The sequence below is a fragment of the Anolis carolinensis genome, chromosome 4, assembly GCF_035594765.1.
Source record: "Anolis carolinensis isolate JA03-04 chromosome 4, rAnoCar3.1.pri, whole genome shotgun sequence".
NCBI classification, from domain to species: domain Eukaryota; kingdom Metazoa; phylum Chordata; class Lepidosauria; order Squamata; family Dactyloidae; genus Anolis; species Anolis carolinensis.
The window spans coordinates 143543354-143687532 of NC_085844.1; positions in this window are offsets into that span (position 1 = coordinate 143543354).

Genomic DNA, 144179 nt, shown 5'->3' on the forward strand with positions numbered 1-144179 from the left:
AGTCACATGGGTTCTTAGAAACCTATAGTTTAGAAGAGAACAAAATTGATGCTGAATTTCTCAGCTGTTTCATGCAGAGTCCCGTTCTTTTGGAGCAAAGTCAAAAGAAGACAGGAAAAAGAGGAAGCTTCCAAAGAGAATTTCCAAAGAAAAAAATTACCAACTTTTGTTGAATGATATCTGGCTTCAAGTGTGCATTTGACAAGCTTCCTTCTCCAGCATGCAGCAGTTACTACTAGGTCAGCTGGCTGATTTCAGCTATGCCTATAGTATCTACTACCTTAATCTGTGATTTACTTCCACTTCAATAAGCAAGTTTCTCTATACTCACCAAGAAAGGCTATGATGGAGATGGCCTGAAAGAAATTCCTCCCCTGTAGACTCTGTAAGATTTGTATGGAAAATATGGTCTTTCTTTTTTATTTTTTTAAATTTTGCAATTATAGTAAACGTGGTGGAACAATTATATAAGAAAGAAAGTAGGAATAAAGATGGATAGGAGGATAAAAGGTGTCGGGGGAGGGGCTAGGGGAGGAGGGGAATTAGGTGCGGGGGGGGGGGGGGGTAATGGTAAAAAAAAAATTCTTCAGTACTTCCAGAATTAGCTTATTCCAATCTGTCGGTTGTCCGTATAGTCTATTCTGTGTCATCAGTTGTGTCAATGAGTCCATGTTCCTGATGTCTACGATTCTTAATATCCATTTCTCTGTAGAGGGAATTTCTCCGGTTTTCCATATTTGTGCTAGGCATATCCTAGCAGCCGTCATAATGTAGACAAACAGTTTGCTGGTGTTTATGCAAGGGCAGTTCAACCATTAAGTGAAGTAAGTGGTTTCTGAAGGCACCATCCTTTAGGAGGCACCGTTGAGGCACCTCCGCAGCCTGGCCTGCCTCTGCGGCCATGGCCTGGCCTTCGCCCTGGAGGCCAGGTCTCCAGCCTGCCTGGCCATGTTCCAGAAGCTTTCTCTCCTGACAGTAAACCCACACCTATGGCAGACATCCTCAGAGGTTGTGAGTCTGTTGGAAGCTAGGTAAGTGGGGTTTGTATATCTGTGGAAAGTCCAGGGTGGGAGAAAGAGTTCTTGTCTGTCTGAAGCTAGTTTGGTGCTAAATTCGCAAATATAGTAATTCCTACATAATATTACCATGTATTGAACTGCTTTTTCTGTTGATTTATTGTAAAACATGATGTTTTGGTGCTTAATTTGTAAAATCATAATGTAATTTGATGTTTAATAGGCTTCTCCTTAATCCCTCCTTATTATCCAACTTTTCCGCTATAGTTATATTCCTGTCTCTGTTGGCACGCATCTATCTAGGAATGAAAGCTACATATTCTTTAGTAGCCATGCACATGTGTCAGGGTTTCCCCGCTGCCTAGGTTCCCCAAAGAAAGTTCCCTGTTTGTTTAGGAATTACTTCCAAATACCTTACAAACACCCTAGGCAGGGTCAGCTCTCGTTAGTACTTGGATGGCAGACTACCCCACTTTAACTGCCAGGCTTCAATCCTATGGAATCATGGCAACTGCAGTTCGATGCTGCACCAGCACCTTTTTTGGGCAGAGAAGGCTACAGACCTTGCAAGACTGCAACTCCCATGAATCCATACCATTCAGCCATGCAGTTATAAGTGGGGCCAAACTGTATTACTTCTACACTGTAGCTGCAGCCTTGCTCACGCAAAGAACCCTCCGGTTAGCCTTGCACCTTGCTGCACTTTGCCAGTACACTGAATTAAATCAAGAGTTCCAATTTGCCAAAACCACTTCCTTTCCAACCAGGAAAATAGGTTCTCTCTCTGCTGGTATGTTTGCAGAACTACTTCCCACGAGTCATGACTCTGCATTTCAAGTGCCTTCTACTGAGCTTCAGCTTCTCATCCATTCGATACTCCGCTGCCCGCCCTGCAGAGCCTGCCTCCCCCGAAGAAGCAGAAGACTTGCCCAGAGCCCTTCTCTGGCCCTTTGCCAGGAGACACAGCTGAATTCCCCTCCATTTCAGCAAGACTCCCGAGAACACACCCTCAGACACAATCACAGGCCACCTACCCACACCTGTGAGATGTGCTACTGAAACACTGTTGCATCTGCGACTGTGGTTAAAAGCAGCCAGCCCTAGCCTTGCAGAGCAACTAGAAACAAACATCCAAGGCACCTTTGGACAACCTGACTCTGGGTTATATTCTTACTAACTCTTCTCTGATTGAGGGTTGCTGTGTGTTTCCCAGCCTGCGGGACCAGAATCCAGAAGTATTCTCTCCTGATGTTTCACCCATATCTATGCAGGCATCCTCAGAGGTTGTGAGGTATACTGGAAAAAACTAAGCAAGGAAGGTTTCTATTAAATATCTGTGGAAGTACCAGAGTGGGAGAAAGAATTCTTGTCTGTTGGAGGCAGGTGTGAATGTTGTTAATCACCTTGATTAGCATTAATGGCCTTGCAAACTTCATGTCCTGGCTTCTTCCTGCCTGGGGGAATGCTTTGTTTGGAGGCGTACGCTGCCCCTGATTGACTCATGTCTGGAATTCCTCTGTTTTCAGAGTGTTGTTCCTTATTTACTGTTCTGATTTTTGAGGGTTTTTAAAAAATATATTAGTAGCCAGATGGTGTTCATTTTCATGGTTTCCTCCTTTCTGTTGAAATTGTCCACATGCTTGTGGATTTCAGTGGCTCCTCTGTGTAGTCTGACGTGGTAGTTAAGAGTGGTCCAGCATTTCTGTCTTCTCAAATAATATACTGTGTCTAGGTTGGTTCATGAGGTGCTCTGCTATGGCTGACTTCTCTGCTGAATCAGTCTGCAGTGCCTTTTGTGTGCTGTCGCAGGAAAGGGAAGGTGGCATTTCTGGCCCTCCAGGTGTTTTGGACTTTAACTCCCATAATTCCCAACAGTCGGTAGGTTGTTAGGAATTGTGGGAATTAAAGTCCAAAACACCTGGAGGGCCAGAGTTTGCCCAGGCCTCTACACTGTATATATAAAGCAGCCCAACACAGCTTTAACTGCCATGGCTCAATGCTTTGTGTTCCTGGGAGTTGTAGTTTTACAAGGTCCTTTAGCCTTCCCTAGACCGGTGTCTCATCGAACTATGAATCCCATGATTCCATAGCCTAGAACATGAAACCTACCCACACCTTTACTTTATTACAGAGTCAAGGATGGAGAGAACTTGGGGCCCTCCAGATGTTTCCTGAAATGTGCATCCCATCATCCATCATCACTGTCTATTTTGGATGATGGGAGTTGCAGTCCAATATACACCCCAATATACACTTTACCTTACATTGTTGTGAATCATGCCATCATCGCCTTTACAAAATGATCCCTAGTCTGTGGATGCATCTTTACTGTAGGATTAATAGTTTGATACCACTTCAATGACTCAATGCTATGGAATCATGGAGCTGTAGCTTTTCAAGATCTCGTCTTCTCTACCAAAGAATGCTGACATCTCAGAAAACTACAACTCCCAGGATTCAATTGAGCATTGGGCAATTGCAGTTAAAGTGGTATCAGACCGGGATCACTGGTTTGCTGTAAGTTTTCCAGGATGTATGGCCCATGGCCTGCCTCCGCAGCCTGGCCTGGCCTGGCCTTTGCCCTCGAGGCCAGGTCTCCGGGCTGCCTGATCATGTTCCAGAAGCTTTCTCTCCTGATCTCAGAGGTTGTGAGGTCTTTTGGAAGCTAGGTAAGTGGGGTTTATAAGGTAAAGGTAAAGGTTTCCCCTGACATTAAGTCCAGTCGTGACCGACTCTGGGGGTTGGTGCTCATCTCCATTTCTAAGTTGAAGAGCTGGCGTTGTCCATAGACATCTCCAAGGTCATGTGCCCAGCATGACTGCATGGAGCGCAGTTACCTTCCCACCGGAGTGGTACCTATTGAACTACTCACATTTGCATGTTTTTGAACTGCTAGGTTGGCAGGACAAGTGGGGTTTATATATCTGTGGAAAGTCCAGGGTGGGAGAAAGAGCTCTTGTCTGTTTGAGGCTAGTATGAATGTTTCAATTGGCCAGCTTGATTAGCATTTAACGGCCTTGCAGGTTCAAAGCCTGCCTGCTTCCTGCCTGGGGACATCCTTGGTTGGGAGGTGTTAACTGGCCCTGATTGTTTACTGTCTGGATTTCCCCTGTTTTCAGAGTGTTGGCTGAGAGCTAGGTGGGTTTCCTGTCAGAGGAAGTATCAGGAAGGAGGACGGCAAAATCACTGCTTTTTTCCCTCCTTGACTTCGAACACCTATCGACCCTGGAGGGGGGAGGGGGGAAGGAGGGAAGACAGCCTAACGGCGGCAGCAGAGCTCGTCCCCAAAGGGGAATGCCAGAGATATTAAAACGCTCAAGTTCTTCCTACTATAAAATAGGACACATTTCAAACAGTCCAGACAGATGGCCATCTAACCGCTGTACTATCATAAAATCCGAGGGTTCTCTAATATCACTCAGGAACAACCACTTCAACTTTCATCTACCATAACACAGGACACAATCCAAACACTCAACACAGATAGCCATCCAACCGCTATAATATCATAAAATCATAGGGTTCACAGAGACCGCTCAGCAACAACCACTTCAACTTCCTTCTACCATAAAACAGGACACAATCCAAACACTCCTCACAGATGGCCATCCAACCTCTGTAATATCATAACATCCTAAGGTTTGGAGACACCCCTCAGAAACATCCAGTTCAACTTCCTTCAACCATACAAGAGGACACAATCCAAACACTCCTGACAGATGTCCATCCAGCCTCTCCATAATAATAATAATAATAATAATAATAATAATAATAATAATGATGATGGAGCACTGGAAAACTGAACTGTTTGTTGGAAATGAAAGCTATGGACTTGTCAACATCAGAAGAGGAATTTTCCAGGGAGATTCATTGTCCCCTCTGCTTTTCATTATTGCCATGATCCCTCTGTCAACAATCTTACAAAAAACAAATCTCGGCTATCAAACATCTAAGAAATCTCACAAAATTTCACATCTGAGGTACATGGATGACCTGAAGCTGTATGGGAAAACGGAAACTGAAATCCAATCTCTGACCAACACTGTCTGAATTTTTAGTACTGATATCAGCATGGAGTTTGGTTTGGACAAATGTTCAACAGTGGCATTGAAGAAGGGAAAAATCATTGAAAGTGAGGGCATAAATGTGCCTAATGGACAAACAATAAAGTGTCACCAGACAGAGGCCTATAAATATTACAGCTGGACAACATCAAGCATGAACATGTGAAGACTGTGGTCAGTAAGGAATACACACAAAGGGTCAGAAAAATTCTCAAAAGCAAGCTCAATGGAGGCAACACCATCAAGGCCATAAACACCTGGGCTATACCTGTCATAAGATTACTGCTGGCATTATAAATTGGACACAGGCAGAACTGGACAACTTGGACAGAAAAACAAGAAAACTCATGACCATTCATCATTCACTGCACCCTCGCAGTGATGTTGACCGGCTATATCTGCCTAGAAGATCAAGGGGCAGAGGACTCTTACAAGTAAAACAAGCAGTCAAAGAAGAAGAACATGCCCTGGCAGAATATGTAAAGCAAAGTGAAGAACCTGCTTTGATTGAAGTCAAAAATCAGAAACTCCTCAAAGCACAGCAGACAAAAAAAACAGTACAAGAAAACTGCACTACAAACTAGAGCTGACAGCTGGCACAACAAAACAATGCATGGAAAGTTCCTTGACAGAATTGAAGGAAAAGCTGATAAGAAGAAGACCTGGCTCTGGCTCACGAATGGGACCCTGAAGAAGGAGACAGAAGGCCTGATCCTTGCAGCCCAGGAGCAAGCCATCAGGACAAATGCAATTAAGGCCAAGATGGAAAAATCAGCTGATGACCCAAAATGCAGACTATGCAAGGAAATCGACGAAACCATTGATCATCTCCTCAGCTGCTGTAAGAAAATCGCACAGATAGACTACAAACAGAGGCACAACTATGTGGCCCAAATGATTCATTGGAACTTATGCCTCAAGTACCACCTCCCAGCAGCAAAGAACTGGTGGGATCACAAACCTGCAAAAGTATTGGAAAATGAGCATGCAAAGATACTGTGGGACTTCCGAATCCAGACTGACAAAGTTCGGGAACACAACACACCAGACATCACAGTTGTGTAAAAGAAAAGGGTTGCATTATTGATGTCGCCATACCAGGTGACAGTTGCATTGACGAAAAACAACAGGAAAAACTCAGCCGCTATCAGGACCTCAAGATTGAACTTCAAAGCCTCTGGCATAAACCAGTGCAGGTGGTCCTGGTGATGATGGGCACACTGGGTGCTGTGCCAAAAAATCTCAGCCGCCATTTGGAAACAATAGACATTGACAAAATTACGATCTGTCAACTGCAAAAGGCCACCCTACTGGGATCTGCACACATCATCCGAAAATACATCACACAGTCCTAGACACTTGGGAAGTGTTCGACTTGTGATTTTGTAAAACAAAATCCAGCATATCTATCTTGTTTGCTGTGTCATACAATAAAATAATAATAATAATAATAATAATAATAATAATAATAATATAGATAGCATATCTATCTTGTTTGCTGTGTCATAATAAAATATAATAATAATAATAATAATAATAATAATAATAATAATAATAATAATAATAATAATAATAATTCTTGTTGTTACGTGGCTTCTGGCTGTAAGGTGATCCCATTATACATTTTCTTGATGTACAGGAGACTATTTTCTCAATGGAAAGAAGCAACTGGAGCATTTCTATCTACTGAGAAAAAAGAAGGACAACTTGCCAACTGTCCAATTGAAATAGGGAGAGCAAGCAAATCCAATTTCCGGTTCAGATACAAAGGGTCCTGGGAAACATTTAAAATGGACATGTCACTTCTGAATGGTGAAAATCTATGTTTTTATCCTTTTACTGATCATTTTTAAAATTGATCAGTATCACTAATGATCTGTTTAATATACTTGTCTGAGTTCTAACATGTTGCACAATTATCATTATTAGTATTTGGTCCAACTTGTATAAATCTTTGCTGCTCTGTTTCTTTTCTATTGTCTGTTTCAGAAAACTGCAGATTTTATATCACCCTCTAGTCTGAGCACATCAAACCATGAAGGTTCAAATTACTTTAGGTTAAAACCTATTTCCAGAAGGACTTGCATACTAAAGGCACCAAGGCATGCATTGCACAGCTCTTTAAAGACAGTGTAATGAATAAGTCATCAAAGGAACTTTTAACAAGAGTGGAAGTAACATATATCCCCCAGGAAGCTACTTTATGAGTCCCATTAATACCACAAACCAGATTTTTACTTATTGGATGTAATCTGAGTTGTATTGAGTTCAAAAGCGATCATGTTGCTGAGGTCTTGTGGTCGGTACACTCATTTAATTCTGCTAAAACTCTGGCTCATCCTATTCCCTGTTATATAAACAGTGCGGCTTAACCACAATGATGCAAAGTCTCTCATTCAGTGAGGGATGAGCTTGAACAAAGGAGATCAGGACTGAAGAAATGTTGATAGGAATCACCTCTACATATATATCCAGAGAACAACAATTTTAATCAGTTCTGTAGATCAGGGGAGCACAACATGTGGCTTCCAGATGCAAGTCCCATCTGTCCAAACCAGAATATCCAATGGTCAAAATATCTGAAGGTCAACAAGTAGTGTACTTTTCAGGTAGGGCTGAGTTCATATTTCTACACAGTAATTTTAATTTTAAACTCACTGGGTGTTATTTCAGGATTATAAATTGTTGAAATTGGCTGTTAGTCATATTGTATGTTATTTTAAAATACTTTCATGGCACATGGCAAATATTTACAAACAACAAACATCTTTTGATGTTAAATATCAAATATATGTACTAAGTTCAGATGGTCAATATAACACATCTGTCTGGAGCTAATGAAGAAAGTATGTTCTAGTTTGAATATTCCTGCTTAGTTTCTTCTCAATCATCATAAAATATAGGAAAGTTCCCCTTGGCATGTTTCAGAGTTGGGTTGTTAAGAGATTAATCCTCAGGACATATGAATGGGTTTATACATGTTCTAAGTATATAATAATAATAATTAATAATTATAATTATTATTATTATTATTATTATTATTATTATTATTATTATTATTATTATTATTATTTATACCCCGCCACCATCTCCCCACGGGGACTCAGGGCGGCTCACATGGGGCAAGGCCCAACTAGCACAATTTACAAGCTTATTATAAATCTTTTTACTTGGAAAAATACTGTGTCAAATACATTGGACTCAAAAGTCCACATTCATACTGAACTCTCTAACTATCTCATCACACGGGCCTCCAAAATTGCCATGTGTCCTGGCAAATCTGGTTGTCATTGCTGGGGGAATGCGAAACCTGTCCCCCATGCCCCGCATCACCTGGCTCCACAGGAAGTTGATCCCATGGGAGGAAGCACTGACTGCATGGCTTTTCCCCATTGTTTCCTGCACAATATGGGAAGCTTCCCATGTTGCTGCCATGGTGGCATAGGTCAGTTCCACTCTAAATAACCCATGGAGCCCCGGCAGAAGTTCCTCCGCATCGTCAGATGTGAGCTGGTGGGCTCCATGGATCATCTAGGGCTCAACCAGTGTATGTTACTGGAAAAAGTTCCATCTGATGAGGTCATTAAGAGGAATGTTATGGAACATACAGCAATCAATATATACACTCAATAATTGCATTGGATAACAGCAAATATTGTGGTATCACAAACGGCAAAAGTACATACAGAAAAACAAACTTGCAAGGCTATGAAGACTGATATTTAAAAGCAAGCTGAAAATGTCAGGGTTGGTAAGGGAAGGAAAAGATGAGAAAGAGGTTAAAATGAGTATTTCCCCTAATCCACACACACATACCAGGGTGAGGGAGCTGTTTGGGGTAGCTGCATTGTGTAGAGAACATATCTCCTTGAAATATTGATTTAAGAAATGGAAAGATTACCTTTCCTTAGCCTCTTTGGGCTTGCAAGGAGCCTGAGTGCTCTTCTGACTGGGAAAGCACAAGGAAAGGAGGACAAGCTAACCAAAGTCCACTTAAGCCAGACCATGACTTTGAGAAAGAATAGTAAAATGAAGAGATTCTCTTTTCTTAATCCTGGATTCTGGACATCTGAAAAAGTGATTTCAGGAAGCTCATGCAGCTGTTTTCAGCAAGGGGCCTTCAGAAGGAGGCAGGCAGATCTAGATTCCATCAGATCTACCCCAGAATTGATTGTTCTCAATTTGGAATTCTTTTTAAAAGCATGAGATGTTCTCCCTTGGTTCATAATTTTATTCTATTATGACAGTGTTATATGCAAGTGCCTTATCATATTGCCCCTTATCAAGTCAAGAAAATGGACTTAAGAGTGTTGGTTTTTTTTAAACTGTAGACCCTGTTAGTTATTACACCAATCTTCTGTTAAATTACATCATGTATTTTGAATAAAGCAGGTTCATCTCAAAATCATCCTGATTATTATTTATTTGGAGCCCCGGTGGGGAAGTATGTTAAAGTACTGAGCTGCTGAACTTGCAGACCGAAAGGTCGCAGGTTCAGATCCCGGGAGCGGAGTGAGCACTCGCTGTTAGCTCCAGCTTCTGCCAACCTAGCAGTTTGAAAACATGCCAATGTGAGTAGATCAATAGGTACCGCTCTGGCGGGAAGGTAATGGCACTCCATGCAGTCATGCTGGCCACATGACTTTGGAGGTGTCTACAGATAATGCTGGCTCTTTGGCTTAGAAATGGAGATGAGCACCAACCCCCAGAGTCAGACATGACTGGACTTAACGTCAGGGCAAACCTTTACCTTTTTAAATTTATTTAACAGCTGACCCAAGTATTTAAATAGTCATGAGTTTAGGTTGGCAAACTCCAGCAAATGGATTAGCTCAGTCACAAGAGAGCTGAATTTCCTTCCTAGAGAATGTGACAACTGTTAAAACATGACAAAACAGTTCTTTGTCTGCTTAACTGTTAGCTCTCTAGACATCAGTAGGACTTACTCCCATGTAATGCATCCCATAATGGAAGTTACCTGGTGTGTTCATATGAGTGTGTGCAAGTGATAACATGATTCATTGGGTGTGGAGCAAGAAAAAAGGTGATTTCAAGCACTGATTTACAGCCTTTGGTAGAGACAGAAAACTAGACACTGACACTGCAAGTACAAAATCTGCCCCAGTATCTGCTTTTATTGGGTGTGATGACCTCTTAGTGCTTGTATTGCTTGCCTGTCAGCTAGACAGGCTTCTTAAGTGCTGCTCTCGGCATCTATCATCCCCTGCTATATAATTCACTGCCACTATGGAAAACTGCCCTTGGTCTGAATCCCACTAGCACTATGTTCATCCATCACAGACTAGTCAATAAAACCGTTTCAGTGCTCTGCCTGGGCTGACATCTCATCTTTCAGCCAGGAGGTAGTTTCCTAAATGGTAATGGCTGGTAGCTGGTCAACATGGTGCCTTGCAGCTAAGAGAAGCCATCAGTGTTCTTATGGCATTGCTTGGCTTTCAGTCTGCTCCTTGGGAACATGGATGAGATCTCTCCTTGCATATCTTTGTATTTAGGCAATCTGAAAAGGAGAAGGAAGGGGCCCAATTCTTATCATGCAAGTAAATTTAGTGAAACATTTCATTTCTTACCTGACCATTTCTTAGCATGCACTGTGAATTTTATAGTCTCTTGGAGTAAATAAATGCAATGTATTTCATTATGCCAGATGGTGCCATAATTTCTCTGCGCCAGCATATCTCCAGCAACTCTGGGTCACAATATGTGAATCCTCAACCTCTGAGGATGCCTGCCATAGATGTGGGCAAAACGTCAGGAGAGAATACTTCTAGAACATGGCCATACAGCCCGGAAAACATACAACAACCCAATATGTGTATAAATGCACTATAGAAGTAAAAAAAAAAAAAGAGGTACTAGCTGAGTTCATGTAAAACAATAGGCTGGAATAATATGCCCCTAACCTTTCAGACTTGGAGCACACTCAGAGTAACTGAATATGCAATTTGACCATCTAGGGAAGGAGCCTGCAAGTACACAGTGAGATTTACATAGCACAGACAATGGTGAGAGCTTCTAGAAACTGTGCTTCAATAGAATCTGAACGGCCACAATTGCCCAACCCTTCCAAAGCAGCCTCTCTTCCTGCTTGGAGCGTATTGAGGAGAAGTCCAGGTAGGAATTTGAGGGCATGGAGACTGTAAGGCTAGTAGTGTTCATATGACATAAACCTGCAGAGCAACACTAGATGAGATGCTACATCAAGACTGGTTCCTTGACAATACATATGTGCAGCCCTCCAAGAAAATTTGCAAATAAACCCAGACCTTACATTTTATGTAAGCCCTTCAAATATCAGATATATTTCTTTGGGCATGTGTGTATTTCTGTGTAGAGGAATTTTTAATTACCTGTAAATAATAATAGGTGAAACCAGTAATTGAGAAATCAAGATCTGTGGATTTCATGTGACCCCATAGCACCATTTCTGTATTCCCCTGAGTCTCCGGGGTCACTTTTGGGTCACTTCTTGATGTAACAAAGGATGCCCCAGGACCTAAAATGGCTGAGGGGGACCAAATGTGCCCTATCCCCCTAGAGGGCATTTGGGGACAAATAGTGGTATTTTTTGTGGGTTTGCGTGTAGCAGACCTACAAAAAACTTCAACGTAGCCCCCTAGCCATCCACACTTGATCACCTCCAGTATAATGATCTGTGTATATATATGTGTCAATCTGCTTTAGTCTCTTAGGAACCAGTGCAACGCTAAAGTAACTTCTGCTTAGATTGCTGATACATCAAGACTGGGTGAAGAATGTGATAATTTCTCAGGCTTTTATGAGATTTCTTTTAAATTGAGGCTACTAAAATTTGACCTTACAATTTAAGACATTTGCATTGCAAGCTTACAAACTATACTTTTAGCTTAATTTGCTGACTCAATTTAGGAAAGCTAAACCAAATGAGCTGGACGGCTGGCTGTCAGCCTGCTCTCTCATTCCTCATGCAAGCAAATACTCCATTTAGTATAAATGATGAATGGGCAATTCACAAGGAGGCCCGCATTCCCTATCAAACACAAAAAAAATCAAGGTCATGCAGCTCTTGAAGTCTAGCTGGAGAAATTGTGTGGTGATCTTCACATAATACTGGGCATAAATAAGGGAGACAGATTTGATGGTTAGGGTTCTTTGTCCTTCACATCAGCAGATATAAATGGAGCTATTTTTCAGCATTCCACTTCACATGTCAAGTCTACATGGGAATGAAAACCTAGAACCATCCTGAATTGACTCCTGGCTATGCTCACAGTGTTCCAATACTGGTTTAATCCAGTGAGTATCGTGGATTAAACCACTTTTGGCCCACATCAGGCAAAGTTGGGGAATACTCCAGAGGTTATTTGAAAATCTGGAGTAACCTGTGGTTTTGCGGTAGGATGGACAACTGGATCGGGTCCTATTCAGATTGATCTTCTGCCCACATGGAACACTGTCACCATCACTTTTTCCCTTTGCTCTACAGGACAGGGAAAAGGGGATGGAATGTGCCCATGTCACTAATGGCACTATTCCCAGGCATTCACAGAACAATCTGTATGTATCTGGCCATAGTAGGTACCCCATTCTGACATCAGCATAATCATCCATGTGACCAGGAAGGAGGAGGATTGCACAGAGTTCTGTGGCCATATGGAAGTGACATCAGTGATATAGAAGGTGAGGTGACAGTCCACAGGCTTGATGTTGGTCTTGGCTTGGCTAAACTATGTAGACACCCACTCCAGTGCTATAGCAGCTTCAACACAGTGTGTGTGGCTGCCTCTGGTGCCAATCTGGAGCCTTCTAACCAGTGTAAACGTGCTCTCAGATTTTGAGGATACTGCCATTGCTAAACACATATATTCTTCTCATATCTTTCAACATACATAAAACTTTTAAAAATCAGAAAATATGGAGACAGTGCACAAGGCAGCACTAGAGGCAGTATCAGTGAGAATGATATATATCAGCACCCCATACAGAGCTATAAAAATATGTTCATGGACTTTAACTTCCAGAATTCTCTAGTCAGCATAGTCAAACACTTGTCTATATAGAAATGAATGGCTACTACATGACCCCTCCCCCCTTCATGAGCCAAACCCTTCAGGGTGGACTCGGACCTACTATAATCCCAGAAGATCATCAGATCCCTGAAAATCATATAATGACGGGCGTTTTGCTGCTATAAAATATTTACTAGTGCTCCATTACATCTCAATAGGTCATTAAACTGACTTTCTCTTTTAAGCTCACTGCATAAACCATTAACCCAGGAAATACAAGGGGAAGAAAATCAATTAAAAAGGACAAGGTATCTGACAAATGATACAAGAACAAAGCAGAGCACAGAGAGATTTTTGTAACAATTAGCAGTGGAGAAGAGACTAGCTGAAGAAATTATTCCTCCTCTTTTTTTTCTCCCAGAGTTGTACCTTAAGTAGCAGCTACATTATTTGTCTTCTTACATTATTTTTGGTATTTCAATGGAACGTATGAAAACAGTTGCTTCGATGACCATACTAATTTTTTTTTGCTCAACATTCATTTTAACTGTATTCAGACATTCATAAATAGTAATTGAAGATGGGACTGAGTAATGTATATGTTCCCCTTCCATCTTCCCAATTCCAAGACATTCTTAGACATGTATATTTGGACCTGAAGTCAATCCTTCAGGTGGATCCACACTGATCCCCTTTTCTTGCAATTGATCAACCATGGCATATGCTGAATCAGGCCCATGAGAGTTTATATCAGTACCACCCCAGCTACTGTGGAAACAGGATGAAGTCCTGACTGCTCAGTAGCTCAGAATCCAGTTCAGTACCATTGAGCATCTCTTCTCCCCCCCCCTTCCTCCCCCCCCCCCCAATTCCTTGTCACAGTGGTCTCCAGGCACAATATGGATCCTGCCAGGCAGTCACCTCCTGGAGTGGTGTCAGCTGGGGTGCCAAAATTATGAGGAAGGAGGGATGGGAAGAGGAAGAATTGCCCTTGTCCTCTCCCTTCTCCAATTGCCTCACCATTCTGGGCTCTAGGTAATACAAGTCGAGGCAGTGTTAAATAGTTTTGTCCTGTATATTACTCCAGATCAGCTATGTGCATATGTGCCATGGAGCTGATTTAGGAATTCTTCATGCTAAGTCATCAGTGTAGATGTGCCTCTAGTTAACAGCCAACCACCCCATCCCACTCCACTCCAGCCAGCCATAGCAGCTAAGATATATTATAGACAAATTCAAGGGAATAGCTGTTGAAGCTTTTTTTTTAAAGGATTTTTTTAAAAAATTCACAAAAACAGTAGATGTGCTAATTTTTCTGAAACTGAGAAAATAATGCTCTTGTAGTTTTTAAAAAATGTTGTTTGTAAAAACTTTTTAAATTCCCAAAAAATCAGTGTATGAGCGAAATGTTCTGAAACTTGAGGGAGGGTTACAATAGTAAATGTGTTCTACAATTGTAGCAGGTTTCATCCAGATAGCTCTAAAAGTGTTGGCGAAAAGAGCCCCGGAAGCTTCCCCACTTGAACAATTATATAACAAAAAGTAACAATAATTTAATAGCATCGTCATAGTTACAATATGTTAGAAACAATTTGCCACTGCCCCCAATTTAGAAATGATTGTTGAAACTTTTTTTCATTGATAGCACATCTCTAGCAACTATTATCAGTGCCTATGCTAACAAGGATGCCTTGATGAATTTGTGAACATCCTGTGGCTCCTCCATGATGACAGTAGCCTCCCAAAGCGATCCATTTAAAGTGTTATTGCCCAACCTTATTTTCCATCTTGATAGCTTTGATTCTACACCTTGCTAATGGAAAGCTTCCCACTGTTGTGGAATAACATATTGAACAGATGGCAAGCTCTTTAACCTTTCAGCAGGCTGAAAGCCAAAAGTAAGGTAACAATTTATGTGACAGAACTCAAATATGCTAATGATAATGTAGTTGTGCTCATTCAGAGGAAGACCTACAAACCACTATACACCTTCATAAAACTATATGAAAAGCTTTTCATCTCACATAACATTGAGAAAACCAACATGCTTTACCAACAGGCACAAACCAATCCTTCTCCAATGCCAGAAATAAAACTTAATGGCACAACCCTAGAAAATGTTGATCATTTCCGCTACCTAGGCAATCACTTCTCCACAAAAACTGGCATTAACATTGAGCATAGCAGTTTTTCGAATAAAGCAGAAAGTGTTTGAGCCTTTGAATTTCCATAGGGATACCAAGATGCTAGCTAATAAAGCTATTGTCCTTCCAACTCTTCTGTACATCTGCAAAACATGGATCATCTACAAACGTCACCCTTGACTTCTGGAAAGATTCCATCAGTGTTGCCTTTGAAAAACCCTGTAAATCTCTTGGGGATTTTGAAGAGGCACAAATGAAGGGTGAAAGGGAGAAATGTGCCAAGATGAAGTTGCATCACGCAAACCCTTTTCATGATAACTTTCCTGGAAACCTCTGTCTTCATTGTAACAGACCATGTGGACCCAGAATAGGCTTCTGCAGTCACTTACACACCCACCACCAAGACTCTACCCTTGGAAGACAATCATACTCCGTTACAAGTGATTGTCTATAGTTTATACAATATGATCCAAAGTTCTTTGGCATCATTTTTCCATTTCTTTGCATGCATTTTTTCATAGCTTTATTTTTATTCATGATGATTAGTGCATGATATTATTTTCCCTCTCGCAACTCTCTGAAACTATCTATTAACATTATTTTATCAGATCAAAGAAGGATTTTTGAAGGGTTGCACATTCCCCATCCCTGATTCAAACACATTGTGCATATTGGTCAAGATAGCAACCCACTCAGGACACCAAAATGTTTTTAAGAATGGAACAATATGTGTTCTTCAGTTTTGACCCTATTAAAAGCAGCACACCAGTTGATTGGGGAGGGGGTTGAATGAAAAAGAACTATGGCCAGGGGAGCATTTATAATAATGCAAACATTATTATAAACATTTCTGCTTCACATTGGAAGAAGCCCCAAATTGCTCCCAATGGAACCTAGTGCTATCATATACATACCAACATTTATTAGGTGAAAATGCAGTTCACTTGTGGTCAAGCAACATAATAGCGCAAAACAGATTTCAGGACCATTAATGCAATAAGCAATTCAAGCTCTAGCCACTTAGAAATATGATCAGTGATCCTCTATGTTGCATGTGTGCCATGTAATTTAAGGAGTATAACAAAGCAACCCAGTTTTCTTTAAAGGACACCAATGAGTTCTAAACCCAGATGAGGGCAGAGGGAGAAAATTGAATATGTTTATCCCTTATGTGTGATAAAGACTTTAAATTTGTCTTTAAAATTAGACAAGATTGGGAGGGGTTTTTTTTGCCCTTTGGGTGATTTCAGGAAGGGTTAATATGTTTTGCGAGAAAAAAAAACCAGTGAAAACAAGGCACCTACCTTTTCTTATCTCGAGTAAATGGAATTAACTATTTACTTTATCAGTTTTAATTTGCTATGGCTTACAATGGAGAAAAGTAAATTATGTTGACATATATTTGCATATGAGGAAATGAAACTTTCTGAACAATGGAATACTGGTGTAGCATGCTGAATGCCACCTTCTAATATTAAGCTCATAGAAGGGGGGCATCCAGTAAGATTAAGAATATTGTAGCAGGAAAGGTTTGTGGTTATTGAACAAAATCATACATTTGGGTAATATGGACCTACATTAGTGTATTTTTACTGTTCTTTAGATAAGGTATACATAAGCTTTGTAAATTAAAAATATCAAACCATTTACCCCCAAGTCCTATGGTTCTACAGGCTGTAAAGAACATTGTAAGCATGTAGATAAAATCTTGTATAGTAACATTTTCTGGAAACATGTAAACTGCCTGTTAAGGCTAAAGATAGAATCTTCCTTTAAATTGGGTCGGGTGGGGCCAAACACTAATGTTTAATTGACCCTGTACTATAATACTAGATTTCTATATTATTTTCTGTTGAGACCTGTGAATTTTTCTCACTGCTAGACTAAGAAAGGATAATAGATTTAAAACTCGTGGGTAATAGTAAACCCTATTTAAATTAAAGACTTCCAGTGAAAGTTACTATAAAGTCAGCTGAAGGACCTAATTTTTTTTAGAGATGTAAGGCCTCTCTAGAAATTTTCCAGATCCTCTAAGGCACCTCTATGCATCTTCCAATGCAAACATTCCATAGAATCACCCGGAAGACCTACAAAATTTATAGAGGGAATATGTTTTGTTAAATTGGGGAAAGTGAGACTTTAGACACTGGGGGGGGGGGGGGGGTCATACTGTGTTTTTGAACTACATTACAATATTCAAAGAAGAACATAGTCCAAAGGATGGATTGTCTGGTCTTCATATTAGTAGAGGAAATGCAAATTGGCTCACTTTGCTTGAAAATGTAGTTTGAGTTAAATTGAGTTAAAAGCCATCATATTAACATAAATTCTATTTCTCCTTTATTTAATATAATAGAAGCATCCAAGGGGACCCTCTTATATTCTTTTTTGTAGTTAAACCGAAAAGAATTTCTTCCACTTTCAATAGCTTCTGCCACTGTGGAAAAGTAACATAATTCAGAAACATTTTGTTCAACAGACAAAAATGTCATCCCAGATTCACAACAAAAGATCAGTGACTTGGAGCAGTACTTGCTATTGTACTCAGTCAAGAAACGCGACTTCAAAAATTTCTGACCAGCTCGCTCATTATCGAGCACCATATCATCCAATACTGCACAGATGAAAAGGACACATGTGGCCAAGAAATATCTCTGGGTGGCCAAGATGGCAAGAACTGTTCATGAGGAAGAACACAGAAGTTATGAGAGCCTGCAGCAATTTCCTTTTGCCATAGTCTACAGCAGTGGTTCTTAAAATGTGCTGCACGGAGCCCTTGGGGTGGTGGTTACACAAAGCATTCTGAGGGGCTTCACGCTTCCATTTTCTTCCTCCTCATGGTCCTGCTCCAAGGGCATGAACCTTTCCCCCCATACCCCCTATCTACCCAGACCTTTTTCCCTTCGCCCCTCACCACCCAGACCCTTTCCCCTGCACCCCCCTACACTGCCCAGACCATTTCCCCTGCACTGCCTTGCCACCCTGACTCTTTCTCCTGAGCCTCCAAACTGCCCTTTAGCTTCAAAGAGGTCTCCATGACTGAAAAAGTTTGAGAACACCTGGTCTACAGAGAAAGGCAATGTTCTACCCTCTCCTTCTCCTATGGCCAAGCTATTGAAGTACAAACTACTTTGCATGTTTCACTCAGTTTTCCTGAACTGATGTGAGATAAAAACATTTTAAAAGTACGTGGAAAAAGTAGATATCAGAAGATTGGTACTGAACCTGCCAAACTGGGACGTTTGGAGAGTATGCAGTACAGTGAGAGATTATGATTATGATGATCTTAAAGGCTTATGTGTGAAAGTGTGCACCGAAAACCCAAATCAGTTCTATCTTTTAATGATGACAAGTTAACCTTTTATTGATATGATTCATGTCACACATCTGTTCTTGGAAACAAGTCACATTGGCTTTAGTGTTCTTTAATTGAAATAAGCATATCATTGCAGCATTAAAAAAAAACTGAAACTCTTTCTAAAGCATACACTTTTGCCGTATAATCTTTAAAACAGCCATGGGAAGTCTTTTAAGAATGGCTGAGCATCCCCTCTCCCTTACGGAAATTTCGCACTCTCCATCTACCCCCAGTGAAGTCTGAAATGGTGCCTATAAAAACCTTCCATATATAAGAACAGTTCAAAAGCGATAGAGACTACAGGTTGCCTTGGGAAAACTTTGGAGATTTTGATGGAAAGGTCGGACAGGCCTTTGTTCTGGATGCTTGAAAAGTATAAAGTATTTTGCCTTAGGGCAGAGGATTTTCACTAGATAATTTGTTAGGCACACATGCACACACAAACACACACCCTCTCTCACATACACACCAGTGAATTCTGTCAGTCTACAGAAAAAAGAAACAAATATTTCTTTGAATTGCTTTGAAAAACCATTTTGTAATATTGTTATGTGAAACCATCTTTTAAAGCCTGTTTCAGAATCCCTTGATAGGATAATACAAGATATATAATAGAGCATTATGCCAGCATTGACACAACATAGGCATATAACTGGCTTAAAAATACTTGATGTTTTCTGACCATGGCATGCAAGCCCAATGTAATATTTGGACATTAGGTAAGATATGAACTTAAGACACCATATTATGAGGAAAATAATAACTGAAGCAAGAAGTATTTAACCAGACTAAGACCAACATTAATACATAATAATTATTATGTATTTTTCGGATGATGCAGGCCACCCTGCTGAGATCTGCACGCATCATCCGAAAATACATCACAGTCCTAGACACTTGGGAAGTGTTCGACTTGTGATTTTGTGATATGAAAACTAGCATATCTATCTTGTTTGCTGTGTCATAAAATAATAATAATCATCATAATAATAATCATAATAACTTTATTTTTGTACCCCTCCTCCATCTCCCCAAAGGGACTCAGGGGTGCTTACATATAGCACAAGGTGCCTAAAACAATGCATAAAATAAACACACAGTACAATACAAAATAGGGGTCCCTGGTGGCACAGTGTGTTTTGTTTTTTTTTTAAGTTTTTTATTGAAGGGTAAGTGCAATACATGGACACAATTTTAAAAACAAATGACAGTGAGGGATAACTAAGAAGGGAAATAAGGGGAAAGGGGGGGGTGAATGGGAACGAACACCTAGGGATCAACACGAAAGGGATAAGGGTACAATGATGACTTCCATTCTATCCCCTTTTCGGAAAACAATTTCATTAGTGTATAATTGTTACTATGTCCCGGTTCAATTTACTGTTTTAAGTTTTCGTTGATGTACATATCAAATTTTTCCCAATTTGTACTTTTAATCAATTTTCCTCTACTTGTTTTCAAATAAAAAGTTAATTTGTCCATGTCCTTGATTTCTTCTACCTTTTCCAACCAATTTTCCAGTTGCGGAATCTCTTCTGTTCTCCATCTTTTTGCGATTGTTATTCTTGCTGCAGTACATATATACATAAATAGTTTATCCTCATTAGTATCTAATTTCAGCGATGTATCTAATAGCCCCAATAGGTAATACTCAGGTTTCATTGGGAATTTCACATTCAAAATTTTTTGCGACTCTACGTGGATCATTTTCCAAAATTTTTGTAACCTTTCACATGTCCACCATACATGAAAGAAAGTCCCTTCCTGCTTTTTACACTTCCAACACTTATTCTGATAATTTTTATACATTGAATTCAATTTTTTAGGGGTCATGTACCATCTGTGAAATATCTTTAACCAATTTTCTTTTAAATCCCATGCATAAGTATATTTTAACTTCTTATTCCAAATTTGTTCCCATTCCTCCATTCTTATTGGGCGGCCAACATTTTTTGCCCATCTAATCATGCAATTTTTCACTGATTCCGTTTCAGTAGACCAACCTAGCAACATATTGTAAATCCTAGAGACTTCCTTCCTGTTTGCTGATAAAATTTTATCCCATGTACTCTCCTCTCCACTGAAACCTACTATTTTATCTTTTATAAATTGCTCTTTAATTTGCATATATTGGAACCAGGAAATACTTTTAAACCTGTCTTTCAATTCTTCCTGAGATTTCAGTTCATATTTCCCGTCTTTTTTCTTCAAAAGGTCTTTATATCTGGGCCAATCCGTCCATCCTAGTATATTTCTCTGATTCGCTTCCAGCGACGAAGTCCATAATGGAGTTTTTTTGTACAAAAAATTCTTATATTTCTCCCAGATTTTAATTAAGGAAGCCCTAATGAAGTGATTGCCAAAGTTTTTCTCTACCGCCCGTTTCCATACCACAGGTATGCATGCCACCCTCTACGCAAGTCGAACCCTTCAAGGGTTAAGATGTTTTCGTCCGCCAGGGTAATCCATTCCTTGACCCATTTTAGGGCGCATGCCTCATAATAGAGATGTAGATTTGGTAGACCAAATCCCCCTTTGCTTTTAAAATCTGTCATTACCTTAAAATTTACTCTTGGCTTTTTGTTCTTCCAAATAAATTTTGATATCTCCTTATTCCAGATTTTAAATTGTTTTTGATTTCGAAGAATTGGTAAGTTTTGAAATAAGTGTAGCATTTTTGGGAGAATGTTCATCTTAATCGTCGCTATACGGCCTAACAAGGATATATTTAATGATTGCCATTGTCTTAAATCTTTTTGTATTTCCTTCCACTTTTCCTGGTAATTATTCTTCAGTAGTTGAGTGTTTTTCACTGTTAGCCAAATACCTAGGTATTTTAGTTTTGGTGTTATCTTTAAGCCAGATGCTTCTTGTAGAGTAGCCTGGTTTTTCTTAGTAATGTTCTTTGTTAACATTTTTGTTTTCTGTTTATTTAATTTGAATCCAGCTAGGTTACCAAAACGTTCTATTGTCGCCATCCATTTGCTTATTCGTTGTCTGGGTTCTTTAATAATGCATATTACGTCATCCGCAAACGCCCGAATTTTATACTCCTGGTTTCTTATCTTAGTGCCTTTCAATTCTTTATCTTTGCAAATACTGTTAATTAATAATTCCAAAGCAAAAATGAATATAAGTGGTGAAAGTGGACAACCTTGTCTCGTTCCTTTTTCGATCTTAAATTCCCGTGATTGTTGATTATTTATCGTTACTTTGGCCGTTTGTCTGCTATATATCGCTTCTATAGCATTCAAAAAGTGGAAACCTATATCTAACTCTTTAAATAATAATTTAAAGAAAGACCAATTTAAGTTATCGAATGCCTTTTCCGCGTCGATAGCTAGCAAAGCAATTTCTTTTTCATGATGGAGTTCATAGTATTCAATAATGTCCACGATACATCTTACGTTTTCACTCATGCTTCTACCTGGTAAGAAACCTTTTTGATCAGGGCTTATCCACTCTTTTAAAAACTCCTTGAATCTATTAGCTAGAATTGTCGTAAAAATTTTATAGTCTGCGTTCAAGAGAGAGATTGGTCTGTAGTTTCTTATGTTCGCCAAATCACTATTTTCCTTCGGGATGGCAACAATTTCTGCCTGCAACCATGATTCGGGCATTTCCGAATTCCTCAAAACTGCATTCATGGTTTTTTGTAAATATGGTAATGTTTCTTCTTGGAAGACTTTATAGAAGTCAGCTTGGAACCCGTCTGGACCCGGAGCTTTGTTTGGTTTCATTGTCATTATTGCTTTTCTAATCTCCTCTGTTGTTATTTCTTTATTTAGATGCTCTCTTTGTTGGTCCGAAATTTTTTGAAACTTGAATTCTCCTAAATATTGAGATATTTCATTTAAGTTATCCTCTTCCTTTCTATATAAATTCGTATAGTATTGTTTGAATATCTCTAATATTTCCTCGTCTGTTGTGTATGTTTGACCATTCTCTGTTATGTTTGTTATCTGTTGTCTTTGTCTTTTCTTTCTTATCCTTCTCGCCAACCATTGGCCCGGTTTATTTGCATTTTCGAAATTATATTGCTTAATAAATTTCAGCTGTCTGGCGGTTTCTTCTAATTCCCATTGGGTTTTCTTTTTTTTCAAAAGCGATAGTTCTTTTGTTATTTCTTTATTTGATGGGTTTGCCTTAAGATTAGATTCTAGGGATTCTATTTCTTTCTTAATTTTATTTAATTCTTTATTTTTCCTCTTATTTTTCTCTGCCTTTTGTTGAATAAAATAACCTCTTGTGACTGCCTTAAACGCATCCCATAGAGTCTGGACTTTAATTTCCGGTGTATTATTTATTGTAAAAAATTCTTTTATCAGCCGTTTATTGATTTTTATGTCTTCCTCTAGTTTCAGTAAGTTTTCGTCTAGTCTCCATCTGTAAATTGATGTTTTCCTATTAATCGTAATAGTTATGGGACAGTGGTCTGATTTGTCTCTGGGATGTATTTTGATTTCTTTTATTTTAGTGCAAAATGAATTGGATACCCAAACCATATCAATTCTCGCCCAGGACTTGTGCCTAGCAGAGAAAAAGGTGTAGTCCTGTACTTCTGGGTTGTGGATGCGCCAAGCATCTTGTAGATCGAATTCTTCTTTTAATTTTACAAAATTTTGTGGAATTAATCTGGATTTTACATAGTTTCTGTTTTTAGTCGAATTGCTTGTATCAAGTCTGGCATCTAATACTCCATTGAAGTCTCCCACACAGTGTTAAAGCACTGAGCTGCTGAACTTGCGGACCAAAAGGTCCCAGGTTCAAATTCCGGGAGTGGAATGAGCGCCCGCTGTTGGCCCCAGCTCCTGCTAACCTAGCAGTTCGAAAACATGCAAATGTGAGTAGATCAATAGATACCGCTCAGGCGGGAAGGTAACGGCACTCCATGCAGTCATGCCAGCCACATGACCTTGCAGGTGTCTATGGACAACGCCGGCTCTTCGGCTTAGAAATGGAGATGAGCACCAACCCCCAGAGTCGGTCACGACTGGACTTAACGTCAGGGGGAAAACCTAACCATTAGCATATAAAACAACAATGTGAACTTTTGAACATTAGCTAGCTAGCATTGAATTCATTCATTATTATGCCTCAAAAGGCTAAGAAGGTAAAGGTATACTTGGCAGAAACAACAATATAAATAGTAAGGCTGGGAAAATATGTGGAACATATCTGAGACCTCTGAGAATAGATGGTATAACAAGACAACTGCATTATGTGAAATGTTTTGAAATTAGTAAATATCCCTTCAAAAAAGAAATGGCTGAGGGTGGATAGAGTGCAACTTAGGTCCTATCTATAATAAACTAATAATAAAACTCTATTTCTAACCTGCTCTATCTCCCCAGTGGGGACTCAGGGCAGTTAACAACATGTAGTGGCAAACATTCAATGCCGTAAAACGTAAACAACAGACAAATTACCATAAAACAAATAACATCGACATTGAGCAATAATAAAACATTGCAACAAATTAGACGTCATACAACTAAAATTTACATTTTAACTAAAAACTATTTAAAAACCAGACTTAAAAATTGACATTAATAAAAGTTTTATAAAACATTAAAATGTAAAAGCCGCACAGGCACTACACCCCAATTTGCAGCCAGCTCCAATGCAACCTCCAACATACTTCCAGCCAGAAACTGTGTGTTAAAAAAAAACTCACAGGAAATCTCAGATCATGACACAAAGTGTGCTGCAGTTGATCATTGTATAAAACAATGCAGTGCTGAAAAGTGGAAGATGCATTCACAATGCTTGTCAAAGTTACTGTCCAATAATATAGTGTAGATGACGTATTAGCCTGAGGCATCCAAATGATACTCCAAGGCTAACATGGAGTAACTCAGAGTAAACAGTTTAATGCAGTTTACACTCGGGTTAAAAAAAAATACCTGCAAAGATCTGGATCTTCCCTGAAGATCCATATCTTTGCAGGGATTAGGTCTCTGGAGACAGATACCTAGGATCATCACCTGAGATCTGGGGTGGCATCCCCAGAGGCCAAGGAGGTGGCTAGCAGTGCCACTCTTCTCTCTCTGTCCCTTTATTTCACCCCAAAAAGAAATAAACAGCCTCCATACCATTGCAGGAGGCTTCACTGTTGTTCCATCATGCTCAGTAATTATGTGATGTAGCTTTGTAGAGGGGAGAGAGGCTTCTGTCGTCAAAGCTCCATTGCCTCACTATAGAGTGTGATGGAACAGGGAAACTTCCAGCAACAATAGGAGGCTGTGTCTTTCTTTTGAAGGCAAACAGGGTCTCAGAGGTAAGGGCCATGCCCACCCGTGGTGAGGCTGCATCAGCATGACTGGGATGTATGGCCAGCCCCACTCTGCACCAATGAGGCAGAGTTTCGTCATCACATTTGACCTCAAAATGCAGCTCAAACTGGCATTTTAATGCTGGATCATTTCTCATTTTGGGAAGTCAGGAGTCATAGGAAGAAACAGCTCAGAGGTTAAAAAAGCAAACCCTTGACTTTCCCCAGCAAGGAAAGGCCAGTGTTCCTATGAGAATGTTAAATTGATCTCTATTGCCCGATTCCCCTGAAGACCAACACTGTTTTCAATCAGTGCATTTTACAGAGCATTGGAGCTTTGTGGGCTCTGTAGGAGCCTCCAACCAGTTCCCTGGGTGCTTGTGTTGGCACTCCAAGGCAAATCAGGTTTCTTAGATCCACATCCTGAATTGGATTAAATGGCTATGTGGACACGCCCTTAGAATCATATAGCTTGATGCATGGCAATGTAGACATCTACTGGAACCTCCTAGTGATACACACAGATCTTGGAGGATGGTATTGTCATAGATCCTAGTATCAAGAGCATATAGCCCGATAATCCTCAGCTACCCCCCCCCCTCAGTCACTACACATCTGTATTTGTGGAACTGCATGAAAACTGTGAATCTCTGGAAAGTAGAATGTGGAACTGGTGGTATAGTTTTCTTGCAGAACTTCTATGCCAGATCTCAGTCAATTTTTGGTTATATACTACTTTGAACGTGCAAACCCTTCGTATTTTGAAAGCTGACTGCACTGTTGATTGTCAGTCTAGATTTCCATATTTAGTTAGCATGACAAGTAGTAGTAGTGCTGGAACCCCTCTTTGGAAGTCTTAATGTATCTCAGTTATAAATATATACAATAACTGTGGCTCTTGGGTAGGAAGAGAAAACATAGCCTGACACTGTGGTCAAGCACTATGGAATCCCGGTAATCAGTGTTGTTAAAAATATAAACATTACATATTTAAATAATAATGATTTAACATACAGCACCCTACTATTACTCTGTCTTTTAATTAAATAAAGTTTAATTTTAACTTGTTCAATATAGCATTTCTATAAGATGGAAGGATGAAGTAAAACATCAGTAATGTTCAGAGTTTCATCGTGAACTTTCACTGCATCAGACCCAAGGAATAGGTTTAATCATTTTGTCTTTTAAAAAAAGTTCTAAATTAACACTTGTTGATTTGGAACTTTTAAAAAAAGACAAAATGATTAAATGTGACTAATCACATATTCCACAAAATGCATCTCATGCAAGTACATCTTTAATTAACTATAATAGTACTGGTCACTGAGCCTTTGGTTATACTATGTATACAGTAGAGTCTCACTTATCCAAGCTAAACGGGCCGGCAGAAGCTTGGATAAGCGAATATCTTGGATAATAAGGAGAGATTAAGGAAAAGCCTATTAAACATCAAATTAGGTTATAATTTTACAAATTAAGCACCAAAACATCATGTTATACAACAAATTTGACAGAAAAAGTAGTCCAATATGCAGTAATGTTATGTTGTAACTGCTGTATTTACGAATTTAGCACCAAAATATCACGATATATTGAACACATTGACTACAAAAATGGCTTGGATTATCCAGAGGCTTGGATAAGCGAGGCTTGGATTAGTGAGACTCTACTGTACCTTCATTTTTCAATCCACATTGGAATGCACATCATCATCTCACAGCAAAGAATAGCACTGAGGAATACACAGTGGTCCTGATATTGTTAGAGTATGATTGATTTCATCCTCACCCTTGACTATACTTGCTGAGCCCAACAGAAGAGTTAGTTCCCAAACAACTTAGACTACACATTCTCAAGTCCTGGGTTAGAAAGAATATAGTTACCCTGTAAATACACAAATTCTGGTAGAGAAACCTATGTGCATAGGTTTCCCTTATACATCTAGATGACATTTTCTAGGTGCAGCAAATGTTTGGCTTTCCATTCCCCCTTATATAATGACACCCCCTACCGCACACACACATATCCAACCTACTGATAAGCTTTTGAACCCACTTCACTGAAAAAGGAATCTTTATGTAACCCTAGTGAGTTAGAATGAGGGATTGAGGGTTCTTGCCACTTTTCAAGTACAGGCAGTCCCTGAGTTATAAACATCCAACTTACGGTGAGACAACAGGAAGTGAGAGAAATCTACCTTCAGAAGGGAAATTGACTTCCGTAAGAGTTATCAGGGGTGAAATGTGTCTCCACTGAAATTTTATCACCAATCCTTGTTTCCACAATAAGCCAAATTTTTCAAAATCCAAATATTGCAGGGACAGAAAGTGAGGTGAAATCTTCTGAACAGGGGCACAGCAAAACAAACACCACAAGGATGTTAACCCTTCCCTATCTACCCAAAGTTAATATATATGTATTTTTGGTTGGAGTTACACTATAAAAAGTACCTGTTCCGACTTACATGTAAATTCAGCTTAAGAACAAATCTACAGAATTTATCTTGTTCATAACCTGAGAACTACTTGTATTCCTTCTATAATTTGGATTCTGTCTGGAGTTCTCTTGTTTCCCTCTCATCACCTGAGTGCACACCTGATGTTGATGTATAAACTAGATAGTCAGGGCTCACATCAAAAGTCCACTTAAGCATTTTTAACTCTTGAGATCTTGGGATATTTTTAATGGGAAATGAGCAGGCTTTTTCATAATCTTTTGGGCTCTATTCTGGAAGGTAGAGCAAGGCTTTTTGTAAAAACTCAAGTCTCATACTTAGTTGCTGGCACTTCCACCTGTTCTTCCCCATCATTTTCTGAGAGTAGAACATGACATGGATTCTTTATTTGTATGCATTCATAGCTATGAAATTATATACTTTCCTGTTAGGAAGAAATACAAATGCCTGGATGCTTGCTTTAATCTCATTACATTACATTACATATATGTTATCATGCATTCATTTATTATATTACATTATAAGACCATTAAAATGTTGCACTTTCATAAGGATATACACTGTATCTCTCTTCAATTCTAACAATTCATTAAAGGTATCACATATAGGAATATTACCATTTTAATACATCCTCAGTCATACATCCTTCACCACCAGCATCATCATGTTTCATCATTCCCATAGTGTCTGCCAAGATACTACATAGATATTTCATAAAGAATGTCAAATGTATAGCATTCTGTCCTTTGCATCATATCCATAACTATCTATTCATCAAAGAACATCATCTAATCTGTTGAGGCATTTCACAGGCATTAGTGAACACACAGACATTCATGACGTTAATATCCTTGAGCACTGCTATATCTTAGCAGCATACATTACATTCATAAATATCACAATAGACATCCCTTAAACTCACGATGAGAAATATATCTATTTTAGCATAAATCTAAATGTTTTTCTTTCCCGTATTATCTTTATCCTACCAGTACAATACATCTTTAGTGATATATCTGGCCAGAATATTCCATACACACATCTTCTCAAACATACAGCTTTCTGTCTTATAAACCATATCAAATATACCCTACAGGATATCCTACGCAATACTCTGTACTTCATATACTTATTTTAAGGCCGCAAAGTTGGATGCTGGATATGCCTGGTATGTAACACCACATGGCCATTTCATGGTGAGCAGGCAGGCTTGAGGAAACGACTCGCTATTTCTCACATAGCCAAATGTAAAATGATGACAGTGCTGAGAACTACTGGGGTCTTCTAGGGATCTCAGTGCTGTTGTAAATCATGTTGGCTCTGACTATAAAAACATGCATCTTCATATTTAGCTCACCATAGTGTCCATCTGTACATAGATGTTTACACAGGTCCTCCATCTGGAATTCCAAAATCTGAAAAATTCTCTAATCTAAAATTGGCCACATGGTTTGCTTATTGATAACTTTGCTTTCTGGTGGTTCAGTTTATACAACAGTTCTTTTATGTGCAAAATTATTAATAATATTGTATAAAATTACCTTCTGATTAGGTGTATAAGATATATACCAAACATAAATGAACTTTGTGGTTAGACCTAGATCCCATCTCCAAGGTATCTCATTATGTATGTATGTACAAATACAAGTATTCCAAAACAATTTTTAAAAATGCAAAACACTTCTGATCCCAAACATTTTAGATAAGAGATATTCAGCCTATTTTCTGCTGAGGGAATGTTGGGTTAAGGGCAATGTATTGCCCAGCAAGAAAAATATCTACAATAAGATTAGCCACAATCACATTTAATAAGGTTTTCTCTCCATTTTAAAACAATTCTGAAAAAATTGGCAGTCTAAACACTTGCTGCTTCAGAATTCTTCTGTTTTTACTTCAAACTGAGAAGTTTCCATTCAAATAAAACATTCTGCCAAGATCTAATCTGTTGATATCTATGAATTCACCACCCCAAAAGAAAAATGTGGAAGCATACAAAAAAAAACTCCTGAAAGAAACTGGGTGAGTCTTGAAACTGCTGACATGCTGGTTCCAGAATAGTAGACTACTTGCCATTAAGAAGCACAGTGAGTTTAATAATAGTCTAAGGCTAGAAAGTATGTCTGGTTGGCTGATAATTTCAGAATGTCTGGATGAGCATATTCCTTGGTTTGTTACCAGATTTTCTTACCATATGGACCACCTAAGTAACAACACAAACCAAAAAGAAATAGAAACACCTTGAAAGGTATGCCCATTTTTCACAGAAATTATGTTTGTTAAGTTTTATGACATTTGGCATGAAACATCTATGGCTAAAATACCCTATGCAAATGGAGACTAAAGAGATGAGTAAATGGAAAAATCTGTGCTCCTGTTCCTGTGAATGCAATTGTGGGGACTGTGACATAGTTCTTAAGTGCACTATGTGTGCACCAACCCAACAAACCTTGTTATTTCCTACAATACAGTTTACAGAAAACTTACACACACAGATAGATACCTTCATAAAAACTCCAACCATCACCCAAGTCAAAAAAGAACCACAATCAAAGCCCTGACAGACCGTGCACAAAGAATCTGCGAACCTCACCTCCTCCAAGGTGAACTAAACCATCTAAGCTGGGCTCTACAGGCCAATGGATACTCCACCATGGACATCAGAAGAGCTGTAAAGCCAAGAACAAACCATGAGAGTCAAGACAAAGATCCACCCAGAGGAAAGATGTTCTTACCATAAATCAAGGGAACCACTGACTGCATAGGCAAACTGATGAAGAAACACAACCTACAAACTATCTACAGACCCACAAAGAAAATCCAACAAATGCTACGGTCAGAGAAAGACAAGAGGGATCCACTCACCTCTGCAGGAGTCTACCGTATACCATGCAGCTGTGGACACGTCTACATAGGGACCACCAAACACAGCGTCCAAACACGAGTCAAAGAACATGAGAGGCACTGCAGACTAACTCAACCAGAGAAATCAGTCATAGCAGGGCACTTGATGAACCAACCTGGACACAGTATATTATTTGAGAACACAGAAATGCTGGACCACTCCAACAACTATCAGGTCAGACTACACAGAGAAGCCACTGAAATCCACAAGCATGTGGACAACTTCAACAGAAAGGAGGAAACCATGAAAATGAACAAAATCTGGCTACCAGTATTAAAAAACTCAAAAATCAGAACAGTAAATAAGAAGCAACACTCTGAAAACAGAGGAATACCAGACGTGAATCAACCAGGGGCAGCTAACGACTCTGAACAAAGGATGCCCCCAGGCAGGAAGAAACCAGGAGATGAAGCTATTCAATGCTAATTAAGGTGATTAACTACAACATTCACACTGGCCTCCAACTGACAAGAGTTCTTCTCTCACCCTGGACTTTCCACAGATATATATATATATATAAACCTTTCTTGCTTGGTTTCTCCATACCTCACAACCTCTGAGGATGCCTGCCATAGATGTGGGCAAAACGTCAGAAGAGAATATTTCTGGAACATGGTCATACAGCCCGGAAAACATACAACAACCCATTTGCTACAATGTCTACAAAAGAGATTCTCTCTCCCTCTCTCTCCCCCCCCTCTCTATCTATCTATCTATCTATCTATCTATCTATCTATCTATCTCTCTCTATATATATATATATCTACAGTAGAGTCTCACTTATCCAACGTTCTGGATTATCCAACGCATTTTTGTAGTCAATGTTTTCAATATATCATGATATTTTGGTGTTAAATTCGTAAATACAGTAATTACTACATAGCATTAATGTGTAATGAACTACTTTTTTTGTCAAATTTGTTGTATAACATGATGTTTTGGTGCTTAATTTGTAAAATCATAACCTATTTTAATGTTTAATAGGCTTTTTCTTAATCTCTCCTTATTATCCAACATATTCACTTATCCAACATTCTGACGGCCCGTTTATGTTGGATAAGTGAGACTCTACTGTATATGGGATTCTAGTCAATGTTATACTGTCAGAATTAAATAACTAGTTATAGTAGAGAATTATGCTCTATACTTGTAAATATGTCAACCGCATGTAGTAAGGGCAGGCTTTGTAGTAAAAAATGTGGATTTTGATGTAGCCTGTGGATAAGCTCAGCTTCATTTCACTGAGAAGGGAAAGTGCCAGATGCCCCAGGAGAACCTAAAAGAGCATCAAGCCCTTCTACTCTCTCTGTACTCCTTTGAGTGGAAATGCTAAAGAGCTGCTGCTGTTGCCACCAGAAAGCATGAGACAATAATGAATTGAAAAGTGAAAATGACAGATTTTTCAATCTAAAGGCATCTAAGATGTGATTGCTTTCATCCGGAAATCTAGTCCCACTTGCTACATTATTGGGTCAAAACTATGCAGTGAACTGATTCTCAGCCATAGAGAAATGTCTTTGAGCAGATCCAGTTCACATATTAAGGCATGAGTCATCAAGTGTTAAATAAATATGGCAAGGAATGAAAGATATTTTATTTCACAACTAAAAATCAGCCATAAGACTTTCATTAGATGGATCAGGGCTTGGAAAGAATAGTTTTTGGACTATAGCCCTCACAATTGCTCAGCCAGCATGGCCACTAGCCATGTTGGATGGGATGTTCTGTGAAATGTAGTCCAAAAAATAAATTTGTCGTGCTCTGAGATAGACCAACTAGAATGTTACATTTAAATGTTGTCCCTATGGTCTGTCACAGCTGATCCAGAATTAATCTTTTGAATTTTTTGTTCCTGTAATTCTAGCAAGTGCTTAACACAAAATAATGAAGGAATATCCACATATATCCAAACAACAGATGAAAAGAAGGTTCCCGAAATGTGGATACTCTGACAAGGAAAAATCTGTGGAAAGAGAAACTTCATAGGGTTGCTGTAAGTTTTCTGTTCCAGAAGCATTCTCTCCTGACATTTTGCCCACATTTATGGCAGGCATCCTCAGAGGTTGTGAGGTCTTCAACAACACATAAACTCTTCATAGTTTGGACTTATTGTGTGTGGAAGGGGGAAAACACATAGAGATGGCATCCTGTCAGTTATGGGGTATGGTGTAGGTATAGAACTTTGTAAGTATTTTATATGCACATTTGTATTCATGGCACTATTTCCACAGCTGGTTTAACTCTCCATTCCAACTCTGAAGACAACCTTAAAAGTCAGTGAGCTATCCAAAGCTATTGTGATCTGTGTTACTGTGGAGAAAGGCATTGCAGGGTGATATGGGCAGCATCTTTCTTTCACAACATTTTCTTCAAGTTAACACTTGCTGATGAGGAGATCTAGTCACATGATACTGTAGTGACCCACTGGCTTTTAAGATACATTTCAGGATTTAGATGAAAAAATTACGCATAGTTACAACATCATTTGCCTGGTGGCAAAGTGTGTTAAAGCGCTGAGCTGCTGAACTTGTGTACCAAAAGGTGCCAGGTTCAAATCCCTGGAGCGGAATGAGCGTCCGCTGTTAGCCCCAGCTTCTGCCAACCTAGCAGTTCAAAAACATGCAGATGTGAGTAGATCAATAGGTACCGCTTCGGCAGGAAGGTAACGGCGCTCCATGCAGTCATGCTGGCCACATGACCTTGGAGGTGTCTATGGACAACACCGGCTTTTGGCTTTGAAATGGAGATGAGCACCAACCCCCAGAGTCGGTCACGACTGGACTTAACGTCAGGGGGAAACCTTTACCTTTACCTTACAACATCATACCTATAGAGTTTGATACAAGATCTTAGCCATAGCTTGTTGTGTGTTTTCTGATACAGAAAATAACATTTGTGTATGGAAGTATCATGGGGTTTTGCACCTAACAAGACCCAAACTGTGAATAGTGTTGGAAATCAGCAGAGTTTTCAGCATTTTTCAAGCAGCAAGGAGAAAAGTGATAAAGTTACTGTTCCCTATAAAAACAAAAGTAACAGGTTTACATGTCTATCAAAAATGTTGCAGAAAACAACAAATGAATCGCCTAGTACCACATACTGAAATGACTGAGCAAAGCTTACACATAAACTTTGAACTGTGATTTCAACTCTACTTTCCAGATTGCTAAAAAATACTTTGAGGCAGACCTCAGGGGACAGATGTGAACATTCCCTTGATGGGTAGGATATAAACTGGTGGAGATACATGGCCAATTGCTTGAAAGCTTTTATTTTGATAAATGTTATCTAGGAAGGATTGCTAAGCTGTTTGCTGAAATGTAGAAAGTGTTAGTAGCCAAACAAGCTTAGTAGCAAAGTCTGGACCAAACAGGTACATAGAAAGAGGAGAAGAATCGAAAAGGGGAGGATAATAATCTGAAAGGGAAAGAGCATTGGCAGACAACAAAGTTGAGTGTGAAATGCATACATATTTGGGGAAAAGCTTTTAGTGGCCTTTTAAAATAAGTAAGGCAATCTTCAGATTTCAGCTGCACTAGAAGTTAGTCCAAAGCCCCATGCTGATAAAACCAATATTAATATCCAGAAGCAAATAATGTTGTAATCAATTCTAAATACGAACTCATAATTGAAGCTGATTACAGTAAAGCCCCAGAAAATGAGCCCAAAACCAGTTTAGAAGTGTGAAGCTTGGAGGTTCTATCATAGGTATATAGATAACAAATACCCTTGATGGAATATGTACTTTTAGTCCTGGGATTGTTGTTCTTTCACTAAATATGCAGCTTTGGGAAAATCACATATGGGATGGTGATGAATAACACCTGACCAGAAAATAATATTTTCTGCATTTAAAAAGGCTGCTTTCTTGGCAGGATTTTTTTTTCTGTGCGCACCACATGGATTTGGGGCATTCTGGGGATAGGTCCCAATTGTGATAAGTCATAAACTGAGTAGTAGTGAAATGATGCATTCGTGCTTGTAAGAATGAAATGAAGGATTGACTTTTCTACTACTTTGTCACAAAGATGTTGACAACCCATTGCATTTTATGAGACCATATAACTGCTATTTTCAATTTTGTGCATTATAGGAATGTGGTATAGTAGTTTGCACATTGTACTAGGGCCACATCTACATTGACCACTTGGGTCAAAGGATGCACAAAGTTGATCTGGTTTAATGCAGAACAAGGCCACTTCAACATAGTCTTGACGTAGGTTAACCAAAGTGCTTACATGGCCTCCATGACTTGGGAGGCCCTGAGAATGGGATGGCATTCACCATCTCCTCCCTTTCTTGTCATGGCAGTTTCCAGACACAACATGAGTCCTGCCAGTCAGTCATCATCTGGAGTTAAGTCAGCCAGAGCGAAAGCGTAATTGGGGAAAGGAGTGGGAAGGGGAGAAGGTGAATAGCAGAAGGTCAGTGTAGTTCCACCTTAAGACTCCGGGGACTTGGGTTCAAATGTCCACGTAGCCGTGGAAACCAACTGGGTGCCCTTGGGCAAGTCACATTTTCTCACCCTTGGAGGAAGTCAGAGACCCCACCCACAAATAGTGTAGATGTGCCCTCAGCTGAGGAATTTGCAAGACCTGAGCAGGGCTGTTGATAACAGGATGACTTAGAGGACTCCCATTCATAGGTTGAAACTGACTTGATGGCAATTAACAACAATCCTCTGACACTATAAAATATGAAGGGAGTGCTCTTTATGTTTGTCTCCCTTGTGAACACACAGAGATACCCTGACTTTTTGCTATTTTATTCACAATGTTAAGCTAGCTGGAGCCTACTCAGAACCCACATGATAACCAGTTCCTTTGGAAGCACTTTCATGAGAGTTGCTTATTATTCTTGCTATGTATTATATTCCCTGGCTGCCCCTTGCTTACTGCTGCACCATTCCCTGTACACTGGAATACAAAAGTAAAAAAGAAAGCATAGTATCTACTTTGCTGCCAGATCATTTTTTCTATTAAATCTATGCACAAGGTACTATTTTGTTATGGCCAGCATGTTTTCAGCTTTTCAAACAAGAGATATGCAAATAGGGTTTGTAGCCTTCCAGAAAACTGTTTGTAATATTCATTACAATAGATCAAGCCAATTGCAAATCATCTGCCTTGTAAAGAAAATATTACAGAGTTTGCCAGACTGTTCTAACAATGAAACAAGATTTCCATATACAGCAGCTTGACTTGACTTGGCTTCAAAGCAAACTATGCTATGGCTTAACCATTGACCATAGCATTTAATGCCCATGACTGCTAAAAGAAACCCTGGAATTTAAGGGGTTGACTCGGCAGCCTGGATCTTGCACAAGCAACTCTGGAATAAGAATTACCAGGGAAAGGTGAAATAAGGGAATTTCTTACACCACAAAAATAAAAACAAAAAGAGACAGGTTGATATATCTACCAGTGCTGAAAACTTTTATCATTGTTGCAAGAATTTAAAACAAATCCCTGAGCAACAAACAAGATGCCACCCAAATGCCTAGAAAATACTGGTGAAACATGTATATGTGTCTTATCTAGGAACCTTATCACATTAGGTAATATTTAGTTTCGATCAGTATGAATCAAATAATTTTTATGACTGATTACTAACTGTATTCAAATGGGTTGCATACTGTTCCCATCATACTCGATTACCATGATACTTACATTTAGACAATACTGTGCTTTGACTCATCACACCCTGGAAGGCTGGCTCCTCCCAATTCATTCGAAAGACTCCCTACATCACTTCATTACTTTTTTTTTTAAAAAAGCTCTATGATTGCACAGTGATGTAGCCTGAAAGCCCTGAATTATCTGTTGTAGATCAGCCATCATGGCCTGTATTCCATCAAGAGATGGACTTGGAAACAGATGAGGCTGAGGATTTTGCAGACAATTCTGCTTCAGGCGGAGGCCCCATGACCTTGCAACTGCCTGATATGGTGATTTCAGAAGAACCACTAATTGGCAGACATTCCAAAGTCTCTTCATCATTACCTACACCAGATGGTGTTGACCTGGGTAAAGATGAGATGTTTAATCGGAAGGAATTTGTTACTAGAGATAGAAGCAAAAAAGAGGGAGTGAGAAGGTCTTGAAGATTAGCTCACAGTCGTATGGCTAACTTTCCCAAGGGAAGTTTTTGGGGGTCCTGTACTCCTTAATCTTACAGGCTTGGGATTCCTTAAAAGTGCCCCTCACTGTATTCTTGTTGTGGTGTCAACTTTGCCTTTCCTCGGAAGAGGTTCCAGTTTCCAGCTCCTTGCCTTGACTTCTGAATGCATGCCAAGTTTCCAGTTTCAGGAGAGCTGCACCGAGCCACGACTCCCGAGTAGACCTTGCCTTGTTACCATGACTTCCTTGTTCCTGAATACAGATTGACATCGCTTTGTTTACCTTGCTTCTTTGACTTTGCTACAGGACTTTTCAAGCGGATTTGCAGTGCTTTGTTTCTGCTATTGCTTCATGGACAAACTCTGATTTCTAAGGAAGCTATCGAGCTTCACTTGTGGATTACAAATTGGACATTGACAAACTCTTTCTGAATTGCAATAGACTATATATTATGGACTATTTCTTACTCTGACTTTCCACCTTAAATGTGCATAGATATATATATATATATTCTGCTTCAATAAATGGCTTGTGTGTTATATTGGCTCTGGTCTGGTTTTCGGGTGCTTGCGCTGCCTTGGGGTGCAACATTATCACTCTCGTGAGATGTGAAAAGGATTTTGCACATGCGCTGTAATAGATTCACCTGATCACTACCTTTTGGTGCTAAACAAAAAGTCTGCCATTGATGTTGCTTCACTTAGTAATTTTATTTTATGAGACCAAACTTAAGGTGATTCAGAAGCAATAGCTTCTATGAGCACTATTTCTCCTTTTGAGAAGGCATAACCAATATTATTTTGAAGTGTTTGCTGGTTATTTGCCTGTCAGGGATGGTGGTCTTCCATGAGGAAGGACCACCCCAGAGTCAAGGTGATGTTAGCTGAGGAAGGAATTTAGGAGATTTTTGTAGCACTATAGCAAATTAAGAAAAGGAAGTAATGAAATCTGTATCAAAACATTTTTATTACATTGCCAATTTTTCTGTGATATAAAAAGACAAGTGAAGTACAGCTGAACCATTCTTTTACTTCTTTTAATTAAAGTTCTTTTACACGTTAACAGCATGTTACACATACAGATAGAACTTGCACAGATTCCAGTAAATAAACAAACAATAATGATGAGGTAAACTGGCAATTATTGATTTCAGTAATCCCTGATATCTTTCCCCATTCAATGTCTAAAACAGAAATGGCAGCCCCTTCCATCATGAACAGTCCAGGTTTATGAGTTTATGAGTCTCTGCCCCCCAGACATGCCCCCAAATGACAAGTCATATCGTTGCTGATGGGATGCATACTGATTTTCCGATCACATGCAAAAACAGCACTTCCGCAATGGAAGAACCAGTAGCATTTTAAAAAACATGATTAAAATCCTGTCTGCAAATAATCAATTTTGCAATGTTTTGCAGATGGATTCTTACAGAATACTGACAGGATGGGGCAAACGTGTTAGGACCCATTCGAAATGTTCTTACAGTCTCAGAAACAGAGTATTTCCTACTGTGATAAGGTTCCTTGATATTGCATCTGTAATAGCTCAAACTGGGTATGCTTGAATGTTGCACTAAGCAATATAATTTTTAAATCAAATTTAGGAATAAGCTTCCATGCTGATATATACCACCCAACTGATTTCCCCTGGTTTCTTTTCCAAATAGGGGTGACCAACTACAGAGCAGCTGTGCAGGTTTTATGTAGTAGGAATGACAAAACCTGGTTTTGTCTGTCTTCAAACCAGAGAGAATTATTATTTGCTGTTGCTTTATCGCTCTGGTCTGTCTGAGGACAGATAAACTACAGTGTCTAGATAATATATCATACAACACCAGAGATAGCTATTGCAGATGCCACGTTTCTTACCTGAAGCTCTATAGCAGGCCTCATTAATGCATTTTGGTGAGCAGTTGCTAGAAAGGTGGACTATAAGTGACCCTTGTATTTATTATTTTTTAATGATAGCTAGGTATCCCTTAGATTGGGATGGTATTGGGGGATTGAAAGGGTACATCACTAATCCCAGGGTGGTGATTTATCACTTTAATGCAATGGTTCCTAGCCTTTGTTGGGTTATCTAAGCAAACATGCATGCATTTTCAATGTGGGATGGTTTATGTAGTTAGTTATGTTTGTTACTTAGTAAGCTGAGCCAAGCTGCATTCCAGAGTTGAAGCCACCATTTAGGGGTTTTTGCATATGAAATGGGAAATGGGAGTATCCTTTCTGGGGACACACAGGAAGTGATGTACAGATGTCTCTTCCTGTCTCTTCCTCTTTGCTCCTGCCATGCCATGCTGATGTTCCTGTCTGTTAAGAGATATGTAGTTTCCTGAACTGTTTTTTTCTTTTGGAACTAAGATGTTTTTGCCTGTATAACCATCATCATACAAGATTGTGAGTATACATATTTTTGCTATTTTAATTTGATGTCTCTGATGTTTATTTTATGCGCATGACCTTTTAAAGGGAAAGGGAGGCTGGATATTTTGTCTTATTGTTTATTTTCTTTTTTACCTCTGCTCACATAAACCCCTAGTCTTCTGCGTTTTACTGCTCTGCACCAATATTTAACCATATTGGGATCATAATCTTAACAGGTTATGAATGAAAATATATTCCTATTAGCCTTTCATTCAACTTCAAATCCATTCCCAGAAGCCCCACCCAGTTTCAGCTGCCAGGAATTCTGGAAGCTGAAGTCCAAAACACCTGGAGGTCAAAAGGCTGGGAATCACTGCTTTAGTGCATTTTCAACTTGAATACTTCAATGGGAGGTACAGAAGCTTGGGGAATGTCAGGGGCAAAGGCGTGAAATGATATGCGGATTATGGATAGCATATTCTCCACCTTTGCACTAAGAAAAACCACAGATCAATTCGGGGTGTGTGTTTGATTGTGTGTGAAACTGCTTCTAATTTCGTCAGAAGGATTCAAGAAACTGTAAAAAGTGTGGCTTTTTCATTGTTTGGATAGAAAGAATATGAGTTTTTTAAAAGATAGACTAAGTTAGAAAGTGACAATATTTTTCTCATTTCCAAATGAAATCTTCTCCCCTACTTTTTTGTTATCACAATGGTTCTTGTAACAACTACTCCCTCTGTTGGAAATGCATTCAGGGAGTGAAAGAGCTGAATTTGTGAAGGAAGCAGAATGCAGAAAAGTCAAGAGTGGCGATTCCAGACTGATTTGCAGCTATCTGAATTTGGACTTTTCCAGGGATCTTTTGTCTCCCAGTGGTCCCCTTCCCGTATGTTTGGGGTTTGGTATGTGTCATTAAACCTCCACAGCTGTTAAGCGCTGCAGGCAGGAGAAGGACTGGATTGGGCCTCATTAGAAAAGTATTATGACAGCTTTAGAGAGAAGTTTGTGAAGCTGGCACAATTCAATGGCACAAGGGTAATTGCCTCTCATCCTGGCCACCTCCGCTGATTGAAAAAACACATGTTACTTTACTCCGAATGTAGCTCTGTGTGCCAGAAGGGCACTTGAAAGTAAATTTGATGTACTTGGAAAATAATCATGAGTCTTTCATCTCTCTGGTGTACAATCTGGGGAAACAATGGTCTCTGCAGATGAATCTGTTAATATTGTAGTGAAGGCAAAAGAGTTGATTTACAATCCCAGTGATAAAACTCTTCCTCTAGCTCTCATAAAAACGTTCTTACTGTAGAACATAAGGGTATGTGGAAACAACCTTAAAAGTTGTAACTTTATAGTGTTACTACTTGTGACATCTTTTCAGAGCCTTCCTATATGTGTGTGTGTGTCTTACTTGCAAAATGGATGGAGATAGACAATGAATACAGAAGCAGAAGTAAGATGAGTATTGCCTATGCTCCTCGCTGACTATGCACCTTGTTAGCTACATGCACAGGTACATAACCCAAGTCATTTTGAGGGTCAGGTTTAGATTTTTATCTGCATAAAATTGTTGCTATTGTTTTTTTTAACTTATGGAAGCCCTAAGGTGAACCTGTCACAGGGTTTTCCTGGCATGATCTTTTCAGAGGAGGTTTGCCTTTGGTTTTCCCTGAGGCTAAGAGACTGTGACTTGCTTAAGATCACCCGGTGACTTTCATGGCCAAGTGATGATTCAAAGCCTAGTCTCTAAAGTCTGGCCTCAATGCTCAGACCATTAAACCATGCTGGCTTTTTCAGTACCAAATTACCACACCTCATTTAGCCATGGGAAATCATTCCCACCACCCCAAACCTATTTTCATTTACTGTAACTCAGGTTAACAACAATATACTCCCAAAAAGTCAACCATAATAATTTCTTTTAAAACCTTATAGTGTGAAAATATATTTTAAAAGAAATGGGGAGAAAGAGAGAGACAGCAGGAGTAAATAAGATATAAATGAGATATAACGCCGGCTCTTAGGCTTAGAAATGGAGATGAGCACCAACCTCCAGAGTCAGACATGACTGGACTTAACATCAAGGGAAAACCTTTACCTTTTATTAAATGACCAAAAAGCCACTTCAAACCCCACTTTGTAAACTGTATGGCCCTCCCGCAACATGGTTATTTGGAGATTGTTGGAGAATAAGGGGATCGTTGCTAACATATCCAGTTATTTTTACTTTAGCGGGATGTGCTGCAAGGAATTATCTGTCGGGGCATAGCAAAGATGCTCAAAAGATCCTGAAGTGTCTACAATAGCATGCCCAGCATGAAAATAGCTGGATGCATCACTGCTTTTCCTCCTATTGCATTGGGGCGGCTATGCAGCATACAAGGTATCTGGTGGAATTGTAGCATCAGAAGACACAGATTTGCCAATATAGCATATATGTGAGATATTTATTAGGGTTGTCCATATCGTCGTAAAAATTGTCATACCGTTATAATTTCGTCATGTTCCCGTTTTTTGACACGAGTATTGAAACGTTTTCCCTGGGCGCAACAGGCAATGTAATACGATCCATCGTTGGCCCATTCTGTAATTGTGTCTTAAAAATTTCGTTAATTTTTTTCCTTCCAAATTTTTTTAAATATTATATATATATATATATAAATATATATATATATATATTTCTGCAACCTAACATGAACGGGAGCCTAGCGCAACCTAACATGGCTCCCGCTCCCTGCTAATCAGAGTCTTCCACGATGGCTAAAAAAGGTGGGGGCTAGCGTCCTCCCGTTGACGTGTAGAATCGCTATAAAAATCGCCTCCGCACGGAGCCAAGCCATTCTCTGGGTTGGGATAGCGAGGAGAGAGGGTGGGTCGTGCGCGAGCCATGAAGCTGAGAGGGCAAAGTGGCAGGTTGTTGCCGGTTAGATATTGTGTTGGGGGGAAATTGGCTTGGGGCAGAGTTCTTGCTGTGGATGTTGGGAATTTTTATTTTCCAAAGGAGTCTGCGTCCCTCCCTGTAACCGCTAGCTTTGGGGCTATTGGGGTGCTTCTCCTTTTGGAGGTTGACTTTTTTTGCCTTTCCTTTGCAAAGTGTTCTGGAAGAAAGCAATAAAACCCATAGAAAGCTTTCAAAGCCTGCAAGGGGGTGTGTGTGTGCAGCACTGCTTCTTTCCCTGTAACCCCAGAGATTTGGGGTGCTTCTCCTTTTGGAGGTTCACTTTTTGCCTTTCCTTTGCAAAGTGCTCTGGAACAAAGCAATAAAACCCATATAAGGCAAGCCTGCTAAGGAGTGTGTGTGCACTGTGCACTGCTTCTTTCCCTGTAACCCCAGAGATTTGGGGTGCTTCTCCTTTTGCAGGTTCACTTTTTGCCTTTCATTTGCAAAGTGTTCTGGAACAAAGCAATAAAACCCATATAAGGCAAGCCTGCTAAGGAGTGTGTGTGCACTGTGCACTGTGCACTGTGCACTGCTTCTTTCCCTGTAACCCCAGAGATTTGGGGTGCTTTTTCTTTTTGAGGTTCACTTTTTGCCTTTCCTTTGCAAAGTTTTCTGGAACAAAGCAATAAAACCCATATAAGGCTTTCCAAGCCTGCAAAGGAGGGAGCTTGAAAATTATAGTTTTCTAACCACGTCTGCTTCCCTGTAAGCGCTGAGCTTACCTCACGCTTCGTTTATAATCCCAAGTCCCCGGGCTGAGTGTTACTGCATCAATTTCAAAGACACACATAGCTTTCCAAAATTAAAAGGGTCCATTGGAAGTAACAGTTTCGAAAGAACGTGTGCATTCCAGCCAGTGCTACCGTCACACCCAGTTAGACATTCAAGGGAAGGCATTGGCCTCCAGTCTAGGGGGATCACAGAAAGAGGCTCCGTTGATCTCGAGAGCCCGTGTCCAAATTACAAAGGCTCTGTCGGTTGAAATAAACTATTTTATTAAACTAAATAAACTGTGAGCACCCCACAAAGGCTGCCGGGGGCCCCGCCATTGGGAAGGCCGAGGTCTTTCCTCTGGGACCACTTCGCGGTCCATTCCCAACAGTCTTCCTTGGCTGTGTGCAGGCACTGCGGGATGCATATTAGCAGGGGTAAAGACATGAGGCATTTGTCCACCACTGGCTTGCGGTACCACATGAAAAGACATCATCCTTCAATTCCCTTGGGAGGGGGATCCCTTAGCCCCGCTAGAAGCACCCTGAGCTCTCCTTCTTCTCCGTTACGGTCTGCTGGGAGAGGGTCTCAATTAACCCTGGACCACTGGGGCCATTCCACTGGAAGGAAGAGAACAGGGGGAACAGTGAGACCCGAGCAGTGAGCACCCCTTTTCCTTGTTGCACAACACCCCCCCCCCCCGGCCACCGCTTTTTATTAGATAGGGGCAGGGTGTGTGGTGTGGGGCTCAGGTCACAAGGGAGTGGGACATGAGCTCCCATGTCTTAGGAAGCTGAAATATCACCACCTTATTTTTAGATAGGAGCGGGGGGGTTCCAGTTTCTGCAAATGACCACCATTTTCGCTGATTTCCGGCCACAGCAACAAATATACACAAATAGAAAAGAGGGACTTTCACAGTGAAGAACCCAATTGAACAGGAAGTAAGACTTTCAAAACAGGAACAGGTTTCTTAAAACATAAAAAATAGTATATTATAAAAAGTTATAAAAATTCGCCAAAAATCATAGGAGACAGGAAACATTCTGCAATTTGTTGAGCAAGGGGTGTGGAATGTGTTTTCCCACTGTACCAAATTTGATGAGAATAGCTCAAGAAATGAGGGCGGGAGACCCCCAGAAAAGTCCCCCCGGTTTCCTGTTTTTTGGTGATTGCACATGCGCGTCCGCCATTTTAGAAACATTTTAGAAACATTTTAGAAACATTACAAAATTTCGTAAATATCCAAAAATTTTGGGTGAAACATCTAGAAATAATTTCTACAAGGAAGAGCCGGCACCCCCTACTTTAGAAACGAGAATTGAAACAATTTTTCCATCGATCGGACAACCCTAATATTTATGTCTCTTGATGCAGGCTATCAGTCTTTTAGCAATAGTACAGCAAACAGAATCCAACAACATGGGCCACTGGTTAAATCCCATGCCACAGGGATATGATTTAAAAGAACAAGTGAGTCTACAACTTTTTCAATACAAGAAAGGGGGGTCCAATATAAAATTTATATATTGCAAAACCTTCAACAAGAAAAGGTATAAACATGCCCATATCATATGGCATATTACCAGCATTATATCACCAGAATTCAGCTAAAGTAGACAATGTAAAAACAATGAAATTTAACATTTTGTTTCAAACCCACCGACAACCCTCTCTCTACAACAGCCACAAATCACAATATCTTATTTAATGAGAATTCACGTATAGGCAAACCAGAGCAGAAGGACATGTGAGTCTTCAGAAGTTATCAAGTTCTGGCTGCAATTATTTTAGTACACTATGTAATCACAGCTGTAGTAGTATATGCAGTGGTGACAGGAGGAAAAGTCATGGGTACAGTAGCATTTAAGGAAGATATGGCATTGGAGAAGCAGACTCCTGAGAGCCAGCAGACCCCTGCCACCCAATATTACTGTACTATGGCAACTCTAGAAAAAGTGAAATTGTTAGTGAAGTACATCAACAGAATCCCAGATTCTAATCCCCATTAAAAAGGTAAAGGTTTTCCCCTGACGTTAAGTCCAGTCATGTCTGACTCTGGGGGTTGGTGCTCATATCAATTTCCAAGCTGAAGAGCTGGCGTTGTCCGTAGACATCTCCAAGGTCATGTGGCCAGCATGACTGCATGGAGCGCCGTTACCTTCCTGCCGGAGCGGTACCTATTGATCTGCTCACATTGACATGTTTTCAAACTGCTAGGTTGGCAGGAACTGGAGCTAACAGCGGCCTCTCACGCCACTCCCGGGGATTGAACCTGGGACCTTTCAGTCTCCAGCTCAGTGCTTTAACGCATTTCACCACCAGGGCTCCATCTAATCCCCATTAGCCACATAAATTTGGCTAGCAGTCTAATGACAGAAGCAGCCATTCATCAATCACTGGAGGATCAAATATTCTTCCACCCTGTGTAAAAGTGAAACTAAATTCTGGGTAATTCCTCCTTCCAATTAAGGAAGAAGAAGTTTTCAAGCTCAGAATTTTGCAACAACATATTATTGTTTGTGTACACAATGCTAAATCCGGGCTTTCTATTATATGACATGTGAAGGTCCCTGCATACGGGTGATGCTGTCAGACATATTTGTGGGAATAATGGTGGGAGGTGAAACATAGCCAGTGAAAAAGAGTGGTTTAATGCATTAGGATTCCATCCTGAGGAAATGGCCAGCGTCCACAAGATTTTGTTTTGTTTTGTTTAAAATTTTGGATTTTTTTGGATTTAATTTTAAAGCCGGCAGCCCAGCATTTCTGCCGCCTGAAGAATTCTGGGAAATGTAGTTTATGGTGGGGCCTTTTGAATTCTCAGCTACAGAGATCCTCACCTTCCCAAATTACATTTCCAAGAATTCTACCAGCAGCAGAAATGAGGGACTGTCTGTTTTAAAGCCCTGGTGTGATAACATGGGAAGTTGTTCACTTTTAAATTCACAAATGGTTGCATATCAGAATGAAATGATATTACTTTGACATGTACAGAAAGGTAAATAGATGCATTGATTACTTATTGCATCCCTTATTTATTGCATATTTTCCCTTGCGAGTGTGTGGTTCCTGGAGCCAAGATCTGATGTCTACAGAAAATACTGCAAGTACAATAACCCAAGCTCTTAGTTTTCACCTACTTAGAAGCTTCATGCTGCCTGCCAATCACACTTAATGTGGCAAACTCCCATTCCCTTCAGCACTCCACAGGGACTCTCACGATACTGAATATTGTTCAGCAGAAGTGATTTATGGAGAATTTTTTCCCACTACTACTGAGTTCAAAGTAGTTCTGCTTAAAGTTGCCAGCTCAGCAATATCCCATTTCCTGAGATTTCAGAGCCAAAACTTGAGACCACAGGGGAAGGCTTCTGTTTTAGTCCTTCTGATATCACTGAAGTGAGGCAGGAAAGGGTTGGAGAAGGTCACAATTGCTTCCCTGACTGGCATACTACACTGTCTCCTCTATTTTGCTTCATTATTTAATTTTGGAAACTACTTCTACCTGCAGGAAGTTCTCACAGGCTGTATTAAAAACACAACACAAGGTATGTCTCATTTCAGACTCTTTCTAATGCACCAGAGAACAAGCAAAAGGGAGAAAAACTGATTATTTTTGAATATGTATTCTGCTGTGACTTTTTCATTTGATTTTTAGAGATGAAGAGTTCATATACTATTCCTGGTGTCATTCATGAAACGTTCATATTGTATTACCTTAGGAAGCAATCCTGGACAAACAAAAGCAATACACTAAGAAACAAGGATTCAAGTCATGCCAGGAACTGGATCTTAAGAGATTCTTTTCTTTTCATTCACTATTTCCATCCTAAGGGAATTGTGTTTATGTAGCATTCTCTCTCTCTCTCAGACTCTTTCTCTACACACAAACACATGCACATGCAGTAGAGTCTCCCTTATCTGAAATGCTTGGGACCAGAGTTTCTTCAAATTTTAGATTTATTTTGGATTTTGGAATATCTGTCTGTATTTGCATAAACATTATTAATGAAAGATACGGAGTAAATGGAGCTAGCCACATGTCTAGCACCTGTTAAGTTTTTCTTCAAGGAACCCTGACAGGGCAAAGGGAAGGAGGGCTCTGCTTTCATAAGGCTCCCTGTAAAAAGCACCTGTTCTAGATCAGTGGTGTCAAACTTCTGGCCCTCCAGATGTTTTTAACTTCAGCTTTCCAGAATTCCTGGTCATTGGACAAGCTGGCTTGAGCTTCTGGGAGTTGGGGGAGGCCCATACATCTGTAGAGTCACAAGTTTGACACCTCTGTCTTAAAGGCTTCCCTGGCTGTGAGGACACTTTTCACTCTTTTAGAAAAACAGATCGGAAAGTAGAAAAAATCCTTCCCCTACTTCCCTGTGAATCTTTTTCATTCTCTCTAGGCTGGATAGAGGTAGCGGCAAATGCAGTTGACCTATGCTTGCTCTCAAGCTCATTTCCAAAATGCCTGCTCTACTGTATTCAGCTATTTTTCAGGTGGAAGGTGAACATGGAAGTTCATGAAATGTCTGGTTTGGATAAGGAACTTTAAAAGCAGAGTCCTCTTCCCCCTCCCTATTTTCTCCATCCTCCCACCCCAGGATTCATTGAGGAAAAAAAGTTAATAGTGCTGGATGTGTAACTATCCCCCTTTCCCAATAGGTGGAAGTGGGTGATTGATGGCAAAAAAGGAGAATTTTTAATTACTGGATAAGGGAGATTCAGTATGTGTGTGATGGCAGAGTGGAACAGAGCAAGTTTTAAAAAGTAATCTTTACACTTGTATTCATTAAACAAGCACCAATATTGCAGGAGTTTTCTTTCATCATGCATATTAATCTATCCCTGAATAATTAAAGTGAACAATCTGATGAGTTTTAGAGAAAATGTCTGATTGTATAAACACTGTTTGTTAAAATAAATCCCTCTTGGATACAGAACATGGTTAGAATGTAAACTGTGAAATGAATTATTATAGAAGACATTACCTAACCATATGTCAATGTGAATCTGATGCCAAGAATGGGAGAAATTGCAGAAGTCCTGTGGATCTCACTTCAAAGCAGATGGAATTATAACAAAATGCTAGCATTCATTGTAATTTGTGGAACCTTTACTTCAAAGGCTAGTTTAGCAACATATTGGATCATTTTTTTAGGCCTTCAGTATAAAAAACAACTAAGCACATCCATATACTATCATTTCTGAAATCAAATTGGCTAAGCAAGAATTAATGACTTGAACAGAGAATGCAGTATGGCTAATCAATCTACAAGTGATAAGGGTAGACCAATCACTTCCTTTCTTTTCTTCCCGTCCGTCTCATCTCACCTCATGCCACTGCATCTCCTTTCTCTTCCTGTATTCAACTGCTTGCTGAAGCTTCTACTCTTCCTCTGTTCCTCTGCTTGGAGCACTCTGTTCTTTTTTGCAATTGCAGTTGCACTGTCAGCCTTTTCTTCTTCCTCTAAACCTGAAGACACTGGTGCTGCTGGTGAGGCAGGACAAGAGATTTTAGCACACCAACCTGCTATTCTTCTACAGTTTGTTGGTGTAGATCATCTTAACCACTTCCAACATCACACCTCTGTTGCGTGGCACAATTGTGCATTTGACAATCCTTGGTCTCGCAATCACACTTTTGTGCACCTTTTTGCACAATGGTAGTTCCTTTGTTTTTAAAATACTATTTTTATTTATAGAACAATCATGCAATTTCAGCATCAAAAACAAAAAAATGTCAAGTGTACACACACACACACACACACATACACACACATACAACTTGGGAATAGGAGAGGAGTAATGGAGGAGAATCCCACCCCTTGATGTCAGAAAACTGCTGACATGTTGGCACAGAAGCAGAAGAGGCCCATCACACTATGTTAGTAGTGGAAACATAATGATACTGGGAGCTATTGATTGGTTTTACCCATCAATACTTAGGAAGGGGAGGGTCATGGAGAAGAGAACGTAAACTGGTAGTAGGAGGTGTATTGCATTGTGTGATAGAGACTACCTGCTTTGTGTGATCAAGCCCAAGGAATATAAGATGAAGATATTGTAGATGGAGATAAAGCATGTGGTAGGAAAGGAAATACAAAAAAGATAGTTTTTTTTTAAGAAAACTGAATTTTCAGTAATGCTATTTTTAATGTACACAACATACAGTCATTTCACAAATTTTATTACTAATTTCATTCAGTCACATCTTACAATATAGAAACACCAATACAAGTGTGTGGAAACTACATGATGAAGTAAATCTGAGGTCATTTTTGAATATAGAATGCCATTTTTTTTTTAAAAAAAAATCTTTATGGCCCTCAATTTTGTATCATGCCAAATACTTCTTTCTCCTTGTTGTTATCTGCCTTCATATCTCTTTCAATTTATACAAACCAAAAAATAGATCTATGCAAGAGTGTTCTTGGCATTATTTGTTTACAGGGCTCTGAGGCCAAAGAATATGACTTGCCCAAGACCCTGATCTAAGTTCAACATACACATAATTAAACCACAGTGGCCTTCTTCTATCATTTTTTATTTTAAGGAAAAGGTGTAGATGGGAAATCTAGATAGATATAACCCACATTTATAGAGGTGGTGTAGGAGGTGTTGACAACAGAAATGGCAAAAAGGAATTGCCTTCATGTTCTGCTTGTGAATACCCAGAATGAACCTGAAAGGCAGCTTTCTGCAGACAGATGGGTAAAATATCTTTCACTCTCAATGTCATTCCATTTCTCTCAGTTGTACCTGCATTTTCTTCCCATTCTTGCTTTGTATTGCATTGGGATTTTTCCTTCCAGCACAGAAATATGTACACATGTTATTACAAACGTAAGGTGCAAACCTTTCTATCATGTTTGTTGTTAATTCTGCATATTTCTATCTATATTTTTTAAATGACAGTCATGGTATACTCCTGATAATGGGAAACTGAACAAAATGGGTATGTTTATATTAATATAATATTTTGCTTGCCACAAATCAGATAAATCCATTTAAAAGGTGTTAATGAAAATGTGCACTAATTGATAAGGGATAGATATGTAATAGTACAAAATGTTTAGTGCATATTTATTTAGTGCATATCTATCCACAGTAAATTTGAATCACTCTCTGAACACCTTCTCCAAAGCAACCTCAATATTCACATCCATCTCCTTTTGTTTTTCTCATATATATTCCCCAGTACACACATGTTCAGACCATAACATATTTAATAAAATGCCTGTAATGAAAAGGCAGTTGACTATTGGAAAGTAATACAAATAACATTTCTTCTTAATGTACCATCTATTTATTATACAGAAGGTGGAATACTGGAGAACAAATCCATTTGCAACCCACGGAATCACAAGAGTTTGAAAGCATAGTTTGAATTTACATCCAAAAAGTCTTCCTTCTTTTCTGTTGAACTCTTCTCCCATATAGAGAACATCCACTGGGTATTCAGGACTGGGCATTTGTTCTTAGGTTTGGTTTTTAATCCATACCACAAAGTGGTAAATTGACTGCTGATGCTTATTTGATAGAAAAATAATAATTACAGTGTATAACTAGATGGTTTCTAAACAAATTTGCTCCTAGCAGAAAATGAGCATTATTGAATCCAGAACAAGCAAACTAAAACAAGATTGGTTACATAGACAAAATCATATTAAGTCATATCATATATAGGCATCATAGACATATTCTTATAATACGCATTGCACATTACGTTCCTGATAATGCTGCCATAGCTGGTCCCATGGGCAGTGATTACTATGTTTGGATTGTTGTTTGGGGGGGGGGATTATTCTACTTTTTCTCTTCCCTTTGTTCTCTTCTTCCTTCTGACATTTATGTGCCTTTTTGGTTGCCTGCCCAATTTGTCTGACTCTACTGGTGTTCATAAGCAGGCCTGTCTTGAATCAAACCAAAGGCTCATCTAGCTCAACACTGACCAAGCAGTTTCCTATGGGAAATTTGCTAGCAGATTGTGGGATCAACATATCAAACCTTATTGGACCTTGCCTTGCAACTGATATGCTGCCTCAAATGTAGCTCTCCTGACTAGAAACCATGGAAATATCTTCTCTTTAAAAGTCCTTCAAGTTGGCCACCACCATCACCTCTCATGGCAGTTTAGCAGTGAGCTTCTGAAGACATACTTCCTTTTATTCCTTCTAATCTCCCATTATTTGGCTTGAGTAGAAAACTCCAGGTTCTAGCGTTATGAGAAGGCGAAATACTTCTTGCTTCTGTCACCAAACTAGATTCAATTTCATATGCAGCGAGCACAATGTAGTGATTTGAATGTTGGACTACCACTTTGGATTCAGAGTGCTTAGCTGTGGAAACCCACTGGGTGATCTTGTGTGAGAGACACACCATCAGTCTTAGAACCTGTTAGGGTGCCATAAGTTGGAAACAACAAACTTAGCTTTTTTAATAAGCCAAATGTTTTCATCTTGCTCTGTTCCTTTGTTTATTTTCATTGCTTTTTCCTGCAGGTTCTCCAGTGTCTTTCTCTCACAATCTCTTTCATTCTCTCTACGTGTGGGTGATCAAAAATATTCCAGGTGTGGACATATTATGGGTCTATATAAGGCCATTAGGATATTGGCAGTTTTAATTTCAATTCCCTTTCTAATTATGCCCAAGATGGCATTTGTCTGTTAGCATTCATGAGATTGTTTTACAGGCAACTTTAATAATACCCAAGTAACACATCAATTGACTATACAATGTCCATAACTGTAGGAACAAAATCGAGATAGTGGAGTGCACTTGTAAGATACTCAGCAACAAAGAAGAATTCAAAGTTTGTCCAGAAATTGAGGAGTTTTGTTTGTTTGAAAGTAAAAGATTAGACATTTTATATATTGAAGGTAATTGCGGTTAAATTAGGAAATTATGTGAAGAGACTGCATAGCAGTGCTGGTTGTTTATGGGAAAGGAATGGGGTCGAGATGGTGGGATCTGAAGTACTGGTAAGAGAAAGAAGAAAATGAGATTTCGTTCCTTCCTTCTTTCTCTGAAACAAAGGGAATTAAATCAAAGATACTTGGGATCAGGCTATTCCAAAAAGGAAAATATTAACAAACAGCTATACAGTTATGCAATCTTACCGTATGTATTTATTATTATTATTATTATTATTATTATTATTATTATTATTATTATTATTAGCAAATCAAGGTAGCTTATATTTAAGAGAGTAATACAATGAAATACATACAAAGTTAATATTAGAATTAAACTATTCAAACTATTAAAATAGTGCAAATCCCTACTTAAAAAATAAACTGAATTTTATTTTATTTTATTTAAAAACAAGCTATTGAAATGGTAAAGTTTAAAACAATACATTCCCCAGCCCATCCTTTAAAAATGGTATCCATTGGAGTAAAAATCTTTTTCTGTCAATCAAAGGGTGATTAGGAGGGGCCATTCTGGCTTCCCTGAGAAGAAAGTTCCAAAGTCAAGGGGAGCCACCAAAAAAGTTTTTCCCCATGTTCTTACCAACTATGCTTGGGAAAGTGGTGGATTTGAGCAAAGGATCTCTCCTGGTGATCTCAGAGCTTGAGTAGGTCCATACACAGAGAGGCAATCTGTCAGATAGCCTGGTTTATAGGGCTTTATAGGTCATAGCACTGTGAATTATGCCCCGAAACAGACTGGGAACCAGTAGAGAGTAGAATTGCTAGCAATAGCTTCACTAGGGCTGTAACTACCTTGCTATATAATCCAGTTTCAGAATGCAGATTAATTGCATTGAAAGGGATTATATGAAGATACACTACATTCTGAAACTGGATTACATGGCAGAGTTGATCCAGCCTAGGATTGCAGAAATAGCTGCTGTAGATTTTCCATTAAACATTTTTTTCATGCCAGGAGCAACCTAAGAAACTGCAAGTTGCTTCTGGTGTGAGAGAATTGACCAGGGAACACCCAGATGTTTTAATATTTTTACCATCCTTGTGGGAGGTTTCTCTCATGTCCCTGCATGGCAAACTGGAGCTGACAGAGGGAGCTCATCTGTACTCTCCCTGGATTCAAACTGGCAACCTTCAGGTCAGCAACCCAACCTTCAACTCAGCAGTCCTGCCAGCACAATGGTTTAACCCATTGTGCCACCAGGGGCTCCTTCAACTGAACAATGAGATAAGAAGATGCACAGCCAACTTCACATTCTGCAGAAGGTGCTGTAATGAACTACTCTGTAAATATGTGCGTGTGGACTTACATGATACAAGAACAACCTAAGCCAATAACTTAGGGTGTATCTATATTGTCGAAAGACCTATGGTCTAAACCAGGGGTCCTCAAACTTTTAAAGCAGAGGGCCGGTCCACAATCCTTCAGACTGTTGAGGGGCCAAATGATCATTTGAAGAAGAAAAATGAACAAATTCCTATGCACACTGCATATGTCTTATTTGTAGTGCAAAAACGACAACAACAACAATGAAAGAAAAATACAATATTTAAAAATAAGAACAATTTTGACCAACTCAAACCGATCAGGATTTCAATGGGAAGTGTGAACCTGCTGCTGGCCAACAAGATAGTCAAGTTAATTAGCATTATTGTGTGCCTTCAAGTCATTTCAGATTTTGGGCGAGCCTAAGTCAAAAATGTATTTATGTATTATTTATTTATTTACTACATTTATATCCTGTCCTTCTCACCCCGAAGGGGACTCAGAGCGGCATACAATTTATATCTATATACAATAGATATAATAGAACAATATTAGCATTATATATTACTATATTGAATTATACCACTATATTGTAATATTATTAGTAATATTATATGTAATATATAATATATACTTAATATTATTATATGGTATTATTATTAGTATTACATTGTATTACATTATCATATTTCTATCAATATTATATGTATATACAATATTATATTATTAAAACTGATATAAAATATTATATTATAAAACTGAGGGCAGGGGCCAGGTAAATGACCTTGGAGGGCCGCATCCGGCCCCCGGGCCTTAGTTTGGGGACCCCTGGTCTAAGCATTAAATAAATTTGGATATTGTAAAAAAAATTAATGCACTTTTAACTGATATGAATCAACGTATGTAATTTTAGGTTTTGTAATTTGGTGCGGCACCAGAAATCTTTGACAGAGAAGGTTAAAGATTATATAAAACTCACCCAGCAAAGGGAATTTTGAGTTCCCACTATGAAATAAAAGACCAGACACAAGTAAATGTTGGCTGCGGGTGGGCCTTCTCTAGTGATCTGATTTTCTGATTGTTTTTCTGTCATGGTTCTCTTAAATAAGGCACCCAAGCGTATTCATTCACTTACATACTTGAATGAATGACTGATTGTCTGATTCACTCATTTTGTTTATATCTCATCTTTCTTTCATGAAACTGAAGCAAAATAGGAATGTCAATCTTTACTCATTTCAGTCTCACATTAAACAGTATTTCAAATATTCTTTCACATTATTTACAAAGTATTCGCTCCACTGAGTTAAGAAAGCTTTTGTGCATATATGGTTGTGTATGCTTGCTTCCTCTCATTTTGGGATTTTTTGAAAATATTGCACAAAATAACTTGTTTTGTGTAAACATTCCTGTTCCATGTTTATGGAACAATCACATTATTGGTCAAAAACCATAGATTCTTGTGCCAAATACACTTTTTTCTGTGAAAAAATATTTTCTACATAAAAATTAAACTTCCACAAATAAAAATTTCACCAAAAAGGACTCAAACTGAGAGAAGTCTTATTTTACTTGACAAGATGACTCAGTGATGAAAGATATCTTTTACACTGAGGATGAGATAATCCGAGAGTATTTTTCATATCTCCAAAGGAAGTATACGTACTGAAGACAATTACTCATCCAGCTCTGCCCTGATCTAGAAATACTAATCTTCCACTAGATTCTGCGTGCTTATTCTGTAAATTTGGATTTTGTTTCCAGAATATATAGGAGAAAAAATATTCAGGTGATAACCCTGCACAAGGGGATTATTCCTGTATTGAAAACTGAAAATAAATAGTAAGATATTCAAGATATTTATCCCATTATATTATTTAAAGAGCTAGCATGGTGTAGTGGTTTGGATTCTGGCCTATGAGACGAGGGTTCAAATCTCCTTGAGAAAATCATTCTTTCTGAGCCTCCAAATAGCAATGACAAACCCCCTCTGAAAAAGCACATCAAGAAAAATCCATGATAAATTGCCTTAAGGTAGAAATGACTTCAAGGCACATTACTCATATTGTTTAAAACAACTTCTTGCATAAGCCCCTGCTAATAGTCTCAGTCTGATAACAATGCTCAAGAATGTGTGTTCTGCATTGAAGTACACATCTAGAAGTAGAAAAATACTAGCCAAAAGGCAGCAGTGGATGGAGAGCTCTCTTTGGTCTCGTTCCCATTCATTTGCAAATGAGAAAGATACTTGCATTGTGACTCCAAAGCTTTGGAACGACAAGGACAGTCTATTTTCTTTGTGACAATGACTTATGTCAAGTAGGAACCATTCAGAAGACTCCTGTGGGGCCTTCTTGGATGAACACAGAGCAACATTTTTGTTCATAAGAGCACTAATTGCTCCTTTACAGTTCTGAATAGTTTATTGTGAAATGTCTCCCAGAGTATGTGCTGGCAGTTAGATACAAACCAGAGCCTAAAGCAATGGCATACTCAAAGTTGCCACTGTCATGCTTCCTTCAGGCTGGCTCAGGAAGGATGTGCTGGGCTTGTCTCAGTGGGAATGTTGCACTTTGCATATCTTCCTGCAGCAGCATTTTCTATCTGTGCCAGAGCTGTGGCAGTTGTTCATTTTTTATGCAGATGTTACATTTTCCTTTCCATTTCATTGTGCCAAGATGAGGCTCAAAAGCAATGACACCTGACACAACATGAAGCTCCTCACACGCCGATTGTCAACATAAGAAAATGCCTTTGGCTGAAAAGGTGGTTATTCCTAGATAGTTTCAAAGATGCAGCATTCATAAATGATATGCTAGCATAATATCCCTCCTCCCTCTCCAACTTAGCATTCAAACTGAACAACAAGGAAAACAGCATCTTTCAGAAAAGAAGTGTGCCCTGTTCCCCAGCCCCCCTAAGCACACACAGTGCCATTGGGAGCACGGCAACATATAACTTATTTTGTGTGGATATAGAAAAGCTTGGGACAAGTTCCTTTTTAGGATTACAGCTCCCACCATGTCCATGGGGTTTCTGAGTGTAATAATAATAATTAATAATAATAATAATAATAATAATAATAATAATAATAATAATAATATAAATTGATGTTGACCGGCTATATCTGCCTAGAAGATCAGGGGGCAGAGGACTCTTACAAGTAAAACAAAAAGTCAAAGAAGAAGAACATGCCCTGGCAGAATATGTAAAGCAAAGTGAAGAACCTGCTTTGATTGAAGTCAAAAATCAGAAACTCCTCAAAACACAACAGACAACCAGTACAAGAAAACCGCACTACAAACTAGAGCTGACAGCTGGCACAACAAAACACTGCATGGAAAGTTCCTTGACAAAATTGAAGGAAAAGCTGATAAGGAGAAGACCTGGCTATGGCTCACAAATGGGACCCTGAAGAAGGAGACAGAAGGCCTGATCCTTGCAGCCCAGGAGCAAGCCATGAAAATAAATAAAATTAAGGCCAAGATCGAAAAATCAGCTGATGACCCAAAATGCAGACTGTGCAAGGAAACCGATGAAACCATTGATCATATCCTTAGCTGCGGTAAGAAAATCGCACAGACAGACTACAAACAGAGGCACAACTATGTGGCCCAAATGGTTCATTGGAACTTATGCCTCAAGTACCACCTCCCAGCAGCAAAGAACTGGTGGGATCACAAACCTGCAAAAGTATTGGAAAATGAGCACGCAAAGATACTGTGGGACTTTCAAATCCAGACTGACAAAGTTCTGGAACACAACACACCAGATATCACAGTTGTGGAAGGGAAAAAGGTTTAGATCACTGATAGTGCCATCCCAGGTGACAGTCACATTGACGAAAAACAACAGGAAAAACTCAGGACCTCAAGATTGAACTTCAAAGACTCTGGCAGAAACCAGTGCAGGTGGTCCCGGTGGTGATGGGTACACTGGGTGCCGTGCCAAAAGATCTCAGCCGGCATTTGGAAACAACAGACATTGACAAAATTACGATCTGCCAACTGCAAAAGGCCACCCTACTGGGATCTGCACGCATCATCTGAAAATGCATCACACAGTCCTAGACACTTGGGAAGTGTTTGACTTGTGATTTTGTGAAACGAAATCCAGCATATCTATCTTGTTTGCTGTGTCATAATAAAATAATAAAAAATAAATAAAAATTTTCCAAGCTCCTGAAAAAAATCTGAAAATGTAAATGGTCACATTTACTTCATTTCCAAGTACAGAAGTAAAGGAAATGTAGAGACGAAGAGCAAGTAGTAGAATACCTTTAAGGATGCTCCCCTGATGTTTATGTACATCCAAATAGAAACATTCAGTCTTCTCCCCATTTTTCAAATACTTTTCCTTAGCCATATCCTCAACTAGTGACTTGACCCCTTCCCGCTCCCACTCCAAGCTCTATTAGGTATCACATTTAAAAACACAGAGGGATGTCCAGCAGTTAAGACATCCAGTTCTAATTGCTAGTTATCATTGATAAAACTGACTATCCTAGGTTATTAAACACAAATCTTTAAATTATCCAGCTATAGGAGAAGTTCTCTAATTTGACCATTCTATTTTATGCCACTCAAATGCTCAGGCAACTCCTTGCAGGACAGACTGTGCCCTACTTGTAGCATACCCAAGAGCTCCCAGAGGGCCACATACTCCTATAGTTTGCTGGTGTTTGTTTTACATTCATTGATAGTGGAGATTGAACCTAGGCTTCTAAAAGTATGTATGGGAGGAGTAGTGTCCTCTTGGATGGAAATGTGCTCTTACAACACAGCATTGGTCAGGACCGGGCTGTGGTGCAGCTGGTTAGTAGCCAGCTGCAATAAATCACTACTGACTGAGAGGTCATAAGTTCGAGCCAGCCCGGGTAGGAGTAAGCTCCTGACCATTTAATAGTCTAGTTTGCTGTTGATCTATTTATTTATTTATTTACAGTATCTATATTCCGCCCTTCTCACCCCGAAGGAGACTCAGGGTGGATCACAATGCACATATAATGGCAAACATTCAATGCCATTGGACAAATTGGACAAATGATAACCACATATAGACAGAGACACAGAGGCAATTTAACACTCCAGCTTTTGGCTTCGTGAGGATATGCTCAATTCCGGCCACAGGGGAAGCTGCTGCTTCATCATCCACTGCGACACCGAGTCCTTGATGGAACTTCCTCCTCTTCTGCATACTGCTGGAGATTTTATGGCATCGTAAATGCAGTCATGCCGGCCACATGACCTTGGAGATGTCTATTGACAACGCCGGCTCTTCAGCTTAGAAATGGAGATGAGCACCAACCCCCAGAGTTGATCACGACTGGACTTAACGTCAGGGGAAACTTTTACCTTACTAAATTAGTTAAATCAGCCTCCCCGCATAAGCGGTACCTAAATTCCTACTTGACAGATGCAGATGTCTTTCAGCTAAATAGGTCAACAGCAAGCTGGACTATTTATGGTCAGGAGCTTACCCTGACCCGGGCTGGCTTCGAACTCATGACCTCTCGGTCAGTAGTGATTTATTGCAGCTGGCTATTAACCAGCTGTGCCACAGCCCAGCGCAGTTGCATAGAAAGCTAATCTAACCAATTTACGATGCCATAAAATCTCCAAAAACATGTGAAAGAATGAGAAAGTACTCCATCGAGGACTCGGTATCACAAGTGGACGGTGAAGCGGCAGCTCCCCTGTGGCCGGAATCGAGCATACCTTCATAAAGCCAGAAGCTAGAATGTTAAATTGCCTCTGTGTCTGTCTATATGTGTCTGTCTATATATGTTGTATATCTAATGGCATTGAATGTTTGCTATGCATATGTGCATTGTGAACCGCCCTGAGTCCCCTTTGGGATGAGAAGGGTGAAATATAAATACTGTAAATAAATAAATAAATAAATAAATCAAAGACTTTCCAAGCCTTGCTTGCAGGGCTACCATTAGTCTACTACTAGCTAACAACAACTATCTCTTCAAAATAGGGCATATTCATGTGTTCATTTAATTAACTCCATTCCATCACAAAGCCTGTCATAGAGATGCTGGAAGCACCAGACCTGGCCAACTGACAGAGGCCAGGGTTATGAGAATCTCCTCCCATAAAGGAAGATCACCATAAGGAACTTTAGGGTGGCAGTATGAAGCTCAAGCTCCAAGATAGCCCTCATTCTCCTCACATTCCATAGGCAAGTTTTATTCAAGGGATTGGTGTGCCATATGATTCATTCAATGCTCCTCTCACTCCCAGATGGGCCCTTCTAAAGCATCATCTCTTCCTTGGCTGCTAATGGGCATTAATTCTTTCTTAGTTCGGTTACTTTCTAATTCTCCCATTCCTCTTCCACTTCACTCTGCTATGAAAGGCTTATTGTTGATGAAAGCCCTTCCGGAATGTATCTCATTCAGATTCAAAGCCATCATTTCAGAAGCCTAAAGCCTTCATTTGAAAGTATTTAAAAATATTATTAGCTCTACATGTTTCACGGCTGGACACTGGATAGAATATAAAAAGCTATAAAATGAAGGAAAACAAAGAGAAAGTAATCCAGCAGGAACAGAACAGATCATAAGCCTGCTTTGCTTCAGTCTTTAAGTTAAGCTATGCATCCCACCCATTAGCAGGGTCTAAGGAAGAGTCTCCTCTCACTCACTCCCATCAAAATCAAAGGCATCATAAGCATTTGCCAGGCCAGTTTGCCTTTAATAGCCTATGGCATTTAATGTATGTAACCTTTCTGAAGAATTGTTTACATTCCCACGAGGTGGTATGATGTGTTATAAGAATACTCCTTTTCAGACTGAATGAATAAGGATGTGTGGGGGGTGGGGGTGTTACAGTGTTAGATTCTTGCTTCAACCTACCTATTTTTATATACACTGGTGTACTATCACCCAGTCAAGGAAAACACGTTGTCCCACCACTGGAGAATCAATGCCCTTCTTTTCGGGGCCATAGACAGTTAATGTTTCCTGGAATGTGTGCCTCTATGCATGAACAAGGTTCACACATTACAAAGAGCATATATAGGTTAGTAAGAAAGCCATATATCATAATGACATCCTCTCACATATAGAATTGTTTGCTTATTTTTTTACATTTCTATCTCACTATTTCTCTAGTCACTTGAAAGAAGCCCATTATTCCACTGCTTCCCACTTTGAACGTATAATAATGCTATGAAGTAAGTCAGTCTGAGAAACAGTGGCTGGCCCAAGGCTACCCAAGGTTCCCAGGTTCCAGCTGGCTGAATGACACCTGGAACCCGGGAAACTGGTCCCAACAGTCAAAACTTCACACCAACCCTTTAGATCATCGCCTTACTTCATTACCTCGTTGGATCCTCAGCTTGCATTATTTCCTTATGAAGGTGCTGAGGAGTCTGCATTGACTTGAGATTAGAAAACTAATTCATGCTACTTGCCATAAGGTGTGCTAAAACCAAAGAGGGGAACAATGGCCATAAATTGTTTTAAGAACTCTTTCATCTCAAACTTGTACAATACAATCATAGGGGAGCGAGGAACTATAATTATTGATAATGCAAAATAAATAAGTAGAAACTAGAGAACACAAATAATTATATGAACTCAATGATACGGTTTGCCTTCCATCAAAATGCAATTTTGTTTCTGCTCTTTCAAACATCAGGCACAGACATGGCACATTAATTTAGGATTAAGCTGATAGTTATTTGCTGTAGCTTGTGGGAATTATGGTTAAAAGATTCTCTGCCACTATCCTTAAGAAAAACAGCATCCCATATCTACACTGATCCAGGAAGACAGGACTTACATGCTATGTGCAATACACACAGTACTGTAATTTATCAGTACTGACATATTTATTATACAATTTGTTTGGGGCAAACACTTGCACAGTTTAAAATTAACACTTTCAACATTCAAAATGAGTAATCTTGCTTACTTGGAATAAAGCATACAAAGGTATCGGCGTCATTTTTTACACATCTTACAAAAGCATCTTTATAGTGATACAGATCCTTTATTTAGTATGTTGTTTCAGGGTTCTTTTTAAGAATCATAGGGAGCTTTTACTCTCCAGAAGCTCCTCATAACATTCAGTCAAAATCTATCCTCCCATAACCGACAATTACTTGGGACCTCTTCACACAGCCCCTGGGGCTGTGCTGTTTCACCTGCAGTCGCCAGCAAAATGTCAGACACGTGGGGTGCCTTGTTGCACCCCATACGCCCTCCCTCCTTCCCCGATCACATAGTGGGATGGGACAAGGTGCATTGGCACCCTGTCCTTGTTCCCATCATGTGGGCGAAAGGGCGCCAGTGTGAGTTGCAGCATTGCCCTTTCCCCCATCAGATGGAACAAAGGGCAACAAAATGTGGGTAGCTCTGCCAGAGCTATTCAAAATACACTTTCCTGTAGAGTATATCTTACGACACTTCCCCTCCACTTCAAGAGGAATGGGAGGCTGAGCCAGTGTCATCTGATGGTGTTCAGTAGGCCCCATTGAGATCATAGTTCTGATCCTACCCTCTGGGAAAGCAAAGATCAAACCTTCACCCTCCTTTCTATGAGAGTCCTAAAAAGAGCAATTATATCACTCCTTAGTCTTTTCTTCACTAGACTAAAAATGCCCAGTTTTTTCACCCTTCATCAGAGGCTTTGTTTTCCATACCTTGTATCACCTTTGTTGTCCTTCTCTAAGCCTAGGCTAAAATATTAGCTGTTTTCTTTGCTGTATTATCACACTACTATCTCACATTCAGCAATCATTCCAAGATCCTTTTCTTAAGTAGTACTTCTCATATATTCCCCCATCCTTTATATGTACCTTTGGTTTTCATGGCCTAAATGTAGAATTTTGCATCCATCTCTATTGAATTTTATTTTACGAACTACTGTCCAGTCAAGATTCTTTTGAATTCAGTTCCTACCTTCCAATTATGGATCCATCTATTTCATCATAATAGCCCATGAACAGGGGGTTGAACTTGTTGGCCCAGATGGTGTTTGCATCTATTCCATCTTTAATCAGTTTTCTAATCAAAGCATTACGGGGACCTTATCAAATGCTTTCCTAAAATCCAGATAAATGACATCCACAGCATCCACCCACCATCTATTAAATTAGTGACTTGATTAAAGAAGATATAAGATTAATTTGCCAGGATTTGTTCTTGTCAAACCCATTCTGGCTCCTACTGATCACAGCATTGTCCTCGAGATACTTGTAGACAGATTCTTATATAATTCATTCTAATATTTTTCCTGATATTGAGGGCAGGCTAAACTGAAGTTTCTTGAATTTTTCTTTTTGTCTTTTTTGAGAAAAAGAACAATGCTTGCTCCTCTCCAATCTACTTGTCCCTCACTCATTCTTCTTTAAAAAATGATGATAAATGGGTTTGCAAGTACATCTGCATGTTACTTCAATTATCCAGGATGTAGTTCATTTGGCCCAGTATTTAGGTTAACTAAATGATTCCTGACTGCCTCCTTATCAATCTTGATTTGGAATCCAGATTCTTTTTCAAGATCTCTGCTGATGCACAGAAAGAGTGGAAATAAAGCAAAACAGGGATGGAGCACTTTTACCTTTTTGTTGTGATCTATTAAAATTTTACCATCCTTATTGAGCAATGGTCCGACAATTTCCTTAGCTGTTCTCTTGCTTCACACATACTTAAAAATAGTTGTTTCTTCCTGCTTTTTTAACCAGTTGCAACTAGGGGTGTTCAATTCGAGTAAACCCCGTGCCATTTTTAGCAGCCCCAATTTTGTTTTTCAGGAACTGCACACCTGAGCATCAAGCATCAACTGTGTCCTCAGAGGGAGCGTAACCATATCGGGCACAGGTTGCCACCCTATACCCTAATCAATCTCATGACTGACCAGGAGGAACTCTGTCTTGTCTGGATTAAGCTTCAGCTTGTTAGCCCTCATTGAGTCTGTCACAGCAGCCAGGCACTGGTCCAGGATCTGTGGGGCTTCCTTGGAATTCGGTGAAAAGGAGTAATAGAGTTGAGTGTTTTCTGCACAGAGATGGCAATGAATTCCAAATCCCCAGATGACCACAACGAGCGGTTTCATGTAGATGTTGAAAAGCTTGGGAGATAGAATGGAATCTCACAAGACCCCATAGGTCAATGTCCAGGGGTCCAAGCAGGTGTCCCCCAGCTTCACCAACTGGGTATGATCCACTTGGAAGGAAAAGAGCAACTGCAGAACAGTGCTCCCAAGACCCATTCCAGAGAGCTGCCACAGAAGGATACCATGGTCAATGGTATTGAAAGCCACTGAGATGTCCAAGAGAAACAACAAGGACACATTCCCTCTGTCTATCTCTCTGTGGAGGTCATCCATCAAGGCGACCAAAGCTGTCTCTGTACTATGGCTAGGCCTGAAACCAGACTGCGATCTTATGTTAGACTTGCAAGCTACGGCCACATGTCTGTATTTTTTCCTTGCTGATTCATCCTTTCCTCCATTCTTTATACTGTACATGCTTTTTTATTGTCACTTCCTCCATGTGTTTACTGTGCAGTCACATTGGCTTTTCTTCAGATGTTTTCTGTTTATCTTCTTCCATGGAACTGTTTGTGGTTATGCTTTTAGCAGTTTCTTCTTATGAAATACCAATCATGCTGAGTGTCTTTTTCCTTTAGCATCTCCAGCCGGGAGAGTCTATCCAGTATTTTTCTGATCTTAATAAAATTAGTTTTCCTGAAACCAAAGCTTCATGGTTTTCTTTAGTCTGTCCCACAATCACAAATTCTAGCTTTGCATGTTCATTTATCCGTAAAGTATCAATGGCTTGATTTCAATGACGTCTCCTCCCTGTTGGTTAGGATCATGTTCAGTATTACGGATTCCCTTGCTCCTTCCTCCACATTTTGAAAGAGGAAATGATCTGCAAGGGACATCAGGAATTTATGATACTCAGAGATCTAGACTACAGCACCTGGTAGTCATCAGTGAGCTCATATGGGGCCTAAATCTAGCATCATACATGCAACAGCATCAGTGACTTTTGGCACTTCCACTCTTCCATCATTCTGACTGGCTCCAAAGAGAAGATGCTCCCCGCCCTCCAGAAGCCAGCTTTAAGAGCTCTGAGAACTGCAGAAGAATAGCTCCCCAACCCCACTTCCACCAGAAGAATAACTTTTGATGAGCCTAATAACTACATTATATCCCCTCTCTCCCTCCCTCCCTCCCTCTCTAACCTAGTCTAACATTCAAAAAAGCAAAAAAAAATCCTGATGGCTAGTGTATCATTACATTCCTCTGTCATCATTACATTCTACTGTTGATTTTCATGATTAAGGTTTTATTGTGAAGAGGGGTTATAAAACTGGCCTCTTGTCAAGAAGCTGTTAAAGAACATTGAATAAGTGATGTGGCTAAGAGGCTCTCAGTAGTGACCTGATTAACAAGGACTCAGAAATGCCATCAGTCTCCATATCTGCAGTGCCAGGTAAGACAATATCCTAAGACTGCGCACTCCACATTCTTTGTGCCGCCCTCCCCCCTTCTTTCTGGGGACATGTTGAAACATTCAGCCAATTATGTGTTTTACTGTTGAAGTTTAATGGGTTGTGTTTTACCTCAAGTAGGGCTGTATCAAGTGTGGACAATATTGCCCTGGTTGTCCCTTCAACAATAACTTAGGGCACATCTACACAATAGTTTGACACCAGTTTAACTGACATAGCTTAATGCTATGGAATCATGGAAGCTTTAGTTTTACAAGACCTTTAGCTATTTCTCTCAAAGCATGCTGGTGTCTCATCAGGATTCAATAGCATTGAGCCACCACAGTTAAAGTGTCAAACTGCATTAATTCTATAGCATAGATTCACCCTTAGTGAGGGTTCTGCCATAATTATTGGGAGTGTTATGGTATGTGATGTCTGGAAAAGCATTGCCTTGGTTGGCTCCTCCACTTGCCTAAGTACTGACAAGTATAACAAGGAGTACAAGCATAGGATGGGGCCTCAACAGAGGCCACCAATGGGTGCCTTTCCAATAGTACCCTAGTAGTGATCCAGAAAACTTAGTAGGAAGTGTAAAGATTGGGTGAACATTGGGAAAATATCATTTTGCTGTCCCACTCAACACTATCTTGGGGGGGGGGAGAGGTTAGAAATTTTAATAGGGAATGCAGGAAGAATATCAACTGCCAGCCAAACCCTCTGAGGAGAAACACCAAGAAAAATAACTACTGCACAGAGCAAGACCTAGGTATTTTTCAAGTGTAGGCGAACAGAATTTTAGCGCCCCCCCCCCAAACCAATCACTGAAAAATAAAAGCGTTGGATAAGCGAAAATGTTGGATAATAAGGAGGGATTAAGGAAAAACCTATTAAACATCAAATTATATTAAGATTTTACAAATTAAGCACCAAAACATCATGGTTTACAACAAATCAACAGAAAAAGCAGTCTCGACTGCGCCCCCGTATGTTTTGCGTCCGAAGTGACTGCTTAATTCGCCTCATTGTTGGACCACCTCTGCTACTGCATCAACTTTTTTAAAAAAATCCACATAATGCTTCTCAGATCCATGCTGGAGCTCAGAAGCATTTAAAGAAATTAAAATGTTGACTTTTTAAAATGGTGGCAGCCATACCCTATACTTATTGAAAAAATAAAGTTAAAATGTTTACAGAAAAGATGTAGGGGTCAATCCACACTGTGCAAAGAGAGCATTTTGATTCTACTTAGGACAACATCAGACAGACGTTTTCCTCAATTTCTACAGACTTCAAAGACAGAATCCCATGGATGCCATCAAATGACGCATGACCTGTTCCATGTGTTGCCTGTGAGGCTCTGTCTCTGCAGCATGTAGAAATGTGTGGATTTGAAAGATGGCCAGGAATGAACTCCAAACCTCCCCTTGCGCATAAAAATTCTTTAAAACCAATATTTTTCCTTGGGATTGGAAGTGGTAGATTTGTCCTTTTACACTCCATTTTGTGACATTTCAATGTGGCCATTCATGTGGGTGATCTGCTAATGTCCCTCGATGCTTCTTCTGTTGCCCCAATGAAAAAAAAGTGTTTTAAAAGTCAGCTGGTCTCCTTGAGAGGAGGGATTCAAGGAGGATAGAACAGATTCCATAGAGAGAAGTGTTTTAAAAGTGTGCTGCTCTCCTTGAAAGGAGGAGTTCAAAAAGAAGGGAAAATCCCATCAAGAGAAGTGTTTTAAAAGTCTGAAATTGGGGGAGACAATGTCCACCTATGTGATGGGAAATAAAGCAGGTGGTTGAGCTGGAAACAGGGGGAGGTCATCCTGTGTGAGATGGGGGTGAGTAATTTCTCTGTCTTCTTTTAAGATGGGACACAATGAAACGGCACATAAAGAAGATGAATCCACCCACTCCTCCTCCTTGTGGAATGAGGTCCTTAAAGTCCATCCTATAAAATCATTGGATTTGTAATTTGATGAAGAATTTGGCATCTTCTGCCAAAGAGCACTAAAGATGTGCTTAGAAAATTCATTAGATTACATTCATTCTAAATGCAATCGAAAATTATAAGTTGTCAAAAGTATAAGTCCTGGAATTCCATTGGATGAAACTATGGCAACTAAGGTGGTAACTAAATGCTCAGTCCTCCTCCTCCTCCTCCTCCTCCTTCCTCTTATTGATATTTGCTAGCCAACTCTGGCATGCCTCGAAAATGCAACTGTATACTGCATTATTTTTCTCTCAGCTCCATATTTTTAATAATGCTGAATGAAACTTCATGTTGGGTGTATGTGCATAAGGAACTGTGTCGCTTAAAAAATAAAGTATGCACATAATTCTTTTTTTTCTAGTAGCCATTCTAGTGAAGTTTCAAAGGAGTCAAATTACAAAGAGATTCTCAGAATTTCAATAATAAACACTGGCTTTTATATACATGAAAGGTTGAAGGATATTGAAAAGGCTGGAGAATTTAAAAAATTATACTTCTGCCAGCAAAGGCTTGACAATCCAGCGAGCAAACAAACTGGTCCCTTCCTCCTCTGCAAAAAAGAAAGAAAAAAGGGCAGGGGAGAAAGAAAACAGGGGGGAAAAAGAAAAAAAAAACAGCATATCTCTCACTATTTGCCTTTTAAAAAATAATAGAATAGCAGGAGGTTGGCTATACACATCTATCTATGTAGTACTTGCCCACATGAAGTGGAAGAAATTGTACACCAAACACAGGTATGCTCACTCAGAATATCAGCATGGAGGGGCAAATTTTGCATGGTCAATCCTGTAAATATATCTATCTAGGTAGATATATATAGATAGATATATTTATAGGATTGACCATGCAAAATTTGCCCCTCCATGTTGATATTCTGAGTGAGCATATCTGTGTTTGGTGTACAGGTATATCTATCTACCTAGGAGCCTCCGGTGGGTCAGTGTGTTAAAGTGCTGAGCTGCTGAACTTGCAGACCAAAAAGTCCCAGGTTCAAATCCAGGGAGCGGAGTGAGCACCCGCTGTTAGCTCCAGCTTCTGCCAACCTAGCAGTTCGAAAACATGCAAATGTGAGTAGATCAATAGGTACCGCTCTGGCGGGAAGGTAACAGCATTCTATGCAGTCATGCCTGCCACGTGACCTTGGAGGTGTCTACGGACAATGCCGGCTCTTCGGCTTAGAAATGGAGATGAGCAACAACCCCCAGAGTCGGACATGACTGGAATTAACATCAGGGGAAACCTTTACCTTTTTTATCTATCTACCTATATATCTACCCCCACCCACATTCTCGGAATTCATGGTGTCATCTGCCTCACCAAGATACATCCATACAAATATCTATCTTTGTATCTTGATTCCAACTGCAGTTCTTTTGGGAGTTTAATGATCGAGGGAAATGGAAATATTTGACAGTATCAAGAACCAACTGAAAAATTCAGGTGTAAGACCACATAGGGATAGAAAGAACATTTTATAATATTCAAAAGTGTTCAAAAATATATGTTTCTTAAGAGTTGAGAAACCGTGATGAGAAGATTCCCCAACTGATGAACATTTTTACAGTTAAGGATTTATTTTAAGCAAAAATCACATGTGGCTGTTTATGCTGGTTTTTGAGCAAAATGCCTCATCTGAATAGTCTTTAAAAATCCCAAGGTTTTTTTTTTTAATAATCTCACATTGTCTAAATGTATATGTTACATCCTTTGAGAAGAAAAGTAGAAGATTATGGTCAGAAGGGTAAAAAACTCATGGCTGTAGCCTTTAGTTTATGGGACACCTAGAATCATAGAGTTGGAAGAGCTCTCATGGGCTATCCAGTTCATCCCCCTGCAAGAAGTAGGAAAATCTCATTCAAAGCACCCCCGACAGATGGCCATCCAGCCTCTGCTTAAAAGCCTCCAAAGAAGGAGCCTCCATCACAGTCCGGGGGAGAGAGATCCACTGCCAAAGAGCTCTCACAGTGAGGAAGTTCTTCCTGATGTTCAGGTGGAATCTCCTTTCCTGTAGTTTGAAGCCATTGCTCCGTGTCCTAGTCTGCAGGGCAGCAGAAAACAAGCTTGCTCCCTCCTCCCTATGACTTCCCCTCACATATTTATACAAGGCTATCATGTCTCCTCTGAGCCTTCCATTCCGCAAGCTAATGATGCCCTGCTCTTTAAGCCGCTCCTCATATGGATAGAAACTGTGAAGGAGCCCCAGTGGCACAGCAGTTTAACTACTGAGCTGCTGAACTTGCCGACTGAAAGGTTGGTGGTTCAAATCCATGGAGCGGGGTGAGCTCCCATTGTTAGCCCCAGCTTCTGTCAACCTAGCAGTTAGAAAACATGCAAATGTGAGTAGATCAATAAGTTCCACTCCTGCAGGAAGGTAACAGCACTCTATGCAGTCATGCTGGTCACATGACCTTGGAGGTGTCTATGGACAACACCAGCTCTTCGGCTTAGAAATGGAGATGAGCACCAACCCCCCAGAGTCAGACACGACTAGACTTAATGTCAGAGGAAAACCTTTACCTTTACCTACTAGGAACTGTGAAAGTCCTTCAATCTTCACTAGACTGTTTAGACCTCAGTTTTCAGTGCAAGTAGGTATCTGCTGAACCACTGGTTTCTATTGCATAAGGGCATATAGCATGTGATTGCAGTTCTCTTTTGTATCTATCATGATGACATAGTTTAAAGACGATATTTAACTTGGCACAGTATCAGTAAATTGATGTGTGGATGAATGTATGAAATTCCCAACCCTCATCTCTCTCTCCCTGATCTGCCTAATTGTATTTGATAGGAATGTCAGATTTTAGATGTTGCTGTTTGCTCTTTATTACTTCTTGTGGCAAAGGTAGTTTCTTTTTCCTTTTTAACTACAAGGTAGAAAAGGAGATATGAAATTTAATGTTGACAGTAAAGTTGCTATGCATTCATGACAACTGAGAGAAAGCTGAGGATTTAACAATCCTTGGATCTAATAAACCACACAAGGGTCTCTTTCCAGGGAAGATTTATTCCCATTTATTATTAGTTTTCTAAAAGGTGAGGCATACAGTTCTGACAGCTTCATACTTAAATGTCACAAAGACAGCCCAAATTAAATCATACTCCCAATAACTGTGCAATCGAGAGATCCATTCCAAAATATTGTGTTTTAAAGATAAGCTTCCCACCACCCTCATTTCTTGCTCTTCCCCCCACATATCAAGTGCTGCAAGGAGGATTATATTTTTAAAAGTACTAGCTGTGGGGCAATTCAGGCATTTCAATGCTTGTAAAGGGAACCTCAAGCTGTTAGTATGTTTTATAAAAAAAACTTTCTTTGACAGCAAGTAAATGTTCTGTGGCAGGACAAATCTACAGGAAATAAAATTTTATGATGCACTATAGCTGTAGTGGTTATATATCTATACGCTCTTGGCAGCCCATCAAAAGCTACACATTCAATGTGTATTTTTTAAAAAATATATTTTATAGCAGCTTGACTCCTGTAATCATAAACACAGAAAATAATACTCTGCATACACACATATACCAAATGATGCCAGAGTCCTGTATTTGAGAAGCCCTGCTGCATGAATGGGATGGTGAGATCAAAACGGGTTCTAAGGCAAAAGAAAGTGCTTCTGTTCTGCTTAAATCTGGAGGGCAAACCACTTGGTTTCACATAAAAGGAGGCTCTGCCAGGCATATTACTCCAACCTTTTCTGCCTTCCATCCCTTTTAGCAGGCTGCTCAAAATTGGATAAGTGCATTTCCTTCTTATCTCTCTGGCTAACCAAGCAACACCAAAGCAACCTAGGGCCAAATCCTCTCAAATGACATATTTCACCGCAGTCCGTTGTAACCGGCTTACAGCAAAGAGCTAGCTTCTCGCAATAAAACAGCCTGTTTACTATATATATGTGTGTGTGTGTGTGTGTTTAAAAGCCATTCCAAATATTATAGGTTATGAACAACAACATACTTTTTGGAAGCTACAACCAGCCCTGGATCCCTTATTGGTGTATCTGTGGATCTATGTACAGTTATTTGGCTTGAACAAATGAAGGAAGAGATAGCATTGCTGGTATGCAATAGTACTTTCTTGAGCATTATTCTACATCAGGGATGTCAACCTCCTTTTCAGCCTTAAAGTTGCCTTCTAAAGGCCGTTTGTAACTGTAAGAAGGGAAGGTTGAGCGAAGCCATGATGACCATATATAAATATGTGAGGGAAAGTCATAGGGAGGAAGGAGCAAGCTTGTTTTCTGCTGCCCTGCAGACTAGGACACGGAACAACGGCTTCAAACTACAGGAAAGGAGATTCCACCTGAACATCAGGAAGAACTTCCTCACTGTGAGAGCTCTTCGGCAGTGGATCTCTCTCCCCCGGACTGTGATGGAGGCTCCTTCTTTGGAGGCTTTTAAGCAGAGGCTGGATGGCCATCTGTCGGGGGTGCTTTGAATGAGATTTTCCTGCTTCTTGGCAGGGGGGTTGAACTGGATGGCCCACGAGGTCTTTTCCAACTATGATTCTATGATTCTCAGACATATGTTATTAATGACCATATCAGGGGAGGCAAAATCAGGATATTTTCATGCAGTCGAATTAATGGAGGCTGACTCTGGACATCACATAATGTTGTATGACATCCAGCAGTGGCCCTGCCCATAGCTGGGGTGAAAGTGTTGCTGGACACTTTCCCCCCAGCATGGGAGGCTTGGGAAGTGGCCCCATGTGATGGGACAGCATTGTGGAGAAATAGCAGCATGTGGGGTGACAAATTTCCCCTGCTGCTCTTTCTTTCCTTGCAGAAGCCATGCGAAGCAGGTTGCTTCACCTGGGCTTTCTGGGAAGGTCATTAGAGGAGGTTCCAAAAATGTATCCATTCATTTATTTAGGTTATGTCCTCTAATGCATCAGAAAACAAACTAAATATCCATATTACAAATACTTGAAGATGATCACATCACTTCTCAATATTCCTTATCCAGACTATACTTAGTTTTTTCAGCCATAATTCAAAGGACTGGGTCTTCAGGTCCTTTACAATTTTGAACAACTTTCCCTGGCTACATTCCTGATTTATTTAATGTGCGGCATCCTTTTCTACCAGTGCAGGAAGCTGTCCCCAGGCAGTGTGCAAGATAAAATACAGCTGAAGCCAATCAATTATAGCATTTAAGGAATAATTTAAAAAACAAATATGCTGCCATGCTGGAAACCAAGCACTGAATTAAAATGAGATCAAACCCTTTAAAGAGATTTAGAAAGAGAAAAGAAGTGTTCTATAGCATTCCTATTAAAAGACCCTGACATAGCACATAGGTCCAAAGCCTACATGAATAAAAAGGTATTTTCCTGTTGGCAAAAGGAAACAGAGGGAGAGGTAGCCCAGCCTCCCATAGAAGGAAGTTCCACAGCCAGAAGCAGATGTTCTTGCATTCTAAAGTAAAATGGTTTTGTGAAATTGGTGGGGGTGAAGGAAAGCCTACCACCAAAGAACACAAAACATGGAAGATACCTGTAAATGTATAAAATAGCCACTACATGGCATTCAGGAGACTTTTACTGTTGCCAAATTTTTCATGGCCTCAACATTGAGGCAAAGGGGTCCCCATTTGGAGCCCGGACCCACAGCTTAAGATGATGCAAGAAGAGAGTGGGGAATACAACACAATATGAATTTATGATAATGAAAGCCAGCAAATGGTGAGTATAAGCATGCAAAGGTTGCTCATTATGACATCATGGTGGTGAACTCCTAAACATGGCATTCATCTCATTCACCCTTTATGTTTTCACTTACTCATTTTTGTTGTTTTTAAATAGGAGTTTAAGGAGAAAACTTCACATTGAATGTAGGCATGGTAGAAATATATATATTTCTGATGTGTAGGGGAAAAGACGTAAGTGCATTGGAACTGGGAAGCCAGGAGGAAATCTAATGCAGGATTTAACATAATGAAGCTGCGGTCTTGTGCACAATAACATAGGGAAAAGTCACACTGGGTAAAAGAAGCATCCACATTACAGGATTAATGCAGTTTGATTTCACTTTAACTGCCATGGCTCGGTGCTGTCATGGCAGTTGTAATTTTACCAGGCCATTAGCCACCTCTGCTAAAGAAAGCTGATGCCTCCAAACTAGAAATTCCAGGATTCCATAACACTAGGCCATGACAGTTAAACTGATGTCAAACTGCATTAATTCTTCAATGTAGATGCGTTGTTAACTGGGCTAACTTCAAAGGAAGCAAATATAGAATTCTGCCGGAGTTTTCATTGGCCTAAGTGGATATTGTTAGAGGTTTCAGCTTAATTTTATTTTTGTTGTTTTGTGTAAGCTATCTTGGGGATTTTATATCCTATCTGAATGTAAGTAGAGATGATTGTATAGCTCAGCACCTTCTTCTTCTCCAGTTGGTTGGCTACCTTCACAAGCCATTTCTTTTAACAGAAATCCTATGCATTTCTCTCTGGTCATTTTTCATGTCTTGGGTGCCTCTGCCAGCAACTTGATCCAGATGATCCAATGATCCAGAAAGGACTGCCTTGAGGACTGGGACCATATAGAAGAGGCAGAGGGCTATAGGAGTGCTTCTGAATCTAAAATCATGTTGTTTTCATTGTGAAAAATATTGTGGGTCTCTTAAATAAATAAAATAATACAAAGCAGAGCAATGCAAACCACCTTTGGTTCTTCAGTCATTTCTAGAAAAAGTGGGGAAGAAAAAGGGAGGGGAAGGAAAGTTGAGACAGGTCACAATGGATAGTTATGGAGATAACAATTTCATTTCAATGAGTTTCAACATTTTCTTGTCCAGAGGACAAGGAAAGTAGTGCTAGGGTCACACCTGTTAAATAATTGTGATTGTGTGATTTTATGTTGTTTTGGACTTAGGACTACCAGAAGTCAAACCTATAATGAGGTTTTTAGGATAGCTATTTGTTAAGAGGAGTATACCTTTGCTTTGCTCTGAGGCTGAGAAGGCGTGACTTGCCCAAGATCACCCAATGAGTTTCCATGCTGAGTGGGCATTCTGACCCCATGTTGTCTAGAGTCCATTGTGATCCAGTGGACATCCACTACCTCAGTTACCCATGTGTGATAAGAGTGTATGTAACAAAAAGCCAGAAAAGAGAAAATGAGAGGTAAAAGCAGTCAGTTAAATTCTTTCATCATCTCTTTCATGCATACAGTATGATGAATTGTTTCTGAAGTGTTTTCTTTAAAAATCACGATTTGCTTGTAAACAACAAATAACCAAAATAAGCAGCAATTAAGACTGCAGTTGTGCATACAACTTACATGAGTACAAGTCCTATTGAACTCTGGAGGACTTTCTTCTGAATGGAGACATACAGGATTGCATTACAGATGTCACTGGAAACACTGCTAAAACCCATTTGTAGCTTTAAGGGGAAAACATCCATCAATGAAAAACATCCAATGATGCATCTCTTTCTTTCTTTTCTTTTTTCTTTTTTTGCACCCAATTTCATGTGTTTGTAAACTCTATGGAAGCCATTTCCCCACTGTTCCCCCTTTTTTATTTTCCATTTCCTTCCTTTATCCTGAGCATTTCAGTGAAGTTCACAGGTATAGGTAATGCTTTAATTAGGCACAGAGCATCTAGATAAAAGAAATTCACCTGGGAGATGTGCACCTCCTGTGTTTTTGCAAACTGTGAGATCAGCTTACACATTGCTCTCACCTTGGGAACATCGTATGAACTTGCAATTCATCTGAAATATCATTGTGGCTTTCAAGGAGGCTCCCTTTCATTTACCATCTGCAACTGAATCTCTCTCTCATATATATATCAGGCACATTAAAGCTATTTGGAGTAATGCTGAGGGGGGAAAAGGAATGAGAACCCCAAGCAGTGGAAAACGATCCTGGCCCAACCAAGTGATTAAAATTGAAATATAATTCAGTCAAACATTTAATGAAACTAATGATGCAAATGAGGTCTGTGTAAAGGAAGAGCGTGGCGCTCCTGTCGTCTGTGATGTGCAGAAGCAGGTTACATGGAATTCAGGAGCAGGCTAAGGCAGAATAGAAGGGAACAGCTGCTCCTCCACACTGCCATATGTAGATCTGTATGTTCAAGTGCGCAGGGAGACTTTGGTTTCCTCGGGTTGTGCTCAGCAGGTCTATTAAAGAAGGTGATCTTTCCATTTTCGGCAAGAGGCTAGCAACTCCCACAGAGATGGAAGATAAATTACTCTATGCATTAATTACACTGTGTGCTGGGAAAGTCTGAGGTGAAAGACATTCAGAAAGGACAGCTTTGGGCAGGGCTAGAACATCCTGACTTTGTTGCCAGCTTCCGAGTGGAGCGTGTCACTGGGTTAGACACGTCCATTTTTCTCAAAGATCCAGCTCTCGTGTAAGCATTTTGATACTTACTTTTGCCGATCCATCAAAGGTGACTTTTTCTAATTAGGTGATGAATTGTGCTGGCTAAGGGCTGGATTTGTACATCCTCTGATCACGCCAGGACTTGAGGAGAAGCAGCTCGCTGTGTGAACTGATTCTAATGAAAAGACCAAAGGATGAAGTGCTGGGAACGTGATGTCAAGGACATGAGGGTACATTCACACTTTAAAAGTGGTGCACTGGAAAATTGTCAAGCACGGACTGCCATTCTGGAGGTCATCCGAGCCACAATCCAAGGGAGTTTTATAGGAGCTTCATCTCTACCAGGAGCAAGGGTTTATAAAAGTAATGACAGTAATTTTTGCAAAGTAAACCTTCCATATTTTACATAAAAAAGAAGTATCAAAAATAATAAAGTCCACAATATATTGCTATGCGGAGGGGACTTTATTCTTAGTCTTCTTACTGTGAGAATTGCTGCTATGTTCAAGGGAAAGAGGGAAAATAACAAGAGCCTAGTTTCACTTATAGTAAAATGAAAAGGATAAGGGGGTGTTAATTGAAGAGGTAGAAGATTCCATGAAAGTATCAGTTTACATCACAGAGGGGTTAGAATAGGTAGATAACCCTATCATTTCTGCTATCTCTTAAGATATCATTAACTTTGTACTGAGCATAGTTCTATTTCCAACAGAACATGGGACAATCCTTAAAAATGTGAGTTATATATCACTTAATTTCCAAATATTCTTGGAGAGCTACTTGCACATAGCTTCAACCCATTTTTCCAGATTCTGTGTCTGTCTGGCACAGTGATGTTAAATCAGCTACAGGTTGAGCATTCATTATCCAAAAGTATACAATTCAAAATAATCCTAAATAGAATCATAATAGAGTTGGAAGAGACCACATGGGCCACCTAGTCCAATCACCTGCAATGTAGGAAAAGCTCAATCAAAGCACCCTTGGCAGATAGCCATCCAGCCTCTGTTTAAAAGCCTCCAAAGAAGGAGCTTCTACTACATTATTCATCCATGATATTTGTGGAAATGGTTTCCAAAACACAATCATACCTGAAATATACAACTTCTAGCCAAGGTGGCCATAATGGGGGCACTCTGAGGCAGAGAGTTCCTCTGTTGAACAGCTCTTACAGTCAGGAAGTTCTTCCTAATGTTCAGGGAGAATCTCCTTTCCTGTAATTGGTGACTGAGATAGTGAACTATCTGGCTTTCTGATGATTCAATGTGTACGATTTGATTTCATGCACAAAATAGTTGAAAATATTGTATAAAATTACCTTCTAATTGTTTGTCTGTCTATATATCTAATGACTATTATATGGATATGAAGGATAAATGAACTTTGTGGTTAGAACTGGATCTCATCTCCAAGACATTTCATTAAATCTGTATAAGTGAACACAAGTACTCCAAAATCTGAAGAAGAAAAAAACAAAAATCCAAAACACTTCTGGGCCCAAGCATTTTGGACAAGGGATATTCAACCTCTACAAAGTTCACTGTACTATTAGAATCCATCTATAAACTTTAAATACTTATTATTATTATTTTTAAAAAATAATCCTCAACATAAATAAAAATAGATAAACCAACACTAACACAATCACATCGAAAAAATACTTCTAGAGGGCACCAGTTTGGGAAAAGCTGAATTGTGTCATCATGCTTTCTCGTCTTGCATCTTCAGACATACACTCTTTCAGGAATTTACATAGCAATATAAATTGGTAAGGAAAATAAAGAGCCAAAGGATGGATGACAAAATGGAGTCGCTTGACCTATGAAACCCCATTATTATTAGCAAAGTGTTATCCTAATTGAAAATGAAAACATAGTTTATTACCTCACTATCACTCTCATAATATTTCTGAGCAGGATGAATCTGGCTCAGATATCACACAGAAATGAAGCATCTGTCAACTTTTTATTCATGATACATTTTCTCTCAAGGCATACTCAATCATTTATTTCAAGCCTTAATCATTTAAGGCTGCAAAATTGATTCAAAATAGAGGTCAGGTGTATTCCGACTTAACCTGAGGAATGCTAATACATTTTGATTGAACAGAGATTTTTGCAGTAGATCCTGAATTGAATTTCAGAGAGAGGGTAAACATAGACATTGACAGTGAAGAGAATACTGTGCATCCAAAGGGAAATCATATGTATGGTGCCCAGAATCAATTTAAAATGAAAAACCTGAAGAAGGTTCATTTTTTGAAGAAGATTTCACTATGCCTTCATGAATACCAGCTGGTATTAAAAAGCTAGGAGGGATGCAAGGCAGAAAACCATAAAGCACAGTCCAAGAATGTTTTCTTGAGAGAGAGAGAAAAACAATCACAGTCCGAGGTTATTGTATAATAATGTTTCCTGATTATTGTTTTGAACAGTATAATAATGACTAAACCATAGTTCTAGATATTGGTCTGAGCATTAGCTGTTACATATGTAATACTTTCTCTGAAATGATAGGATGCATCTACATGGCAAAACTAATGACTCCACTTTAACTGTCATGGCTTAATGCTAAGGAATCATGGGAATTGTGGTTTTAGCACTGTACTGAAAAACATTTACTTCATTACTTTTAGTAATGCATCATTTATATATTTTCTACTGTGTTGTGTAACCAACCTAGTTATCCTTGTCAGAAAGGGTGTAATAATAAGACCAAGAGCAACAGTCTATAATATTAATTTTAAAAAAGAGAAGAAGAAAGATCATGAAATATAAACCTACAAATGGATATTCAGCTCTTCAAGGAAAAGAAAACAACTGTGGTTCTGATACACATAGTTGTCCAAGGAGCAATTCCAAATACATTTACAAAACATCTGAATGAAATCACTAGAAGGGATCACAGTTAGAAAGAGTGACACTACTTGGTACATGTCACTCTTTTAAAACATTTTAAAACCATTGTCCAAGTATACCACTTTATTCCAGGTGTGTGTGTGTATGACTTGTGCAAAAAATCATACAGTGTTGTAAGTTGGCTCAGTTTTGTATGACTCGTACTTACGCTGCTATTTACGAAGCGTAGGAATCCCCTTCCCAAATTGTAAAAACTGAAACTTACCCCATATTTTTTTTTCATTTTAGTTTTGTAACTAAAGGTTCAGAGGGCTCCCAAAGTCAGTTTCATTCATATTATTCAGTTGAATGAAGCAAAGCAAAGCCAAAAAGATTGCCTTGCCTTTCCTCTGGAAATTAGTGGCCTGCCATTAGAAGAGGCCAGAAAAGAGGGAGAAAGCAGAGTTTTCTGGGAAGAAGCACATAACTCTGGGAAATGTAGTTTGGGAAGGTGAGGAACCCTTTGCCAGAGAATTCAAATGGCTCTGCCCTAAACTACATTTCCCAGAATGCAGTGCTCAGCATCAGAGAGATTTGCCCTTCCTCTTTGTAGCCATTCAGAATTCCAATAAATTGGTTAATATTCTACACTATGATTTTTGTTCCTGGAATATAAATGTCATTGTTCTAGCATAAAAATATGGAAAAAGTTAATTAAACTGCAAAAACTTTGTCTTTGTACTATAGCTCATTTTGCTATAGTATCTTGTTGAATCTCCACTAATTTAACATAGTTTCTGTCACAAAAACAGTGTTTCTGGAGTAGAACAACTACTTTCAATATAAGGACCTCACCATTAAACAGGAAATAACACTTCCAAACTAGGAACATATTTTCTTTATAATTAAAAATGTTGCATATAAAAACTTTGAAAATTCCCCCAAATCGGGAAATGTTTTGAAATTAGGTGGACTAACTGTGGTAAACGTGTTCTACCACTGTAGCAAGTTTCACTCCAATAGCTGTAAAAATGAGGGAGAAAGAAGCCCCAGAAGCCCCCCCCCCCCAGCCCGGTGTGCAATTACTTTAACCAAACAGTAACAAAATGTTGTTATTCTTGTTATAGTAATGAAAATTTCACTAATGATACTTTAGAAACACTTTAGAAATGAAAAGTCAGCACTCCCCTAGTTTTGTAATGACTTTTGAAATATTTTAATGGATTGCACACACCATATATATATATATATATATATATATATATATATCCTACAAAACTGTCACATATAGGATTTTTTTAAAAAAAATTAAACCCTCAAAAAACCATATTTACAGAAGTGGGTTGTCTATTAGAACTTTTGCCATAGCAGCCTGTATATTTCTAAATCCCAGTTAAATAATTGTTACGAGTTTAGTGTACTGGTCCCAATTTCCTTATAACAGATGAATGTTAGATAAACTTGAGCTTTTATCCTTTTGTGAACATGGAACTGTCAAAGGTACACATATAGGACTCTATGTATAAAAGGTTTGTTTTTTATTCAATATTCTTCAATTATGGTTCTCCAGATGTTTTTAAATTTGGTTATCATCATCCCCAGTCCCGACATGGGGATGATGATAACCAAAGGCCATGGTGTCTGGAAAAATGTTCTTTTTGGTGAGTACAGAAAGCAGCCTCTAAAGTAACTTTTCCAGGATCTGGGTCAGCAGCAGCCCAGCTTTAAAATGAGCTATGGATCAGAAAGTTCCCATAGAAAATGTGTCCAGACACACATCCATGTGATAATATTTCTTTATCTTACCCCATTCAATAAATACTTAAGAAACATTGGCATCTTATTAGAGATATCCCTGGTTGCAAATACTTACCTATGATAGCTAATAAACGCTCAAGAAATCTTAAGGATATGCTAATAAGCTCTGATTTAACATCTACTATCAAGAAATCTAACCTTAGAGGCCACTCAAACTGTGGACATTGTCAATGTTGCACACAGTCTCTCAGAACTAAACATTTTTTACATCCAACTCTAAAAATCCATATACAACTATGAAGTTTTACTACATGTATCACTGACCAGGTCATTTATGTTATACTGTGTCCCTGTGGACTTCTATATGTAGGCATGACCTCCAGATCATTAAAGATTAGAATACTTGAACACCGCTCACGCAACAAAAATAAATCATCAGAGTCTAACCTCTACTCTCATTTTTTAGAGAAAGCCCACTCATATACCAGCTTTACTTTTTGTGCCTTAGAAAAGATCACCATAAAACCTCATGGTGATGTTAAAAGGGTTCTACTCCAGAGAGAAGTTTTCTGGATTTCCAAATTACAAACTATGCATCCACATGGTCTGAATGATAAATTAGATCTCTCTTGTTACCTGTGAATTAGCTTTGCAATTAGCTCACAATCCTTAAAAGGGAGTAGCCCTTATCAGTCAATTTGCTCGCTCTTGGAAAAAGAAAAAGTTGCTATCCTGAGCTGGAATTACAGCAGAGCCACTACCTAGAAAAGTGAAAGTAAGTTTTTTTGCAAATATCCTTAAGTTTTTTTGCAAATATCCTTAAATTTTGTTTCATGCTACTGGGTGCTGGTAACAGCAAATCTATTATATTGTCTCCTTATAATACAGTTTGTAAAAATCTTCAGAAGACTATACAAGAAGCAACTAAACCTGAAGAAGGGACACCCATCCTGAAACAAGGACATAGAATACCCCGGGAACCCTTGTTGTTTTTTGCTGTTGCTTTCTTTGAATGTACATTCTGAAGACTCTTTCTTGCTTGGGACTTTGATAATTTGTTTAAAGGGTACAACCCTCATTTATAAAGATCATCAATTGAGATGCTTTTTCTACCAAGCTTCAAGACAACACTGAATACTGAGTCTTAACCTCAGTTCATGAACTCCTTTATTTTGGCAATATATAAACATGAACGCTATGTTTGCTATAATGCTGTAAAATAGTTTATATAATGCTGTAAAATAGTTTATATATGTGCCTTGGTGATTATACGTTTGCTACTTCGTTTCTATTATATACTGTGTTTAACAGGACAACCTTTCTCTACACTATATATAGGTTTCTGTGTTATATTAGTTTTATCTGAATTTACAGCAGCACATAGGGGAAAAAACGGGGGCCCTGGTGGTGCAGTGTGTTAAAGCTCTGAGCTGCTGAACTTGCAGACCAAAAAGTCCCAGGTTCGAAACCGGGGAGCACAGTGAGCACTCACTGTTAGCTCCAGCTTCTGCCAACCTAGCAATTTGAAAACATGCAAATGTGAGTAGATCAATAGGTACCGCTCCAGTGAGAAGGTAACAGCACTCCATGCAGTCATGCTGGCCACATGACCTTGGAGGTGTCTACAGACAACACCGGCTCTTCGGCTTAGAAATGGAGATGAGCACCAACCCCTAGAGTCGGACATGACTGGACTTAATGTCAGGGGAAAACCTTTGCCTTTACTATTGGAAAAAAAGGAAGGAAGGAAGGAAGGAAGAAAAAGAAAGAAGCAACAACATTCACTTGTCTTGAAAAATTACTTCAGGATAAGGCTAAAATGTATCAGACAGACTGAATTATTAGTGCCTTGAAAATCCTATTCTAATATTAGTTTCATTGATCTGAAGAGTCTATTCTAGTTGAAGCAAATAGTTGGATTTGTTTTTCTTTGTTGCAAATATATTAAAATGCTATTTTCTTGTCTGCCATGTCATATAGAGGCTTTAAAAGAGAAGTAATGTTTTGGGAACCAAGCAAAAACTATGCCTGCTCTACAGTAACTATGATAATTGATATAATCCAGACTTCATGGATGACAGCTAAAGCACAAATACCAAGAGTGATTTTCTAGTTTCACACTGGTGGAATCTGCAATACAATGATGCCAAAGGGAACACTCTCCTTCCAGGTTGCATCCAGCCCCAGTCTCTTCCAGGATACCCCATGCCATCCCTCCCATTTTTCCAAATAGTCCAACCCTTTCCATCCATTCAGTTTAAACAGTTTCTGGGCGTGCTCAGTCCTTATTTAAATATTTGTTAGCTACCTTACTAGAGAGAGTCAGCATGTAGTACTCTGCACTCTGGAGATTAGGGTTTGAAACCCCACTTGGCCATGGAAACCATAGGGAAATCACATTTTCGCAGCCTCAAAGGAAGACAAGAGCAAATGCCCTTTGAATGAATCTTGACAAATGATAAGCTTACCTTAGAGTCACCATAAGTCAAAAATTACTTGAAGGCACATGACCACAAACCTTTCTGGAGCATGTTAACACAATACAATACATCAAAAATGCAGTAATACAATGATAAAATATCAATCTATAATCCTAAGAGTAAGAAGCCTCACAGACTAAAGAATCCAAATTTGAAGGCTCACTTTCAACCAGAGCTCTTATAATAATCCTGTTGGCTGGTGTTGCCAACAGAGTCACAGAAACTAATTTTCAGCTCTCTATATAGCTTGGATTTTTCTGACAGAAAAAAGACTCGCCTATTTAAAATACAGTCATGGCAGCCACATGACCTTGGAGGTGTCTATGGACACTGCTGACTTCAGTTTAGAAATGGAGATGAGACTTAATGTCAGGGAAAAACCTTTACCTTCTATTGCAAACAATGAGTGGGGGGAAGACATGGATGTTCTCTGAGATGCGTCTTCTTTTATCTTTCTTTGTGTTGTATTGTTTCAATCTGGGGTCCCTTCTACACTGCCATATAAAATCCAGATTATCTGATTTGAACTGGATTATATGGCAGTGTAGACTCACATAATCCAGTTCAAAGCAGATAATATGGATTATCGTCTTTGATAACTGGATCATATAGCAGTGTAGAAGGGGTCTGGGTGGCTTGTGGGACAAGTAAATAGTGGTCCTTCCCCTCCCTTCTTGTCCATCAACTTCACTGTTTTGTCCTTCTTCAAGGTCAGAGCTGTAACCTAAAAGCAAGATTCAAAGACTTCATGGTGGATGAGAGGGAATAGGAGGAAAGAATCTGACATCATATATCCTCTTCTGATATCAAAGTTTTATAAACAGTCTTGGATGGGGCAATGCACATTTTTCCATAGCACCTTGAAGTTTGCCATTAGGATTGCAACCAATATAAGTCAGTCCGTAAAAACAAATCACATTCTCTTAAGATTTTATGTCCTGAAGGTTTCTTCTTCAAAAAAGACAACCTTGGAGTTCCCTAAACCCATGGATTCTTTCTCCTGGATTCACAATCATCCCAATTTAGTGCTAATATTGTTGGTACTCACCAGCTGATTTCACTGTTAGAGGGAGCGATATTTTGCTACTGCTCTCTTGAGATAAAAATGAACATGGTTTTCTTCCAAAGATCATTAAAGCATAGATAACAATTATTCAACTAGTCACAGCTGTAAAGAAACAGTGAAAGATGTTTGCTTCAGTATAATGAGTTTATTAGGGAAATGAAAATGTATATGGTTTAGTACTTGGAAGATGAAGGGAGTTTTCATACATATGTAAACTGGTGTAGGACAGAAGAAAAAGGCACAGAAGTAACTGTTTGAGTTCAGTATTTGAAAATGACTGTTTATAAGGCATCTGTAGAACTGGTTCACTTGACTAATTGACTCATTAGCTATGGGTATGTAAACTGAGGGTGCATTTAGTTAGATGGTTTCTAGCATTCTCAAATCCAAAAGCAATGTAACTGTTTTGATGTATGGTTGTGTGTGGTGTGTGTGCCTTAACAGATTTCAAACTACAGGAAAGGAGATTCCACCTGAACATCAGGAAGAACTTCCTCACTGTGAGGGCTGTTCGGCAGTGGAACTCTCTCCCCCAGACTGTGGTGGAGGCTCCTTCTTTGGAAGCTTTTAAGCAGAGGCTGGATGGCCATCTGTCGGGGGTGCTTTGAATGCGATTTCCTGCTTCTTAGCGGGGGTTGGACTAGATGGCCCATGAGGTCTCTTCCAACTCTACTATTCTATGATTCTATGATTTATAAAGAACAGCAACAATAACAGAAGAAGCATTGGGAAGGCCTGGGAGTGTTATAATTAGGAATTGAAGACATCTGGGATCTTCCTCATAAATTTAATTTAAATGTAAATAGCATGATAAAAATTTTATATGGAAGGATCATGGGGCATATGTCACACTGCGAATGAATACAACTTTTCGTGTCATGAGGGGAAACAGATATGGTCATAAAAGTCACCCCAAGTCATGAGATCTTCTAAAGTAGGGTTTTTTTATCATACCCACTACCTTCACAGATATAGACATGGAAGAGTCTTCTCAATGCTTAATCCCAGACTCCCTTTCATGGGAAATCTAATTAACCTCCTCCGTGCTCTCCTTTCACCTCCTGCTTAAGACCTTTTTATTTAAGTGGCTATTTGATTTAATTTGATTAAATTGTAACTGAGATGATGCAATATGTTAAACCCTTGTGCCAGCTGAACTGCTGACCTGAAGGTTGGATTGCCGATCTGAAAGGTTGCTGATTCAAATCTGCGAGATTTCCCCCCATTTGTCAACTCTAGCTTGCAGGGACATGAAAGAAGCCTCCCAGCAGGATGGAAACACATCCGCGCGTCCCCTGGGCAACATGTCTGTAGATGGCCAATTTTCTCACACCAAAAGCAACTTGCAGTATGTTCTCAAATCGCTTCTGACATAATTTTTTACACAATATTCTCTCATTTGATTTTTTAAAGGGTATACTCTTTTTAAAGGTTTTGTATATTTTAGTTACATTGTAAATGTTTTAGCTATATGTTTTTAATATACCTTAAATTTAATTAATTTAAAAACCTTTGTATAGTACTTTTTGCAAAATGTATATATTTTTTTTCAAACCATCTTGGGCATCTTGGCAGGAAAAAGGCATTAGGTAAATTTAATAAATGAATAAATAAGTTTTGTGTGGATCCAAAACACTGAGGGGAAAAAGAAAAAAAATGAGACTGATGATGAAAACAGAGCAGCTGCCATTCTCTGCAACACATAGTTCCATTTTCTTCATTTCCTGGTAGCATTATGTAAGCTCTTTCTAGTACACCACTTTCCCTACAGAATTGCCATATGGTATGTTCCCCAACAGGAAAAATAAGAAGCATTTTATACAGACAGTGTATCCATTACTCATAAATTCTGAAATCCAAAATTGTTCAAATAGGGTTTTTTTCATGTCAGGAGTGACTTGAAAACTGCAAGTCACTTCTGGTGTGTGAGAATTGGCCATCTGCAAGGATGTTGCTCAGGGGATGCCTGGATGTTTTGATGTTTTTCCCATCCTTGTGGGAAGCCTCTCTCATGTCCCCACATGGAGCTGGAGCAGATAGAGGGAGCTCATCCCGGGTTGAATTCAAACCGGCAACCTTCAGGTCAGCAATCCGACCTTCAAGTCATCAGTCCTGCCAGAACAAGAGTTTAACCCACTGTGCCAGTGGGGGCTTCTATCATTCACATGGGTGACCAGATAGCAACATTTTTACATTCTGATGATGCATGCACACAAACTTTGAAACACAAATCTATTTAAAATATTGTGTACAGAATTACCTTCAGGCCAGTTTTATAAGTTGTAGATGAAACATCAGTGCATTTTGTGTTTAAACTTGGGATCCATCTGAAATATATCTCACTATTTATAAGCCAATATTAAATAATAATTAAAAATTAAAAATCAAACACTTCTGGTTTCAAGGATTTCAGATAAGGGATGCTCAATATGGCTGAAAAAATAGAAGCAGTCTTTTTATTTTGTTTCATTTTGTGATGTCTAGATGCAGAACAACAAAAGTTAATGCTTACTCAGAGTGCATCCAGGATGTCATTGTAATCAGATTAACCACCTCCTCACATTGAGAGGGAAAAGCATGGGTGACCATCCCTTTAGGAGTAGAGAATCACCCCTCTTCTATTGTCAGCAGTCCCATTTGCCATTCACACTCACACATGAAAACTTAAGATATGGCAAAACATTCATCTTACATTCATCACAAGGTCAGTATTACTTTTTTGTTTTTAATCAGGAGAAACAACAGTATCTGAAAACCAAGAGATCCATTGCCCTGCCCAAAACCCCTTACATTAAAGGAGACTGACACCAGGTTAAAACCACTTCTTTCCATGGGATCCTATTGTTCTGTCCCAAATCCCATAGGATACAAGAGATAGTGATCCAGGTTAAAACCATTTCTTTCCATGGGATCCTATGGTTCTGCATCAAATCCCATATGATACAAGAGACAGTGTGATTGCTGGCCTGTCTTCAGAGTTCTCTCCTTTCAGGACATTTCTGTTTCTTTACGAACCCTGGAACATGTGATGTGTTGTGACTCAGCCTCAGAGTGATTCTGATGAGGATTTTGGGATACAGGTTCAAAGTGGAGGGATTCAGGTTCAGGATGAGTATCAAGATGACTCTGATGGGAATTATGGGATTCAGGTGCAGGGTGTTCCTGCTGTGGACGATGGGGGGAAAGGAGGCTTTCCCACAGGAAGAAATGGTGTTGTTGATGCTGATGTTTCCCAGGTGCAAGAAGCAGGAAGGGAAAGCAGCTCCCAGCCTGATAACACTAACGAGCAGTTTAGATACTCTGGATTGGGCCAGTCACTTGAAATTTAGGGTAGTTCGCAGAAGTCTTAGAATAGCAAATAAGAGAGAGGTCAAAGGGCAAAGGAATGCCTTTTTGTTATGCTATTAAAACAGTCTGCTGAGAGAGGAATCTTTGTCAAAGCAACGTCTCCTTTGAGTTAGAAGCAGCTCTTGCTTTCTTGGGTTATCCTGTAATCAAGTTCATGGGACTATGTCATGTATTAATGGAACCTTGTTTTATGCCTAAAATTTTCTTGGATTAATCTGTATAGCCTTGGTTTTGCAACAATCTTTTGGATCTTTACTTTTGCTTTTTAAGAACTATTAATTTCCTATTTCCTAATAAACTACAAAAGACTTCAGCCTGTGTACAGCCTGGTGTGTTCAGCAAGGTGAAGCTATCCTGAGGCGCGACATGATGAGATTCATGCCTCTCCATGCTTGAAAAGAAACTGAAGTGTCATATGAGGGGAAAATTTCTCAATGTGTTGAGGCTGATTGCCTATGTTCCCTCCATTCAGGGCACTTCTGCCTTTTTCAACCATGGAGGGCTATGCATGACAGTCAGAAGTAGCTTGACTCATGGGATGAGCTCAGTGCCTCTTCATACTTGAAAAGAAGCTGAAGTGTTTCAAGATCCATTCCCAAAACTCAGTTTATAAATGACATTGCTTGTGTGGACTTGTTCTGTGTAAAGTGATTTCATAATGGTGATTTCCCCATGTCTCATATCACGGTCAGTGGCCATCACAAATATATTTATTTACTTGTTCTCAACATCAATATGCATTATAGGAAGACACAAATTCTGTACAGTTAAAAACATATCCCAGTTTTATCTAATTGCCTTGGTCAAAATAAAATGACTTATAATTTGAAGGTATTGACACTGGAGCTTGGGGCTATTGTGACTAGTAATGACAGGGGAAAGACCTAATTTAATGTTCATATTCAATATGTGTTTTTAGTGTCTTGCATCAGGAAAATTGTGTGGGTGTAAATATGCTTTGGAGCAGCCCCCAATACTTGTGCCAAATCTGGGGCTGTCATTCAGATGGGCACAGAATGCACCCATCACACTGATGCATCCCTTATCTCACCTTTTCGATCTTACTCCTAGCCAACCATGGATATGCATCTGAGCTCATTGTACTTATGAGCATTCTTGCTGACATCAAAATGGAGAGCCTGCATCACCAGCATAAAGAGAATGTGTGTGATCTCCCCTCCTTCCTGATCACACAGCCCTCCATTCTGATGTCAGTAGAGATACTCACAATAGCCTAGAAGAAGGATAGGAAATCATCTCATCACATGGAGCCTGCTCGTGTCAGAATAGGACAGCTGTCCAACTAGGACAGTGGTTCTCAACCTGTGGGTCCCCAGGTGTTTTAGCCTACAACTCTCAGAAATCCCAGCCAATTTACCAGCTGTTATGATTTCTGTTATGAGTTGAAGGCCAAAACAACTGGTGACCCACAGGTTGAGAAACCCTGAAGTAGGAAGAAGTAGGGGTTCTTTCACATGCTAGTCATGTGGGCTCCCACTTCAGATGTCAGTAAAAGCACCCACAATTGCCAGGAGCTTGGACTGCGCTCCTTGGCCAGCTAAGAGTGGCAGCGACATGGTCATAATCCACCCCTTCCCTAAGCTGATGAGTGCAGGGAAATAGTGACAGTACTATTTCCCTGCATAGTGGAATAGGCCAAATTGGGCATGATCTATCTATCCAGATGGCCTCTAAGAGATGAGATATTCTGGAGGTTCCAAAAACTTCAGAGTATCTTCCAACTTTGCCCAAAATGGAGAAAAGTCATCTTAAATCAAAATACTCCAGGATACTCTCCAGAAGTCACTGTTTGTTCTGGAGACAACTAGCCTTCCACCCAAGTGTAGACAATCCCCTGGTGTTTGGTTTTATCCATTTCAATTTGTTTGCTGTCTGAATTCAGGCATGTAGCCGGGGGGGGGGGGGCTAGAGGGGCTTCAGCCCCCCCCCCCCAAAATTCTCAGGGTGGTCCGCATGGGGGTATTGGGATAACGATACAAAAGGTTTGCTAGGGTATACCATGTTGGAGTATGGTTGTATTTGTATGAAATGTAAATGAAGTGTTTACTGCTGATGAGCAAGAATGTGTATTTTTCAGTAATGAAATAGTTAACAGCAGGCTAGTTTTTGACTGACAGCCTGTTGTGATTGCTATGACCTATGAGACTTGATTTCCTGCCTTTGAGGGTTGGAACTTCCTCCGGACTGAGGAATGTGTCTTATCTTATTGTCGTGTTCGGCTTGAGCATTCGCTGAAGATGGACTATGAATGCTATGCTCTGAAGCCGAGAAATGCAAACTGTAAATAGTTATGTAAATAAAGTTAATCAACAGTTGGACTTTGCCTGCTGGAGTGTTTTCTTGACCAGTGCTGATTCTCCGCATGGGAATACAGTCTGGAGAAGGAGGTGAGACCGGGATGATGAATTTTGGAATCCACTCTGCACCCCATCATCCCCATGACATACCACCCCTCACTCAGATTCAGTCCCTCCCCCCGAATCAAAATCCTAGCCCCCTCTGAATCAAAATCCTTTGAATCTATTATGGGCCTGTGTCTGATGTTACATATCCCCTTTCCAATGGTTCCTAAGGTCAAAATAACATGAAAAGACTACCTGAGCATACTCTCCACTCCATGTTTATGGAGCACAAGCAGATCATCTATATCAGGCTTCGGCAAACCTCAGCCCTTCAGTGTTTTTGGACTTCAACTCCCACAATTCCTAACAGTAAGCTGTTAGGAATTGTGGAAGTTGAAGTCCAAAACAGCTGAAGGGCTGAAGTTTGCCCATGCCTGATATAGATTGTACCCTTTCACAGCAATAATAAGAATAAAAATTCAACTCTTTTGCTGCTCTTTATCAAAGAAATTTAAACCCTAGCTTCCTCTCACACAGGGTAGCATTCATCTCTTTGGTTGTCAATATATCCTGATGAAACTTTAAGACTCTTATCAGTATTTAACCACGGTCCCATTGACTCAGCAATTACACAGCCATTGATTTAAGTCTGATTATCATCATGTTAACATTTTAATGTTCAAAGGCCAGAATAAGTGAATGTGAAATTATCCAAGACATTTCCAACTGCCTCCATTTCAGATGGAGGGAGCCAGAAGGAGAGGCAAATGGTTAGTGTATGGCATAATACAATTTAAGGTTATATCAGACCTTTTATCTGTGTCGCCAAGGACAGAAGGTTGCTCTAAACACAGTAAATCTGAATTCATGTCTCAGTCACAAAATAGCTGGGTGGCTCTGGGGTGTCATTTAAACCTTAATTTGCCAGCTGCTAAAGAAGAATTGTAGAGTTGATCTAAATCAACCTTCCCTGATCTTAAAAAGGAGAAAGAGAGAGAGCGAAAAAAAGGAAAGCACATTAAAAACTGACTGGGTTTTATTTTAGTGTGGTTTTTTATGGATATAAACCCAGTTTTTAGCATGTACCGCATCTGAAGAAGTGGGTTTATCTTCACAAAAGTTCACGACTATATAAAAACCAGTCAACTGTACATGTGTTGCTACATTCTGTTTCCTTTTTCCTATCTCCCTCCTTTCCTCCTTTTTTATGCTGCAAGAGATGGATATGGCTGTTTAGAATCATAGAGCTGGAAAAGACTACAAGGGCCATTTAGTCCAATTGTTTGCCATGGAGGAACACACATTAAAAGCACCATTCAGCTTCTGTTTAAAGATCTCAGGAAAAGAAAGCCTAACACCCTGAGAAGCAATATATTTCATTGTCAAACAGCTCTTGCCCTCAGGAAGCTCTTCCTAATGTTTAGGTGGAATCTCTTTTTCTGTAGTTTGAATCTTTGGAAACTGCCTTGATCATGTACTCTCTAGTTGTGTCACATTACAATTAGTGCTTTGGGCAACCTGGCTGACAACCACAAGTGTTGGGTATGATGGGAGCTGTAATCCAACATATCTGAATGGAACCAGGTTGGGGTTAATATGAAGTAGCGGGGACTCCTCTCCTGGGTAGATAAAATTATTGGGGGGGGGGGGTGAAATGTCGGCTCAGGCTTCCTCGCTGAAGGTGCCAGAAAAAGGAAGCATTATGGAAGTAATTGTTTGGTAAGGGCAGCGGGTTAAACCACTGCTCTGCTGAACTTGCTGACCGAAAGGTTGGCAGTTCAAATCCAGGGAGAAGGGTGAGCTCCCCCTGTTAGCCCCAGCTTTTGACAACCTAGCAATTTGAAAACATGCAAATGTGAGTAGATCAATAGTGCTCCAGCAGAAAGATAATGGTGCTCTATGCAGTCATGTCAGCCACGTGACCTTGAAGGTGTCTACAGACAATGCCAACTCTTCGGCTTAGAAATGGAGATGAGCACCAACCCCCAGAGTCAGACACAACTAGATTATCTGCCTCATCACACTAGAGCATGAATCCACTTTAAATCTGGTTTCTGCCTCTTGCAGAATTCTGGGGTTTGTAGTTTGGTGAGGTCCAGGAGCTGTTTAAAGCCCCCTCCCTAAAGTGGATTTAAGGTGGATTTAAAGTGGATCCAAGCTCTAGTGTGATGAGGTTCTTAATGTCAAGAGAAAACCTTTACCTTTACTAAGGCACCTGCACTCTTTCAAAGATAATACTAAAGAACTTGTAAAACTATAGCTCCCGTGATTCCATAGCATTGAGCCATGACATTTAAAGTAGAGTCAAGCTGCATTAATTCTACAATATAAATGCATCCTCATACAGTCAGGAATTCTTCACCTAGAAGAATAGAATTTATATTTTCCAAATTATAGGGACAGATCAAGACATTTTGCTAACAAAAGCATAGTACACTTTGTGTAAATGTTGTCCGACAAATATTACTTTATTTCTGACAATGAGTTGCCCAGTAGACAGCCTACTTGGGGTTGTTATACCACCTGCTGGGCTTTCTTTTGTCATTAAACAAGTGTGCCATTTTTAACAATTGTCCAGATTCTAAGTTTTCTCTAAAAGAAATATATTTAGCTATGAATGTATACCTAAATATGCCCTATCTAATTTCCAAATGAGCCATGACTACATGCACTCTGATAGTTCACAGATGCAAATTGTGACCAAGGAACATAATGGGTAAGAATATGCAAGCTGTTGTTGACAGAGGATTCGCCGGGACTGTTCCTACCTAGCTGTAACAGTTGTAAGATATGAATACAATTGGAATAATGCAAACTGCAGTTTTCTGGACATCACATGCACACTTGTTTCAATGTCAAGACATAATGCTTAGTTCTGCTGGAACAAACCCATTTTTCAATGATAGTTATATAAGTAATGACTTTAGTAGATTCTTAGGCTTTCAGTGGATCCACAATTGGATACAGGCCTATCCAATTGTGGCTCCACTCAGACATATATAAAGCAATATAGATTGAGGGAGCTCTGAATCATTGTTGTCCACTGCAAATAACTTTTGTTCAATGGTACAATTACACTAGCACCATTGCAAATCCAATTGAAATATTTCAAAATCTTAGGAATGCATGTGACATCAAATAGCAGCAAACAACAGACCTTTTGCTTTTGAACAATAACAATCTATCTGAACAGCGAGAACTTGGAAGTTCAGCAAAAGGGCTCTGAAAGGTCTCAACTAATATTAATTTGCCCCATTTTGCCTTTTGAGTGGAGAAATGGCTGCTATGTCAGGGAGCTTGGAAGGAGAGGCATTCTCTGCTCAGATGGGCAAAAAGGAGATATATTAGCAAAGTGAAAGTAAATCTAATTCATAATCATTATAGGATGCTTAAGTTACATAGCTTAAGTTACTATATATATTAAAGTATATGTCAACCTCATGTATTAAGGCAGATTTGGGGCATGTCATCAAGGACAGGTTTTGTGGCAAAATTTGATATGACCCATTCATAAGTGGAAGATTATTCAGTGGAGAGGAGAAAGCATTCATGCCACACCAGGGTGGGGGGGATACCACTGATTGTTGCTGTCATTTCCCCACCCAGTCATTCAAAAAAGTCCAGAACCATCAAATGACATAAAGTAGAGTGGATCAAAGCTTCTATTAGATTTTTCTGGAATGGATGAAGCTCCTGCTATTCACCACTCAACTCAGAGAAGGAGATGGCTCCTTTTTGATAAAAGCAGTCACACTGATCTGTACATGTCAACCCAGGATTTTTGGGTTGACTTTTTTACTAACATATGAGGTAGTTACATGCCCTTCAACTGTCCCAATTTGTAAAAACAATATTTGAGCTGCTTTTATAATGTCTCCATTCCTCTCTTCTTGTTTCCTCCTTAAATTCTCAGCATATCTCAAATTGGATCTACATTGCCATATACTCCATTTTCTGAATCCAGATAATCTGCTTTGAACTGGATTATGTGATTCTAGACTGCCATATAATAATTCAAAGCAAACAATCTGGATTCAGAAAATTTATTATATGGAAGTGTAGATGAGGCCACAGCTGCTCCTAATTGAATTCAAAATACAAAAAGGGAGAAGAAGGGAATGGGGTCATCCCGTACCATCAGACCAGGGCAAAAGCAAACTGCTGCAGGGTTTTTGGCCATCTGGACCATACTCTGATCTCGCTTGGCTATTTATATGCTATTTTGCATGCTAAACATTGGAGGGTGAGTAACTTTCAGAATGGGATACATGGTTCACTGTTATTTAATACTTACTGGGTTAGAAAGAATGATCTGGACAAAGTTCTCTATGAGCTTCATAAACAAGCAGTGATCTGTAATTAGATCTTCTTCATACAAGAATAATGCTGTCTACCATGCTTTAGAATTCGAAATAGGCATAATAATATGTATATAATATGTCACAGTCATTCAGATGTGATTTATGTAAGTTATGTGCCTGCTTTTGCACAAGGTAAATCAGACAATCTCGACTTATCAAACACAGCTGGTGTAAGACAGTGAAATAGTTGCAATGTTGGATTGGGACTCTACAGAGCTGTAAAACTCTGTCAACCCAACATTCTCTCTCATCCTTACGCAATCACAAGATTGGGAAGAGACAATAAAGGAGTCAGATCGGTTACTGTGAGTCTACAGCAGGCAAACCCAAAATAAAAAATAATAAATATAGGCATTTATATCCACATTATGATCACCCACTAAATGGCCCTTCAGTTATCTTACAAATGAATGCATGGAAAGATCACACAATAGCATCATGCAGAAGTAAAAATCAAGCTGCATATTTGTGACGAAATGCCACTATGGTTGTCACTCTTGAAGTGTTATCTTGAATTATACACAGAGAGACAGTGAGGGAGAAATATAAACAGTGAGCACAAAGAAATGATATGCAGAAACAACAGAGTGATAATTGCATTATTCACAGACACAATTTCTGTTGGAGTATGGTTGTATTTGTATGAAATGTAAATCAAGTGTTTACTGCTGATGAGCAAGAGTGTGTATTTTTCAGTAATGAAATAGTTAACAGCAGGCTAGTTTCGACTGACAGCCTGTTGTGATTGCTATGACCTATCAGGCTTGATTTCCTGCCTTTGAGGGTTGGAACTTCCTCCGGGCTGAGGAATGTTGTTTATCTTATCTGTGGTGTTCGGCTTGAGCATTCGCTGAAGATGGACTATGAATGCTATGCTCTCAAGCCGAGAAATGCAAACTGTAAATAGACATGTAAATAAAGTTAATCAACAGTTGGACTTCGTCTGCTGGAGTGTCTGTTTGACCAGTGCTGTTTCTCAGCATGGGAATACAGTCTGGAGAAGGAGGTGAGACTGGGATGATGAATTTTGGAATGCACTCTGCACACCATCATCCCCTGACAATTTCCACTATATGTATTTCATTTCCCTGTGATTTTGCCAGTAAAGTCTTCCGTTTTCCTTCTCACACTAAGTTAAATATCGTATCATGTCTAATAGAGGTCTAATAGATTGTCTAATGTCCAAAAACCTTATATGTGTTACATTTGACACCCCTTATGATTACACACACACACACACTGCTTTTGTTGCAACCTACACAGTTAGCTCTGGATTTTTAAAAGAATGATTCTATTACTCTGTTCTACATGCAATGGGCTACTCCAAAAGACAATTCAATTTATTATCTTACCCAGACCAATTATTTACTCAGTCTCTGTCTCTGTGTCTCTCTGCCCAACCACACTTCAGTGTTCATAGCGCTGTTGTTTCATTTTAACTGGCATAGCAGCATTCTCTGAATTCTAGTCTTTGTAGTTTGCCGAGACCAGGAGCTCTCTTGCTGATATTCTAAATATATCTAGATCATCTTCAGATCCCTAAATCCCATATTATATTGCCATGGCAGTTAAAGTAAAATAATAGTGAGATAATTGTGTCATGTGGTACTCTCTCTCTCTCTCTCTCTCACACACACACACACACACACACACACACACACACACACAAAATACAGGTTGGCTTGTTCAGAAATTGTGATCTACAGAGTAGATAATCCTAGAAGTAGAGATTGGACCAGCCATTATCCTGTTACATGGAACCTCACTTACTTCCTACTTTTTTCTTTAAGCCCAACATATTACTTACACATCAGGTTTACTTAATATAGTGGTGGACACACAGTGGAGTTCCAAGTGTTGTTGGATAGTAATCTCCAGCTTACTTTACCATTGATTATGGCTCATGGGAACATGGGTTTGATAAATTATTTAAATTATTGTCATCAGACCCACCTTGATCTAGTTCCCTCATTCCTCATTTTAATACAATATTATTTTAGTTATCTTGGCTGGAAGGAAGGAAATACAACAAAAATATTGACAACAAACACTGAGGTTCCACTTTTTCACGAGTCTATAGAAAATTTCAGAGCCTCTATAAGTTTGGGGAAAGGATCCAAATATTAGAGAGCTGTAGATTTGGAAGATGGTGGGTCAATGTTGATTGGAGAGTGCATCAACAATCTGTGCTAGACCTTAACATCATATTCCATGCTTAATAGTGCCTCTGTTCCACTTCTGCCTTCTTCAGAAGCCATCTCCTTTTGAATCATTTCAGTGGCTTGAGCAGGTTTGGGTATTATTTGTTTTTGATGATTTGACGTTTTTGCTGATATGTTTTGTTATGATACTGAAACATTCAGACATGCCATTCAACCTGGTGCCCCTGCCCACACAGTAATACAATCTCTAGCATATATTGCATACTTTTTTAAAAAAAAATGAGCATGGTATAGCAAGCAGAATCTTTTCTGTGATTAATGAAATATCCCACACACCCCACCTATCATTTCCATGATTCCTTCCTTAGAATATTTTTAAAGTTCTCTATTTGTTTTTACAATATGGGAGGGGGGTTGTTCCATATGTTGCTCTCTTTCCTGGGATATAAAATGAAAAGTATGGAAATAATCCCAAATTTTGTATCGTATAAATGTAATTTTCACAAAGCTATGAATACAAGATTGTTTTTAACACGTTCACATTCATGTGGTCCAAACAAAAATTGGATGAATCACATCCCCTACAGCAATAAAGAAATCTGATGATGTTTTACACTAGGAGGAAACATGGTTCCATTTGGTAAAATGAATAAGTAAACTATTCTGTTTTTCGGGAAACAGTGGGAAAGAAAATCACAAGCCAGCCTTCAGCTCAGAAAAAGCTGAAGTACTTCGATTTCAGGGGCATATCACTGAAATCAATGGCTCAAGAAATACAATTCACAAGTTCATAATCAATTCTTAAGGACACTTGGAGCTTCTTTGCATGCACCCTTATTGCATGTTTCTCTTCACATTCTCTTCACCTTTTCTGACCCAAAAGATAGCACACTTCCCAGGGAACTAGACATTGCTGCAAAGTGGTGAGACTGTGAAACGGGAATAAATCAACATGGAGTGGAAAATAATATGAATCCTAAAACATGTTGAGTAAAAAAAAGAAAGTGAATTCTTGGGACACTTCTATGCTGACACTTCCAGTTCCTGAAGTGCATGAGAGGCATATGGGGTTAAAAAAAAAGGGGGGGGGGAGTGGCAGCTAGCAGCAAAGCTGATCAATTGCAAATCCCAGTGTGTCAATTAGTCCCATGCTGCCCTTGAAGCATTTTTGGCAATCCCAATTCAGGATTGTTTATTGAGTTTCAACAAAGGTGGATGTCTACAATGCATTCCTCATTTTGTAAAACTGATTTTGCCCTAAATCTGGGCTATATTGGCATCTGATGCAGCATGTTTTTAGCTGAACTCAAACTTTCTTGAGACTTTTTAGTTAAATTTTATACCCTCAGATGCATGTTGTAGTACATATTGCCAATATGGATTTTGTGGCACCATGGCCACAATTCATCTTCGAACTGCATTTATATGGTCAGTGTAGAATGGCTCTTAAATGTTGCTTCTGCCAAAATCAGTGGGATGTTGTTCTCCACTGAAATGTGTGTGAAAAATATCTATTTACAAGCAATGTGCACCCCAGTCTGGCTAAGTTATATCCAGGTATCACTTGCTTTATCCTGGAACCACAGGCACAAATCTGAATGATGATTAGAAATTGTGCTTGAGTGTGGATATTCTGCACTGGTTTTAAGAAAAGGTGTATTAAATTGTGCCTTCTCACTAACATGCTGCTATACTGTCCAAATTTGATATTTACAGCTAGTGAAGTCAGCTATTGAATCACCCTTCCCCAAAGGGGGGAAAAAACCAACCCTGATAAATCAAAGGTATAAAATGCTCAAGGAGACTCTCAAGGTTTGCGCAAACAGAAATATTTTAAAGTACAAAATAACTGTTTGGAGGAGATACACTACAATGAAACAATATTAATGGTGATGTTGATCAGCACATTCTGGTGAACCTGTTAGGAAAAAAAACAACATTTTCCTGGGTTTGGATCAATCTACAATCATTTGATCTTTGTGGTCACTATCCCAAAATATTTAAAAAGTATGGAAAATGTTTCATGTGCATCACATTTATATAAGATGATGTCCATGACTATGAGAATGCATGTTTTCCAAGTGCAAATTTATTGTTTATTATGTAACAGTGGTTCACAAAACATAAAAGAAAAGAAAAGAAGTACACCAGATAGACATAATACAAATACATCTGTCTACCACATTCACCCCCTCCTTCCACCCATGAACTTTCAACACCACTCAATTGAAACTTATATCTCATAAAAACCTACCCTTATCTGTATGTTAATAACTTATTCTTGCAGCTATTTTAAAGTCTCCCTTTGTCTTCCTTTCTAAATATTCAAATGCAAGCCTCCATTTTCTAACAAAATCTTCTTTATTTCCTCCTTTAATGCCATTGGACAGCCTGGCCATTTGGACATAGTCTAATAATTTTCTTCTCCAGTCCTTTGTAAACAGCTCTTTTTCCCACTTTCAATGATTTTACTATTATGGATCTTGCAGCTACAAAACAGTATTGACACCTTTCTATGTCTTCTTTCCTTTTTTTCCTCCAAATAAACATAAAAAGATTTTTCTTAAGTAATTATTTTGTTTTTTGCTTGATTACCTTTTCCCAGAAAATTTGTACCAGCCTACAGGTTCACCATGCATGGAAGAAGGTACCTTATATATTTTGCATCTTCAGCATTCCTCCCAGTGGGATTTATCTATTTTGCTTATCACCTTGGAGCTATATAACTTCTATGGAAGATTTTATATATGTTTTCTCTAATAGACCCAGCAATCAAAAATTTAAAACCTCTTTTCCATAAATATTCCCTTTTTTTCCAAATCAATATTTTCCCTAAGTCTTGAGCCCTTGAAATCATCACTGTTGTTATCCTACTGTCTTCTAAGTGTATTCTAAAATGTATTTGTATATTCTGAAAATTAGTTCTTTATACCCCTTCTCCAAAATGTTTTCCAGTTCCAATTTTCTTTGGGGAAATCCTACCTTATTATCTTTCATGAATCTGTCATATATTTGGAAGTAATGAAACCAGTCGTTTATCCCTAATTCATCTCTCCCTTTTAGGTTCAATTGCCCTTTTTCTTTGCTTAGGTACTCTCTATAGCAGTGGTTCTCAACCTGTGGGTCCGCAGGTGTTTTGGCCTACAAGTCACAAAAATCCCAGCCAGTTTACCAGCGGTTAGGATTTTTTGGAGTTGAAGGCCAAAAGATCTGTGGACCCACAGGTTGAGAACCACTGCTCTATAGGTTCTCTATTCATCATTAAATGCTGAATTTAGCACTGCTTCCAAAGCCAGAAATGAAAGGAGAAGACTTTGCTTTTGTTTGTATATGTGTGTTTCATTGTATAGTAACAAGGCATTGAATGTTTGCCTGTATCTGTTTACACTGTAATCTACACTGAGTCCCATGGGGAGAAGGGTGGATGATGATAATAAAAATAATAATAATAATAATAATAATAATAATAATAATAATAATAATAATAATGATGTCAATTAAGGCCAAGATCAAAAAATCAGCCAGTGACCCAAAATGCAGACTGTGCAAGGAAGCTGACGAAACCATTTATCATATCCTCAGCTGCTGTAAGAAAATCGCACAGACAGAATACAAACAGAGGCACAACCATGTGGCCCAAATGATTCATTGGAACTTATGCCTCAAGTACCACCTCCCTGCAGTAAAGAACTGGTGGGATCACAAACCTGCAAAGGTCGTGGCAAATGAACACGCAAAGATACTGTGGGACTTTCGAATCCAGACTGACAAAGTTCTGGAACACAACACACCAGACATCACAGTGGTGCAAAAGAAAAAGGTTTGGATCATTGATATCGCCATACCAGGTGACAGTCAGATTGATGAAAAACAACAGGAAAAACTCAGCCGCTATCAGGACCTCAAGATTGAACTTCAAAGACTCTGGCAGAAACCAGTGCAGGTGGTCCCAGTGGTAATTGGCACACTGGGTGCCGTGCCAAAAGATCTCAGCCGGCATTTGGAAACAATAGACATAGACAAAATTACAATCTGCCAACTGCAAAAGGCCACCCTACTGAGATCTGCGCGCATCATCCGAAAATACATCACACAGTCCTAAACGCTTGGGAAGTATCTATCTATCTTGTGTGCTGTCATACTATGTTGTTGTGTCAATAATAATAATAATAATAATAATAATAATAATAATAATAAGTATTATTATTATTATTATTATTATTATTATTATTATTATTATTATTATTATTCCAGAGGTCACAGCCATAGAGGTGTTTTTTGCTCCATCCCTGCCTTGCATCTCTTCCAATTGCAAATTTCTGATATATGAATTAACACAGAAATGTTAAGTTCAAAGTAGTTTTAGACACTACATTGCAAACTGAATCTGTTTGCAATGGGTAGAGAACAGAGCAAAATATGGACTAATCACAGTTTTAAAACATTGCTTGTTCATTACAACACCCAAAACTACCCAGCCAGCAAACATACAAAGATTGTGAGAACTGTATTTCAAAACAAGCACATTTCCCAAGTATTGGGAAATACCATCTTTTTAAAATGAGTCTACTCCCATTCCATTTCTTGAAATCTTACAAAAAATGGAAATGCCCTTTTGGTAATAATTTATGATGTGTCAGTTGCCACAGACTTCAAATCTATCCCTATTTCTCAATACCAGTCTAGTGCAGCATCTAGAAACAGCTGTTTTGCATGACAAATTACACTGCTATAGTGAGGTTTATAATTAGGCCAAAATTCAGATATGTCAGATTCACAGTTGTGAGTGGGGGGATTACAAAAGATTAATAGCAGTTTATTAAAATTCCAAATTCATCACCACTTGATTCCCTCCCCCCTTCATATTATGGCAGAATTCAAAGTGTCCAATGTAGTTGCGTGAAACAAAGTTCTGAAAGGCTAAGCTGCAGTGACAACCACATTCAAACTTAAGGAACCATTGTAAAACATAATTACTCTACAGATTTTTTTTAAAAAAAATAATGCTTTAGAAAATCTATGCTTTGCAAATACATACTAAAACTTGCTAAAGGCCCAACAACTGATGTGAATGAAACATTTATTTATTCATTTATTGGCACAATATAAGCAGAGGACAATATGATCTCAGCTTAATTGTACAGGCTTGGTGCAAAATGGAACAAAATGGGTTTAGGTAGTCAACAAAACCTGCCCGTTGTTCAAAGAACAGTTCACCTAAGGGGCAACTATGTGGGCACATTTGTGAACTCCACACACAGTAGAGTCTCACTTATCCAACATAAACGGGCCGGCAGAACGTTGGATTAGCGAATATGTTAGATAATAAGGAGAGATTAAGAAAAAGCCTATCAAACATCAAATTTGGTTATGATTTTACAAATTAAGCACCAAAACATCATGTTATACAACAAATTTGACAGAAAAAGTAGTTCATTACACATTAATGCTATGTAGTAATTACTGTATTTACGAATTTAGCACCAAAATATCACGATATATTGAAAACATTGACTACAAAAATGCATTGGATAATCCAGAACGTTGGATAAGTGAGTGTTGGATAAGTGAGACTCTACTGTAGCTATAAGTCACTGTGTGGTTTCCTTGATGGATAGAAGTGATCCAAGTAGAAAGGCTTCTGAACTGGGCCAGACAATGGGAACCGACATCTGCTAAGATTCCTTAGGAAATCTTATAAAAGTGAAGGGCACTATCTCATACATACTGTTAAAGTGAACATGACTGAAGGGAGGGAGGATGGGAAGGCAAACTCACACCAAATATCGGTAGAAAGCCCAACAGCTCTTTGGGTATACCCGTATACCTGAATGACATGTAAGCCTATCTCAGCCATCAATTGACAAATAACTATCCAGTTAGACTGCCTGCTAATTAAAGGATTTTCTATAGTGTGCTAAAACAAAGGAGTAATAGTTTTTGAAATAGTTTTAAAGCCCCCATTATTATCAAGACATACTCCCCAAAATTTCACAAATAAAAACTAGGACATGAATAGTCAAGCAAAAACAGACGGTAATCATGATAACAAAAGATATTTTTACAAACCTTCCTGGGAATAGAGTACCCATACAACCAGAACGAAGAGAGGGAAGACATCTTCTTTCTTCTCTCTGATTGTGAGGGCATCACATTCTGACATTGGCAGGCAGCTGTGTGACTAGTCAAATTTCCTTCTCTCATCCTGTTAATGTGGGCACATCTGCCAATTTCAGAATTGAATGCCAACGCAATCAGAAAGAAGATGGGGGATTGCTCCTGTTTTTCCTTCTCCCTTGCATGGACAACCCATTCTGATGTCAGCAAAGGTCCCTATGGTGGCCAGGAGCTCTCATGGAGTTCCATGGTCAGGTATGAGCAGTATCAGTGACACAGAGAAGATAATGTGCATGCCATCCCAGAGAAGAGACTGTGCTCCCTGGACATGTAAACAATGGACCTGTATTTGGCACAAACATGCCAAATCCAGAGCTGCTCCTGGACACATTTTCGCCAGGCTAAAGTGTGCAGTGTAGTTGAGCCAAGATTTCAGTGTTCTGTATACATGTGTTCAAATGGTTATATGGGATGCCACAGCTCTGCAACTGATTATGCAGTAGCCATTGTATCATTTGTTGAATAACTCCATCCTCACCCACAAAGACAAAAGTATAAGGGAGGGTTGTGTGCATGTTTGCAAGATTATTAGCTGTCCTAGTGAAATACACTCACATTTTGAGAAAAATCAGCCTCTTGTGCAATTAGTATGTTACCTCAACTGGATTCATAGTTTTATTTAGATATACAAGTAGAATATATGATGTGAGGTAGTCCCATGTGTTGTAGCAGACTAATTGGAGTGGGATCAAAAGACATTCCATTCTATATCCAAAGTTCTTAAGGAAATGTGCAATAAAGCAACTTCGTAAATTAAAAATAATAATTTAAAGCAATCTAATTCTTTCAAAACAGTGCATGGATCTACACTGCTATATAATCCCGTTCTAGAATGCAGATTAATTGCATTCTGAAACTGGATTATATGGCAGTATTAAAACAGAAATGTTGCAAGCGGTTGTTTTGATTTTATTTGATTTGTTCTACATGGAAATTCATTGAGATTATCTAGATGTATTTTTTCCTGACAGACGTATGAAATTCTATTAAATTCATGGAGTCACCCTATGTCAACAGCCTCTTAGCCACATCGCTCATGCAATGATTCTGAACAGTTTATTGACAAGAGCCTAGTCTTCTAACCCTCTTCATAGTAAAACCTTTATTATGAAAATGAACAGTAAAATGTAATGATGATAGTGGAATGTAATAATATACTAGTGACACAATATACATTCAAGTAACACTGGATTTACACTACCCTAAATCCCAGGATCTGAAACCCAGATTATCTGCTTTGAACTGGATTATATGAATCTACACTACCAGAAAATCTGGGATAAGCAAATCTGGGATCAGATCCTAGGATATAGGGCAGTGTAGATCCAGGGGGCCCCTGGTGGCACAGTGTGTTAAAGCGCTGAGCTGCTGAACTTGCAGACCAAAAGGTTCCAGGTTCAAATCCCAAGAGTAGAATGAGCGCCTGCTGTTAGCCCTAGCTCCTGCCAACCTAGCAGTTTGAAAACATGAAAATGTGAGTAGAGCAATAGGTACTGCTCCGGCAGGAAGGTAACGGCGCTCCATGCAGTCATGCTGGCCACATGACCTTGGAGGTGTCTATGGACAATGTCGAAGAGATAAGCAAACACTATAAAGGTTCAAAACATAAATAGAGATGTGACATGTAAAGGCCACAGAAATAGTCAGGCCTCTCTGAGTATAGAGCTATCTTCTTTCTATGTGAAAAAGATAAGCAAATACTATAAAAGTTCAAAATATAAAATGTGCTATGTAATTTAGAGCATCATGTACAAACATTATAACCTGAGAGTTAACAACAATAATGAAAATAATAAGTACAGTCAACTGTTGTAATTCTCAGTAGTATCTTCCAGACTGTAATGTTTAAAGGAAACTGTAATTATCAAGGCTTAAATGTGGACTAAAGTCAAAACATATCAAGTAATCTCCACTATTTAAACAGTTTCTGAAGACTCCAATTGGATTTGGCAACCAACATAATATAAACACATTCAACCTTTACAAAATAATATTGAATAATATATCTTTTAAGACTTCACGGGTATTGAAAAGCTTATTCTAGAAAAATCCTTGACCTAACGTTCTTTTGATTCTTTGAGATCCTGTGTTGATGACATCAAGTGTATAGAATATCTCTTGAAATTACAGTCTATTGGAAGTATGTACCGTTTCTCAAGAGTAAAATCCCATCTGGGGAACAAACTATGCATTGATGTTGATTCTGAGTAGTGTCAAAAAGAGCCGTTTATAGCTCCCCAGCTAGGAGAACACAATGCTGTTTCTAAGTAGCTGGCTGTAGATTGCAATAGTCCGTTTACTACTGGTTCCCGAGTTTACTCCAGTTTCGGTTGTCCTTCTTCTGGTAAACGGCAATGGATAAGCAGCAAATAATTTTCAATTTGTATATTGTTGGCTCTGCTTAATTTGTATATTGTTGGCTCTGCTTCAGTTTATAGGTTCGCAGTGTCAGTTTGCTGAAATGTGGTTTCTATGACGCGAGTCTATGGACAATGCCAGCTCTTCGGCTTAGAAATGGAGATGAGCACCAACCCCCAGAGTCGGTCACGACTGGACTTAACATCAGGGGAAACCTTTACCTTTACCTTAGATCCAACTTTAATGCCCTCTTGTCTAAGGCTGGGTCTTAAATAAATAAAGAGAGAGTGTGTGTGGCTAGTGTGCATGAGGGCATCTTCTCTTAATGGAGGTGGGATGGTACAATTCTTGTGCAGCCCCTACATGCATGTACAGACACACACACATGCTCCTAAATAAGTAAATACATAAATCTTGGGTGGGTGATTATTTACTTCCAGATGTTGCTTTGTATGGTTCATTGTTGTTCAGATGTAAGATACAGTACATTGGTCCTAATCTTCAGGTAAGGGATCAAAGGAGCTGAAATCAACAATTTAGAGGGTCATTTCTAAAATTGAAAATATATAGCAAGGTCAGCCCAATCCAAATATAACAATACTATGTGTTTTCTCACTGCAAATTCCCCCCCCCCCCCCAAACCCAGTGGTTGTGATAGCAAAAGTTGACTTTCACAACCATCACATAGTGTCACTCCAAACCATTTCTGGCTCTATGAATGATTCAGCACACACATAACAGGTCAATACAACTTTGTCAAGCTTTAAGAATCAAATTGGCTGAACTTGTATAAGCCTTTGATTTATGAATGTGGGTTGGCCGTGTATGATGCTGATGAAAATACTCAGAGAGTTTGTTCAAAAAAATGAAGATGAATTATACTAATCCTAGGAAAGTCCTAGTTTACCTTCTGTAACCGCCAGTCTCCATCTGGAAGTATAGCTCTCTTCTCGGGGACTGTGACTCATATTAGCTTATCAAATGGAAGCGAGATGTGAAGTCACTGCGTCTGTGTTCAAGTGACTAACAAAGCAGGAATATTAATATATGAATTAAAATTTGAAATATATCCTTCTACATACAGCTGAAGTTAAAAAGAAAAGGGTAGAAATGCCGACCCCAGTGCACCAATGAATTTCTCTAATTCCCACAGCCTAATTTATCCTGAAGTGATTATAGCTTGACGATTGACTAATTAGCAACACTCATTATAATTTTCATAGGCTGTTTGTAAAGCATTATGTCTGAGTGATTTAATATAAATTGCTTGATGAACATTTTCTCCAAAGCAAGTTGCAAACAAAATGAGAAAAAACGAGCGAGCAAGCAAGCAAGAGGCACTGTATTTTTTTTTCAAGATAATGAAAGCGCCTACATTTTGTAACTATATTCATCTGGTGGTATCTATGAACAAGGAAATTTCAAAGGGAAGCTTTAAACTTCAAACATGCATTATCTCAGTTTATGAATACATTGATGTTTTCCTCAATAGCATTCCTCACTGCATATGTCCTTTGTTTCTCTGAAATGTTAGACTTTCTCAATTTGTTTTATGTGCAGAGAATTTACACAATGCAGGATTTATGCAATGCAGATGATTCATCTGGCATCTTACAAGATATGAGCCCCGGCCTTCTAAACACATATGCCAAATGTAAAAATATTTTTGAATCAAATTAGCAGAGTGATATTTTTTTCCGACCAGATAACCAAAAAGATATGTTCATATATTATACTGTTATGGAGGCAGTCATCATCCCATGTTTGTGCACAAAGGGAAAACAGATTTTGTGAATATTTTTTGTGTGAATGCCATTGTTTGATGCCTAACAATTTCAATTTAGTTTTGCATATTGACATGGAAGTAACTCCTAGATCTCTAAAATTATAAGGTGCAGAGCAGTTCTACTTTCTATTTCATTGTCTGATAGTAAATACTACATGCCTTTACAATTGCCATTCAAATGGGGTTGTGAATTCTATTTATATATCACCAATTTGATGGATATTTCTCTCCATCTGTTTAAATAATGGATCCTGAGGCACTTTCAGACAGTTGACATCAAGATTTCAGTTTTTCAGGTTCATTAGAGCTGTAAATGCAGAGTCCTATTACATATTACAAATATTTATTGATTTGATATTGTACCTTTTTCCTAGCAAGGTATCTTAAAATATAACCTGAAACAAAAAAACCTAAACCAGCATGCAGAACAAATATTTTAAAAATATTAAACGAGTGACACATTTAAAACAATTATTTTAAACAATTGAAAACAAGTTCAAATTATGGTTTTAAAAAATAATAGTGCTTTTAAAAATCTTTCTGCCAATTAACAGCTGAAGGCTGCGGATGAAAAGAAAACAAAGAGGAAGCTGATTCAGTCTTCCTGGACATGAACTTCCATTAGAGCAGCAGCAGAGGACCCATCCAGACAGACCCATATCCCGGTACCTGTATCGGTTTTACTGGAAGCATCCAAATGACATCTACAGTAAAACCAAATTAATTCAGAACAAATCAGGGTTTCCCTAGTTTTTTCCAAATTAATTAGATACCCCATTAGATCTGGGCCTTCCTGAAAGGCCTGGGTCTAATGGGGTATCGAGTCCATGAGGACTCACTTCCAGGTAATCCAGGGACTACCTGGGGGTGAGTCCCCACATTCATATCACTTCTTTGTGTTTCCAAAAGCCCAGAGGAGTGGGATGGTGCCTATCCCCTCCCCCCAGCCCCCCATTTACCCCTAAAAATGAAGGAAAATGTACCTGGCCATCAAAAATTTCCTCCTTGTGCCATTCTGGAGTGAGGTACATTTTCCTTAATTTTAAACGGCAAATTGGGGGGATGACGTGTGGCTGCCTTCTTCCCCCCCCCCCCAGGAGAGCCCCAGTTTTTTGGGGGTATTCAAATCTGCACAAAAGCGGATTTTTTAAACCTGCTTTGATGTGGATTTTGTCACTGTGAGCACCCTGAGGCCCCATCTACGCTGCCAAATAAAATCCAGATTATCCACTTTGAATTTGATTATATGTCAGTGTAGACTAATATAATCCAGTTCAAAGCAGATAATTTGTATTTTATCTGGCAGTGTAGATAGGACCAAGAAGGTTGTAGGACAAAAATGAAGGCTTTTACTATAAATTGTAGGACTTAGGCAATCTCATATTGGGACACATCATCTTCCAGATAGTTTGGATGTGTAGATCTTTACAAGTCATGATCAGCACTTTGAATTCTGCCTGGAAATGGGATGGTAGCCAGATATGCTACTCCAAGGGAGTTATGTGTTCCCTAAAAAAATCACATCAGCAATCAGATATCTGTATAAATAAGAGAGAGGTTCAAAGGTGATTTGAGCTTCATGTATGGAAATGCTGTTCCTTTCTCTATCTTATAGATATTTTCTCAGGTTTAAGTTTATCAGGTGCATGAATTTTAAAAAGATAAAGAAATAACTCTCCTTGTTTACTTGGTCAAAGGAAATAGTTCTATTTTTCTGGTGAGGAGAGCTATTAAAAGACTTCATGGCCTCCTTTGGTTTGGGGATTGCTTCCTATTCAAGTGAGTTTAATAGAAAGCTTTTTTCAGGTCTGCTGCTGGAGTCTTCAGACTGACAATTCAACCAAGTCCTTTACATACTAGAATCTACTTGAATTGAATGATGGAAGACTCTGGAAAGATCAAAGGAAGCACTTTTTCGCACAATGAATAGTTAAACTGTGGGTTTTAACAGGAGAATTTCAGAAATGAGCCCTGAAACACAAACAGATGGACTAAATTTATTAATAATAGCCAAAAGCAGGAACTGTGTTTAAGAAGGTCACACAACCCAAACCATCTCCCACTGCCTCTGTCTCTGTCTCCTTGAACATCAATATATCATTCTTCACAGAAATTATAGATCCCTAGGGCTCAAATTGTGTTTTTTGCAGAGCAAGCAATTTTTCTCCCCTGGCAAATAGCCAACATGGTACCAATGGCAGTGTTTCTATTTTTAAAGTCCTGTTCCAAGATGCTTAATATGCTTATAATATTGTTTCAACAAAGACAAGTACACAACACCATGCATGTTTTGCCTTTGCTATCTACTTTATTAAATTACACAGCCCAGCCCCGCCCCCCAATAAATTCTTGGTGTCTTGATTTTTAGGCCTGTTCCTGGGATTATTTGGTATACTGATTAAGAAAATTGCATTGGATAGACCACATCAGCTCTAGTTTCTTAGATATGATTATCATGGTTTTCTATGAGCAACTGGTATATGGGATAATGTTCTTTATTTCAAAAACTAGAATTTATTGGGGAAAACTAGTGCAATTTTTGGAATCAGCAAGTCAAGTATATCAAGAAATAGGACTAACAATTAAGGCACCAAAATTTGTGTTGACCAGTGCTATAGATGTGGACCACAATTATTATGTTTGAGGGTGGGAAGCTTTATGATAGGGTAGGAATCATGGCTCTTATAATGTTATTGAATGGTAACTCCTATCATTCATTGCAATTTTCTAAGCTAACCAGGACATCTGGGATGTGTAGCCCCAACATATCTGGAAGGCTTCATGGCTCCAATCCCTCTGCTTGAAAAAGTAATAGGGGCAGGTATTGGGGAATCTGGAGCAAAAGGAAGAAAGACATGAAGAGAGATTCAAAATCAGTTATGAAAAAGACCCATCCAACCATGACTTGGCAAGAGTGGGTGCTCATTACACTGCACCAACTAGCACAATTAGTGTGAAAAAGAAAATACTGTGAAAAAGAAAATACACACACACTCATGTGTAAGTCTAGAAATTTTAGTCAAAAAAGCCTGGGTCAATTTATTCATGGGTCAAAATAAATGCTGTTCCTTGATTCTTATTTAAATATGAACCATCTTCCACTCTGAGTGGAGTAGGAAAAGACAAGAGCTTAATTCATCCAGGCAAACCTAAAAGAAACACCAACCCCTTTTTCTCTTCTGCTATAGCACTTTTTGAATGCCTAGGTGGAAAAATGGTGGTGGCAACTGCCAGGTGTGTTTGACCCTCTGAGATGGTGCTGGTATTTTCCCCTCTCTATGGAATAACCCTTCACTTATCCATGGGACACGTCAAAATCCATAATTTTGACCCCCCCCCCAAAAAAAACCTGGCCTCAATTTATTCATGAGTATATATGATTTTCCCACCATAGCTAATAATTTCACCCATTACATGATTCTGAAGAACTGATCTTCCAAGGTACATGGGAATACATCTTGTGAACATTGAACAAGAGCTGTTTCCACATGGCCCAGGTGTCTAATAAGAATGGGTTTAAATAGAAACATTAGGCCCAGTTCAAACATTGTTTTCTCAGCGTGACAGCCATATAGTCTGGTCCCATCCTGTTGCTATGGTAATGTTTCAAAAAAAAAAAAACCAGTGTGAGAAAGATGTGATCATTTCCCAGACTTCCACCACATAAACTCTCTAAATTGCTTATCATTCAATGAGAACAGAATAGAAACAGGGAAGAAGGAATGATTGAAATCCAATGTACAAGATTCCTAGTTACAATCTGGAGTTTGCAGATTAGGTGAAAATAAATCTTTGCATTCTAGTGATTGATGCATCCTAAATATAAACGGGGAGGAGTGGATGGGCATGCTTGTCTGCTTGCTACTTTGGATCCCTTATCTCAAATTGGCAAAAGGTCATCAGAAGAAGAAGAATCAAAGAAAATGTTCTGGTTGTGTTGGGGTTAGAGCAGCAGTCTCATATGAGGACTTACTGAAACAACATCATTAAAATCAATGGGGAATGAACCATATAGATTTGGGTTAACAGTAAAAAGAGCTTATGTCACAAGGATATTCTACATGAGCTTAATAGCTGGTACTCAATATGCAGTCACTCCTGGATGTCTCCATAACATTATGGATCCTTGAGTGCTTATCCTGATCTGGTTTATGCTCCATGTTGAAAAAAGTTGGAGGAGGGTGCTCTGGAGTTTGGCTGTGTCCTGTTTTGTCTTTCAAGAACAGCCTTAAAACAATGTGGTCAGTAAATGAAAACTGCTTTACTTCAGCAAAACATAAAGAACAGCACACACAGTGGTATAATGCAAAAGAAAGCACGGAAGTCTTAGGGCAAACACAGTTCTTAAGTCTCTGATAAATTCCCAAATCAAGTAGCAGTCTTACTTCAGACAATGAAACAGCAATAAATCCTTAGGAGCAGTTTCCCAGATGCAGACTAGAAGCAGGCACAAAGGGAGTGAAGGCTTAGGCATTAGAGTCAAATTGTTACCAGCAAAAGCTGACTGCACTTGCTTCTGATTTATAGCCCTGAATTCCCCCACAGCTGCTAGGGAGGTTCCCAATTACTCAGCTGCATTTTTGGCAGCTATTCTAGTTGAATGGTGTCTCTGCTCTGTTTCCTTTCACCTTTCCTGAAATGCAAAATCTCCCCCACAGATTCCAACTGCCCTTCTGACTCATGAACACTTTCCTGCTCCCCTTCCTCTTCTGAAGAAGAGGAATCCTTAACAGGCTGAAACCCTATTTGATCCTGGGCTTTGGCGCAGTGTGGACCACAAAACCAAATCTGATGCAGATGAGTCGGCTGTCCAAATGAGCTGCTGCTACCATTCCCCTCCGTTTGAAGGTCCTGTTATTTAATGCCAGATCCGTCAATGGTAAATCAGCTATCATCCAGGATTTGATCCTGGATGAAGCGGCGGATCTGGCTTGCATCACCGAGACCTGGTTGGATGAGCCCGGCGGGGTAAATCTCGCCCAGCTGTGTCCTCCAGGTTTCGGGGTGCAACAGCAGGCCAGAGCCGGGGGGCGGGGAGGTGGGGTTGCGGTGGTCTTTCGGCAGACAATCTCCCTGGTCAGGTGCGCCATCCCGCAATCTGCAGGTTTTGAGTGTGTCCATCTTAAGGTGGGTACCCGGGACAGTTTGGGGATTCTGCTGGTGTACCGTCCACCCCGCGACACGGCAGTCTCCCTGCCCAAGCTGGCAGAGGTGATCTCTGGTGCGGCGTTGGTCTCTCAGCGGCTGGTAGTGCTGGGGGACTTTAACATTCATGCCGAGGCCACATTAACTGGTGCAGCTGAAGACTTCATGGCCGCCATGACGACCATGGGACTGTCCCAAGTGATATCTGGTCCCACTCATCAAGCTGGACACACACTTGACCTGGTTTTTGTTGCAGCAGATGGTGAGGTCGGAGTGGAAGAGCAAAATATTCTTCCGTTGTCATGGTCCGATCACCACCTGATCAGTTTAAGACTCACTGTGACCTCAAACCTCCGCAGGGGTGGTGGACCCATTAAGATGGTCCGCCCCAGGAGACTGATGGATCCAGATGGATTCTTGAGGTCTCTTGGGGATCTTCCTGTCATGGAGGCTGACGATCCTGTCGATGCCTTGGTAGATCGCTACAATAGCGAGATGTCCAGGGCAATTGACATGATCGCCCCCGAACGTCCCCTCTCATTGCGAAGAGTCACTTCGGCTCCCTGGTTCACGGAGGAGCTGGCAGTGATGAAGCGCTCGAGGAGGGGACTAGAGTGCCACTGGCGGAAAACTTGTAGCGTTTCTGACCGAGCACGGGCTAGAGCCGCTATTAGGGCCTACTCCGCGGCTTTGCGGGCAGCCAGGAAGACCTTCACGACTGCCCGCATAGCGTCTGCAACTAACAGACCATCGGAGTTGTTTCGGGTCGTCGGGGAGCTCCTTCACCCTCCTGAGGGGGGAGGGGCACCCGAAGACTCGGCAACTCGGTGCAGCGAGTTCGCGCACCACTTTGCAGACAAAGTCGCTCAGACTCGCTTCGACTTGGATGCTAGTTTTGTTGCAATGCCAAAAGAGGTAACTGAGGCACCTGTCTGTTCGAACTTGTGGGATTCGTTTCAGCTTGTTCGCCCGGATGACGTGGACAGGATCCTTGGGGCGGTGAGAGCGACCACTTGCTCTGCAGACCCTTGCCCCTCGTGGCTAATTAAATTGGCCAGAGGAGGGTTGGTAGAGTGGTTTGTGATTATAATTAATGCCTCTTTGGATCAAGGCAAATTTCCATCTGTCCTCAAACAGGCCATAGTGAGGCCTATATTGAAGAAGGCCTCCTTTGATTCGGCCATTCTAAACAACTACAGACCAATCTCGAACCTCCCTTTCTTGGGCAAGGTCCTGGAGCGGGTGGTTGCCTCGCAGCTCCAGGGTTTCCTGGATGACACCGATTTTCTGGACCCATCGCAGTCTGGCTTTAGACCTGGGCACAGTACTGAGACGGCTTTGGTCGCCTTGGTGGATGACCTCCGCAGGGAGCTGGACAGGGGGAGTGTGACCCTGCTGGTTCTCTTGGACATCTCAGCGGCTTTCGATACCATCGACCATGGTATCCTTCTGGGACGGCTCTCCGGGATGGGCCTTGGGGGCATGGCTCTGTCGTGGCTTCAGTCCTTCCTGGAGGGCCGTTCCCAGTTGGTGAAGCTGGGGGACACCTGCTCAGACCCCTGGCCTTAGACCTGTGGGGTCCCGCAAGGTTCCATTCTGTCCCCCATGCTTTTTAACATCTACATGAAACCGCTGGGAGAGGTCATCCGGAGTTTTGGAGTTCGGTGCCATCTCTATACGCAGATGACACTCAACTCTACTACTCCTTTCCACCGAACTCCAAGGAAGCCCCCCAGATACTGAACCAGTGCTTGGCAGCTGTGATGGGCTGGATGAGGGCGAATAAGCTGAAGCTTAATCCCGACAAGACAGAGGTCCTCCAGGTCAGTCGTATGTCTGATCGGGGTATTGGGTGGCTACCTGTGCTTGACGGGGTCGCACTCCCCCTGAAGGCGCAGGTCTGCAGTTTGGGGGTCCTCCTGGACTCAGCACTGACGCTTGATGCTCAGGTGTCGGCGGTGGCCGGGAGGGCCTTTGCACAATTAAAACTTGTGCGCCAACTGCGACCTTACCTCGTGAAGTCTGATCTGGCCACGGTGGTCCATGCCTTAGTTACCTCTAGACTGGACTATTGCAATGCACTCTACGTGGGGCTGCCCTTGAAGACGGCCCGGAAACTCCAACTAGTTCAACGTTCGGCAGCCTTGCTTCTAACTGGAGCAAATTATAGGGAGCGGTCAACCCTCCTGCTTAAGGAGCTCCACTGGCTGCCGTTCACCTTCCGGACCCAATTCAAGGTGCAAGTGATCACCTACAAAGCCCTGAACGGTTTGGGACCCTCCTACCTTAGTGATCGCCTCTCCCCCTACGAACCTGCACGATCTCTTCGTTCGTCGGGGGAGGCCCTCCTCTCGCTCCCACCTCCGTCACAAGCACAGTTGGTGGGGACGAGAGAGAGGGCCTTCTCCATGGTGGCCCCCCGGCTCTGGAACTCGCTCCCCAGGGAAATCAGGCAAGCCCCCACCCTGGTAGCATTCAGAAAGAGCTTGAAAACCTGGCTCTTTACTCAAGCCTTTAGATAAAGATTGCTAATCCAGAAGCAATCTGTATCTGTGACCATTCTTGTACCGGTTTGCACCTTTTACCTTTGTCAACTCGATATAGACACAGGGTCTATTCCCATCCCAATTTGCACTTCCAGAATTTGCAGCACTTTATCAGTCACCTTGTGTTTACAATATTTATATGGTGCACCTTACCCAGTCTACTTTTACAATCTCTCAGTTTTAATCCATGTTTTTATTAGTTCTTGTTTTTTATTGGCTAATGTTTTATTTTATTTTATTTATTTTATTTTTTTATTGTGCAAGTTGTTGTCTATTGTTGTGTTTTATACTGCTACTGTTTTTATTCGGGCTTGGCCCCATGTAAGCCGCCCTGAGTCCCCTCCGGGGAGATAGAGGCGGGGTATAAAAATAAATTTATTATTATTATAAAGTTATTATTCCCTTTTCCCTGTGCTCATTTCCCTGGTTTTACTGGCGCTACTGCTGAAGTCAGCATTGGCCCCCACACAATGTCCATGAATTCCCATAGAGCTCCATGGACATCTGGCAACTGTAATGGCAGCACAGATTATAAAGCCAAAGCAATCTCAGGCCACACTGCCACTGCTGCAGATGGTGATGGAGTGTGTATGCAACTTCCTCCAAAGCTTCCAAGGTTAGTGCTGATTAGCCCTGGATTAAGCTACCACTGTAGATAGCACACAGTTTGTTTAAATTCTGGCCTGTCACAACCCACTCTGAACAAAGCTTGCCAAGATAGAGTTGCCTTAGGGTTGCCATAAATCAGAAATAACTTGAAGGTATAAAACAATAACAAATGTTAAAACATTCCATTCTCTTATCATAAGGTATGGTTTGAAATCAACCAGAAACTCCTGTAATTCTTTCATCTATTTCATGTGGATATATATTCCAACTAATTTTAGTTGGTATGCAAGCTAAGATAAGGTCCTGTTTTACCAGGATGTCTGGAGATAATATTTTATAATCTATTGAGAATCATTATAACAGCCAGCTTCATTAAATGTTCTATTTCACAGTAGGTAGGTTTTCTTTTTCTTTGTGTTTTTTTAAGAAGGGGGATAAAGTATAATTCTGATTTAAGGGTATAATCAAAAGGAAATATCAAGATTTCCTAGATTCTTTTAACTGTATGCTACTTAGGAAGAGCATTTTTAGAGCAAAGATGTTACACTCCTAAAGGAAAGTTGAGATGTAATCTTTCAAGGGTATACAGAAAAAGCTATGCCATGAGATGCTTGATACTATGAGATCATCCAGCAGGATAAAATGAAGCAAAGAGAATGTTCTGCATGCTTTAGAGATCTACATGATTTCCCATTTATGTTGGATTGTCAAGATGTTATACTGTAGAATGAATTCAAACTTGTTACAGGTCTCCTTATGTGTGAATTCATTAGGATTTTCTTAAAATGTATTTTATAATGCAAAGATCAAAATAAAGTTTCACTTTAACATATGGAATATGCTTAAAAACTATGAGTTGATAGTTTAATATACTAGCAAACATGCATTAAAGTTATTTAGAGATATATTTATAACCTACATGACTGACATCAAGGTGGAATTTTAAAAAACCATAAAGAATAAAAACAGTTTAGAACAATTTTAAATATTTATTGTAGCTTGTCCCCATGTGAACCGCTCTGAGTCCCTTTGGGGAGATGGAGGTGGCATACAAAAATAACGTTTTATATTATTATTATTATTATTATTATTATTATTATTATTATTATTATTATTATTATTATTATTTTATTATGACACAGCAAACAAGATAGATATGCTGGATTTCGTATCACAAAATCACAAGTCGAACACTTCTCAAGTGTCTAGGACTGTGTGATGTATTTTCGGATGATGCGTGCAGATCCCAAAAAATTATTATTATTATTATTATTATTATTATTATTATTATTATTATTATTAAGCAATTTAAATAATATAAAACCATGAAAATGAGAAAAAATAAAACCTTATCAGAAATATAATCTAATAGATATTCTAAAGGCCTTATCACATTAAGTAAAGGATTCACCACAGATCGTGGCAAATCTGGTGGGGCCGGGTATGGGGAACCTATCACCCCATTGCCTGCATCATCTGGCTTCTCCCTTTCTCCATCCCACGGAGGGGGGGGGCGAGCATCTGCCACCCGGCTTCCTCCCATTGTTGCCAATACAACATGGGAAGCCTCCCGTGTTGCTGCAGTGGTGGCATATGCTGGTTCCTCTTCACTTTTGCCACGGAGCCCCGCTGGAAGTAGATGTACATTGTGGGATGGTAGTCAGCAGGTTCTGTGGCAAATGTGAAGAGGAACCAGCATACAGTGGGCAATTTGGCAGGTCTGGTGAAGTTATAAGATCCCAAAGCATGTGGTACTTCATGCTGACCTTTGTATGAATGAGAACATGAGAGTTTAATTCCAAATCTGACACTTAAACAATTAACAAATTCCAGCTTACTAGTGAGAGTCATAGGGCATTTTTAGTGTGCAGTGAGTATTTGATCATACTGTAGGCCCTCCAATGTCATGGGATTTGTGCAGCAGGATCCCTGTAACAGTGAAAATGGGAAATCCACAAATAAAAAATACTAGTATTTCTACCTGAAAGAACAGCCCTCTAGAAATCTCTAGATCTTCAAGAACAACCCCGCAGGACCTAGAAATTCATAGAGAGGTGTTATCAGCTTTGGCAGAAGTCGACAAAAGATTTAGCCTGAAAGAGATTCCTAGAGATAACACTCTATTAATCAATTCTGCCAAAGCTAAACCAACAAATGTGGAGGGCGGATTATAAATATTATCCGGTGGGCCCTTTTAGGTAAACCAATTAAATCAGATTCTAATATGTCTGAACTGTGATGTTCTTCCATAAAGATACTTTTGTATTTTGTGTGTCATTAAACTCCAAACTCCTTCCAATAAAACTGCTTATCAAATTTATTCCAGTGAAAGCCAGATGTAAAGCAACAAGAAAATAGTAATGTATTGTACTTGTATTTTGAAATATATTAAATAATTTTTTTTGAAATTTCAAAGAATAGTGTCTCACTATTTCTAAGTAAGGACCTCATCACATTGAGGTCAAACTTGTGGGTGGTATTTATTTATTTATTTCATACATTTATTGCCCATCCTTCTCTCTCACACACACACCTGGGGGTGTTTTGAATACCAAAGTGGTAGTGTGTAGATGACAGGAATAACTCCCTTGCAAAATGAACAGATCTTAGCTTCGAACTATGGTACTAAGCTCATGAAGTGGGGTGCCAAGGGACCCTACCTTGGGAGAGGTAGGATGCCACTAAAGAAAAAGACCCTCTTCTTGTCTTTGATCATACTACTGTGCAATGGCTTGACCATCTAAAAGAGAACAGGTAATTACAATCATACAATCATACAAGGCATACTGGTACATATAGTAATAGTTGGCATTTTAGAGTCTCAACCTCTAATGATTTTTGGCCTCAAAGATTAAAAAATAACATTCAAAATCAAGTGCACACAAGGAGATGAAACCAAATACGTTATTGGGGGATTTAGAAGATGCAATATGAAGCCTGTCTCCATGAGAAATAAATTCCTAGACTTACTGTGAAAACACACAACTTATTTATATAAGTTTACTTGCAAATAAAATATGAAAGAATAATACGATATTTTGAATGAAGAGGAATTCTGCCTCCTCATGTAGTTTAGAAGAGAGATTTTGTATGTCATTAAATCACTCAAAAATTAAAATAAAAAAACCCTGAAAAACAGAAGAGAGATCTTTAAGATGTTCAACCAGAGAGGTCCTGGGTCTCACTAACCTATAAGCCCCAGGATTCTGCAGGAGGCAGCCACAGGATTTCAGATGGGATACATACTCTTTGCCTACCATTTCAGCTCCAGTGTGATAATAAACATAGTTTGGGGTGGGGGTGGGTAAATAACTTGGATGGCCATAGAGAAGGCTGAGAGGAGACATGATAGCCATGTACAAATATGTGAGGGGAAGTCATAGGGAGGAGGGAGCAAGCTTATTTTCTGCTGCCCTGCAGACTAGGACACGGAACAATGGCTTCAAACTACAGGAAAGGAGATTCCACCTGAACATCAGGAAGAACTTCCTCACTGTGAGGGCTGTTCGGCAGTGGAACTCTCTCCCCCGGACTGTGGTGGAGGCTCCTTCTTTGGAGGCTTTTAAGCAGAGGCTGGATGGCCATCTGTCGGGGGTGCTTTGAATGCGATTTCCTGCTTCTTAGCGGGGGGTTGGACTAGATGGCCCTTGAGGTCTCTTCCAACTCTACTATTCTATGATTCTATGATTCTATGATTCTATCTGGCCACAGACCTTAGTTTGGGGACCCCTGGTCTAAAGCATAGCATTAAATTGCACTAAAGAACATATATTACCTAGAAAGAACATATATTTTTAGATGTGGGTAACCAAAATCACATATATTGGTTCCACAGGTACAGGAGTCAAACTACATTTGACTTAATTTGACTCTTAAAAGCAATAAGTAGTATATTTTGAACCATTTATAATCGAAATGCTGAACATTCAATAAAGATAACTTCACAGTAAATGTGATTAGTAATAGATATATACCCATACACTACGGGTATAGCGACCAATAGCTATTAAAATATAATAGGGTATTTTTTCAAAACTTGTCCTGAAGTTTCTGTATCCATAAAAGTAATTATTATACTGGTCCCCCTGTACAATGCACCAAATTTCAAAAGCACCCTTGAGCGGCTCATTTCAGACTAGATTGCAATTTAGCATCAAATGAAAGGTGCTTAATAGGCTTAGGCTCTGGAAAACACAGCGGGGTTTAAAAACCTTAAGGAGGGAAGTTTCAGCTAAAGACCTAATTTAAGAAAATGTCATAACTAACAAATGAGTGCCTCACATATTAAACTTGCCAGATTTGGTCTGAGAAGAGAAAATGAGAGAAAAAAAGAACTTTTAAATACTGTTTTATAGCCATTTACTACAAGTCTGTCCCCTTATCAAATGATTATGTATATTACTGAACAGACAGGCTAGCAAAGTTACAATGAGACCTGGCATTGAGCTAGTGCTCCACATGGTTTTATGTGCATCATTCCATAAATCCAAATGACTCTGGAAAGTGTGATTTCCCCCACATTATAAAAAAAAAAAATAGGCTACTGTGTTAAAGCAAGACAACTGCTATCTAGTGAGTCTGCTGTTGAAATTTGCATCAAGGGCTTTCTGGTTTTCATCCTACACCAGAAATGTAAAGCTGTTTCAAGAATAAATCACTCAAATGTCGGGACTGAACATGTAAAATGGACCAGGTCCATACCTATTACCTCTGCCCTAGGTGCTGATGGTCAACATTAATGAAAAACAGAGAAGCTATTGAAATCCACAAGCATGTGGACAATTTCAACAGAAAGAAGGAAAGCATGAAAATGAACAAAATCTGGCTACCAGTATTTAAAAAAACCTCTAAAATCAGAACAGTAAATAAAGAGCAACACACTGAAAACAAAGGAATTCCAGACATGAATCAATCAGGGGCAGTTAACACCTCCCAACAACGGATTCCCCCCATGCAGGAAAAAACCAGGCCATGAAGCTGGCAAGGCCATTAATGCTAATCAAGGTGATTAATTACAACATTCACACTGGCCTCCAACATACAAGAGTTTTTTCTCCCACCCTGTACCTTCCACAGATATATAAACTTCCTTTGCTTAGTATTCCAATATACCTCACAACCTCTGAGGATGCCTGCCATAGATGGGGGTGAAACATCAGGAGATAATGCTTCTGGAACATGGCCTTACAGCCTGGAAAACCCACAGCAACCCAGTGATTCTGGCCATGAAAGCCTTCAACACACATTAATGAAAATGAGTCTTATAAATGTATATGCTTTTCTCACAACCAAAAGCCCCAGATATCATCAGAGTTGTAGAGTGCACATATAAGCGGCCTTGCTTTTTAATACTGATTGCACATCCACTATGGTCCAAGGTCAGGGCATATGTGTGCCAGTGTTTAGGAGATATGGCCACTGGATATAGTTCTAATTTCCTTGAACACATTTGGACAGTTGTGTGTCCTACTCCTCCTTATCTGCAGCTGAAAAATACTTTTAAAAAGTAATTAATTACTGAGAGTGGAGGTAAGCAGTAGTGATGTACCAGTACTGTTGCAATTTTAAAAGTAACTGTCTTTACTGTCACATTTCTCAAATATAACTAACACAATTATATATGGTTTATTTCCAGTGTGAATGCCACAAAACTGTTATCTGTGAGACCAAAGCAAGTCTCATGCTGTCCACCTGGTCATCACCAATAGTCATAAATGCGTCCGAATCATGTGATATTCTTCTCCCAACAGAAGGATACATCCAGTAACAATAAAACCATGTGAACAATTAAAGTATTACAATTATGCTTAGGAGAAAAACTGCATATATGAACCAATTACTATTAGTTGTTTCCAGTCTCTGCTCTTACTTGCTGTCAGTATGCTATGTGTAGTTTCTGAAGTGAATAGAATTTGATACTCATGAATGTCTCTTATGTGATTTAGAAGCCTTGCTGCATACGGAAGTCATGTGAGGCATAATAATCATGTGTATACTGTAATTCAAAATATATAGACTTGTTACTTCTTTCACCATACCTCCCCTGTTCCAAGAGTAATGAGCAAAGAGGAGTATGGAAAGAGATTTATGAATAGATGCACAACCAACAAGAAATCCAATATATCTTGTGTCAAGATCAGAAGGGTGTTTCTTTTTACATTTGGTGGAAATGCCTACAACAATAATCTGGAGGCTGATATGAGACTTACTATATCAACTGGAAATTTTGGGAGATGCCTAAATGTACATTTTTCTGTATCTTCTTTTCCTGAATCCTTTGAAATGTACAAAAGTGCCTCTCAACTTATGTTCAGGAAGCAGCTTTTCTATGAGCTGTTCCTATCAGTCATTTATCCTCCATCAGTCATTGATTCCTGCTGTAAATCCAGGGCAGTGATTGTGATAAAAAGGTGGGTCACAGCAGTTAGCTGACATTTTCGCTGACAGGCTTCCAGCAGTGGAACCAATGTAACACAAAGGGCTGAAGGAATGCAAGCAGTTGCAAGGCAATCCATGCAAAATGAAGTCAAATATTTTGTGGATGGCTTCTCGTGTGGATGGTGCTGACAAACATGTCCCCAGTAGTAAAGTAGGTGAAGCTTTAGTTACATATCACATTTTCCACATATTATTGGCTCAGGGCAGAAAATAGACAATTTAAAAACAATATTAGCACATTAGCCATAAGGCATAATCAAAATTATAGTACCATTAGACTGGTAAGAACTCATTTGAAAAACATAAAAAGTTTAAGTGACTACAAAACAAGAGCAGTAAATCAATTAGCAATATTCAGTATAAGTAACATTAACATTACATTGATTGCAAGCTATCTATTCAACAGCCCATGCTAAGAAACCAAGCAATGAGATATTTATCTCCAAACAGAATTTCGTCAGTAAAAAAATAAAATAAATGAACATACTGAACTTCTATGGCAGCAGCCTGTAAAGAGGTGAATGATACTATGGACTTTATCACATGAGGTAAGCAAACCAGCATTGTAACTGTAGCTGCACATGATTCTCCGGTACATAGCTAATAGCTATTAATAGGTAAAGCTCATCATTAGCTGCTAATCCCACAATGTTCCTAGTGCTTGCTTTGGCATGATGCATCCCTTCTGCTTCTGTACCAGCATGAGAAGTGACATCTGGGAATGAAATTATCCTTGTCTCCTCCCTCCTCCTTGCTATTTGAAAGCTGGTCCTTAGTCAAGGAGGGGTTTGAACTAAATAAAAAATTGGTTTCTTAGTTGAATGTTTTAGTTGTGCTTATGTATAAGAATATAAGACTTTATAATACGAACCCACTATTCCATATAGTATTCACTCTTTCTTTCTTTGTAAGATAATTTACATTTTCATCTTGATTGAAATTTGAAATTTGAGTTTAGAAAATATATACAAATTTTAGGAAATGTGAATATCTTTGATAAACCTTATACTATTCTTGAAAGATGATGCAGTTCATTTTTATTGTTTCTTCTGATCACTTGAGAAAGAGAGAGCAGTTATGGGAGGGTAACCATAGCTAAACAATTACTCCCAGGCCAACACAACCCCAATCTGTACTTACAGGCAGGTAGCAACTGCTGCAGTTGATGGAAGTCAGTTCTTCTATCAATTGGGAAACAGCTAACAGTTCCACCTCCTCCCATGAACAATCTTTAATATGATAGAGAGAAGCAGGATACGAGAAGCAATCCTCCCTCAAGCAGGACCTCCCCTGTACATGGAGTGGAAAACATTTATTAGAGGCATCACGATCAACAGAAGAATAATCCTCAATAAATGAGGGCTGAAGGACTTTTACAACCTACCATTCATTAGTATCATGCCTAAATGTTCTTCTATTAAAACTAGTTGCTCCTCAGGATGCAAAGCAATCAAGTTAAGTCATACATACTTGTATTATTTCAGAAATAATACAGAAGCTTTCTCTGTGGCTACTCTTACATTGCAAGATTCTCTTCCAAAGGAGATAGGGCTGCCCCATCAATGCACTTCTTTTTTCTAGAAAGATTCAACAGTAAAAAAGTTTCTTCAGAGTTTGGTGGACTCCTGCACTTCAAAAGGATTGGATAACCATTTTTAGGCATGCTTTAGTTTAGGAGCCCCGGTGGTGAAGTGTGTTAAAGCACTGAGCTGCTGAACTTGCAGACCAAAAGATCCCAGGTTCAAATCCCGGGAGCGGAGTGAGCGCTCGCTGTTAGCTCGAGCTTCTGCCAACCTAACAGTTTGAAAACATGCCAATGTGAGTAGATCAATAGGTACCGCTCTGGCGGGAAGGTAACGGCGCTCCATGCAGTCATGCCAGCCACATAACCTTGGAGGTGTCTATGGACAACGCCAGCTCTTCGGCTTAGAAATGGAGATGAGCACCAACCCCCAGAGTCAGACATGGCTGGACTTAATGTCAGGGGAAACCTTTACTTTTTACCTTAGTTGTGAATTCCTGATTTGACTAGCGACTTCATCAGACAGCTTGATTTTAGAATCCTAGGGCACTTTCACTTTCATCTGGGGGATGAAGACCGATGCCAGACATCACACGACATTATGTAACATGCAGCGGAGGCTCCACCCATAACTGGGGTGAAAGGGAGTTGTGCTGGATCCAATAGAGCCAGCACAGGGTCTCCCCACAAGGGTGACACTTTCTCCATATGATGGGGAAAGCGCTGTGGAGAGAGAACTTTGCACAGGGTGACAGATTCACCCCGCTGCTCCCCCTTTCCTCGTGGAAGCCCAGTAAAGTGGGACGCTTCATTTGGGCTTTCTGGTGAGGTCCTTGAAAGCCTTTCCAGTTCATTCTAACTCCAGAATTTACAAAGGATCTTTTAATGAGTGGGTGAACCATTTCTTTACTGCTACACTATTAGTGGTTTTTAAACCACAAGCTTTTAAAATCCTTTTTTTTTGTGTGGTCACCTTTATATGTTGTTATTCAAAATCATTTCGAACCCCAATTTTAGAATTAGGATGGATATAAACTAAATGGTTGGAGGGATGGATTAACTTTAAGACAAAAGAAGGAGTAATAACAACTTTAAGCTATGCAAAAAATGATTAGATTGCAAAGGAATTGTAATGAGATGCAACAGAAAATGTCATGGTGGTACCTGAATTAATTCTTACCTCATTGTCAGTACATCTGTTATTGACCAGTTGGAAAAATGCTGTTCCTTATGCAAAATAATAGAAAGGAAAGTCTGTTAGAAAACTAAAAGGCTTGCTAGGTCTTCAGTTCTGAAAGGTTTCTGAGGTGGAAGTAATCCTTTAATCTTCTACGTGAAGTCTCAGTGCTCCTGTGTATGAATGCCATGCTATACTTTCTCCCCAAATCTCCTTGCTAAATTGACTCTATGTTTATTATGGGGTAGAGAATGACATCCTTTCAATTTTATTGACAGCAAAGGCTTTGGTGGTTAGGCATGTATGTGTAAATGGTCGCGTTCCCAGCCTGTACAAGTGTTCCTAGCTAATGGCAAGTAAAAGATTCCGAACCTCATTTTAGCTTGATTGACATGGCAGATCAGAGATGGAAAATACAGAATGTTACCGTAGTGGAGCCAGGATGTTGAAATGAAAATAATGTTGCCTGAATGCACATCTTTCATCTTTAAGAGCTGGTTTAACGTATCAAAGGATGTGAAGGAGCAACCAGAGTGCTGAAAACAGTGAATCGAGTGAAAGTATTCACAAATGTTTTGCAGGTTTTGAGACTGTGCATACAGGTGTGTATGGGTGTATTTTTATTTATTCCTCTCTGTCCACCTATCTCTGCTTCTTCTCTCAGCACAAAGTTAGTAGCAGTGCTTTGATTCCTTTCTGGCTTGAACAATTATGTTCATTGGTATATTCAATCAAGGGGACATGAGAATGGATTACTATTCTTCCTGATTTGTTTCATGTACACTCCCATCAGGCTTAACCACTATAGCTAGTGGTGAGGGATTTTAATAATTACTGGAGATTATACTCATTACAGTCTCTAAATACCACATTTCTACAGGAATACTAGGAATTGAAAGAATATTCAACAATATTTTTAAATGGCTAGAACTCATATTTCTTGGACATTGAGAAGATTGACAAAACTCTTGGCAGTTTGAGATGTATTCTGCACAGATTTTATGTTTGAGATTTCTATAGATAGCATTTTTGTGTAGAAAATATTTCATGCAGAAACATTTTTTGTGAAAAATGTGCTCTTTCCTATGCAAGCACCAAAATAGCATATCCAAATTTTGCACAGGATAAGTCCCAAACAATTCACTTCACAATACAAGATTGATTCATGTTAGAATTCAGTGCTCCTGTAAATTTTAAAAGAGTTTCACTCCTTCAGAAGCCTAATGGTGGAGAAAATTTGTCGACAAGGATGGATGTGAATTTTAGCTTTATGTGGGTTTTGTTATTAACTTTCCAAATCATACATTTGCTCAAAGATTTGAAGATTTTTTATTTTAAAAAATGCAGGAAGTTGCAAAACTGGCACTAGCCCTACCAGATAGTATATTTTTAGTGTTTATTTCTTAAAGGTTAGTGTTTGAATTCCTTTGTATGCAATGATGTTTGTGGTTTTAAATTGAGGTTAACATCTTCTCTTTTTCCATCTAGATTTCTTATATTTAACAGACAAATGTGTGAAAGGTACAATGGAGTTCTTTCTATTCTGGGAACAGCTTTACCTGGTGAATTTGCTCAGCAGGAGTGGATGAATTGTTATTGAATTCGTTTTTGATAACCACTTGCCAAAATTGGAGAATCACTTCATTCATATGTCTGAAAGAATGTGAGATTAATAAACAACTTCAGGAGAAAGGAAAACTGACATATTCACCTAGCTTTAGTTGATGACAAGTAAAGTTACTCTACTTCATCTCCTAGGATTTTGAATTTACCCTTTTAGAAGTGTGTGTGTGTGTGTGTGTGTGTACAAATGCACACACAAGTACATAATGTATTTCTTCATAGAACTATCAGGAAAAAGGCTTTATTTATACATATAAAAAACACCCACAATTCTAAGATACACTCTGTTTTTAGAGATATTTATATGGGGGAGGCATGTATATTAGAATTGAGGAAATGCAGTGTGTGTGTGTGTGTGTGTGTGTGTGTTCCAGTGCAGTGTAGTGATTTGAGTATTAGACTAGAACTCTGAGAGACCAGGTCTTAAATTCCAATTCAGCCACATAAATTAACTCACTGATTGTAGGCAAGTCCTACTATCCCAGCCCTGAAGGAACATCATAATCTATTTCCCTAGATCAATTTCTGTTGACTTTCTGCTGAGGAAGAGGTAGGAAATAATACACTAAGTTGGGTATCCATATCCACATATTTTGTATCCATTGATTCTACTATCCATGACTTGAAAATATTTCAAATAAAATCCAGAAAGGAAACCTTGATTATTCCATTTTACATAAGGGACACCATTTTATCATAACATTGTATATCGAGTTTCCATGAATTTTAGTATCTACAGGGGGTTCTGGAATCAAATCCCGGTGGATATCAAAGAGCCCTCTCTACAAAATGCATAAAAATTAACTAAGCAATTGAGTAATTGAATAAGTGTTTTGTTTAGTCACACAATGAAAAGTTTGCAAATCTGGGACTAAAAATGTTCTTAAAGAAATTTGATTCCCAAGCCGGTGCAGCTGGTGTAGTAGTAGTAGTAGTAATAATAATAATAATAATAATAATAATAATAATAATAATAATAATAATAATAATAAATTATTTGTATTCTGCCCTATCTCCCTGAGGGGACTCAGGGCGGATTCCAACATAGAATAGCAAACATTCAATGCCTCCATAAACAAACAAATATTGACATAAAATCCCAGAGAAACCCCACTTATAAAAATAACATTAAAACCTCACATCAATTTAAAATCTAACATCAGTAAATTAAACCTAACATCAATAAATTAAACTACATGTAGTCAAACATAATAATAAATCCAAAGGTAATGACCAGCACTTTGTATTTAGTTCGGAAGCAGACCGGCAGCCAGTGGAGCTGCCGCAACATGGGAGTGGATCTCTCCCTGTACAGGGCTCCTGTTAGTAATCTGGCTGCCAATCTCTGAACCAGTTAAAGCTTCCAAACTATCTTCAAAGGCAACCCGGGGGGGCTGCCTTCTTGGTTACCCAGAAGGGGGAGGCAGATGAATGGCCACAAGGTATCTGTGTGCTCCCTAGGCTGCCTCCTCTTCCTGTATCTCCCATAAGTTTGGAGCACAGGGATGATGTTTCCCCTATCCCCTGGAACCCCCACCTGCCCCCACATTATGTCTTTCCAATCCTCCGCTATTAATTGGCTGCAGTGATGGTAAAAAGGGAACTTTAAATTGAACAGACCCAAGAAAATACCCATTTAAAACAAGGACTTGGGTCATTCAGATATCTTAACAATATTACACCTCAAAAAATTAAAAAAAAAACCTCCTCCAGTATCCTAATGACCTGATGTCCTCCCCTCCCACTCTATATCATACCCCTCCCTTTCTTTATACTCTCCCAGCTCACCCGGTCTCCCAAAGATCAATATATCTTATCTGGGGACATGTTGGGCAGGGTTACATAGTCATTGGTTTGTGCATGGAGTGGAAAATAAAGTAGGAGGTCCTTTGGGGAGGGGAGGTATGTTTTCTGGTGGTGGCAAGGAATCTCTGGCAAAATAAATTGAAGTCCTAAAACATAGTGATCTTCTTGGATGCAATATTATATGTGGGTAATCCCAAAGTCTGAGGCCCTCAGTCCACTTTGTCCCGATCTTGAATGCAATACAGATCCAATAAAAACTAGTTGCAGTGTCCTAAGGGGCCAGAGCTGCCCAATACAGGTAGTCAGGGGGAGATAAAAGGGCCTCAAGGTAGGATATAGTCAAAATAAGCATGTGCTCCCTACAAATCAGGTTGTTGAAAATGGTGAACCATTCATAGGGAAGATTTTTGCCAACCTTACTGAGGTGAGAGCAGTCCTGTTGAAAATAGTCAGTCAGAACTATTTCCAAGGGCGCAGGGCTGCCTTAGGGAGCAGCTTGCCCCTCTTAGCTCACTTTGAGCTTTTCCATGGCCCACCCTCCCATCCATTAATAGCATAATACACTGCCTGTTGAGGCCAGGTGGGAATCCCCCCTATGTTCTGGGGTGTTTTTTGCCTACTCAATACTGTTTTCAAGGGCAAATTGGGAGTGGGGAGGCTTTAAATAGGATATCCCACTGAAAGCAGCCATAGTTTTACATTTGATGTACACCTAAGACAGCCCTTTGTGGTGTGGGCCAGGAACATAAACCCTCGCCTGTGTTTACATAACCAGGCGAGGGCAAACGGAAATGGCCTTGAAATGAGGAGAGTTTTGGCTCCGTAAAATCCTTTGGACTTGGGGCAGGATTCTTCATACATTTTCCTGAGTGGTTGCACCAGATAATTTAAAGTTGACTATATCTGGGGACCCATATGTTTCACCCAACTTAGTCGAGGGGTAGGTCAGTGAGGGCCACTACCTCACCTTAAAACACACACCAGGTTCATGCTCCTTTAGTTATATGTTCCAAATCACAAAAAGTTTATTCAGGTAACGTTTTAAATCAACGTTGCCCATATTTCAATCCACATTGTTGTCTGGTGTCTTATTACAGTAGTGAGATGGCAAATGTCCCATTGCCCATATGTCTAAAATATGTTCTCTCTGATGCTTGCATACCACATAATCTGATGTTTATTATATTAATCTGCATAATTTCAATTTCATTTGCTGACAGATAACTTAGAGAGTAGTTAAGCCATCCCTCTAAACTTGTAGTGAAACAGCTAGTACAGATCTCATGTCTGCCAGAGGACTGTCTGCCTCTTAGGTCTTGAGTATGAGGCCCAATATTGTTGGGATTAACAACTGGCAATCTCAACTGTAAGCTACTACCAGAAGCATCTGGCAGTACTTTTTAATCTCTTGGTTTATTTCTCTTCAAGTTAACGCTATTCAAACTCTGAAGGGGTCAACATTATGTAGGGGCCAGGCATGCAGCCGGGGGGGGGGGGGCTTGAGGGGCTTCAGCCCCCCCCCCCCGAAATTCTCAGAGTGGTCCGCGAGAAGGCCTTACATTTATTATTTAAACTGTTATGTTTATTCATATCATGATCTGATCACCATGCTCAATATATCCCATATGCATGGGGGTATTGGGATAACGATACGAAAGGCTTGCTAGGGTAGACCCTCTCCCGCCCAGACTCAGCCCCCCCCCCAGCAAAATCCCAGCACCCCCCAAATCAAAATCCTGGCCTCGTAGGGGCCATAACTGTTGACACTTTTTGGCAACTTAGGAATGCTGACACAAATCAACTAGGGATAGACAAGGGTTTCTGTGTATGTGTGAATGCACACACACAAACGTCACTACCTCAGGACACTCCATTTTATCCTACATGCTTCACAAATCTTCCTGATTAGAGCCATACACCAATTGTGCATTTATTTCTTTTCTTTCTTTCTTTCTTTTTTTACAAAGGACACATTTTATTTGATGAGATAACCACAAGTCCAGTTCCTTTCCCCCACACGTAGGCACACACATGCACTTGGTTGCTTTGTTTGTGCTCAAATGTTTCCCATATGGCTGCCTTCTGTGATTGAAAAAAGACACAACTGGTTGCAGTCATTTTTAACAATGAGAAACTCCTTCATCTGTCATTGCAGATGGGGCTGATGCAAAACCTCCGCTTTTATTGAACACCATGGCAAAACCTTTAATATCTCTCACAAAGGTTTAGATCAGAGTCTCGGAAATTTTGTTGCATAATTTTTTTAAAAAATAAGGATTTTTTTGTTTCAATTTATTATAAAATATGTATTTTTATTGGGGGGGGGGGGAAGCAATGTTTCTGATCGGTTATTTCCTGACAAGAGGGAAAGAATTAAATATGCAGCTGCAATTAATATAGCACTGTCTTTGTTAATGAAACTTCATTAACGACTGATGCTGATATAATGTACATCATGCATTTTCACTGAAGGAGAGAAGTGTGTGTAATAGCTATCTATTAACTGATAATTTAAATTGACTCCCGAAAAAGCACTCAAGAGTCAGGGCTTCATGGATATCTTCCTACTCTGTCAGCTTTGCCAGGCTCTTCATTGCTTGCAATGGATGCTTAATTGGAGAAATACAACTCCCAGCATGGAAGGATTATCTCTCTAATCTTCTTTAAGACTTCACTTTGATATCCTATCAATGTGAAATCGTTGGCAATAGCCAAATTGAAATGAGCCTGTTGGAAATTCTAGGGTTCAGAATGGCAATATTTAAGGGCAGCTTTCATAAACTATGCACGGAAGAGAAAGGAATGGAGCGTGCATGAACCCAAAGTGTAATGGCAGCGTTCCATATTTTTTTCCACCTGATCCTGGACATATATTCAATACAAGGGTGTGTTTGATGCTTGCACTGAAAGCTGCTTTCTGCCAGGCAAAGTTAGGCATTCCTCTATCAAAGCATTGTCTAGTATGACTGCCAACATCCTTTCCAGGATCTTAGGTACAGGAGTTTGATTATTTTAAGAAGACCTATCTGGAACCGAACCTGGGACCCTATTCAAGCAAAATATGTGCTATAAGTGGTTCAAATGTAGGTCTCCAACTGTAAGAACCTCTCCAAATGAGCAACTTTTTCATATACTGTACAGATTGAGAGTAGCAGAAATCATCCATATATTCATTCACTCAGTCATCTTTTCATTTTAATGATAGGATCCACAGCATGAGCAGATACATAGCAGGCAGCACAACATGATCTATCCCCTGACAAAACCATTGTATTTACTGAATTTCGCTACTCCAGATGGTTGAGAATTTTCATTGGCTCATTTAAAAAAATATGAACTTTATTATAATATTTTTAAAGGTAGGAATCTTTCTTAGACTCTGCCTCCAATCCTTTTTGTACCCTATCCTACCTTCTTCAGGCAACTTAAACAACTGTTCTATAGGACCGTCAACCCTTTTGGGAGATGTTTATGGCATCAGAGCTCCTACCTCTTATCATACTTTACTCCCATCTTTATAACTGAAAGACAGGCGGGATGGGAACCATCAAAAGTTTTCCATTCTGTTTCATTGCCCAGCTGTTAGCAGTCTCTTGTTCCCTATGCGGTTTGCTGCAGAACAATATGATCCCATGGAAAGCAATGGTTTTAACCTGGATCACTGTCTCTTGTATCCTATGAGGTTTGATGCAGAAACTTAGGATCCCATAGAAAGTAATGATTTTAATCTGGAGCACTGTCTCTTGTACCCTAGGGGGTTTAGTGCAGAACAATAGGGCCCCGTGGAAAACAATGGTTTTAATCTGGAGACTGTCTCTTGTATTCTATGGGGTTTGGTGCAGAACCATAGTATCCCATGGAAAGAAGTGGTTCTAAACTGGTGCCAGTCTCCTTTAATGTAAAGGGTGTTGGGAAGGGAAAGAAATCTCTTAGTTTTCAGATACTATTGTTTCTCCTGATTCAAAAAAAGGTAATACTGACCTTGTGATGAATGTAAGATGAATGTATTGCCAGCTCTTAAATTTCCAAGTGTGAGCCTGATGGGGAAGCAAAACTCCAAATGGGGCAATTTTCTCCCTTAAAGGGATGCTCACCCATGCTGTCCCTTCATAGTGTGATGGGGTGGCAAGTTACAATGCCTTTTCCGTGTTTTATAAGTACCATGTTAAAATAGTATAGACGAAATTAAAAGTGCAGCTCTATGCCTATTGACTCAGAAGAAGATTCCATTCAGTACACTGGGCCCCATCTACATTCCCATCTATACTGCAGTTTCGAACTTCATTATAAGGCATTGTAGATGGGGCCTCCAGTTGCATCTATAATTGTTGAAATAATATGAATTGCTGTGCTCTGGGGCTGTCCTGGATACACCTTGAAAGTGCCCCAGAACCCCTTTTTAGTCCAGACAGCTAATCAAATTGACTACACATTGGGACTGCCACCACTGCTGTTTTACTAACCAAAAGCAACCTAATGTTGCTTCTGATTAGGTCGAAGTAGGGCTTCCAAGAGAAATGTCACCATCAGAAGCAATGCCACCAACAAGGCTCTCAGACGAAGTTGCTTCCAGTTGGTGCCGTTTTTACATGTGGACATTAGATCAGTCCAGATCCAGTCCAATCCAGTAGTTCCCATCTCAAAAATACTAGGATCATGCCAGAGCTTCCTGGAAGCTCTGGGGTAAGTTACAGTTGTCATTGAGTTGGACTGAGAGTTGGAAACAGTGTTTTTGCTGCAAAGCAGTCATATGTTCTATAGAATCCCCACAAGGTGGTTGCAAGGTGTGTCAGTTTCATTATAGGCATGGCCTTAGATGTTGGGTAGAAATCATGTAACTCCAGATATTGTCAGACTACATTGGTTATGTTAGCTGGAGTGTCTGACAAAATCTGGAGGGCTGTATGATTCACAATCCTAAATTAGGGCTCTATTAGCAACTTCAGTGTGATCAAAGGTTTAAGAAGTCCCAATAACCCTTTGAGTCAATGAGACACCCAAACATCCCTTCCTGGATGCATCTCTCCCTTCCTCTCTATTAATTGATATGCTAAAAACTGATTGGCACCATGCTTCTGAACTGTCTTGTCTAGGGAGTTGAAGGGTCATTAAACATTTAAAATTAATTTCCAGCTGAAACAGCAAAGGGATATGAGTTCTCCATGTTAACTTGGCAAAGCTGCATTGGCTGAGGGAAGGTGTAGTAGATACTGGTAGGAAAGAATCACAGGAAAGAACTACTGGTCTTCTCAGGAACTTTATTCAACATTAGGATTGCTTCAGGGTTTGACTTGGTAGATCTAACTCCAGAGAAAGGTGTTGCAGAGCAGACGCGGGGGACCACTGAAATTTCTCCTGCCTTACCAGGCACATTGTTGGAAGACTGTACTGTGAGCACCATAAATCCTTCTTTGCATCTCCAAAATATCCTGCTGTCCTTAAATGTGATGAACGTTGATTCATCACCAATATTCAAGTATAAGTCAACTGCCAATACAGTTTACTTCTTGACATGGGGTCTTGTGCTTTTGCCCTAGGCTGCTAAAAAACAAATTGGGTCAACTTTGGCCTCTGGAACTCAGGTTTCTCAAATATTTGAAGTTTGCTTGCCAGTGGTCACATGGTCACTCCCATGCCATTGGGATGGTGAATTAGTTCTATCTTTTCAGACAGCACCTTTGATATTTCATTTATTAGAACCACTGACTACCACTGGGTGGGAGTTATCTGTAGGGTAGATACTGGAGATTAACAAAGAATAAAGATCTCTCACATCCATGAGTTATCTCCTGAAAGTGTCTCTTGCCCCCTTACATGCATGAAAAAAGACAGAGAAAAGGTCCTTATATCTTTTCTTTATAAGAGAAGAATGGGTATGTTGCATAATCCCTGTTCTTTTTCATAACCTTATATGCCTCTGTAGGCCATGAAGAATGTATAGTTGTCATTCAGTCATGAATTGTGTCATCTGGATCATTTCAGGCTTTGAAAGACTCTTGCTTCAAAATATGTCTGATACCAATGCTGATACGAATACCTTAGTTTTATCTGATTTTGTGTTGGGTCTTCTGTTGAAATGGTCACCATTCTAATTTCCACACTCATATCGCAAGTATTATTCTATTATTGTATGATTATTCCTAATCATGCTGTTTCTGCAATTTCCGTGGATATGGAATCCATAAAGCTGATTTTATGTTAACTATACTTCCTTTCTTGTTCTTGTGCTCAATTTACATTTTTTCCTCTTATAAGAGTTTCCCTTCTTATCATTTTAAATTAATCTTTGATACAGAGTTATGAATTCAGCGTACCACCAAAATACAGTTATTATATATCTTTTCAATTGATAATTATTTTAAATTCAACTGGGAGTGCTCTCAGATTTCTGTAATCCCATCCTTTATTTCTGTAATTTAGCTAGATCTGGCACAACACATTTTTTCAATTCTTATTCAACATACAGCCTCTTTGTTCTCGCTCAAATTTTACTGTCTTGCTTTAGGAAAATTATTTATGTCTCAGAACACAATATTGCATTTATTTGCTTGTTTATATTAATTGCCTTTCTATGCTAACTTCAGGGCAAACTTGTTCAGGATGACTCAAAACAAGAGTAAACAGAAAGAAAAACAAGTATTGTAATCAATAGTAGAAAATTCAGAAAAAGTTAAAAGAGTAGATGAAATCAAATGCAGTAAAATATCTGCTCCTATTAACTATTTAATACCCGATGAATATATCTATGTCCATATCATTTACAACTATATTTAAATGTATACCTATATATCTATCAGTTTTCTCCTAATGTTTCAAATATCAGTCCTTCCCTTTCTCAGAAAAGAGTTCCACAGTCCCCTGATCTTGCTGTCCAACTTTCTTCTAATGGCAGGGTCACCCAAGTGAGCGGATCAAGTGGCATCAAAGATCTCTCATAATGCTACACTCCTGTCATTACAACTTCGATGCTCTTTTCTACAAGCCCCCTCCACAGTGAATTGACACTGCACAAGAATTCTATTAGATAAATACATTCATTTCCACATGATGGAGCCAAGCTTGAAAAAAATAAATCACACCATCCGCATGAATAATATCCATTATCATTTCGGAATCTACCTCTGATGCTCATATTCCACTATTGTAAATGGGTGGGAAAGCCTCAAGCTGTTCATACCTAATTTGAATTTTGCCATTAGGTCTGGAGGAAACGCTTAATGCTTTGGAAGTAATAAAGCATGGAAACAGTATTATTAGAGTTTAGATTTGTATACTACCTTCAGAGCTGGAGCAAGACATGCAAACACTTTCTGTTATGTTAGGTTTAATAAACCACATAGTATTACCCACAAAACTTTATATTATTTTAGCAGTTATATAAAACACAACATGCATTTAAAAAAAACAATGTAGCTAGAGACCCCTAATAATCTAATATCCTAAACCATACCATCTTTTGTTTCTGAAAACTAGCACTTACCATATTTCTGTTAAGCACATGCAACTTTTGTCTGTGTAGACCCTAAGGGGCTTAGCTGGAATAAAAATCTGCAAAAGGGAACACAATTCCTTTCTTTGGAAAATCAGTCATACAGAACATTACAGAAATTGCCTGCATGGAACTAAATGCATTAATAATCTGTTTGAACAAGCATAATGGAGCCCATTGAGTTCAGAGAGAGAGATAAGTGGATTATTCTTGCTTGCAGTTTGAGGTTGTCCCATGGAAACATTTTTCCTTTTCAACAAGGTGATGGGCATGTTAACCTGAATCTTACTGCCAGCCCTAACTAGAGCATTCCCCTTGAACCAATTGACTAAATCTATATGTTGATTCACCATTCAACAACTTATTTTGGGACAAACCAACAGGACTTTGGTCTTTGTCCCCTTCTCCAACATGACGAGAATAATATAGCAACTGACTGAAACTTTATATGACATAAGAAGAGTTGATTATTAGTATCTTCATCATTAATTAGTATTCTCCTTAGCATTTAATTTTCCAGCAATATGGCATGATTCCACCCACTCCATGTGACACAGCCACATCTCCAGAACTAAATCAATCAATACATGGACATTGATCTTACAAAGCAGTATATAAGTTAACTGATTTTTTTATGTGAAAAGGATAGGAAAAAGAAATTTAGTTTGAGCTGTTGATGGACCCAAATGGGGTTTCTCTTCTGTCTATATTAAAGCCCACAACTCTTACATACTGAAGCCCATAAGTCTCAAGAAAGGCAAATTTCAGGTCTGCATAATTTGTGACTTAGTAAAACTAAATAAAGCCAACTCACCAGTCATTAAACCTGATTATATTGATAAAGCTGAGATAGTGAACAAAGAGGGAGGGAGAATGCTAATGAGTATTTGGCAAATTAAAACACTTGGTTGGTGGAACGAACGTTACATGATTTTGCAGCCATGACTTTTCATGGTAACCATGACTTTGCAGCAAGAACAAAGGACACCTTAAAATGTCTGGGATTCCCACCATGCAAGAGTTCAGTGTGAGATCTCATTCCAGGGGTCTTATTCAGTCATGCATTGAAATTTCGCCAGGCTGGATTGTCTCCATGGGTTCGCAGATAGATCTGCCAACATTTAGGCCAGCATTCTTAAGCCACCAAGCAGCGCAAGTAAGCCACCTTCCCAATGTTGTTTCATTACCCCAGTGTATACTGCATATCCACTTGAGAGCCAGAAAGGAGGTGGTTGCATTATTGTTGGGTTTTTAGCATTATTGTGGTATATTTTTTACTTCCAGTGTAATTTCCTCTTTCTATAATACTTCAATCTTCTTCTCACAACACTGGCATTCTTGGCTTATGAGACTTCTTCTCACAACTAACAGTCAAGAAAGTGAACCAGTGAGAACAGAATCCAACAAAGTTTCAGTGAGGATTGGAGTGAGATACTGGAAAGGCCAGGATGGCTACTCCAGATAATTGTGACACTATAGATGAAGCCCAGTTGGATGTCTAAACTGGATGCACATGAATTAGCTGCTTGGGCTTGGACATTAGCCTATATGGGTTTCATGGCCAAGCAGATACTCAAGACCAAAGAAGGGTTTTCTCCTTCTTATATTTTATATTTGAAATGGAAAATATGAATTAAAGCCACAGGAAGAATTAAAGTTGAAATTTAATAATATCTCTTGGTTCCAGTATGCACAAATAAGGGAGCAATTTGCCAAAGATAACCTAATTGGATTTAATGAACCAGATAGCATATGAGACAAAATTATTTTGACAAAAAAGAAGACAATCTCAAAGATTTATAATATACTATTAGAATGGTCAACGGAGATGGAAGAAATTAAGAACTGCATGGTCAAATGGGCTAGGAATATTAGACATCCGATAAAACTCACGGAATGGGAACTAATTTGGAATAAAAAACTAAAATATACTTATGCTTCAGACTTAAAAGAAAGTTGGTTTAAAACATTATACCGCTGGTACTTGACCCCCCCCCCCCAAAATTAGGACTGATGCATAAAAATTATGACAACAAATGCTGGAAATGCAAGGCACATGAAGGCTCCTTTTACCATATCTGGTGGACTTGTGAAAAAACTAAAAAATATTGGAAAACTATTCACGAAGAGATACAAATCATTTTAAATAAGAAATTCCCAATAAAACCTGAATATTATCTATTAGGAATTACTGATGCAGAGACAAACTTTGATTAAAATGATGACATTTTATTTACGTATAGCACCACGGCGGCGAATATAGCTTTCACCAAACAATGGAGATTAGATGAAATTCCTACGAAAGAATTTTGGCTACATAAATTAGTAGAAATACAGGATATGGACAAATTAACTATGCTCCTGAAGGAGACCAGAGGAAAACATGTTAGAGAGACAAATTGGAAAAAATGGGAAGATTACCTTAAAAAGTCATGAACTAAGAAATGAACAAGATAATACTAACAATTTTATATACAGAGAGTTACTGTAAGGGAAAAGAATGGAATACATCCTCTCCCCTTTTTCCCCCTAAACTACTTTCCCCCACAATAAACCTTCCTTTCCCCTCCCCCATTCCCCACACCTTTCCCTACCCAATACCTCTTCCCGATCCCATCCCCCCTACCTCCTTTCCCTATCCAAACCCCCAGTTTTTAATGTATGTACTGTAACTAAAAATTCTTTAATAAAAATTATATTTTATATTTGCTCATTGTGTTCCGATGGGAATATGGCCTAATTGTTTGCCCTTGGCAGGAAAACCAAGTTCTTCATACATGTAACAATGAGCAAAAATTGATCTCACTAAGAATTTTCAGTTTCTGCCTCCAAAATTCATTCCAATTCAAAGAATCACTAGAACAGTTTGTACTAACAAGAATGCAATTAGTATGTCAAAGGATTACCTGCATGTTTTACCTTAAAGGAATGTAATTACCCCATTTTAAATAGATATACAGACAGTACCCAAGTTAAGAACATAGGTTCTGAAGGCTTTGTTCTTAAGTTGAATTTGCATGTAAGTTGAACAGGTACATTTTAAAAGTGTAACTTCTATCTTTGGATAGCATAAGGAAAGGATGGGTTAACATCCCTGTGGTGTTTGTTTTGCTGTCTGTGCCCCTGTTCAGAAGATTTCACCTCACTTTCTGTCCCTGTGACAATTGGATTTTGAGAAATTTGGCTTGTTGTGGAAACAAGGATGGGCGATAAAGCTTCAGTGGAGACACCTTTTCCCCACAATAACTCTTTCAGGAGTGAATTTTTCTTCCTAGGAATAGATTTCTCTCACTTCCTGTTGTCTTACCCCGTTCTTAACTATGAGTCATTTCTAAGTTGGTTGTTTGTAACTTGAGGACAGCCTATCTAGAGAGAGAGAGAGAGAGAGAGAGAGTAGACATACATACCTACAGACATACGTAGGCTTTTTTCTTCAACTGATTGAAGTGGATTTCAGAACACTTGCAAGCATGCCTACCTTTTCATGAACATTTTCCAAATGTACACATTTACCTTTGTGTGGACCACAAGCTCATAAGTTTCTTTCTGGTCTGCAAACATTAATTGGAAAATCTGTTGTCAAAAATGAACTGAAAAAAATTTCACCTGCCTTTTGAGCAGTTGTGTTGTGTTCAGATAAGTAACTCACATATTCTATAGGTATTAACCATTGCATTATAGAATTAGCAGCCTATTTTTAAACAGGATGGCATAATTCTTGTGTTCACCATAATATTCCCTCAGTATCACTGTTATGTGGATTCTAAATTATCCTTCAAGGCTACAACACCAAGGCTATAACCTGACATTCTCTATTCCATGCAACCTGTGAAGATATTGAGCCCAATACACATAACGTCATGTCTTATTACTTGATGAATGCATCACCTTCCAAAACTAAAGCCTTCCCTAAATACAAGTGAAATGACTGTGTCTACAGCCAAGTTTTCATTTGAAAGAGTAAACAGATTTTGGAGTTAGAATTAAATTGGTCCGTCCATGTACAGTCTAAACCACAAGCCTACAGTAAGTAAAATTCAAGCTTGCCTTTAAATGGAAAAGGTGGGTGCTTTAGTCTGTATACTTTTTATTGTGCTGCCTCTCTCTCTCTTTATGTGTGTAAACATTTTCACACGTATGCATTCAAGGTTGTTGAAAACAAAGGGAAAGGATAATTCATATAAATATATAAAACTTTAATTAAGGCCAACAGTAGAAGGAAAGTGCTTCTGCAAAAGATTATTCAATGTTGCCACCTATGGGCTGTGGCTTATACTTGCATGTTTAAAGAATGCTAACACTTTGAGACAAGCAAGCAGATTTCATTTTATTCTATTGTACTGTCTTAAAAATTAATATTTAGACCATTTTAAGTGAGTTAGTATGGTACCCACGCACCCACACACCCACTCCATATTCCCCAAACATTAAATGCTGTCTTTTAAAATGATGTAAAGAAAAAAACATGCTGTTTTGGTGATGTTATCTGTTTTGGAAGTAATTCTTTTTCCATTTGAGCAAAAGTATGCTGCTTCCATTATGTGGTTTGTGATTCTACAGAGCTGTCTCCAATGGGCTGTGAAGCCAAGTATTTACTAAGGTCTTGAACCTAACAAAAGAAGTAGCATCATTCTTCCTTTTCTGGGAATACATAGTAGCTCTTCTGGGGCTGAATAAGAAGATGCTAAATTTGTTATGCTTTGTAATTCTAGGATTAGAAAAACAACTTGAATAAGTTGCTTTGGGAGATTATAAGTTCCAGAGGGCCCCCTGCTAGCATGGCCACTGGATCACTGTGAAAAGCAACGTTTCCAAGCTCTAATCAGCAATGGATCCAAGAACATGCCTCACCCCTGGGTCCATTATGAGACTGGCACAAAGCATTTACATCTTCTGTTAGCTCATTACACTTTACTGAACAGATGTCAAAAGCATGACAGGGTTTCATCCCATTCTCTAGCCTGAGGTAGAGGGAATCTGGTACAACTTCAAATGAACAGAATTAGTTTTCCTGAAGCTTTGGGAAATATGAAGATGGAGTATCTAATGAGAAAGTTGCCACCATCCTGACGGTATGGAGACAAAAATACTGTGCCTCCTGGAAATTACACTGTGAGAGTATTTTCCAGTTTGGGCCTGAGCAATGATTATTGCCCATTGTTGGATCAGCCTAATAGATGAAGTGATTGAAATAAAAGGTTGTGCATGCAAAAGAAGTAAATGAGATCAGTAGTTCTTGAAAAAGGAAACAGGACTCTTTGGAGAGAGTTAAAGATCTCAATTTGAAAACTTTAAAGTAACATCCTAATGTCTAAGCCATTAAAAACCATTAAAAAATGTTTTCCTATTATGCATGTTGAACATCCGGTGATGCAGCAGGTTAAACTGCTGAGCTGCTGAACTTGCTGACTGAAAGGTCAGCCATTCAAATTAGAGGAGCAAGGTGAGCTCCCACTGTTAGCCCCAGCATTTGCCAACCTAGCAGTTCAAAAACATGCAAATGTAAGTAGATCAATGGGTACCACTCTGGCGGGAAGGTAACTTACCTTCACAACGCTGTTATCCTGCACTTATGCTGCCACGTGTTTTCATTTAATTTTATTTTTTAAAAAACAATTTTGCAATTTCTAGTATGAAGATTTTTTTAAAAAAAATCCAAATAGCACTTAAAATGAAAAAGAACTGTGCTGAAATAGTAAAGAGGATCAGGAAGAAGGTGAAATAATTGCACCCCTGACAACACTTCAGTGCTGGTATGCTGGCACAGAAGAGGGGTGGTCCCATCATGCCAGATAGGTGATAGGAACATTATGGGTTTGACAGCCTTTGACGGAGTTTGTGTGGCGTTGGGGTTAGACTGGCAGCAGGATGTGCATAATGCCATGTGATAGGGACCATCATCTTCCATGTTCTTTTGCCTTCCTCATGTGATAAACAAATAGCACATATGTGGTTGACTTTTCAGGGGAGAAAACTGGTATACTAATTTTCTTGATTTAGGGAGATTTATCTTTGTAGGATTTGAGAACTTCAGTTTTGAAGATGCACCATTTTGAAAGTAGTTCTGTTGTTTACCACTAAATAAAGTACTATATGGCAAAAATCAGCATTCTGAGCTGTCACCCCTAATGCTGCCTTCGAGCAAAAGAAACAAAAAATAAATGTCTTTGTCAACAGCACCAATGGCAAACCTTCCACATGGACTCTGCCCTTATGCTTTGCTTGAGGCATAAATAGTTGTGGAGAATTGCACTAAACAACTGGCTTGTCACATACATAATGGCCATGGTGGGGGAAAGCAGTACTACTTTAAATTCTCATCCTCTGAGAATTTTCTTTATATGTAACCGACTCCAACAGCTTTGACTACAATTGAAGGAGGCACCTACTTTCCTGAGCAGTATCACATGGGAATTTGCCCACACAAAACTGCAGTAAATTGCAAAATGGGGAGCACTTCATTGACAAGCACAGGCTGTGATGAGCAGAATACAGAATGAGATTTCCAAAATGTTTGATGGTAGTGTTCACCTTCACATAATTACCCTCTATGTACTGGACTATGGAATCCTATACTTCATTTTGGACATAAAATTGATGATAAGCAAGATGGAAGGTTGATAAAAAAAGGATGACTGCTGGAAAAACTTCAAAAAAGAGGGGCTCAGGAGATTCAAGTAAATGCAAATACTGACATCTGTGAATTTGGGGACGTGTCATTTTATTAATGACAGAACAAGAGTAAAATGTTTCACTGCATGAAGACTAGCATTAGCAGTGTGAACATTTGGAAGACTTCCTACCAATGTCACTCTACAGCAGTGGTTCTCAACCTGGGGTCCCCAGATGTTTTTGGCTTTCAACTCCCAGAAATCCTAACAGCTGGTAAACTGGCTAGGATTTCTGGGAGGTGTAAGCCAAAAGCATCTGGGGACCCCAGGTTGAGAACCACTGCTCTACAGCATTTCCCTTAGCTCCTTATTATTTCTCAGTAAGAGAGAGTAAAAAAGACAGTTTATTAATATCTGGTGGAAACCTCAAGACTTCACAGCTGCATTTAGTACGGGGAAACGGAACTTCATGGTGTCTCTGACGTCTGAGACCATACCCGAGGCTAGTAAGTATATTATATTGGGGTAAGCAGGTTGTGTTCTATGCTTCTAACAAGGTGGTTAGAGTGCCAGCAATGTTAAGTTGTTAATTCAGTCCAGGTCAGTCACAGGTTATTCAAAAGGTTTAAGTGTGAAACAAAAAGGTGGTCATCAGACAGTCCGGACAGTCCAGATTCTCAATATGCATTCATCACAGGATTTTTTGGGGGAAGGGGGTGCACTGAGATAGTTGTTCCTCCATTTTCTAAGACCATGAATCATGCTGATTTGCTATCATTTTACCAGATTCTCCATTACTCCATGCATCTTGCCTCAAAAGTGTTGCGGTTTGTCCCAAGTCCCCAGTAATCTGTTCATTACCATGACTGAGAGCTTTATCTGAAAGCATTACAGTTTAGAAGAAAGTCCTATGTAAAAATACGCATTCAGATAGGAAATGGACTGGAAATTTTTCAAGGTTATCTTCATGGAAGCGGATAGCAGGAAATGGTAGTAATGGCTGGCTAAATAAAATAATATTGGCAAGCCCTCACAGTAATTCAATAAGTAGCAAATTGATATAATTAGTGACAAATCGAATGATGCTTAAGCAGGCAATATAGAGAAACATCTTTGAAGGCTGGGCTTTTGATACCAGTATGAAAATGGCATCCTCAAAAGGTCTTATAACATGAGAAGTCCTCCAGATCTTGCTGTATGTCTTTTAATAGTGTTTTATCTCTTGTTTTAATAATGTTGTAAACTCCCCTTGAGCTGCAGGGAGAGGCAGGTGTTGTTGTTGTTGTTGTTGTTGTTGTTGTTGTTGTTGTTGTTGTTATTGTTGTTATTGTTGTTGTTGTTATTCCAGATAACCTGGACTTGAGCTATATAAGACTATATGAGTGTGGATGGGGAAAGTTCTGTGTGTTTTTAACCTGTAGCCAAACAAAGGCTAAAAAGAAGGGATATTTTATTCCAGCTACTTATTATTTCTGATTTTTCCTCCAGTATCTAGTTTAACCTCTCCCAACTGGTAGAGAAAATTAACAACTAAGTCAAGAAGATAGGGATAATCCAAGGAGGAAAGGAAAACAAACAGGAGGAAATGAAAACCTATGCATGTGCTTATTACACAGCTTAAAAGTGACTAGCAGTAGCTATGGTTAATTAATTGTTCATAATAGGTTCATTTCATTACTATAAGGTGTAACTATATTGCTGTATGGCTGGAGTTTAATGGGGAAGAGCTTCAGTTCTTGAACAGTGTAACCAACTGTTTATTACCCATATACCAGTAGTTCGGGGCTAATTAAATGGTAGAAGTCTTCAAGTGGTGGCTCATGCTGTGCTTTGCAAATGTTCTGTTGTGGATGCTTGGACAGCAATAACTGAATATGAGGATAGTGTGTTTTGTACCAGAGGCCAACGTTTTGTGGCACTCATTTTTTTAAATTTAATTGAAAGGATCTACTTTATTTGCTTTTGAGAAATGATATGGTAACATCACTTTTAAAAACAAATTGCACCAGTATGTAAGTAACTAAGGGTTGTGGGACCTTAGAAATGTAAGTATGTTGTTGTTTATTCGTTCAGTCACTTCTGACTCTTCGTGACCTCATGAACCAGCCCACTCCAGAGCTCACTGTTGGCAGTGGCCACCCCCAGCTCCCTCAAGGTCACGTCAGTCACTTCAAAGATACCATCCATCCACCTTGCCCTTGGTCGGCCCCTCTTCCTTTTTCCTTCCATTATCCCCATCATCATTATCTTCTCCAAGCTTTCCTGTCTTCTTTGCCTCTAATATCCTTCCCTCCAGTGAGCAGCCGGACATTATTTCCTGGAGTATGGACTGGTTTGATCTTCTTGCGGTCCAAGTAAGTATAGCTAACTGCTTAAAAAACAAGGAATTCCCAAATTTCTCTGCCCCCTACCCCAAATTCAACCAATAGAGCATAGCATCATGGTAACTTTTCCCACAGTGAGTATAACATATCCAGACTCTATAAAATATTTTCCATAACTAGGATTGGCTAAAAGTTTGACTTTGCAGAGAGCAAATTGCAAGATAAAGAGCTAGTTTAAGTCGCAGGAACTGAAAAGTAGGTATACAGAGAGCAATATATGCTATTCAGCTTATGGCTCTCTCATGAATACTTCTGGTTCTTCTTACTGAGAAGAAATGGCTTTTTTACACCACCCTCAAACAGTGTCAGTTCCTCATTTCTTTCAACCATGTGCTTTAATTTGTCCAGTGGGGGGTTCTTGATGTATTCCTTTCCCTCTATCTCTCTTTACAAAGATGTAGATTAATTTTTAAAATTGGCTCTGTATTATCACAGTTTCTTCTATCATGACAGTGCTTACAGCTTTTCCCCTGTTATATTCTTCTAAGGCTCTAGTTCTCATGGGTAGATCTCAAAAGATATCATAAAGTTCCAGGATAATATCATTATCTTTTTCCTGAAATAAGAAGGATCAAATTCTACAACATTGTCATCTGGATCTCATTGTTCGAGGACAACCACTGAAGCAATGGGATTTTCCTACCGGCATGTATTGACTCATAAACTGATTCACTGGGTCTGATAAATCCAACAGGATTGAAGCCTAGGCCTATTAGCTGCCATCATGGTTGACACATTCAGGCCAATAAGTCAACTCTGGGTTATATATAGGTTATCACCATACGTCTGTGTGACTGATGACTACAATTGTTACTGATGATACATTTCCATCACTTGGTGACAATGTCTTCACATAAGTGTATGAATGCAGATGATAAATTGATAAAAATGCTGAAAGAAATAACAAATGAGGTTTAGAGTCACCAGTGAAAACACAAACAGGGCACTTCAGGATTGAGCAGGAGTTTGAACCTAGATCCATTTGCTCTTAGTCCAAAATTTTAACTGGTGCCTTTTCACCAGTAGAAATGATTTTTTGTGTGTGAGTGTCAGGAGCATCTTGAGAAATTGCAATTCACTTTTGGTGTGAGAGAACTGGACATCTGGATGTTGCCCAGGGGACGCCCGGATGTTTTGACATTTTTACCATCCTTGTGGGAGGCTTCTCTCATGTCCTCACATGGAGCTGGAGCTGATAAAGGGAGCTCATCCATGCTCTCCCAAGGTTGGATTTGAGCCGGCAACCTTCAGGTCAGGAACTCAACCTTCAAGTCATCACTCCTGCTGGCACAAGGGTTTAACCCACTGCGCCAATAGGGGTCCCAGTAGAATTGATGCAGATTTACATCACTTGTACTGCGATGGCTCAATGCTATGGAATCCATGGAGTTGTAGTTTGGTGAGGCACCAGCACTCATTGACAGAAAAAGCTAAAGATTTTGTAAAGCTACAATTCCCATGATTCCATAGCATTAAGCTATGGCAGTTAAAGTGGTGTCAAATATGGCTGTGCACAGTTCTGTTTTTGAAAACAGGCTCCAGATGGTTCAGAGGATTTGGCTGCCCAATCCATGAAAATGAGCCTGTGGGGGGGGGGGGGGGGCAGCCGAAGCCTTAGCCGGAACAGATCACAGCAGCCAGATCTTTTCAGCTAATGGGGGCTAATAGGGACAAATGGGGCTGGGCAAACGTCAATCTACCTGAGGCGATGTGGCAGCGTGTGGGCAGAACAGCCCTGCTAATCAGGAAAGCTGCTGCTCCTCCTTTACTTTCTTCCCTATCAGCCTCCTC